Source organism: Halichoerus grypus, chromosome 6 (genome assembly GCF_964656455.1).
Source record: "Halichoerus grypus chromosome 6, mHalGry1.hap1.1, whole genome shotgun sequence".
Taxonomy (NCBI): Eukaryota; Metazoa; Chordata; class Mammalia; order Carnivora; family Phocidae; genus Halichoerus; species Halichoerus grypus.
Genome location: NC_135717.1, coordinates 23,923,264 through 24,028,872, shown reverse-complemented (window position 1 = coordinate 24,028,872; position 105,609 = coordinate 23,923,264). Strand labels below are relative to the sequence as shown.

Genomic DNA, 105,609 nt, shown 5'->3' with positions numbered 1-105,609 from the left:
AGAGGAAGCAAATGCATTTAGGAAAACATAAGGTCACAGTGTACTAACCCAAATCTATCTGCCTTACAGGACAGTACATTTGATATTTGAAGACGTCCCTGAGCAGTAACAACCAGGCTGTGTGTGCATATATTTAGAAAATTGTCAGATCAGCCTAATGTCCTGAGTGTTGTCCCTGCCCATCCTGTCCCCTGTGCTCTGTCTCTCCTGGGATCCCCCAAATAAACCTTTCACGGCTCTGTCTCTGTGTCAGCGTCTGCCATCAGGAGGCCCTGCAGTCGCTCCCCTTCCAGTGCACAGTGTGAGGCCCGTACACACAGAAAACAAACCGGCAGCAATGGTGGTGATGGAGGAGAGTAGCAAGATTCCCCTTTGTGGTATCTTTACTGCAAGGGGCGTAAGAAATCCTTCTGGGGAGGCGGACACAACATGTATTTAAGTCTGTTGGTGGTTGTATTAACTCTGGTGCTAGATACTCTCGAGCACATGGCGCCTGCTCGTTTAGGGGGTGTGTGGTGATGAGCAGGACAGGTGTCTGTCCCCAGGCAGTGGTCTGTTGTGATGGTGAGGAATGAATGAAGCATCCCTAGTGGCCCTGGGAGACCGGTGAGGAGGCCCTGCATTAATCCAGATTGTGTGCACTGGTTTCACCTCACCAGCTGCCCCCCAACAGCAGGTGGGCTCTGAGCGGGGCTGATGGTGACAGTTTTCTTGGTAAGACCCACGATGCCCCATAATCCTCCCCCAGTTTCCTTGTTGAGGGATGGGCAGGGCAGAGGCCAATGACAGGAGACCCATTCCTCCCTCACCACACAGGAGGAGTTGGGTGTATGCTTCTGTCACTGTTTAGGTCCTGTACTCCAATCCATTCTGCACCAGAACTCCTGGGTCTTGCAAAGCCCTCCTTCTTCCCGGCTTGTGGAAGCAGCCATCCCCCAGTAGCTTTGGGGTCGTGGCTGGGCCACCGAGGTGTCCAGGTCTGTCTGTCCACATGCTTCCCAGGAGTGGCTGGGAAGTGCACTGCTGTGGTCAAGGTCAGCCTGAGCAGCCTTTGAAAATGGGATTGCCATGCCCTGTGAGCAGGGTCTGGGCCGAATGATGGCAGGAGAGAGGGGGAGACAGGAGAGGTGGTTCCCTGTGGTCTTGGACAGGGCTGCACAGAGCAGAAGGCCCGAGGGCCTGGGGAGAGAGGGAAAGAGACTGTCAGGGAGAGAGACGCTGAGTGAGTGGTGGGGGGATTGGGCAAGTCCTAGAAAGCGAGAGGAACCAAGAGAGAGACACAGGGTAGAGAGAAGCAGAGACGAAGAGGAATTTCAAGGATGACAAGAGGTTGCTGGTCTAGGTGTATGGAAGTGGACCATGGACCAGGGTGGAGGAGGTCGATGTAGGTGCTTTGAGCATTGGGACCAGAGAAGGTGGGAAAGCCGGTGATCAGATTTCCCTGAGCCCAAAGCTCCAACCTTCCTAGGGCTGAGCTTTGCAGAGGCCGTTTCACTTGGGAAGATGGGCACACCCCCTTTTGCATGGGGTTGTGGGGCCGAGCCTCAGGATCTGTCATGGAGAGAGATGGCTTGGCTGGACCTGAGCATGCTCTGTGCCTGCAGCTGAGGGGCCCTGGCTTTGAGCATTGTAGGGATTCCCAGTGCGGCCAGCAGGGGGCGCCCGCGCACCTCCACCGGGAGGGGGCGGTGTCCCCGCGCGCGCAGCAACTGCCTGCTGTCAGAAGACGTCATGGCGTTATCCGAGCCAGGGTAGCTCAGGGCAGGAGAGGTTGCTGCTGCCCCCTGAGGACCCACTAGCCCTCCGAGAGCCAGAGCTGCGTTTACCAGCAAGTTCTGCCGCCGCCCTGGGGAGAACCTGGGGCCTTTGCAGCAACTTGGTGCCTCCTGAGGAGCGACGGAGAAGCAGCCTTGTTGGCTGAGTGCTGAGGAGGGGGCTCTGGGCGGCTTCCCAGGACCTGCTGGTAGGTGAGCAGCACAGTCGCTCGCATTTTGGGGGCTGTTCCCCTGGTTTGGTCCTTATGTTCCCTGAGGGTATTTGAACCAGAGGTATTTTCCTCAGGGGTCCGTGGATTGAGGGGTCCCGCGACGCCACGTCAGAGATGCTGTGGTGGTTTTGTTACACATGCAGGCTGGTTTCTGGGGAGAAATCCTGACTCCAATTAAGAGGAAGGGGAGCAGCATTTAGTTGGGAGGTGAACACACTCACTGCTGACTCTCAGGACCTTCTAGAAGAATGAGCTGGGATCCCACTGTCTGATTTCTGCTGGAACCGACCAGAGCCCCAGGTAAAAACAAAGTCCCGTCCAGTGTGTAACCTTAAAGGGAGAAACTCTCAGGGAATTATCAGCCACTGTCGGGTTTCTTTGGGAGGAAAGAGACTTGAATGTAGGACAGAGAAGCTGTGATGAAACCTCAGGCACACTGGGGACTATCAGAGAGGCTCACTGTTTTCAGGAGGAAAGGGGGCAATTTGGAAGGCTGTTAAGGACCAAAGGTCCATTGGCGGCATCTGGTAGTTCCAAGTGTTGTAGCTTCTCATGGGTGAGTCCTGTTGGAGGAGGTGGGGGGGGCATAGAGAGGTGAGAATCGAGTTCTGCTGGCTGGAATAGTGGCGTATCCGTGTGCGCGGTCAAGTCCATGTCTTCCTGTTGGGTCCCCACTGGATCTGGAGTGGTAGTGTGTGAGGGCTCCCCCTGCCCAAACCTCCTGCCTGTGTTTTGTGACGTTTCCCGTTATGAGTTTTCAAAATGACGCTTTTTAAAAAATTTTATTATGTTATGTTAGTCGCCATACAGTACGTTAGTTTTTGATGTAGTGTTCCACGATTCATTGTATTTGTGTAACACCCTTCCTGCTTCTGATCAAGATTTGCTTTGATGAGCAAAATACATCAGAGAAAGATAAATACTGTATGATTTTACTCATCTGTGGAGTTTCTAAAGAAAAAAAAAACAAATGAGCAAAGAGAAGAAAAAAGAGTCAAAGCAAGAAACACTCTTAAGTATAGAGAACAAGCTGTTGTTACCGAGGGGAGGTGTTTGGGGGAATGGGTTGAATAGGTGATAGGGCTTAGGTCATGCACTTGTGATGAGCACCAGGTGTTGCCTGGAAGTGTTGAAGCGCTAGATTGTACACCTGAAATGACTATCATAGTGTATGTGGACTAATTGTACATAAAAACTTTAAAAAAGTTTCCTTGGGAGAATTTCTTTTTCTTTTTAGGATTTTATTTATTTGTATGTATGTATGAGAGAGAGAGAGAGAGACAGAGAGGCAGAGGGAGAAACAGGCCCCCGCTGAGCAAGGATCCCAATGTGGGACTCAATCCCAGGACTCTGGGACCATGACCTGAGCCAAAGGCAGACGCTTAATCGACTGAGCCGCCCAGGTGTCCCCGGAAGGCTTCCTGATCAACAGTCAAGTTCTTTGTATTTAGTGGTTTTGTGTTTGAGTGCCAGCAAAGCTTTTTCAGATCGGCATGTCTCACGTTGGAGGGAATGTGCATCGCGGTTGGAAACTACTCAAGTGACACTTGAGGAACAGGGAGGGTTAGATGGGAGAAACTCTCACGAACTTCCCATGTGAAGTCTGTATCTGCTCAAGATTGAGACCAGTGAGCCAGCATCACTTCATTGGAGACAGTGTTTCTACAGAGGATTGAGAGACAGCAAGTACAGAATCCAAAACAAGATGACAATTCCAAACCATAGGTTGGTTTTAATCCAGGACCCTAGGTCTGAAAGGAGCCAACTGAAAATATTTATTGGCACTTGTTTGGACTGAAGGCAAACCCGGAGTCCTGTATGCCTCCTGGAAGTGTCCTCCCCCAGTGGCTAGGAACAAAAGAGACCAATACTGCAGGAATGCACTGAATGAAATCACTGAGCACATTAGGGAACCTAGAGTACACTGAAGAACATGAAGCAATAGTTAGAGAACTTGTTGCAAGAATAGGAATACTTCTGGGACATTTCAGAAACAGACTCTCTCCTGAGTCACTGTGGTTCAGGCAACGCGAGTGGCCTTGCCCATCTCCCCAGCTGCCGCTCCTCTCCCTGTTACCGTGTGTCCTCCGGAGCCCTCAGGGTTTTGAGGCGCACATCCATGGCAGCCCAGGGCCCAGGAGCTGATGAGAAACACAAAAGTGGAGGGTCGGCCGTTTGGTGCTCCACTTCTCTCCCAGTGCAAAACCCCTCCTCCACACACTTGCTTTCTCTTAGTGTTGTTGCTTCCCAGCGCGTCCAGGGACTCATCTCTGGATCCAGGGGCTTGAGGCTCCCACTCTGGCCATGGACAAAATGGTCTTCCTGGCTGTGGACTCCAACACTGGGGAGATGGACTGGCATGCCCGCAGGAAGAGGACAGTCATCTGTGGGGCCGACCCACCCGGCTCCCTTTCCCCATAAACACCCAGGACATGTGCACCATGTCTGAATAGCTGGAGACAGAAACAAAAACCCATGACTTTATGGGGCTAGAAATGAAATAGTCTCCTGAGGGAATCTGTAGAGTGGGAAAAGGGGGGAGGGGAAGCAGTCCACACTGAGAGAAGGTAGGGCTGTAGCAGAAGGTGGTTTGGCTTTATCAACGTCTGCGCTGTGGGTCCTGTGCTCTTTCACTTACCACTCCACTGCCTAAACCTCTTTGGCACAAGATCGCCATCCTCAGGGTTATGGGGGAAATATCCGTGGCACCCCTGTGGCACAGTGAGGGTATCAATTCACACCCTGACTTACGCCAGGAGACTTGAGACCATACGACCATTGCCACGACAGAGGCTCCAACCCTGATGATGCTGATTTGAGACTCTCTGGAAGAAAAAACGGAGAAAGATGAACAGGGTAAAAAGACACTCCCTAACCCAACCATATATCAAGGACCAAACAAACCCAAGAAAAGGAGGAATGGAAGAAAGAAAACTGGATACAGGAAGAGGAACCCCCCAAATTAATTCAACATAGGTTCACAATTGGGCCCAATTGGAAATCCAAAATTTACAGGGGCGCCTGGGTGGTTCGGATGGTTAGGCGTCTGACTTCGGCTCCAGCCGTGATCCCAGAGTCCTGGGATTGAGCCCCATGAGAGGCTCCCTGCTTGGAGGGGAGTCAGTCGGCTTCTCCCTCTGCCTCTGCCTGCAGCTCCCCCTGGTTCCTGCTCTTTCACACTTGCTTGCTGTCTCTCTCTCAAATGAAGGAATAAACCTTAAAAAAAAAAAAAAAAAAAAAAGAAATCCAAAATTTACTAAGATAATGTATATGGCAAAAGATAAAAGGAGGTCAATTGGCTTTTGGCCCTCTAAAACATGGGTTCTGAATTAACTTTAATGTCTGCTAAGATGTACCAGTTGGGTAACCTTCATGGACTCAATACCAGGGCTCCAATTATGGTTATACCTAGTAAAATAACCATATTTTCTAGCTTCTGTATTTAATGCTTTGACATCAGGCCTTGCTGACTTTGGAGGGACTGTCCCTGGCAGGCTTACTTAATTCTTAGAAAAAGTCAACAACTTGCCTGTGGGCATACCTTTCACATCTAAACCAACCAGTACAGAACCCTTACCCCCCAACCACCTCCTCTTAAGAAGCTCTGGGCCACTATGCCCTGCCCTGATCACCCCAAGGGCAGGGACAGACTACTGCAGACACCACTATGGCCTGGAGCCCACTGAAATTATTCAAACTAGCCAGTCTTAAACGTGCTTATCCTGCCTCACCTGTCCCTTCCCATGGAAACCACAATAAAGGGTCTTGCCCACATTTTCCCTTCACTCCCTCTTTCTCCTGACCAATCCTGGTGCTTCCCCAGGTGGCCCTCCATGGCTCTCAGAACCTCCTTTCTTGGGATCTGTAAATCTACAAAACTTCTTCCATTGTGACAGCTACTTCTATATCTTCCTGACTTATCATACCTGATTAAAATAAATCCTGGTCCCCTTAAAACCTTGAGACCCCTAGGGCCACCTGGGTGGGTCAGTGGGCTATGCTTTCTGCTCAGGTCATGATCTCAGAGTCATAGGATCCAGCTCCATGTTAGGCTCCGTGCTCAGGGTGGAGTCAGCTTGGGATTCTCTCACTCGGCCCTTCCGTCCCCCCTCCCCCCCCCCCACTGGGCTCGTGCACTAAGTGTCTCTCTCTTTCAAAGAAAGAAATAAAATCTTTAAAAAAACACAAGGGAGCCCAACAAATTTAACGATGGGGAATATTTTGCTAATATAGATTTGGTCAGTATGTTCTGTTCCATGCGTATTTCAACATCCTCTCAGTCAAATGTGCCTTGACTTTGAAGGGGACACATTTTACCTTGTTAAGCACAGGGCACCCAAACCTCTCTGCTATCACAAGCATCTTTGTGGGCAGGATCTTCCTGCACCCGTCTTTCTCCAGGAACATAGGTATGACATCACATCTACGACTACCTACGTGAGGACATCTGTTTGACACACTTGTTAAGGACATACAGGTGCAGGGGCCACTGGGTGGCTCAGTCCATTAAGCGTCTGCCTTCGGCTCAGGTCACGAACCCAGCGTCCTGGGAACAAGCCCCGCATCAGGCTCCCCGCTCACTGGGAAGCCTGCTTCTCCCTCTCCCTCTGCCCCTACCAGCCCCTTGTACTCTCACTCTCATGCTCTTTCAAGTAACCAAATAAAATCCTTAGAAACAAAGAAGGACGTACAAGTTCAAAGTCTGTCAGTATTTTTTTTTTGGTTCTGGAGGCAACATATTCCTTGTTTATAAATTTTACATAAGCCCATTTAGGCTGTTACTTGTCAATGAGCCCATGCTGGGTGGGGCTCCCCTCAACAAAAGGCTCTAGGATCTGTCCAAAACACCTGTGAGGGGGCGACTGGCTGGCTCAGTTGGTGAAGCGTCTGCCTTTGGCTCAGGTCATGATCGCAGGGTCCTGAGATCCAGCCTGGCAGGGGACTCCCTGTTCAGTGGGGAGCCTGCTTCTTCTCCCACTCCCTTTGACCTCCTCCTCCAGCTCCAACTGTCTCTCAAATACATAAATAAAATCTTGAAAAAGAAAAAATCACCCGTTAGTGCTCCAAGTAAAAAGGCTTTAGCAACTACCTCTCCAGCTTCCTGGAGTCCCTGGAATTGTCCATGGACTCCCAATGCAAGAAATGGCCCTCCTTGGCCCTGGGTTATAGACCAGGAAAGAAGCAATTGCTGACCATGCACTGGGCTCTCCTGGAAACGGAGTCTCTCACAGACTCTGAGCCTTCATATCCCGCTGTCTGCTGTTCCTCGGGTCATGATACCCCCACCAGCTCAATGTACTTACCAAGGCCTTCTTGCTACAGGCTGAAGCCAAAGTCTGCATATCCAACCTGCAGGTGGGGGTGGCTGCTTCTGTCCACAGTCCATTGCCAGATTCCATGGTGCTGGAGGACGTCAGCCTTTCCTTCTACCCCTTGGCTACCTCAGGATTCCCTTGGGATCAACTGAGTGACCATCAATGACAGTTGATACATTTTGGTTTTGAAGACCAACTCCCCCTCTTGGTCACGTGACAATTTCACTTCCTAGAGAAGCACCTGTCCTAATTCTTAAAAGTCTCAGTCCCAGGTTGAAATTGATGTCTAGATATCAGAGTCCACTGTGATGGAAAGCCTGAGATTAAGATTCAATAGGCAGTGTTGTCTTGGTAGCAGGGAACATCAGAGGGCCTCCAATGGCCTCGGCCTCACTCAAAGTTCCCTTCCCCCTCTGCTCCCACAGATCAGGTCTCCTGGCCAAACGACCTTCTTTATCCCAGGGACCAGGCACAGTTTCTCCCCAAGGAGTAAGGTCCATTTCCCTGACAGCGTGTGGAATTATCCAGCAAGCCAGTCATGCCCTCCTGCAGGAAGAAGGGCTCACCGTCACTCTCCTGTTACTACAAGGTCTGCCCCCGCCCCAAAGCCCTTCTTCATTCTGCTCCCAGGTAAAACCCCCTTGTGGCCCTGCACGGTGTGCGCCAGGAGTATACATGGGTAATAAATTACTGTCGAGCTCATCTGTTCATCATCCGGACATCCCATAACTTTAGGGTGGGAATCACTCCCTTTACCAATGGGTGAAGAGGAGAAAAATGAAATCCTTCTGCTTTGTACCTTTGTCAAGGCACAATGATGAGGCTCATGCACTTGAAGTTATTTGGATAATAATCTATTTGGGGCTTGTAAGAATTCCCTGGGGCTAAAGGGCGGCCTGTATGTGAATGATGAGCAGGAGGGAAGGCTGCAAAAGCAAGGGCTTGGATGGTCTCTTAAAGGTCGAACTCCAAGCAATGAGGGAACCCACAAATAATGACAGCAGGGAAGTCACATCAGATTTTCATCTCAGTTCGCCCTGACAGCAGCATGGAGAATGGATTCAAAGGAGGCCGAGAGTGGAACCAGCAAGATCAGTAGGCAGTCTACTGCACTAGTCTGTGCAAGAGACAGGAATGGGTGAACCAGAGCACTGGCAACAGAAAGGGAGGGAAGGAGTTAAGATATTTGGCAGGCGGAAGATACAGCAGAATGGAAAATTAATGGAATGAGATCTTTAAAGAAGTCTGAATGGGAGGCGCTTGGGTGGCTCAGTCAGTTTAGCGTCTGCCTTTGGTTCAGGTCATGATCTCAGTGACCCGGGAATCAAGCACCACATCAGGCTCCCTGCTCAGCAAGGGGCCTGCTTCTCCTTCGCCCTCTGCCACCCGCCCTGCCTGTGCTCTCCTGCTCTCTCTGTCAAATAAATAAATAAAATCTTTAAAAAAAAAAAAAAAAAGAAGAAGAAGAAAAGAAGTCTGAATGGATGGTTTCCAGAGTATAGTGGAGTAATTAGCCTGGAACTGCAAATGAAGATTTGCAGTGGCTTTTGAGGAAATGAAGAAGGGAGTTGACCATGGACATTTGAAGTAAAAACCGATTAAATACTGATCAATAGGAGCTAGTTAAGTAATTTAGGGTATATCCATAAATGCCTGCATTTCCTTTTAAAGAATGAATTGGAATTCATTCACATTTGTAAAGATCTCCAAGGCAGAGTGATTTTTTTTTTAAAAAGCAAGTCATAGAATACTATACGCCCAAATAGACAAATATACATATATTTCTAAAGGCCTGAGATAAATCAGGTTACCCATGAAGTAGATTCCCAGGCAACATAAAGTGAAATGGAAAAAACAATTAAAAATAAAAAAGGAGAAAGAGAAATGGGACATAGATGGGAAAATCAAACTTGCATTTTTAAAAAAAATGTATTCATCTTAAACTTTCATGCTATACACCTAGTTTCTCAAACAAAGCGTATGTGCTCGTGTATTTGATAAGTTTGGAACATTAAAACAAGTTGATGTTTTCCTTACCAAAGGTATATGTAGATAGGTGCTCCTTATGAAAACATCAAAGCATTACAAACAATACTGGAAGTACCATTGACCACAGCCCCCAACCCCACCAGTGTCTACTCTCATAAGAAATAACCACCATTTTCAGTTTGGTGAATACCTCTGCAGTCATGAAAAGATGCCTGTTTTTGTTAACTCATAAAAGAATATCTTTATTAAGCTGAAAGCAAGACTGCAAAAATATTACGTTTTGCAAAAGGACATTTTGGGATAAGGTAAACACACAGAGCGACTTGGGGTCTTTCGAGCGCTGTCTCATCTCTGGCTTGAGAATCCTCTATTCCTTTGAGAGGCCTTTGGCCGCCATTCCAACCTTCTTGGCAGGTGACAGTATTTGGGGTGTGTACGTGGGCAAAGCATCAGTGACGGCATTTAGAAGAAGGTGCTCCGATCCATCCGTTTCCGGTCCAGGTGGGGTAATAAGAGACACAGTTGTGGTGCGGGGCTTCGCATCTTTTTTCCGGGATGTGGATCCTAGGGTAGCGTTCAGACGTGGCGGGCCCTGTTTCATAGCCAGTTTTCCCCTTCCTCCGGAATCTGGGGGCTTCGCGTCATGAGCAGAGGGCTTTGGTGGTGGCAAAGCTGAATGAGATTCCGCTTCTAGAAACTGGACGAAAAGTCCTGAAAAAGAATTCTTGGCCATAGGTCGGTGATTTGGCTTCACACGTGTGTTGGGGGCGCTTTTGGATCCAGGCCCCCGAGTCATCCAGCTGGTAACACCACCTGGCCCTTCATTGAACAGCTGCCGCATCTGGTCTTCTCGGATCCCCAGCATGCTTCCCATCAACCTTAAGGCTTCCTGCCGTTCAGCATCAGGTGCTTGGAAAGATCCCAGGAAGAGGCTCCTTAGTAGGCTTTTGTCCACCATTCCTTCGGACTTACTGACTAAGTTCATCAGTTTCTTCTGTGTGTCCTCCAGGATTTCCTGCTGGACCTCATTCTGTTTCTGGAATTCTTGGAGTTGGTCTTCCTTCAGCTCCAAGTCAGCATTTGTTTTATGTAATCGTCCCTGCAATGACTTCAGTTTTCCTTCTAGGCTGTCTGCCTTTTCCATCCATTCGGCGAGCTCCAACTTGAGGTCAGCTAGGATGTGACCATACCGCTTTCCTTCTTCCTGGGAGGCAGCAAGCTGCAGCGCGGTGTCCTCTCTCTGCTGGGTCACCACGTGCAGCTGCTCCTGCAGCGACTCTACCTGCACACTGGCTCCTCGGCTGGCATTTTCCATGGCAGTGGAAGACAAAACGAGTTTTCCCTGCAAGACCGTCACTTCCTTCCTGAGTTGAGCCACTTTGTCTTCTGAGGCCAGAGCTTCCCGGCGATGAGCGTCTTCGGCTTCTAGAGCGAGGTGTCGCCGTCTCTCCAGCTCCTGGGTTAGGCGTAATTCGCTCTCACGTAAATGGTGAACCTCCTTCTGGAGGGCACAGGTTTCCGTTTGTTTCTGTTTCAGGGCCAACAGGACTTCATCTCTCCCCTGTTGGCACAGAACTGTCTTTCCCTGCATGGATGTAACTGCACTGACCAGCCGGTTCAATACCCCGGTCTCGTGCTCTTCTTTCTCTTGCAATAGTTGCTCCAAAGCAAGTGCCTTCTCTTTCATCGCAGCACCCTGGGATTCCTCCTCTCTCCGCATCACTGAAAGCAGCCTATCTGTCTCTTGCAATGCCTCATTTCCCACTTCCTTTTCTCTAGAGTTTTCCTCGACTTTTGCATTTTCCTCTTTCAGTTGACACACATCCATTTCCAACTCTGCTATTCTCTCCTTCAGATTGGTGACCGTCTGCCTCAAAAGTTCATTTTCACTCACTTGGCTACGGAAGTTCTCCTGTAAAGAAAGCAAGTCCTCACTTTTCGCTTGGATTCGGAGCTCCTGATCCTGAATGAAGTTTTGTAGAACGGCCTGTTTCTCCTTCAGCTGCTCGATGTCAGAATCCCTGTGTTCCTGTTCTTGGCCTTCTCCTTCCCACGTGGCAGCCACTGAATCAATCCATCTCTGCTTATCTTCCTGGAGGGCTCGAATCATTGTATCTTTTTCTTGCATGGATTTTCTCAGCTCTTCTACCTCCGCTTGGAGCAAGTGAGAAGCCTCACTCACTCTGTCAGATTTCATGGCCTCCAGAGAGTCCGCTGACTCTGAGGAGTCGGGGGAGGGCTGGAGGAAAATCACGTCCAGTTTCCCTAGAAGGAGATCCTTGGCATTGCAAAGCTCCCCGATGCTGAGCTGAATTTGTGCCAGTTCCTTCTCTAAATGTTGTAATTTTATTTCATTGCCTTTGTACGTTTGGATCAGGTCACTAGAGGTCGTCTCTAGTTCAGAATCCTTTTCGCTGCTGGCGAAAGCCCCCGCCTGGAGTTGTGCCAGAGCTCTCTGAAGCTGGGGTGACTCACGCTTCATATTTTGGACTGTGGTCATCACCTGCTGTTTCCACTCTTCCATGATCTTCACTCGCTGTTTTAATGTGTCCCGTTCCTGTAGAAGCTGCTTGAACTGATCCATATTAACGCCTCGAACCTCATTACCAGTGCTGGATGGTTGCAGGAGTGTCAATAAAGTCTGACATTTCTGACTTAACGCATCCACTTCGAGGTCTTTCTCTCGAACAATGTGTGATAAATTCTGAATCGTTTCTCTAAACAGCTCCTGACCACTACTGTCAATTCTAGTGGACAGTTTTTGATTTTCCTCTTGCATCCGCCGGAGCTCTGCTTCTGTGGCAGCCATTCTATCTGCCATTTTGTCATACTCTGTCTTCAGATTGCTGTTCTCCCTCGTTTTCTCATTTAAGACAGCCAAGACCTGTTCGCTTTTCCAAGCATGCTCTTGCAATTGCCGCTGAAGTCGCTCCATGTCCCCGTTCTGGCTGTGAGAAGCCGCAGAGATCCTGCTGGAAAGACCCTGAATCTCCAAGTCTTTCTGCTGGATAATCTGAGTTAGTTTACCAATCTCCTCTTTGGAGAGCCGATCGATCTGTTCCGTCAGTCGGATGTTCTGTTCAGTTAGAAGCTTCATCTCCAGTTCGTGTTCTTTGATTCCTAGGACTGATCTTTGAGTTTCGGCTTCACGTGAATCAAGCTTTTCGCTTCTGTTTTCTCTAGGAAGAGGCTGACTGGTTGTGACTTCCACATCATCACAGTCTTCTGTTGGAATGTGCTGGCTTTTGTCAGGCAACCGGGCTTTCATTTGTTCTATCGTGTCCTGCAAATGCTGAATCTCCTCGTCTTTCGCTGAAAGGAGCTGAGCGTGTTCAATATTCATCTGCTCCTGCCGGTATTGGAGATGCTCCACTTTCTGCTTCTGCTCTTGTAAAGAATGAAGCAGTCCTATCTTGCCCTGCTGCTGGTTGTGAATGATCTTCTGTTGCTCTCTGATTTCCTCCTCGAGATCATCCTTTAACTCCTGCAGTTGAAACACCTCACACTCTAGTTCTATGATCTCGTCTAGGATTTTAGGGTCGACCGCAGGAACAGAGCGACTCTGTTGTCTTAGGCTCTCCAGTTCTTCTCTCACATGATGATTTTCGCCTGTCACGGATGGGAGACACCTGTCTTTGTCCTCCACGGATGGCTGGAAAATGTCACTGCTTCTGAAGGTTTGGGTAGACTGGCCGAATTCCTCCTGAAGCTCTGGACTTCCTGTAAGTTCTTCAATATACATCTCTTTCTCTTTAATGAGTTGTGTCAATTGCTTCTGCTCCTCCAGAGCAGAGGACAGCATTTCCTCCGTTTCTTTACGGTCAGCGTCCATCTGCTCGATCCTCTTTTTGAGGTGTACTATTTCCAGGTCTTTCTCTTGACTGTGTTGAATGAAATGCACATGCTCTAAAGGGGACAATTCTTTGATAGTTTGCTCACACTTGTTTGTTTCCTCCAACAGCTTCTTTTCCGCCCGAGCCAATTTTGCTATTAACCGTCCTTTTTCTATTTTTAAAGCCCTCACAGCAGTGTTGTTTTCCAGAGAATCCTCGTTGTTCCGGAGAATAGATTCTTCCAGCTGATGTCTTACATCCTGGAGCGCCAAAACCAACTTTTGGTTTTCTGCTCTGAGATCAGAAGCAACGTTGTTTAAACTGTCATTCAGCCGCTCCATTTCTGCAAGCTGTTGCTTCAACCTTCGAAGCTCAGTTTCCCTTTCTTGAAGTAAGTCATCTTTCCCATGACCGGCAGACTCTTGATGTTGCAGGTCTTCTATCCGTTTTTCATACTCGAGGAGTTGTTTGCGGTGCCTGTCAATGATGTCGGCCAGTTTTTCTTGATGGACACTGTGCAGTATCGCAACTCCGAGTTGATGTTCCTCCATCTCCCTCATGCGCCTCTCTTCTAGGTCCCTGATGGTGCTCTTCAGTTTCCAGATGGCATTGGAGTCTGAGCTATTTGGTCCCTTGGACAAACGTTTCCAAAGTGTAAGATCAGCCTCCAGTGTTTTGATCTCGTTGAGGAGTCTGTTGATTTCTGTCTGAGATGATATGACATCAGCAAAGTCCATCGTGAGATCCGAGTTGTAGCCGGTCAAGGAAGTCTCACGGCCATCCACTCCCCCCTGGGAATGGCCTAGGCCAGAGCCCAGGCCACCAACCCAGGAGCACATCTCCGCGGGTCATATAACTGTCCTGGTCCGCTGTGGAAAAGCGTCCAGCGCAGTCGGACTACCCCGCCAAGTGTCCCAGAACCCCTGCTTGCGCCAGGCTAAGAATCAGAAGACAATAGGCGTTTCTAGGCAACGCCTGCGTGGGCCCGGCACCCGCCTCCCCTGCGCGGGCCACGTTGCTAGGAAAGGCCGAGGCCTCGGGCCTTCCCAGGGCCGACTCTGGCCACTGGTCCCGGTCCCAGCCGCTCAGCCCCACGACTTCCCATGCAGGGCTGGGCCCCTGCCCCTTCTGCCCCTGCTTCCTGGCTGTCCTGGGTGGGCCCCTAGTGAGTGCTCCTGCCTGACTGCCCCCAGGTGCCTGCCCACAGAAAATGCATGTGGCCCTGGACTTTCCCCCTAAGTGGTATCTCGGTACACAACTCCTGCGGCTTGTGCTTTCCACACAACAGTATCTTCTTAATCGAGGTGACTAGTACACAGGCACACGCATCCATTCACCTAGGAGAGCAGATCGCAGGTGCATTTGACAGATATCTACACCTGCGCAGAGGCACGGCCCTCAAGGAGACTTTGGGCATTTCCAGCCTCCAGAGGCTCCAGAGTGTTCTGTCCCTCTGTGCCCTGCCAGCTCTACGCGGACAGTGCGTCCCACACCGGGGTTTGGCGGTTCACTGCAGGCTCCGTGCGCTGGGCGCATCCGCTGCCTCGCGGAGGCTTGCGGCTTGACCCGGCAGGGGGTCGCGGGCGGCGGTGGTGGCGGTGCCGGATAGGGGGCCTCCGGGCCCTGCACAGGGCGGCCCCGGGGTTCCCGCCATGGGTGGAGGAGGGGCTGGGTACCGCGTCCCGGGTCTGGCCTCCCAAGGCCCCGACCCGCCGCGCCACTGGATGAGAGGCGGCGAGGGCGGGGCGCCGGCCCCAGAGCCGCTTCCACTGCCGCCTCGGGTGGACATGAAGCGATGTCGGCCCCCCTCCCCCCGGGCGATTCCTCGAGCTGCCCGGCCCTGGCCGTGCCGGCCGCCGCGGCCGCCAGGAAGAAGCAATGCAGCTGCATGAAGCAGCTGACCCACCAGACCGTGGGCAGGCGAGTGCGTCGGTCCGGGTCGGCAGGAGCCCGTACCAGGCTCGGGCGCGGGAGGGCCGGCTGCTCTCCTGGTCGCGAGCTCTGGTCCCTTGCCGCCGCCCCACATCAGGCCTCGGGGTCCGGGCCTGGGGCTGCGCCACGCCAAGACCTGGAGCCCGGCTCGGTGCCGCTGCCCGAGCCCCCGGGGAGCAGCGGGGTGGGTCGGCCGTCCCCGTCGCCCTCTGTCCAGGCCCCACCCAGCATCGCCCTGGGCGGACTGCACCCGAGCCTTCCCCTGCCCTCCCCCGGGGTTTGCCCTGGGTGAAAACTCCGCTAACCAGTGAGCCCCAGGCGGAGCGGACGCTGTGCTCTGCGGGCGATGATCTCAGGCGTTCCCGGTCGCCCCGCCGCTGCAGACCCTCCACCTCCCAGTGCCTGACGGCACTAAATAAGGAAGGGGCCATCAGAGCCCCTGGGATCCGCCCAGGACGTTCGGGCGTCCATCCAGGGACTCTACAGGTGCCGCAGTCTCCACACCCGGGCCCCTATGACCAGACTGCCCAAGACCTTGACATTGAGAAATTGGGAACTGGGAGGAAAGAACTGTGGAAACGCCTTGGGACGACTTTTAGTTTAATTTTGAAGAGCTTTTTAAAAAGCCTTTCTCCCTTTGGATTTGGAAGCCGATTCTTCTCCAGGTTTCTTTGGGACTGCTTTAATGCTTGACAGGAAACATGATCCATTATGAAATGACAGAACAGACCGGAATTTGTGGAGCATCAGGCTGTTGCAACAGGAACCGTTGGTGGTGTTGAGAGCTCCTGCAGGTGACTGTCATGTGCCCCGTTATCGGGGGCACATCTTTCAACGTCTTTGGGGCAGTTGGCTGTACTGGACCTACTGTTTATGCTGGGAGAAATAGGAAAGTGTGAGTTTTCCACAGCTTTTGCTTCTTTTTTCCCCCAATAGTGGGGTCAAAAGGGGGGTTTAGTTTGACCAAAGCACGTGTGTGAATGGCACGTCCATCCTGTGTGTTATCCATTCATAGAGCATTGCGAGGCCACGTTCTCGTCCCAAGATCGAGGACCTTGTGAGCAACCCCACAGTGAGGTTCCGTGGTGCTGTGCAGCTTTCTCGTGACTATCATTGGAAAGTCGACCTCAGAATACTTACTTGGGAGAAGATCTTCATCCTGAGGACGAACACACAGTAAGTTTTCTAATTCTGTATTCCCTCATACATTGACCGACCATCTTCATGGACTGAACACTAGGCCCCAAACAGCAAAGGTGTACTTAGCGCCTTAAATTAGGAACACTATGGTCAGAAATGTATTTTGAGGTGACTTTGGTCTCCGCATGGAGAACGGATGGAGGACAAAAGTTAGGAGGATCTCACAGCCATCCAGGAAGAAGGTCCAGGGAAGAAGTCATGGGGAGTCTGAACTGGGGGAGCCGCCACTGGGATGGACGTGGGGAAGCACTGAGAGGTGCTGGGGAAGTAGGACCTAACAGAGTTTTCCAAAACCCAGACTGAGACAGATTAGGGAGGGTCAGGAAACCAATGTGGGGGGGGGGGGGTGGAGTGGGGCCAGCATTTAGGGGATCAAATAGGATACAAGAGCAAATATCACAAAGCACCCCGCATGGTGAGGGCGAGCACTGTCTTGTGGTACTACTACTTTTTCTGTGAGAGGAGAGCACGGTGGGGGGAAAGGGCCGGCACTCTGGAGCCGGGGAATGGGCTTCCGATCCCAGCTCCACCACGTGTCTGCTGTGAGGCGCTGGAAGTCACTAACCTCCCCGGGCCAAACGTTCCTCGTCTGCACAGTAGAGAAAGGGACAGCACCTCACGGGGTTGTGAGGATTCCTGAGGAAATAAATACACGAGAGACTCTCCCAGCAGGACCTGCCCTAGTAAGCGCCGTGGCTGTGCCTTTATGACTTATGACACGGGACACAGACGTGGGGCCTGAGGTACAGACACACCGTGAATCGACAGACCGCAAAGAACCCCCTGAACAAGCACAAGGCCCTGTGTAGAGAACAGGGAAGGAACCCGGACTTGCAGGAGCTGCAGTCCATATTGTCCTGGTTCTGCCACTAACCAGACCCATCGCCTTTCCTGTGAATGAGTGTAGTTACATACACCTGTTCTTGCCCCCTAACAGAGCAGGTGAGGGACCAAATCAGGGAATAGCTACAAAAGGCCTTTGTTTCATATCACCATCACCCAGCCTTGCACATCCCCAAACCGTACCGAGGATGCTGTCATGATGACAATAAAATCATCGTTATCAGACATGGATGGAACTGGAGGGTGTTATGCTGAGCGAAATAAGTCAATCAGAGAAAGATATGTATCATATGACCTCACTGATATGAAGAATTCTTCATCTCAGGAAACAAACTGAGGGTTGCTGGAGTCGTGGGGGGTGGGAGGGATGGGGTGGCTGGGTGGTAAGACATTGGGGAGGGTATGTGCTATGGTGAGCGCTGTGAATTGTGGAAGACTGTTGAATCACAGATCCGTACCTCTGAAACAAATAATACATTATATGTTAAGAAAAAAAAAGAAGAAGATAGCAGGAGGGGAAGAATGAAGGGGGGGAAATTGGAGGGGGAGATGAACCACGAGAGACTATGGACTCTGAAAAACAAACTGAGGGTTCTAGGGGAGCGAGGTGGGAGGATGGGTTAGCCTGGTGATGGGTACTGGGGAAGGCACGTTCTGCATGGAGCACTGGGTGTTATGCACAAACAACGAATCACGGAACACTACATCAAAAACTAATGATGAGGGGCGCCTGGGTGGCTCAGTCGTTAAGCGTCTGCCTTCGGCTCAGGTCATGATCCCAGGATCCTGGGTTCGAGCCCCGCATCGGGCTCCCCGCTCAGCGGGAAGCCTGCTTCTCCCTCTCCCACTTCCCCCTGCTTGTGTTCCTCTCTCGCTGTCAATCTCTCTGTCAAATAAATAAATAAAATCTTTAAAAAAAAAAAACTAATGATGTAATGAATGGTGATTAACATAACATAATAAAAAAGGAAACCTCTTCCTTATCGTCAATATGGCAGATGCAGGGGCTCTGGGTCTCACAATTCCACTGGCAGGGCTCTTCCACACGTGCTGAGGACATGTCTACAAGGATTTTTTTCATAACCCCTGTTGCAACAGCAAAGGATGGGAAGCCAGGCACCTATCCTTCACCGAGGCCCTGGTGACATCACATATGTGGCTGAGGGTGGCAGCAGGTACAAGCAGCTGGGGACAGGGGCACAAGACAGGCAGTCACTGCATTCCTTCTGAATATATTTTTAACATTTTTGAACCAGGCGGGCACCTTCACAAATGAAACAATTCGGGAAAGAAAAAGGGGAATTTTCATTTACCTTTAATCTCCAGAAGGTGGTATCTATCCCAGCGCCAAGATTTAGAATTTGATAATGACATCCTGTCTTCCGCAGAAATGCCTTTAGCAGCTGGCTGATGCCTTGGACTCGAGCAAAATATCCTGAGAGACAGAGACAAGCTATCGCTCAGTGAGGTGGGAAATCATCCCTGCAGAGCCCACCCCAGGAGAAGAGCAAATGAGGACCCTTCTGCTCTTCTTTGGGGTCAGCGGTTTATCTGTGGACTTCATGGGACAAAGAGTGACTTTCACATTCTCTTGTTTTTTGTTTTATGTTATGTTAATCACCATATAGTACTTCAGTAGTTTTTGATATAGCGTTCCATGATTCATTATTTGCGTGCAACACCCAGTTTTTTTTTTAAAGCTGTTTGAACTCAAGTAAGTACAATCTACTTGATGGTGGAATTAACCATCTTAAAAAAAAAGTCCCATAATTTTACATAAGAAAGCCAAGGGTTTTACATAAAAAATCAGATCTAAATGTTCCTCTTGGAAATATACTTTCTCTTGGTTAGGTGTAAGCCTCTCAGGACTCTGTGAAAACTCAACAATGCGAGATCATGACAAAAATAAGATTCTGGGGTCAGGAAACGGGGCAGATAAATGTCAAAGCAAAAAAAAAAAATAAGAAAGAAAAGCCGTATTGCCACCACGTTCCCTTCCTCTCCATCCTGTGTGGGTAAGAGCCCCTGTTTATAAAGTGGCCTCATAGACCGTCTGCAGGAGGGGAAGGCATGAGCAAACGTTGCCGAATAAATGGACTGGTTCAGCTGTGGGGTGGGGAGCTGGAGTGAAGACGATGAGAAATAAAAGAGGGGAAAATGGAAAATAGTATCTGTTCTAAGAGGGGGAAATGGAAGATAATATCTGTTCTAAAGCCCTGTTGCTTAAAGTATAACTACTTTAAGAACCAAATCTCAGTAGCATTTAGAAACTTACTGCAATGGGACATAGGAATTCTATGTCTATTGATTCTCCTAATAAATAAGTTGAGCTTCTATTTTATGTGTCTCTTGCATTTTATTTTTCTAGGAAATCATTTTTCATGTATGTCATAGAATATCGTCCACAACAGATAGATTATTGGAACAAAACTTTAAAGATGCTCACCACATGTTGCCTGGGAAGCCCTCTCCTAGTGGGTCCGGTCTGGAGATGCCAGCCCATGCAGAGGAAGAAGGAAGGAAGGCCGGCTGACACCCTGCCTGGGGCGTCCAGCTCCCAGGGCCCCAAGGTGGGTTCCCACCTCTGTAGCACTGGTTAGGAAAGCTGCCTCAGGAGCCTGGGAGACAGGATTTCAGGCCTCTTAGCCAGGCCTGGCCCCATCTCCCTGATGCCTGGGTTCACCCTCAGCTCCAAGTAAGGTCCATGGCCTTATTCTCAGGAACCACCACTTTACACTTTCTTTACATTTCTTATACAATCTACCCATAGGCTCCATCTTTAGGGTGAGGATTCCCCTGCATGCCCAAGGACTGTGGTCATTTGGTCAATTTCTCAATCTGACTAAGTCACCCTCCCATCTCAAATCCCTTCACTGCCTTGATAGAAAGGACTTCAGAGCCTAACAGTGTTACTATCATTTTACTAAGGTCAAGAAAGTAATTCCTTACTTGACCAGACAGTTCACAGTAAAAGATAATATAAATGGCTCTTAAACATATAAAAACGATCTTCAACTTCACCCCCAAAAGAAGAGGAATATAAAATAAAATTACCGGGGCACCCGGGTGGCTCAGTCGTTAAACCTCTGCCTTTGGCTCAGGTCATGATCCCAGGGTCCTGGGATCGAGCCCCGCATTGGGCTCCCTGCTCCGCGGGAAGCCTGCTTCTTCCTCTCCTACTCCCCCTGCTTGTGTTCCCTCTCTCGCTGTGTCTCTCTCTGTCAAATAAATAAAATCTTAAAAAAAAAAAAAAAGAAAGAAATACTAAAAGGGATCCTCTACACCAAGAGAGAGCCCAAAAGTAACACTGGACCAGAAAGAAAAAGATCTACAGAAACAGGGACTATACAGGTAATTCGACGGTACTAAATTCATATCTCTCAATAGTTACTCTGAATGTAAATGGGCTAAATGCTCCAATCAAAAGACACAGGGTAGGGGTGCCTAGGTGGCTCAGATGGTTAAGCGTCTGCCTTCGGCTCAGGTCATGATCCCAGGGTCCTGGGATCGAGCCCCGCATCGGGCTCCTGGCTCAGCGGGGAGCCTGCTTCTCCTTCTCCCTCTGCCTCTCTCCCTGCTCATGCTCTCTCTCTCTCTCTGTCTCTCCCTGTATCTCTGTGTCTCAAATGAATAAACAAAATCTTTAAAAAAAAAATCATTTAAAAAAAAAAAGACACAGGGTATCCGATTGGATAAAAAAGCAAGACCCATCCATATGCTATCTACAAGAGACTCATTTTAGAACTAAAGACACCTCCAGATCGAAAGTGAGGGGGTAGAGATCCATTTATCATGCTAATGGATCTCAAACGAAAGCTGGGGTAGCAATCCTCCTATCAGACAAATTAGATTTTAAACCAAAGACTGTAGTAAGGGATGAAGAAGGACGCTGTATCATACTTAAAGGGCCTACCCGACAAGAAGATCTAACAATTATAAATATATATGCTCCTAACTTGAGCAGCCAATTACATAAACCAATTAATAACCAAATGAAGGAAACACAACGAGAATAATACAATAACCGTAGGGGACTTCAACACCCCACTCACAGCAATGCACAGATCATCTAAGCAGATGATCAACAAGGAAACAAGGGCTCTGAATGACACACTGGACCAGATGGACTTCACAGATATATCACAGAATGCCATCCTAAAGCAACAGAATACACATTCTTCTACAGGGCACATGGAACATTCTCCAGAAGAGATCCCATACCGGGGCACAAATCAGGTCTCAACCCATACCAAAAGATTGGGATTATTCCCTGCATATTTTCAGACCACTACGCTTTGAAACAGGAACTCAATCACAACAGGAAATAGGGAAGGAACTCAAACACTCGGAGGCTAAAGAGCATCCTACTAAAGAATGAATGCATCAACCGGGAAATTAAAGAAGAATTAAAGATTTCATGGAGATGAATGAAAATGAAAACACAGCTGTTCAAAACCTTTGGGAGACAGCAAAGGCGGTCCTAAGAGGAAAGTACATAGCAATACAAGCTTTCCTCAAAAAATCAGAAAGTCTCCAATACACAAGCTAACCTTATGCCCAAAGGAGCCGGAGAATGAACAGCAAATAAAGCCTAAACCAAGCAGGAGAAGAGAAATTATAGAGATTAGAGCAGAAAACAATGAAATAGAAACCAGAAGAACAGTAGAACAATCAATGAAACCAGGAGCTGGTTCTTTGAAATTATTAATAAGCTTGATGAACCTCAAGCCACACTTATCCAAAAGAAAGGGGAAAGGACCCAAAATAATAATGTCATGAATGAAAGAGGACAGATCACAACCAACACCAAAGAAATACAAACAATCTTAAGAACACACACAGCAACTATATGACGACAAATTAGGCCATCTGAAAGAAATGGATGCATTCCTGGAAACTTAGAAACCACCAAAACTGAATCAGGAAGAAATAGAAAACCTGAACAGACCCATAACCAGCAAGGAAATTGAAGCAGTGATCAAAAAATCTACCAACACACAAGAGTCCAGGGCCAGATGGCTTCCCAGGGGAATTCCACCAAACATTCAAAGAAAAACTAATACCTATTCTTCTGAGGCTGTTTCAAAAAATAGAAATGGAAGGAAAACTTCCAAACTTGTTCTATAAGGCCAGCATGACCTTGATCCCAAAAACAGACAAAGACCCCATGGATGCAAAAATTCTCAGCACAATACTAGCGCACAGGATCCAACAGCACGTTAAAAGGAGTATTCACCGTGACGAAGTGGGATTTATTCCTGGGCTGTAAGGGTGGTTCAACATTCGCAAATCAAATTCATGTGATACTTCACATTAATAAAAGAAAGGTCAAGATCCATATGATCCTCTCAATTGGTGCAGAAAAAGCACTGGACAAAATGCAGCATCCTTTCTTGATTAAAACTCTCCACGGTATAGGGGTAGAGGGGATATACCTCAATAACATAAAAGCCATCTATGAAAAGCCCACAGCGAATATCATTCTCAATGGGGAAACACGGAGACCTTTTCCTGTAAGGTCAGGAACATGACAGGGATGCCCACTCTCACCACAGTTTTTCAACTAGAGAAGTCCTAGCCTCAGCAATCAGACAACAGCAAAAAAGAAATAAAAGGCATCCGACTGAGCAAAGAAGTCAAACTCTCACTCTTTGCAGATGACATGATACTTTATGTGGAAAACCCAAAAGACCACCCCAAAATTGCTAGAACTCATACAAGAATTCAGCAGGATATAAAATCAATGCACAGAAATGAGTCGCATTTCCATACACTAACAATGAGACAGAAGAAAGAGAAATGAAGGAATCGATCCCATTTACAAGTGCACTGAAACCCATAAGATACCTAAGAATAAACCTAACCAAAGAGGTAAAGGATCTGTACTCCAAAAACTACACAACACTTAGGAAAGGAATTGAGGAACACAAAGAAATGAAAAAACGTTCCATGCTCATGGATTGGAAAAACATTGTTAAAATGTCTACACAGAGTAATCTAACCATTCGATGAAATCCCCATCAAAATACCATCAACTTTTTTCACAGAGTGTAACAAATAATCCTAAAATTGGTATGGAACCAGAAAAGACCCCGCATCGCCAGAGGAATGTTGAAAACGAAAACCAAAGCTAGTGGCATCACAATGCCAGACTTCAAGCTATTGTACAAAGCTGTCATCATCAAGACACTATGGTTCTGGCACAAAACCAGACACATGGATCAATGGAACAGAAGACAGAACCCAGAAATGGACCCTCAACTCTATGGTCAACTAATCTTCGACAAAGCAGGAAAGAATATCCAGTGGAAAAAGGACAGTCTCTTCAATAAATGGTACTGGGAAAACTGGACAGCCACATGTAGAAGAATAAAACCGGACCATTTTTTGGCACCATACACAAAGATAAACTCAAGATGGATGGAAGACCTTACTGTGAGACAGGAATCCATCAAAATCCTAGGGGAGAACACAGGCAGGAGGTTCTTCGACCTCAACCGCAGCGACTACTTGCTAGATACATCTACAAAGGCAAGGGAGCAAAAGCAAACATGAACTATTGCAACTTCATCAAGATAAAAAGCTTCTGCACAGCAAAGGAAAAGCTCAGCAAAACTAGAAAAGGCAACCTATGGAATGGAAGAAGATATTTGCAAATGTCTTATCAAATAAAGGGCTAGTATCCAGGATCTATAAAGAACTTACCAAACTCAACACTCAAAAAACAATTAGTCCAGTCAAGAAATGGGCAGAAGACATGCACAGACATTTCTCCAAAGAACACATACAAATGGCCCACAAACACATGAAAAACTGCTCCACTTCATTCGGCATCAGGGAAATACAAATGAAAACCACAATGAGATACCATCTCATACCAGTCAGAATGCTTAAAATTAACAAGACGGGAAATAACAAATGTTGGCGAGGATGCGTGTGTCACCACTCACTGAATCAGAAAAATAGAATATTGCCCACACCCCAGAGATCTCTTCATGGTTCTCTTTCTTCCCTAAAGGAATTTACTATCTTGACTTTTATGGTGTTCATTTCCTTGTTTTCCCTTATAGTTTACCTCCTAAGGAAATACCCCTAAACAAATTATCATATTTTACTTGCTTTTGACCTTTATGTGTGTAATCAGATATTACTCTGTAATATTTGGCTTCTTTTCTCAGCATTATGTTTTTAAGATGTGTCGATGTTGCTGCAGGTTGCTGTAGTTAATTTTCATTGCTGTATAATAGCCCATTGTATAAAAACATCATGTGTTTTTTATCTGTTCTACCATTAATGGACACTGGGTAGTTTTCATTTTGGGGCTATTAGTGATTCATGCTGCATTGGATTCTTGTACATGTACGCTGGTGCATATAAGCATGCATTTCTGTAGCATTTTTCTGGAAGACGAATTGCTAGTTCACACTGACATGACATTTTACCATGCGATTTTCCAAAGTATTGAAATGCTCCCATTAACAGGAGAGGAGAATTCCCATTGTTCCATAACATTGGCAATATTTGTTATTGTCAGAGTTTTTAATTTTTGTCAATCTGATGGATATATAGTGTTATCTTACTGTAGAGTTTTAGTTTTGCATTTCCCCATGTTTGCAGGTTAATTTCAGCTAAACTGAAATCTGCTCTTTGAAACTTATGGGCATTTATGTATCTTTTAAAGAGTCTGAGATTAAAACGGCTACTTCAAAAATCAGAGTAACATGTCTTAAATATAGAATTAAAATATTAAGGTGTTCTATGGCTACCCTTATGAAGCTAACTCTGAAACACAGGTTTGATTTTATTCATGAAGCCTCAAGCGATTTGGATCCTGTTTCCATCTGTATTTCAAAGCTCATATTAAGCTACTTTTTGAACATTCCTCAGTCGATGATCTTTGTCCAAACCCAGTAAAAATACAACCAAAGCATAGCTAATGACTGCATCAGAGAATCTGCCCATTTTACCTACTTTGGATAAAGCTACAGAAGAATGAAGAAGACACCCTCAGTGAACTCAGCCCTCCTGTCCCTGACTCTGACTCTGATGTACCAGGACAGGGTGATGAGGATGAGAAGGTGAACCAGATGTCTGCTACCTCTCTCATCCCCAAGAGCTGACCCGGCTCAGCCCCAGGCCACCTGGTACTCAGACCTCAATCACTTCTCCGCACGTCCTTCAGGGAATCCATCATTATTTTGTGGTTGTTTTTTTATAAGCAGAAAATTTTATGGGGAAAAATGAAGAAGAGGATTTACATCATGCAATGTACCTACCACAGATGTTCACAGCCAACTTTTTGGCTCCCTGAAATTCTTTCTCTCAGGGCTGCTACCATAACCCTTCTCTCCTTTCCTACACGCATCCCAGTCTTCCTTGATGTCCTGGGCAATTCATTTCTACCCTCTAACTTGCATTCTCTGCTCAGAAATACAAAAGCCCTTCAATTCACATGACCCTACCCTTCAGAGAAGGCAATGCAGTTCTGTTAGCATCCTAACATGCTCTTGGGATTTTATCCCCCATCACATTACAGTTTATAAAATACCCCTCATAGCCACGGAGAATGTGAAGACAAGGTCTGATAAATACATCTTTGCCATCTTTTTATGTCAACTTCCAAAGTTGATCCAAACCTTTGATCCAAACCCATTAGCCTCACCACCACCACCCAGCCCTTGCCAGAAGAGTTAACATGAACTGACAGGAAGTGAGTGACTTCCAGTTGGCTTTGACCACCAGCAAATTGCCCAAAAGGCAAGTAAGAACATGAGGAAGCAGAAGCATGAATGATCCAGATGACGAGGCTCTGAGCTCTTAACACTCTGGGCCCGGGGCAGAACATCCAAGGCCTGATTGCAAGTTCTCTTGTCACTTTGCCTTCCCCTAAGTCTCAGGTTCCCTACCCTGGAGCACTGCAGTGCTGGCGGGGAGGCTCTGCTGCCGGAGGATCAAGAGCAGTGGAGAAAATGGACAGGTCTTCTGCTCTACGAGGTCTACGGACAGTCAGAAACAGTAGGTAGATGGTACTTTCTTGGTCAGTCAGGATGTGCTGAGCCACTGAGCCCAGCAGACGAGCTGAACCATGTATGTGCAGAGGCCCCACTCTGCTCACAGCATTGCTTGAAGCCAATGGGAGGCTTCAGAATTCTAGGCTAATTTGCCCCAAATCAATTTGCACAAAGACAATTCACAGCTCATCAGTTTGTCAAGAGGCCAATGTACTGAAAACTATTGGACAAAACTTTGAAAAGGGGTGTAAGGACATGGTGCTACCATCCTTGTGATCATTAGCTCTAGGGAGCCCAGGAAGGGTGGCGGGATGGGAGGTTCTCTCCAGTTACATGGAGCCCACCATCTGCAAGTCCTGCCTACTTCATCCCTTCCTAGGGTGGCAACCACAGGCAGCCAGGAGCTGGCCCCAGCAGTTCATTTCTGGTGTTCACGTGGACAGCACACAGGTTTGATTGTGGGACACTAGCTAGAGTGGGGGAGGGAGCAGAAACTTCCTGTATATACCAACACACACACACAGACACACACACACACAGACACACACACACACACACACACACACACACACACACAGTGTGACTCCCAAAGGCATCACTGACTAGCCAGGTGACAGGGCATTCAGAGTATCAGGCATGTCTTGAACCACAAAAAAGTTATTAATGATAGTAGGGGCAGGGGCAGGTATCTTTCTTCCAACACAATTCTCAAGTCATTTCTGTTGCTGGGCCACTTTGCCCAGCCTCCTTGTTATCCCTGTAACTGACAGATAGATGACTACCATCTCAGGAGCTGGAGCAAAATGACTATTTTAGCCTCAATTCACATACTTGTCTGACTTTTTTGCAAAAAAAATATGCTTTTAAATCATCAGTTAATTGGTCTGCTTCCAGGCCTAAGAAATATTAAGACTCTAGGTTAGTTCTTGTATGGTTCATAGTTTATATTTGGACAAGGAGGAGGGTGGGATGAGAACTACAATATACCCATGATCCAGGTTCCTTTGTATCAACTATTTGCAACAACAGAATACTGCCTTATACCCAGGTGGTGCTGTATTTCACAAAGTATTTTCATAGCCACTGACTCATCTGTGGAACATTTTCCACATGCCTGTACTGTGAGCAGCAACATAGCAAAGGAGAAAGAGCTTTCCCTCTCAGGAACTCAGACCCCAGTTCAAATCTCAGCTTGCCAATTACAGGCTTCAAGACCATTGGCATAGCATTGAACCTTCCAGAGTCTCTGCTTCTCTGTCTCCAAAATGGAAATATAACCCAGTCTCACTGGGTTGTGATAAGGGAAATGAAAGGAAGTATATAAAGCTCTGGCTACAATGTCCAACCTCTTGTACATGCTCACCTTGCCGTTACTCTTGTTTTTAAGTAAGTGTTGCCCTAGATGCTAGGATAGTAGAGATGAATGGGGCAATCTCTATTCTCAGGATGCTTGTTATCCACTGAGGGAAACAGACAAGCAAAAATAAGTATAATTGGGAGCTCCTGGTTGGCTCAGTGGGTTGAGCTTCCGACTCTTGGTTTCAGCTTAGGTGGTGATCTCATGGGTCGTGGGATTGAGCCCCCGCATAGAGCTCCATGCTCAGCAGGGAGTCTGCTTAAGACTCTCTCTCCCTCTGCCCCCCAAACCCCATTCAAGCACTCTTGAGCTCTTTCTCTCTCTCTAAAATAAATGGATAAATATTTTTTAAAAAAAGAAGTATAATGCTCTGTTGGCTACAATGGAAGTGTGGGAAGAAATACTACAGAAGGAGAATCTCCCAACTGACTTTTCTTGGGGCCAGAATAATAGCTAGTTGTAACTGTTTATGGAACTAACTTGGTGTGCCAGGCACTGTGTGAAGAGTTTTCCACACACTCACAGGTACTATGAGAGCTAAGTGTTGTAATTACCCCCCTTTACAGAGGAGAAGATGAAAGGGGATTAATTGGCACATAGCTGGAGTCAAGATTCAAATCCTTGGGTGGCTCAGTCGGTTAAGCATTTGCCTTTGGCTTGGGTGGTGGTCCTGGGGTCCTGGGATCGAGCCCCGCATTGGGCTCCCTGCTCAGCTGGGGAGTCTGCTTCTCCCTCTCCCTCTGCCCCTCCCCCTCCACCCCTACTCTGTCTCTCGTTTTTCTCTCTCTCAAATAAACACACAAAATCTTAAAAAGAAAAAAAAAAAGATTCAAATCCTGGTCTGGCTTAGCTTTAGAAAGATATTTTAGAGTACCATAAAGGAGGAATAAAGTTCATCAGGAAGATAAATGGGGGTGGGGCAGTTGCCTAGCAGAGGGGACAACACAATCTGAATATTCTCAGCACAGCTCTGAGTCGTTGAGACAGTGTTCCTATCACTGTTTAACAGCCTGAGTCAATGTTAAATGATGTCATGGCCTTCCTCTAACAAACGGACACATGTCTGACATACAGTGCGTACTCCACACCTCACATTACATGCCCACAGCCCCGGGCTCACCCCTTTGCTTCTTTTTTGGCCCCTCCCACTGGACCGGGTAGCCCCAGGAGCTAGCACAGGCCCAGTCCATGTCAGGTGTGGTGAATATCTGCTGACCAGAATTGGGTCAATGCCTTGCACCTAGAATCTGGGCCTTCTAGCTTCCCCATAAGGGTTCTTTGCATAGCATCGAATGACATGGATGAGTGAGGATGCTGTGTGTGGTTCTTAATGCTTTGTAATCAGCCTGGACTCTTGGACCAACCCCATTTTCTTTCTTTTATGAATAGGGAGTAAGTTGTGGCACTCTCCGTGGAATGAAGATCAAGCCGGGTTCCATCAGGAAAGGCATCCCCCGCCTTCGACGTCCAGGTCTGGTCCTAAAGGCATTTGCTGGGTGCAGTTAGGGCTCAGCTGGGATTGGACAATTGTGGGACACCAGGTGACAGAACCAGCTGTGCCCACTCCACCCCACCCCCACCCCAGTTGTTGTCCTTCTTCCTCTCCTCCTGTTTTCCCGCCGATTTCCTGGGGAGGCTTCAGTTGAGAACTGCAGTATCCTGGGCATGAATGCTGCTCAGCCTGGCAGCCGGAAGCCTCATACACAACAGATGGGACCAGAGCACCTGGAGGGAGCCCTGGCAGCTCTCTCCATCAGCTGGTGCTTCTAGTTTTCCCTGATCTGTGTTTTCTAGCTTGAAGACACGTTTGCCACGTCTGCATGTCCATGAGACCAGTAGACCCATAACTTGGGTTTCACCACTTCCTGACTTCAAACTCTTCTGACAGCTGTAATCTATTTCCCAACAGGGCTCCTCCCCCCATTTATTCTCACCAGTGTCACACAAATAGTCAGGTACTGTGTGGGTGGGGCAGGCGTGTTGGGGTGACCCTGCAGGGTGGGATTCACAGCCTGTTGCTCCAGATCATTGACGACAAGGGCAACAGCCTGCCGTTCAACACTGAAGGCAACACTGGCATCAGGATGAAGCCCACCAAGCCCATTGGCCTCTTCATGGGCTACGAAGTAAGTGGTGATCCTCACCTGCCCACTTCCAGGCCCCCAAAACCCCTTCAGGGAGCAGTGTGGGTGCTAAGGGGGTGGATACAACTCCGCAACACGAGCCTTCTTCACACCTCCCTTCAGTCACTCCAACTCAATGAAGCCTCTTCTAACTAATCTCTAAGCTCCTAGTGTGTTCTCACATCCTTTCCTGTCCGAAACCGTCTGACACTTAAGTGCTGACAGGGTAGAAAGAAGCACCCCAGACTTGGGTTCCAATGATCTCTTTTTTTTTTTTTTTTTTAAGATTTTATTTATTTATTTGACAGAGAAAGACACAGTGAGAGAAGGAACACAAGCAGGGGGCGTGGGAGAGGGAGAAGCAGGCTTCCCGCTGAGCAGGGAGCCCGATGTGGGACTTGATCCCGGGACCCTGGGATCATGACCTGAGCCGAAGGCAGAAACCTAACGACTGAGCCACCCAGGCGCCCGTCCAATGATCTCTTGAGGTTGAGTATGCAGGAAGCTTTGACTGAGTTCAGATCCTACAGTCCCACTTACCAACAGGCTGTGCACAAATCTGTTAACCTTGCTGAGCCTCCAGAGAGGACAGTGGTGCCCCCGCTTCACAGAGGAAGAAACTGCAGATTGGAAGCTTTGTATGTTTTCCCCACGTCAAATAAATGGCAGGTCTAGGATTCAAACCCACATCTTTTTGGTTCCCAAACCCTACGTAAGATCCAGGGATTACATAAAACTGTGACAGGCTCTAAGGAAACCTGAAACTCTTGACCAAATTCTCAGCTTCCAAGATTGTCAGGGGAGAGTGGACAGACCTTGAAGTTGATCTCAGACCCGTCTCCTTTCTCCACAGGAACAACCGTTGGTGTCCCTGTTGGCCTCACTCTATGCCTTGGGGGTGGGTGGTGCTGCTCCTTTTGTGCCATTATTGACCAAAAGCAAACAATGCAGGCCCTAGCCTTAATTCACAGTAGTACGATTTTAGGCTTGGATAAAAGAGAAAATAAACAGAGTAACAGATATATAGATCAGTGGTTCTCAACCCTGCCTGTATGTTAGAATCAGTTGAGAAGATTTAAAAAAATAATTCTTGGATCCAACCATAGAGATTCTGGTTAAATTAAACTGGGATGGTCCAGAGCAACATCAGTTTTTTTTTTAGTTGGAAATAACATATTTTATTTTACAAAGATGTCCTCCTCTATGCCCACACCTATGTAGATATATACCCCATTTCACATGCTCTCTTGACTATATGTTGTCACTCCTCCACTGAGATTTGTTTGCTTTTTTCCTTTCTTTTCTTTACTGAGGTAAAATATATAAAATTTACCCTTTTCACCATTTTTAAGCATACAATTCAGCAGCACTGAGTAAATCACAACATTGTACAGTTACCACCATGCATCTCCAGAAATTTTTTCCATCCCAAATGGAGACTCTGTTCCCATTAAATAATAACTCCCCCCTCCTCCTCATATCCCCAGCATTTGGTAACCTTTAATACACTTTTTGGCTTTAAGAATTTGCCTGTTTTAGTTACCTCTATTAAGTGGAATTTTACAACATTTGCCCTTTTGTGTCTGGCTTATCTCACCTAGCACATGTTTTCAAGGTTCATCCATGTTGTAGCATGTGACCAAATGTCATTTTTTTTCAGGCTGAATGGTATTGTATGGGTGTACCATATTTTGTATATCCATCAATTTCTTAATAGACATTTAGATTATTTCCATCTTTTGGCTACTGTGAATAATGCTGCAATGAACATTGGTGTGCAAGTATCCGTTTTGAGTTCCTGCTTTCACTTCTTTTGGATATATACCTGAAAGTGGAATTGCTGCATCATATGGTAATTCTATATTTAACTTTTTTTTAAAAGATTTTATTTATTTATTTGACAGAGAGAGAGAGAGAGACAGCGAGACAGTGAAAGAGGGAATATAAGCAGGGGGGAGTGGGAGAGGGAGAAGCAGACTCCACGCTGAGCAGGGAGCCTGATGTGGGGCTTGATGCCAGGACCCTGGGATCATGACCCGAGCCAAAGGCAGACGCCCAATGACTGAGCCACCCTGGCGCCCCTATATTTAACTTTTTGAGGAACTGCCAAAATGTTTTCCACAGTGGCTGCACCATTTTATATTTCTATCAGCAATGTACAAGTGTTCCGGTTTCTCCATATCCTTGCTAAACCTTGTTATTTTCAGGTTTGTTTGTTTGTTTTGTGTGTATAATAGTCATTCTACCGCATGTGATGTGGTATCTCATTGTGGTTTTGATTTTCATCTCCCTAATGACTAGTGATGTTGAGCATCTTTTCATGTGCTTATTGGCCATTTGTGTACCTTCTCTGGAGAATTGTCTATTCAAGTCCTTTGCCTATTTTTAAAATTGGGTTGTTTGTTTTGTTGTTGATTTGTAAGAGCTCTTTATATATTCTGAATATGAACCCCTCATAAGATATATGCTTTGCAAATATTTTCTCCCATTCAGTGCATTGTCTTTTCACTCTTTTGATAGTGTCCTTTCAAGTAAAATTCTAAAAATTTGATGAGGAACATTTTATCTATTTTTTTCTTTTGTTTCCTGTGCTTTCGGTGTCATAGTCAATAAATAATTGTCAAATCCAAAATCATGAAGACTTCCCCCTATGTTTTCTTCTAAGAGTTTCAGAATTTTAGCTCTTGTGTTTAGGTTTTTGATCCATTTTGAGTTAATTTGTGTATATGGTGTATAAGGTAACTGCATTCATTTGCATCTGAACATCTAAGTTTCTCAGTGCCATTTGTTGAAAAGATTGACTCTTCCCACTCAATGGTCTTGGCATTTTTGCCTAAAAGCCATTGACAATATATGTGAGGATTTCTTTCTGCGTTCTCTATTTTATTCCAATCATCTATGTGTCTTTTTTTTTTTTATGCCAGTTTTGTATGGGTGTACCATATTTTGTATATCCGTCAATTTCTTAATAGACATTTAGATTATTTCCAGTATAGTTTTGCAGTAAGTTTAAAAATCAGTAGTGTAAGCTCTTCTCCCTGGAAAGAAGAACTTTCTTCTCCCTTTAAAAGTTTGTCTTGGCTATCTGGGATCTGTCAAGATTTCATATGAAATCTATAGTTTTGCAGTAAGTTTAAAAATCAGTAGTGTAAGCTCTTCTCCCTGAAAAGAAGAACTTTCTTCTCCCTTTAAAAGATTGTCTTGGCTATTTGGGATCCGTCAAGATCTCATATGAATTTTAGGATGAATATTTCTATACCACTGAGATTTTGATAGGGAGTGCATTGAACCTGAAGATGGCTTTGGGTAGTATTGTCATCTTAATATTAAGTCTCCAATTAATACAGTATATCTTTCCATTTATTGATACCTTCTTTCATTTCTTTCAGCAAAAATTTTTATTTTTCAGTGTACAAGTCTTTCACTTTCTTGACTAAATTTATTCTTAGTATTATATTCATTTTGTTGCTATTCTAAATAGAATCATTTTTTAATTTCTTTTGTCCATATATAATTTTTTCTGTTTTTTAGTTCTTTGTTCATTTTTTCTCTTAGTTTTTGATCATTTAACACGTTTGACTTATTATTTCTTCCAAGTTTTTATTTAAATTCCACTTAGTCAACATACAGTGCAATATTAGTTTCAGGTACAGAATTTAGTGATTCATCACTTACATACATCAGCCAGTGCTCATCCTAAGGAGTGCACTCCTTAATCCCCATCACCTATTTCACCCATCCCCCTGCCCCCCCCCCTCTGGTTACCATCACTTTGTTCTCTACAGTTAAGAGTCAGTTTCTTAGCTTTCCCCTCTTTTTTCCCCAATGTTCATTTGTTTTGTTTCTTAAATTCCACATATGAGTGAACTCTAGAAATCAGATTCTCCCACTTCCCTGGGGGTTGAGGTTGCTGGGGTTTCATTGTTTTGTTTTTGATTTTGGACTGTTGAAGGCTATAGTAGTCCTTTGTTGTGGTACATTTGCAGATTCTTTAAAGACTATTGTTTGTCATGTGTGATTACTGAGGTTTCTGATCCTTTAGCTCGTGTTCAGTTAATGTTTTGACAGAGATTTCCTTGAGGGGCAGGAGCTCAAATGAACAAAGAAAAACATCACCAACCAAAAAAGAAGAGAGAACAACCACTGTGCAGATTGGCTCTGTGCTGGGATACTCCTTCACCACTTAGCTGGACTTGCTCTGAGCCTAGGGATCAGCCTGAGATGAAAGCTTAAGGTTTTCTCAGGACTTTGCTGAGCATGCATCTTGCCCAGGCATGTTCATGGCTGTCTTAATTCCCCCATGCATATAGCTGTCTTGAACATCCTAATTTCAAAAACAAAAAACAAAAAAACCCCCAAAACTCACTCCAGCATCTCCCCCAGACCTTGATGGTCTATTGTATATCTCCACCCATAATCTCTTACTTCAGGCAACTTCACTTTTGTAGTTTGCCTGGTAGCTTCTATGAGCCGTGCTTGCTGCTTTTTTCTGAGTTACATAAAGTGAGTTCCTTGCACCTGTCCTTCAGGCAGCCCCCCAGATAGGTTAGAAAAGATGCACACAATAATCATTATTTTACTTTAAAACACCTGTTTTTTGGGGGCACCTGAGTGGCTCAGTCGTTAAGCATCTGCCTTCGGTTCAGGTCATGATCCCAGGGTCCTGGGATAGAGCCCCGCATCGGGCTCCCTGCTCCGCGGGAAGCCTGCTTCTCCCTCTCCCACTCCCCTTGCTTGTGTTCCCTCTCTCGCTGTGTCTCTCTCTGTCAAATAAATAAATAAAATCTTTAAAAAAAATAAAACATATGTTTTTTAAAAAGTTAATCGGTATCACAAATGGAAAACAGTATGATTTGCCAAAAACAGAAGGCAATTAAACTATAACTACAATGCAAACAAAACAATTTTTCTTGAATTCTAGCTAAACCCTGTTCCCACTAAAAGCTCCAGTCCTGAAACTTACTCTTGGTAGTTCCAGAGCTTTTAAGAACATGTCAGACAGTCTCCTTAATACAATCAGAACAATTGGAAGGGAACCTAAAATGGGATGTCATTCAATGTTGTTTTTTTTTTTTTTCCTGGACCCTTTTCAAATCATTTCGTGTTTCATGAGAGGGATGATCTCAACACATTGCTTAGTGGTTGAGTACAAAGGCTGTGGAGCAAGAATTAAATTCAAATACCAACCCTACCACTGACCAGCTGAGTGACTTTGAGTGAGTTATTGTGCTTCTCTGAGCATTCATTTCTTCTGTTATGGCCTATAAAAATCTAGCCTCACATAAAACCTGCACATGAATGTTGAGAGCAGCTTTATTCACAATAGCCCCAAACTGGAAACAACCCAGATGCCCTTCAATGGGTTGACACCCAAACTGTGGTTCATCCATAACATGAAGTACCATTTAGCAGTAAATAGAACAAAGTATTGATGAACATAAGAAGCTGGATGAATTTCCAGAAAATTATACTGAGTGAAAAAAATAAAAACAGAGCTAGTCCCAAAAGATTACATACTATAGGATTCCATTTATGTAACATTCTTAAAGTGACAAAATTATAAAACTAGGGACTAGATCAGTCCCTGTCAAGGGCTTAGGGATTTGGAGGGAGGGAAAAGATGAGGGAGATGGGTGTAGATATAAAAGAGCAACACAGGAGATCCTCAGGATGACGGGAGTCTTCTGTAACTTGACTCTGGTGGGGGATGCACATTTGATAAAATACACGTAGACACACACAAAAAAGTAAAAGTAAACTGGGAGATCTAAGTGAGATTGGTGGACTGTAGCAATGTCAATATCCTGGTTGTGATATTGAACTGTAGTTTTGCAAGATGCTACCATTGGAGAAAACTGAGTAAGTGGCACACAGGATCTCTCTGTGTTATTTCTTATAACTGCATGCAAATATATAATTGTCTTTTTAAAAAAGATTTATTTATTTATTTGAGAGAGAGAGAGAGAACATGTATTCATGCATGTGTGCATTAGTTAGGGAAGGGGTGGAGGGAGACAGAGAATCTCAAGCAGGCTCCATGCTGAGTGCAGAGCCCTACACAGGGCTCGATCTCACAACCCTGAGATTATGACCTGAGCAGAAATCAAGAGTTATCCGCCCAACCGAATGAGCCACCCAGGTACCCTGCAAATATACAATGATCTTAAAATAAACAGTTTAATTAGAAAAATAAAAGCCTTGTAGGTTTTCTGGGAGGATCAGATGATGTAGTATTTTGGGAAGGAAATTCATTTAACAAAAGTTTATTGACACCTCTCATTTGTCCAGGCACTATGTGAATGCTAAGCTGAGAACAAGTAAATAAAATACACAGGGTCCATGTTCTAGTGGAAATTTTGTTATACTAGAGTGCCACACAAAAGTGAGTTGTTACTTTAAGAAATTATCCTTAAAATTGGCTCAATATTGTTCACTAATTGACAAGTAGTGTTCATTGAGTACTTGGATATAATGAAAATAGACTCAGAGAGATTACAAAACTTGCCCAGGTGCCAAGTAGAGCCAGGAGCGGGATCCAGACCCAGATCTGAGCACCAGGTTGTGGCTCATCATCTCTAAACTCATTGCCTTCAACAAAGGGGTATTGTTGTCTTTGCAGGACAACCCAGTAAAGACAGCCGAAATGGCGTGTGGGGACTTTTACAACTCTGGAGATAGAGCAACTATGGATGAAGAGGGCTACATCTGGTTCCTGGGGAGGAACGATGACATCATCAATGCCTCTGGGTAGGTATGGCTGACCTGAGCCGGGAGGCATCACCCTCACATGCCTCATGGGATCTAGCTTGTTCTGACATTCATCCAAGCTTGGTGATGGTTAGCTCAGTCTAACTCTGAACAGAGCTCTGTCCGTGAGGCCCTTTTCTGGGGATACCTGTGTACCTCCCCCAAGCCCTGCATCCAGAAAAGTCTATCAAAATGTAGTTCAAGAGGTCTGCAAGGCGAACCATAATGAGACATTATGCAATTTAAGGAATTTGGAAGGAAGACGTTACTTAGGCCCTTTTTGGTTGAGGAAGCTTCCTCTATGTTTGGCTCCTCTAATGGGACACAACAATCACTGAAAATTTTAATAATAGATAACAACAACATAAACCTTTATGAGGCACTTACTATGGGGACGCACACTCTGCAGTGCTTTATATAACCCAGCTCTCAATGCTAGAAGGTAGATGCAATTTTGCCATTTTACAGATGAAGGAACTGGGTTACTGACTAGTGAATAAAGTTCCTTAAAGTTTCAAAGAGTGCTGGGTACAACCAAGATTTACCAAAGCTGTCTGGCTCCAAGTCAGTCGTCCCTAAACCTTAACGTGATTTGGAAGAAAAAAAAAATGACACATTGTACCAGAGTAACAAGTTCTCTTGGATATTTCAGGGAAGTTGAGTGTGTTTACCTTTTAAATTTCTAAAACATGCTAATATAATGGGGAAGAGTATGCAGAATTTGCATGAATGTTTAAGATAAAGGCCGAGGCTTCTACTAGGTTTCATGCCAAGGGAAGCTGCTTGAGCCCAGCCCCAGAGCTCGGGGAGGACTAAACATTCACCCTCCTCCCTGAGCAGAGACAGTGAGGTGAGAAACTCTGGGGAGCATGTGAGTGTTGTATTTCTCAGCACAGAGTGCCCATTCTTCATGTTTGGGGCCCATGACAGAGCCAGGGCACAGGTATCTGGCTTCCTGTGACAGTTATCCTATGTGACAAGGGACGAGGTGACCCTCCAAAACATGAGACTTGAGGGCCTGGGTCACCCGGCCCTGGCAGCCACTCAGAAACCAAGGAGCCATTGATCCTGCAGGTACCGCATCGGGCCCGCAGAGGTGGAGAATGCCCTGGCCGAACACCCGGCTGTGGCTGAATCAGCTGTGGTGAGCAGCCTGGACCCAATTCGAAGGGAGGTAAGGAGGAGGACACAGAGGTCATCGTGTCTGTGTGTGGGCACCAAGGCAGTTGCGGGGAAACCTTCCTCCCGGTCCTGTCTCTCCAACCTTGGACCTAGGGTGGAGGGGGGCCCCCCCGGGGTGTGCATGTGCATTTACACCGTGTGGCCACCAGAGAGCAGTGTGGCCTCAACCATGTGTGACAGAACATGATGCTTGTGAGTGTGGCTTGCAGCTGGGGCTACTGCTGCCCATCTCCTAATTTCTGAGCCCTTCCTACCTGCCGGCTCATTTCACCCCCCTCACAGCAACCTCATTAATTAAGGACTCTGAGACCCTTTTTTACAGGGAAAGAAACAAGCATAAGGAGATTAAATAAGTTGCCTGATCACAAAGCTGTTAAGTGGTGGAGCCAGAATGGGAATCTGAGCAGTCTGGCTCCAGAGCAAGCATTCATTGATTCACTGTGTGCTGAGCACCTACTCTGGACAAGGCCCTGTGCCCTGTAGAAGCGACATGAATAATAGGAACGTAGTTAATCACCACCATTGATTTAATGCCCACAGAAGTCTACCTACAATAATAGGGAAAATGGTGATGATAACGATAGGAATAAAAATCAGTTGAAACGAGCTTCGTGGTTTATATGAATGATCTCGATGAATCTTGAGAGCCATGCCCTGAGGAATGAAGCCGTGCTGTCCCCACATCAGAGAAGGACATGGAGGCTGAGGGAGGTGAAGTAATTTTCCAAGGCAGAGAGTAGAAATTGGAAGTATGGACACTGGTCCTGTTCTTTTCCAGGGGCTCAACTGTCAACTTGTTTTTCCATTTACTTAATACACATTGACTTTTTAGACTCTACACTTGGTTGCCACTCCCCCTGAGCCTCCACTCTGGTTCTGTGCTGCAGGTGGGGAAGGCATTTATTGTCCTGACCCCGGAATTCCTCTCCCATGGCCGGGACCAGCTCACCAAGGAGCTGCAGCAGCATGTGAAGTCAGTGACAGCCCCGTAGAAGTACCCCAGGAAGGTGAGTGAGGGCAGAGGGATGGGGTCTGGTCCCCTCCAGTGGGCCCTGGGCTCTGCTGCCCCAAATCTCCTAGGGTCGCTGAGGTGAAGCTGATGTAGCCCATGGAATGAGCATTTTTCTCTACCGAAGAAGCATTCAACTTAGGGGTTTAGGGGAGATCCATCTTAATCCTGGAAACCTCTATCCTGTGTCAGAAAACAAAAAGGCTGACAAAAAACCTACAGAAAAAAATCAGCCAAGAGCCTAGAAATATCCAAGAAGGTTATTTGAAATCTTTCACAATGTGAAAAAGACATTCAAGTCAACAACTGCCACACTTGTAAAAAACATTATTTGTAGTAAGAAATATATTCTAAATTGAAGCCCAGTACATATATAGATACATAACAAACAAAAGTTAACAAAATAATATTTATTGTAGCATAAAATACATTCTGAGAGGTTTTTTTTCTACCTCATTTGTTTTCAGTGCCATGTGCGAACTATGAAAATGTCCAACAATAGAGAAATGATTAAATTATTCGTGGTAATTAATGCTGTCCTATAATTTAAAAAGATGATGCAGATCTCTTATTTGTAACATAAAAAACATCACAAAAATATATTATTAAGAGAAAAAAGCAGGCTGTGAATAAATATACATGTTATCTGACTTGTTGAAAAACCACGTTTGCAAGGATACATGGGTCAAAAATTTAACGTGTCTTTCTTTTGTAATAATACATTGCTGTGCTTTCTGAGTGTTTACCCAAAGGTAGATAGCTAATATTTATTGAACATGTGTGCCAGGGGCTGGACTCAAAGCTCTACATGTATTATTTCATTTAATCCCCCCAAACCTGAGATGGCATAAGCATCCATTTGACAGACTGGAAATGGGGGAGGCTGAGAGACTCACAGTAAATTGCCGGAGGTTGGACTGAAGAAAAGGGCAGAGCTGAACTCAAAGCCAGTGTATCTGAAAACAGAGTTCGTCCTTCACATGTAAGGCTCTGCTGCCTCCTAGAGAGTAGACTGGAGGCTGCATGCCAGTTAGGATGGGCTGATGTTACTGTGAGGAACTAGGAGCCCCTCGTCTTAGTGGCTCCTACTAGGGAAGTATCTTTCTTGCTCCTGCCACATGTCCGCATGGTCTTCCTGGGACCAGGATAAAGGAGCACCCACCATAGGTAACTGCCAGGTGCTAGAAGAGATGGCCAGAGTGGATGCCAGACCCAGTTGTCCCAAGTGTTCTGTTCGAGGTGGCACGCCTCACTCCCACTCACATCTCACTGGTCAGAGCACGTCACAGGGCTGCATCCAACTTCCCGGGTCAGGGGACACCCTGACATGCCTTGGTGGAGCCTATTGGGGCCACCACATGGTGCCAGCCCGTCTGGGGGACTGTGCAGGGGCAGAGGAGGAGCCTGGGGCATTGGTAAGAAATGACAGCAGGACTAAGTTGGGATGGGTTTGCTTTATCCTTGACCAGGTGGAATTTGTCTCAGAGCTGCCCAAAACCGTCACGGGCAAGATTAAAAGAAGTGACCTTCGGAACAAGGAGTTTGGTCAGATGGAATCAGCAAAAGCCTCAGAAACCACTGTGTCTTCTTCGCCACATCCCTGGCTGCCTCAGTTTCCTCACTATGGGGAGGGTGAGGAGGGGAGTGTTGGACATTGATTTTAAGAGCATCAGGAGTGCTCACATTCCAGCATTTTTGTTCTTTTAAATTAGTATCCGTTACTCTCCTGCTTCCAAGTCCCCGAGTGAGCGCCCAGTATGTGGCTGGGGTAATGAACTGACATCAGCATCCAAGGGGACTTGTGTTGTGCTTTTATTCTGTGAATGAACCAGTGCTAAATGCTGTCCCTCCATGATTCTCCCCAAGCCCCATTGGAGAGGACTCTGGGGCCAGATTCTCCCCCCTGGTTCCAGGGGCCCTGGGTGACTCCTTTTGTCTGTTCAACAAGCACAACACAGAGGTCTGAGGAGGGACCCTTCCTTGGGCCCAGGTGTCCACCTCTGCCTGGCTTGCCCATGCCCTGCTGGAGGGTGAGGTCAGGGCCAGAGCTAGTGAGGTGGCTGGGGAAGGGGGAAGGCGCCGAGGGCAGCCCAGCCTGGTGATTCCACTTGCCTGCCAGACCATTCCTCTCCGTTCCATCCAGCATCCCATGGACCTGCTGCCTCTGTATGCTGCTGCTTCCAGGTCCCAGCCTGCACCAGCTTAGGTGTGGGAGGGATCTGCCCTGTGGGGACCCAGGAATCCTGCAAGACTCCTCCAGCCCTTTCCGGGGTGCCCGATCCCCCATTCCTTCCATGGAGCCCAGGAGCTCCGTTCCCCAGCCCTCCGTAGGGTCCCCCACTCACTCACCCTTCCCCAGGGCCCAGGAATCCCTCAGCCTCCCCAGGGGCCCGGAGCTCTCCCCGCACTTTAGGAGGTCCTTCTGCCATCTGGAGTCTGAGAGATGATGTGTGCAAAGGGCAGGGCTTAGCACAGGCCTGAAACAGGAGGGACCTGTGCTTGTCACCAGTGTCGCCTTTAACAGCTGTGAGACGTGAGGCACCGCATCTGGGAAGGCACTTGCCCCATGGAGATGATGCTGCTCATGTCCATAGGTGCTCAGCACGTGGCTTCCTCTTGTCCTCAGCACAGTTATGGACACAGGCTTGGACGCCCCCAGCTCACTGAAGGAAACCAGCCCAGGGTCACACAGCTGGTAAGCAGCACAGCTGGATCTCACACTCTAGGCTCCCGGCCCTGTTTCCAGGGGCCACGAAGGGCTTCGTAGACGGGAGGCTGACGCTGGCTTTGGGGACACTTCCTCACCTCCACGAGTGATCTCACCTATTCGAGGCCCCCAAACTCTGTTCACTGCTTCTTCTTTCCCTGCTCCCTGTTCCACTTATAATCAGGGTGACCCCGGCCATCCTTCCTGGAATTCCCTAGTCCCCCTTAGAGGCTGGGCCTCTCTCCCGTTCACTTTTGGGCTAGTCTGACTCCACCCCTTCTGTAGCTGGTCTCTCCTTCTATAACCAGGACCGCGCAACTCTGGGGCTCTGGAGGCGGGCAGCAGCATCTAAACAGAATTTCATACAAATGTTTTGCTCTCCTTGTTTTGTTTTTGTTTGCTTGTTTTTTATGGTTTCTTTATATTTATGTTCAAGATACTGCGTTCCTATTTTAGCAGTGCTAAAATGGTTCCTGTTGACAAGAAATTGACACAATAAGTGGTGGTTTGTAGAGCATTGATTTTCAGCTGCCTTGGGCCTGAATGAGTTGGGGAAACATTGTGTTAGTCCTAGAGAGAAACAGTTTAGGAAGTTCGGCTCAGGACAGGGCCCAAGAGAGATGATCACAGGGGGTTTGTCTAGTCACCTGGGTCCCTGGCCCTGCCCACCTGCTTGGCTCTCCCCGCCCAGCACACCTGGAGCTGCCAGCTCTCTGGGTGTTGTCTTGGATTCCCCAGGAGAGAAGCTGGTGAATGTTTTCTCTTAAAATACTCTCATTCCTGGAGGTCCCAAGAGATCCCATGAGAGTCAGCTTGGATTGTTTCCCCTGTGAGGTTCATAACGTAAAGCCCAAGCTAGTGTGTAGCAGGGTCACATAGGTAAGTGACAGATCTACCGCTGTTTGAGGTGTTAAAATGTCTCCGTCAACTAGGGATGATTTTGAGGCCATACAGTCTTCTCATACTAATATCCCAGGATATACCAGCCCAGAAGACATACTTGATTACAATTTTCTCATGCTTATTTCATTCGGTTCCAAGGTAGCTTTTTCTTTGGGATTTCTTTACTCCTATTTTATTTATAGAGGTACTTCTCAATTTCTAAACATATGGGAAATTCTAGTGAGCTTTTTAGCCATGATTTCTAGCACATTCTATTACCACAACATGCTCTGTGTGATTTCATGCCTCTGAAACGTACTGAAATGTCCCTTATGGCCAAAATAGATCGGGTGCATTTTTGTAAGTGTATCCTATATGCCCAAAGTTAATGTGTCCTCCACAGTGGTATATGGATGTGGACAGACATACGGAGATAGCTGTGGGATTCAGATGGTTTGCTATCAAGGTCTACATGTTATGGATGTTCTGTGTGCTTTGAGTCACTGAGAGAGGGTTGAAACCTCCCACTCTGCTTGTGTATTTGCTTGTTGTTGCAGTTCTGTCCTCCTTTGCTTTATATGTTGTTCAGCCAATGGCTCTAGGATGGGAGTTCTGGAAGGAAGGAGATAGCGCCCAGAAGAGGGGAACAGGGACCCGGGTTGGGAGGGAGCAGAAACAAGAAGGATGGCCAAAGTTCCAGAGAGGACCTGTTATTGGGATGGCACGTGGTGGGGCGCCAGTTGGGAAGGGGCTCTTTAAGTATGAGGTCACGCGGGGTGTCCATTATGATCTAGCAGGGGCAAAGGCAGATGACTGGCTGAGAGAGAGTATAAAGCCTCTGGGTTGCTAAGGAACGGTTCAACCAGGGCAAGGCTTGGAGAAAAGTGTATCGTCCTCCAATCCCTTCACCTGCTACTGTTTCCTGCTGACCTAGTGATTTCCTAACCTGCTGACCTACTACCCTTTCTGAACCTCCCCTCGAGTACTTACTCTGACCCTGACACCGTCGCTGACCCCTTCTTCTCCTGACAAACGCCTTCCCCAATCCCACCCTTTACTTCTACCCTGCTCCCAACCCTCCTTAAAACCCTGTCCCCTTCCCACCCCTTCCCCCCTCCCTACCCCACCCACCCCTACCTCCACTCCACCCCCCATCTCCACCTCCTCCCTGACGCCCCAGCACCCCTTGGAAGGACCAAGACATGAAGGTGCAGAGGCTGTTGTTCCTGGTGCTCTTGCTCCGCTGTCCCGGTTCCCCAAACCCAAATGTGAGTAAACATGGCACTTCACTGGTATCTTCACAGGTGTGGGGGGGAAGGGCAGAGGGGGAGGGAGAGAGAGAATCCCAAGCCAGCTGTGCAGTGAGTCCAGAGCCTGAAGAGGGGCTCAGCCTCAGGACCATGAGATCATGACTTGATCCAAACCAAGACGTCGTCACTTAACTGACTGAGCCACCCGGTGACTCAAAGCTGCTAGTGGTGTCTTCGTTCCTCCTGGGTTCTTTCACATGGTGGTGAAATAATAGTTTTTTCATGGGGTCCTTGGTGGGAACTTGAGAAGAACTGCAGTTCTTCCTGAAGACCGAGGACCGCAGGGCAGGTTTCTCGGTCAGCCTGAAGGGGCTGGGGCCACAGCCGTCCACATCAAGTTCTGGGTCCTGTCTGTGTGCTTGGTCCAAAAAGAGCAGCTCTGGCAGGATGGAAACCTGAAAATACTAGGCTTATGGTGTCAAGAAGGAAGGATTTGAGAAGATATGAAAAGCCATTGAGCTCTTTGTCTTCAATAGGGGGCTTGTATGATATGTACATTAGATCTCATTCAACTTGTCTTTGAAAATGTCAGGAATGCTAATGTCTAGGAGCTACGGGTATTAGACTAGCTCCTGGAAGCCCAGTGAAGATCCTGCTGCAAGCCTTGTATGTTTAGGGTCCATCTTCTACATACTTTGATTTCATATCAGCACATTGTTCATATTTGTGAAGTTTGGCAGCCCTGGGAACAGTGGTATCTTAAGCATTGGTGTTGGGACTCAAGTGTTAAACAGTGAAGTGTCCTTTGTGCTCTGTGCTTCCTGGTTGGTTGACTTGTAACAACTTCTGAGTCAGCCCTTTCCTTCTGGGCTCGGAGGCTGTCCCCAGGGACTCTGTGTCCCACCAGGTCCATGGGAGCCCTGAGAAGCCCAGCAGAGACTAAGTGACCGCATCTTGCTGGGACGTCTGTCCCAGGAAAATCTGATGGATTGATGTCATCAGGAAGCGAATGAGTTGTTATCCATTCTTTGGCCCAGTATGTACAGAGTGTTGATTTCCCCAAAGTCAAAAGCTCCTGAATGTCCTTAGGATTGTCCCAATATAAAGAAATACCTGGTTCCTAGTGTGATATTTCACTCCTTAAAAAATAAAACCCTTACCGTCAGGAGAGAGACACAGACAGGGAACACCCTAGAAATAAGCAGACTTCTTTAGATCCGGCCTACACCAGATTCTTAGAGAGGGCTCTGCAAAGTGGGAGTAGTCAGGAAGGACCCTAGTGTTGAGGCAGACTCATCCCACATGAATACCTCCAGTCAAAAGAGACTCGATTCTGTTTCTTTTGAGTCTTCAAAGGAGGGAATTTCTTGGTAGTCTTTATTGGAAATATCCCCCTCTACCGAGGCTGCATCTCATAGATCACTTGGACTTTCTCACCCTCCCTCATCTCTGAGCTCTTGCATAAACTACCTGGTCTTGCATTTCCCTCCTCCACCTGCTCATGGCCATTGTCTGTTAGAAGCCAGTGTTATTGGCCCCATTGGATGTCATCTAGTTAAGAATCAGCTACTGGTCAGCATCCCGACAGCTGCCAGATGTACCACGTGGCCACAACTGGGGGTGTTTTCCATTTGTGACAAGATGGCCTCTGTCTTTTGTGCATTTGATCCCCATGATCAACCATTGTGCAGATAGCTAATGTTCTCTTTCAGACAGCGGCTGTTCAAAGACCGTGTATGTTTCCCACCAGCACACATGTTTGTGACCTCAGCTGTGAGGGCTGAAGATGAAAATGTTATAGATTTCAGGGGTACTTTCTAGAGAGTTGTGTTTGCACGCAATTCAAGCTTGGTGTGAATGAGTATGAATTGCATTGTGAGCGTCTCGTCTCCTAAAATACTTGGAACTCCAGTTTTTGTAAAATGAGATGTGTTCTTTGTTTTGGTGTCCATATCCAGGAATTTTGTATTCTTTTAGAAATGAAATTTCATGGTCACCTGGGTGGCTCAGTCAGTTGAGCTTCTGCCTTAGCCTTGGGTCATGATCCCAGGGTCCTGGGATTGAGCCCTGCTTGGGCTCCCTGCTCAGCCGGCAGTCTTCTTTTCTGTCCCCCTCTACCCCTTCCCCTGCTCATGCTCTCTCTCTCTTTCACATCAATAAATAAAATCTTTTAAAAAATTAAATTTTAGAGTTGGTCTTGACTGATTTAGTTACAATACTGAGAAATAGGAACATGAATGCCTTTCACTGGCTTTTGGAGATAGGTGTTCAAGTAATTTAAAATGTCACAGATATCATCAAAAGAAACAAGATCACCTGATCATGAAAATCTTCATGTACCCCTGAAATCTGACATTTTGGGCTGTGATTCTGAAGCAAAGTGGGCATTGAAAGAAAACATCACTGTTTTCAGAAACTAAGCAATAATTGTAATTTATTTTTGTTGAAATACTCATCCCATATTATTCTAATAGAAGCCTCCTGTCTCTCTCTCACTCATGTCCTTATCGATAAACATCTGTCCATAGAACATTCTCATTTATATCTCTAGTACATTTTTTATTCTTGCTTTCTCTCATTCTTCCATAAATTTGGGGCATATTTTTGGAAAGGTTCCAGAGGAGTTTATCCAGGTCCTTCATGGATGTACAATAGAAGTCAGTGACTTCTTACCTACTGTAAGTTTACATTTACTTCTCTTGTCTATTTTATGTGGGCTTATAAATTCTTAAGTTCTGTTAGCTATAGAAAATTTATTTGCAATGTGTTTGTAGGCAAAATCAAATCTCTTCAGATTTGCCTATTAGATTTTTCCTACAGCTTCAGTGTTCTATAATGTATATATGATCACAACACCTTTTTCAAGAATAGAGTTTGTTGATATTTACATAGGTAAACACAGTGAAACCCATCAGCACAGTAAGATAGTAAACACACTCATCACTCCCAAAAGTTTGCCCCTGCTCCTTTGGAATTCCTCTGTGCTCCTTCTCCTCCGTGGGGAGGCACTTGAGAGGTGTGCTTACCTGGGGGAGGCTGGTTGAGGGTTTGTAAAGTTGATGGTTTGGGACAGAGACATTGTAAATCTTTGAGATTCCTCATTGTCTCACGTGTTATTTCAGCTTGTCCATGTTGTGCCTGGCCGTTTCCCTCTTGGCCCTGATGGGGTTGGAGTTCTATGGAAACTTCCCATTATCACTGCCCCCTTGGGAGTTTGTGTCCTTCTCATTTATATCTGGAGAACCATCCTCGCTGTAAGTATACTAAAGTAGCTTATATATACTGTTCTTCATACATAAGCAGAACATTTTATAGTCATTGGACCTTTTGTATCCATTCAGTAATAGAAATATCCCTCTAATACATCAATTTTGATGATCACCTAGATTGAAATAGATTTAAATTTGTGTTGCAGTGCCTTCTGTGATCCATATGTTCTTTTTTTTTTTAAAGTTCAAGCATAATTGGCCAACAGTGTAGTATTCGTTTCAGGTGTACAACATGATTCAGCAAGTCTATACATTTCTCACTGCTCATCACAATAAGTGTACTCTTAATCCCCTTCACCTCTTTCATCCATCCCTCCACCCACCTGCCCTCCAACCCATGTGTTCTTTAGAAGTGTGTTGTTTCATCTCCATTTTTGGGTCATTCTCTAGCTATCTTTCGGTGCTTGATGTCTAGTTTGAGTCGTCTGTGGTCTGAGAACATACTTCCTGTGATTTCTTTTCCTTTGGTTGTTCAGATGTATCTTATGGCCCCGAATATGGCCTCTCTTAGTGAATGTTCCATGGGAACTTGAGAAGAATGTCTTTCCTTGGGTTGTTGAATGGATTATTCTGCAGATGTTAATGGATCCAGCTGATCGGTGATGCTTTTCAGTTCACCTGTGTTCTCATGGAATTTCTGTATCTGTTGGATCTGTCAATGACTGATAGAGGATTCTGAATTCCCCAGCGATAATAGGGATTCGTCTGTTTCCATCAGCAATTCTTTCAGTTTCTGCCTGATGTACTTGGACACTCTGTTGTTAATGCATGCACATGAGAAATTATTATGTCTTTTGGAGAATTGACACCTTTACCGTTGACGTCATTCCCATCATTATCCCCGACGGTTTTCCTTCCTCTGTAGTGTGTTTTGCAGGATCATTTCACTGGCCACAGGTTTCTAGTTGGATGTTTCTTTGAACACTTTAAACATTTCATCCTTCTTGATGGCAAGGTTTCTGAAGTGTGATGTAGTCCTTATCCTTATTCCTCTTGGGTAAGGGTTACTGCTCTCCTTCCCCCTTCCACCACCCACACCCAAGCCCTGCTCCAGATTTCCAGAATTGTTTCTTTGTCTTTAAGGACCTGTGACTGAACATTCTGGGTTAGGCATCGTTGGTGTTAGTTGTTTGTGTGTTTCTTTTGGTATTTATCCTGCTTTCCTTGTCTTGAGCTTCCTGGATCTGCGATTTGGTGGCTATATTAATTTAGGAAAATCCTCAGTCATTATTGCTCCAACTGTCTCTCTGTCCATTCTCCTGCTGTTTTCCTATTATGTGTGTGTTACACGATTTGTAATTGTCCCACTGGTCTTGGATTTTCTGTGCTGTCTTTTTAATTTTTGTCTTTGTTTTTCTTTTTGGAAGTTTCTGCCGGAAATTCTTTAGGCACAATGATTCTTTCCTCTGGTATGTTGAGTCTCTTAATGAAGCCATCAAAGGCATTCTTCATTTCTGTTATGGTGTTGTCCAGCATCCCGGTAAAATCTTAGAGTTTCATATCTCTGCTTACATTCATCATCTCTTCTTCCTACTGCCCCCTTTTTGCTTAGATCCAAGATCAGGTATGGAAGGGACTTGAAATTCCCAGCCTGCCGATGCCATCGTCTCTGCCTTAGATGCCTCAGGTAGTGTGATTCTAGTGCTTGCTGGCGTGGTTTTTACCTCTAGTATGCCTTGTGAGGTTGTGTTGAAAGCTAGATCTCCTGTTCTGGTAAAGGAACTGAGGTAAATAGGACGTTAGGGTGAGGTTGTCTACTCATCTGTGTGCGGTTAGACTGAGTTTACTCCCAGGTGAGACAGGGAGGAGATTGCATTGGAGTGGAGACTTTCCCCCTCACCTCTATTGCTTAGTCTTTGGGAAAGGCCCAGTTAGGCTCTGGGGACATAATTTCACTTGAAGGCAGACCTTTCTAAGAAGAACAGAAAACTTCTGAGGTTATTTCTAAATGGAACCTCCCCCCTCTCCCTGCCAATGGAGAAACCTTCCCTTCAAAAGGAAAACAAGTATGTGCTACGGTGAGCGCTGTGAATTGTGCAAGACTGTTGAATCACAGATCTGTAGCTCTGAAACAAATAATGCAATATATGTTAAGAAAAAAAGAAGAAGAAGATAGCAGGAGGGGAAGAATGAAGGGGGGGTAGTCGGAGGGGGAGATGAACCATGAGAGACGATGGACTCTGAAAAACAAACTGAGGGTTCTAGAGGGGAGAGGGGTGGGAGGATGGGTTAGCCAGGTGATGGGTATTAAAGAGGGCACGTTCTGCATGGAGCACTGGGTGTTATGCACAATGAATCATGGGTCACTACATCAAAAACGAATGATGTCATGTATGGTGATTAACATAACAATAAAAAATTTTAAAAAAAAGGAAAACAAAACTTTGACGTCTTTGCTGTGCTCATCTGTCTCTTCACTTCCCCTTCCTGTGGGGCTGGGTGACAAGGGCCAGAGCAACTCAGAGATTCCTAAGCAACATGTGAAGTTACAGGAATCACCATGGTTTTCTGTTTGCCCTCCACTGATGGACTTTCCCCTAACAACTGGCTTGTTGATAGCGTGCTGATATTCCAATATCCTGGCAAGATTTGGGGGCTGGCCTCAGCCTCTCCTCATCCTGTAAAACTTTTGAATGGGGAAATATGTTAATGGTGTCAAAATGGGGTCTTGCCTAGAGTTTCCTAAGCTATAATTTATCACGGTGACTCGATCTGGATAGCCTGGTTCCCCTCTTTTGAAACATCCGCTGTCATTTCTCTTGTTGCTTATGCTTCATCTCTCGCCACGTGCCACTCTTTTTCTCCTTCGATGGCTTTTCTTTCTTTTTGATGACCCTCTGTAGCAATCTGGGAAACTTCATAGCACCTGATGTGCCATAACTGTGTGTGAATTCAGCAAACAGCCAACCCTTAGTAATAGTTCAGAGAAGCTTTCTGGACAAGGAAAACGGCATAATTTTGTCAGCGCTTTGCTCACCTGCCAGCCTCCCTTCCTACATTCCTTCCTCCCTTCCTTCCATTTTCTTTCTTTCAGGATCTTAGAATAATCCGTTTCTGAACTCAGTGTGGCTATTGGGTTGCATTAAAGTTACGGAAATGATGAATTCATGAATGTGTTTTAAAATGTCTGCATGGTCCGCTGTCAAAATTGAACAGGTTGAACGTTCATTTCACAGAATGTGACTAGATTTTGGGGTCAAAACTAAGTTATATACCTTTGTGCTCTTTATCAGAAATGGATTGTGAACTATGGTGACTTAATCAGGAAATTCCAATTTTGTCTTCTTTTTTCATCCTGTGAAGTCATTCTGCTAAACAAAATGATTATTGTAATTTTATTGGATGACTGTTTCCGTATTGACCTGAACTAGAGATTTTGACTAGTAATATGTTTTGACATCAAACTTCATTTTGTTTCTTCCTCTCTTAGATAAAGCCTCGACAATATCAAGGTAAGTTTTTTGGCTTTAGTTTTCATTGTCGTAAATTCTCGGTACTGGTGTTTGATGTGGGTATAATAGGACTAGGGATAAATATGGTGACTCCTGATGTCTAATTGACTTGTTAACTCCTGAAAATCGTTCTCTTTCCCATGTGGAGTCTAAGTGACAATGTGGAGGGTGTTGCCATCTCTTAGGAGACCAGGAGGAGGTATACCTCATGGGAGTAGGGAGAATAGGAAGAGTCATTTTGCAGAGACATGTTTAGGAGGCATGCGATGATAGGAGCCTGAGGTCTGGAGTGAGTACTTTGCCATGACCTGGCTCTTGGTGAAATGTCGAGATGAGAAAACACTCTTTGAGTCTAACAAGCAGGCTACACTTAGAGAAGGAGCCACATGTTGCCAGACAGAGCGTGTGTCACAAGAGAGGTTTAAAGCGTGGTTTTGAGTCTGAAGTGGAGGGAGCCTTTCCTGCCAGGGGAGAATGAGTGGAAAGGAACGGGTGCCAGTGGGGGTGATGTACTGTGTCGGGCCTCATGGATTGTGGTGATTCCGTGGTGCTGTCTGTTGACGGCCAGGGTGGCTGCCTGGCACATAGCAAACCCTCGAATGCTGGTGTTCGTCCCTGTGAGTGCAGCAGTGGGGGTGGTGAGAAGAGAGATCTCAGGGCACGAGAGCGCTCACATTGGGCCAATAGAAGAGAAGTTTGCACTTTGAGGTAAGATGAGAGAATTATGATTTTTTAGAAGATTCTGTTTATTCACTTGACAGAGAGGGCACAAGCAGACCGAGTGGCTGGCAGAGGGAGGGGGAGAAGCATGCACCCCACTGAGCCCAGACCCAGATGTGGGATCCCAGGACCCAGGGTGGAATCATGATCCGATGTGGGATCATGACCCAAGCTGAAGGCAGACACTTAACTGACTGAGCCACGCAAGTACCCCGAGATGAGAGAATTAAGTGCCAGTTAGAGGAGTCTGTGTTCTCGACCTTCGATGTGTTATCCATCAGTGATAGGGTGCTTCATGAGTGTTGTTTTCCTGTCAGGGTAGAGGGTAACCTTCTCATGTTGGGATGAGAAAAGCTTGTGTCCCAGGGAGTGTGAGTTATCCAGGCCCTCCAGAGACTGTAATGTGGAGTTTGTACCCGAGTGTGTTTGATTCCAAAGATCTTGTCCTCCAGAGCCCCTGCCTAGGGTTCATGACAGGCAATCTGTGAGCAGCAGAAAGTCACTGAAGGCCTTGGAGGTGTCACTCAATTGCCACTTTGAGCTTTCCTTGTGTGGAATTCCAAGGAGGACCTGGAAAAGGACATGGCGCTGAGCAGGAGCAAAGGATGGTTTTGTTCATTTTGGGTTGTTTGCAGGGACTTATTTTTGTACCTTAATCATTGGAGGAGAGAAATGTTAGTTGACAGGATGCTTGGTTTTTCTGTTAGGTATCTGGGGATGACAACAGCATTTGCAGTGATTGCATTTTCCAAGATTGGTGCTTCCGGATGGGAGTAAACTTAGAAGACATTTGAGGGCGTTTCTCTATTTTTGAAAAAAATTTCAGTAGGAATCTCCCCAAAATAGGTTGTCTTAGGTTTCCAATGCTGCTAAAACTTGCTTCCTTAGGGCACAATGGGAATGCTAACAAGTTAGTTACACCCAAGTGTCAGAGAATGTGTCTCTGGTGCTCATACACTGGGATTATTCAATGTCACTGGTTTTGCTAGTTATCTTTGAGATGCTTTTTTCTCCTTTTAGTAACCTTACAACAAATAAAGGAGAAGATCCATCGACTTAGAACAGAAAACAGGGAGCTTGCTCAGGAAATATCCCTTTGGGAGCTGAAGGTATCAGTGCCTTTTCAAATACTTTTTGTGATTTCATTTTGGTTACTTCCACCTCTTGTAGTTCATCCTATTGACCTATTTCATGTGATCCAGAAATGGTCCTGATTCAAGAGAAGTTTCACAAATGTAGAGCACTGCCTCTCTATTTTGAAAGGAGTCACACATGAGTAGATAGGTTTGTGTAACACGATGCTATTTTGGAATTCTGTTTCCTTCTTCATATGTTTTATAGATCCAGGAAGGCCAGAAACACCTTGCAGAAACCAAGAGTGAACATAAGTTTCTCTCTGAGGAAGTGCTTCAATGGAAGGTAAGAATCCCTTCTTTGCCTGAATTGTGTCCTACCAACAGAAATCAAAGTAATGAATTATCATCATTATCATGATGATGATTATTATTTTAAACATTGCTTGATTGACTGATTTGAGAGAGAGAGAAAGAGTGAGTGGTAGGGGACAGAAGGAGAGAGAGAATCCCAAGCTGACTCCATGCTGAGTGTGTATCCTGATGCAGGGGTCAATCCCATAACCCTGAGATCAGGCCTTGAGCCAAAACGAAAGCAGGAGTCAGACACTCCACCGACTGTGCCACCCGGATGCCACCCAGGTGCCCCAAGGAATGGATTATTATTACTCATTCAAAATGTTTTGTTGAAGGAGAACATCAAAAAGGTTGAGGAAGTTAATGAAAATTTAAATGACACCCTTCGTCGGGCACGGGCTCACTTGCAAATTGAGAGAGAGAAGAAGGTCAAGAATCAGGGTGTGGTAAGAGCTGGCTGTTGAGTTTTAGCTTAATGTGGCTCCGGCAGGCTTTTGGTTCACTGGGTGAGGTGAGTGCAGCATCCTCGCTTGCTGTTTAGCACAGTAGAGAGTGGGCATCTGGGAACTGAAACTCCTACGGAGCAGGGAGCTGGGATTTCACTTAGAACCACCATGATGAGGTTTGCTCTTATAAGGACTAGGAAGTATGGTTGATTTCACAGCGAGGTAATGATCACATCATTCAGCCCTGCCCTCCAAGATATGTAGCAGATCCCCACAAGATACTTGAGCGATGAAGGGCGATGGCTGGCCCGACTGTACAGTCCCTTCCTCTCTTAATGCCAAACGGAGCATTTTCAATGTGAATAGGGGAAGACGTGTATATATGTATGTATGTGGATATATATATGAATGAAAGCCACTAAGAAAGTCATTTGTGAGTTCTTTGACTTGAACTCTTTTCCACTTTGCTTACTTTCTCCTTCTTCTATTATGCCTTAAGGGCTTTCTTTGTTGCACTGCATGATCCTGTCCTGTTAGGCGCCCTCACGTTGTTGTGTGATCATGATTTCCTGAATGTCTTTTCTCATATCTGTCTTAAAGGCCCAGGGTGCATCCGAGGATGGAGAGCAGAGAGCCTTTAGGGCCAAAAAACGAGAACTGCAGGGTATGTTATTTTGGGGGAAGAAATCCCCATATGGTGGCAATGAGTTTGCATTGGGAAGGGAAAGAATGCCTTCCTGCCTTCAAGGTCTTGCCCTTCTCCTTTCCCTATCAAACCGAAGTTCTCAGGTCATGTGCACATACACACACAAAAGAAAACTCATCCTTTCCAGAATATCAACGATGGATGGAAGACCATTGCAATGCCCTGAGTTCTTTGAAAACCACTCAAGAAGCCGAATTGAAACTCCTGAGGAGGAAAGTGGGTATCGTGGTGGATTTCTCTAAACAGAGACGAGTGGCTGCCGAAGAGTAAGCTATTCTTGTGTGAATTGCCACAGATACTATTGTATGAATTTCTGTGACGGCCAGTCTAGATAATTGTATTTCTTTTAGAATTGGCTCTAGAGTGTTTTTGCCAAATGCATTCTGTAGGATAGTGCCTGCCCTTCCTGCCTTGATGTGTGTGACCTGCATTTCCCTTTGTGTTCTAACTGCTTGTCACGCTTGTTGTGTGACTCCTTGGAGTAGAAGAGGGAAGGTACCATCATTAAAAACGTTGATACCTGGATCCCCTCTGGGTCTGTCTGCATTGTCCTTTTGGTTTCCGTGTCATCCCATGTTCTTATTAGCCCTGAATTCAGTCACTTTTGGTTCAGTACGAGACTTGGGTCAATAATGTGGATAGAAAAATGGAATTGTCCTGCTGCAGAGACACTGGGAGTTTCTTTGTGGAAAGTGGGTTGGGGCTCCAGCAGTCCTGGATCCCTTCATCCAGTGTACGACTGACATCACTCACTGTAGCCCAGTCCCTAAGAAGGCCAGGGTATTTCCCATCCAGCTGATTTTTTTAGGTGGAACTCTCCTGGGTCCCCGCCAAAGCCTGCGGTTTCACTAGGGCTCACCTTTGCTGGCTGACCCTGAACTTGACTCGTTTCCTTCTAAGCCCATGCCCATAAAGTTGTTCAGCTTCTTTCCAGTTCACTTGCCTGTTCCAGAATGTATTGATGTGTCCTGGGGAGATTGGCTCCCACTGCCAGGCTGGCCTTCTCCTAGGCTTCCTTCTTCTCCATCTGGTTCTCGTGTTTCTTCATGTACTCTTTAGAAATTGGGTGCATTCGCTCACGAGTTTGCTCTTTTGTCCAGTGTTTCCTTGATTTTCTCAGGAGGAGATCAGGACCTTCGAGTCCCTCATTCACGTTGAAAAGCAAAACTGTTCCCTGTCTTCCCTGGACACTCAGCTTTGTGTTATTCCTTCCCACAGCGGGGGTGGGGGCTGCTCTGTGTCATTGGCATCCTGGTTCTGTTCATTGGAAATTTCTTTTGGGGGTGGGTACAGTGTCCTGACCACCTTTCTGTCTTCTACACTTTACAACTGAGCCACTCCATTACAGCCGCTCCAGAAAGCATTTGCTGAAGGATTGCCTGAGAGACCAGAAGCAAATGCATGTGTCTTTCTCTGTCTGGAGCTTTTGACTCCGTTTCTAAGAGTCTTTTTGCATGTGATCTTGAGTAAATCAGGTGTCCTGTTGAAACCCTTTCAATCAACACCATGAACAAAAGAGTCTGAGGGCAACACAGCAAACCAGCCTTTCTAAGCATCGCACGTTGCTGCCTTCACTATCAGTGAACTCAGTCTTGTTCAAGTCGGTTGCCTCCATGCAGTTGATAGTTTTCCATCTGAAATCTGTTGCGTGGAGAGAACACACTGACTATGTGACAGTTCACAGCCTTTTACACTTGAGGACATATTGCCGGCACTAAGATTGGCCTCTTCAAAGGAGGAGGCGGGGGTTGTAGTTGGTGACCCAGAGATGTCTGGGAGTGAGTTGCCATGCTGATGAAGCCATATTCTGGAAGGCTTCCTTTCGGGTTCATTGTGTCAGGCACAGCCTTGGTCTGAGGATCAGGGCTCCCCGTGGAGGTGTACGACTAACGATGGTCCCCCGCCTCATCCTATAGTTGGTCAGGCTTGGTTTTTCACTTTGAACTGAAAGGAGCCTTCACCGTCTCCGACAAAAGACCAACTCTGAGAGGACACAAACTGCAATGTTACTTGAGGACTTGATAATGAAGTAGAGAAGTGTAAAGACAGCTCCGATTGCAACGACTTGGCAGCATCCGGAGTTTGATTTTTCTTGAACCCTAAATGGGACCTTCAGTTCATTTCCCTCCTTGTGTTGTCAGTCTGTGCATTTATGAGGGACACTGGAATCTAGGCCATCCAGTGTGCTGGGAGGAATGACGGTAGAACTTCTGGACCTTGGCTACTGGACCATGTCTATACCTTTCCTGTCTTAGGAAGGTCGCAAAGACCCGCCGTGACCTGGAGGCAACAGAGAGTCAGCTGTCAGCTGCCGTGGAAAATCTGAAAGGAATCAAAGAAGAAACGGACAAGTACAAGTGAGTTCAGACACTAAATATTAGCGGCTCCTGACATCCCTGTTCACTTCGTATTTTTCACTTTTCTTCATTGTTTAGACTCAATTCCCATGTAATAGAAACAAAAATTCAGAGGCATATCCAGAGAGAATTACCAGACACAAAAAGTGAAGCTCTAGAAAGAACAAAACCATTTCATTACTAAACATGTCCTGATCCCCAGCGCTGGCCTGATTCTGTGGAAACTTCTTCCACGCCATCGTCCCTGGGGGTGGTGTCAGTTGTCCTAATCTTGAGGAAAGCAGTTTGTCGTAGGATGAATCCTACCCATAAAGCCGGTAGTGCCATCTGATGGCGCTGGTCTTTGCAACCCTGGGAACCATGGCGAGGATAGAAGTTTCCCAGTACACTTGATGGCACACTTGTCATGTGATAAATTAGGGAAAGATTGAAAATGGGTAAGGAAATTATGTCAACTCTGAACCCTGCAGGGGAAGAAAAACGATTACGGAAAAGAGGTAGCAATAGCTTTGATCCTACTGTGCATTATAACCATGTGAAAAGTGTTTCCTGTGTCAGGATCAATTGTATGAGGGGACAGATAAGAGGAGAATGGCCACGTGGGCAGATGATTTAAAATCACAGCCAATATTGGGTGTTATCTGACGAAAGCAATTATAACTCACAGGCGAGAAGTCGGAGCGTTGCAAGATCAGCTGCGGGAGGCAGAGCTCACCTTCAAATACAAGGTAACCTGAGTTGTGCCCCAACATCCTGGCCCCTTCGCGCCTCCTGCAGGTGATGGAAGTGGCCCTTAGATCCCTGAACATGGGCTCTTGGTGTGTTGACTTTTTCAGATCGCAGCTCATGAGAGAAGTGCTCTAGATAACTGGGTAAGTGTTTTCTTTTTCCTCCTCTTCGTTTGGGGCACAGTCCGGCATAGCTGAAGGTGGATGTGTTTTTCTCCCCCAGACTAAGGCTCGGGTTTGGGAGAGGAAGATAGTGCAGCAGAGCAGGGAGAACGCCTACGTGAGACACAGGTGTGCGAGTTTGACGTGCCCTTTTCTGGGTGTCTTGAGGGGTCAAGGCTAAGCTGTTTAGTGTCTAGTAGAGGACATGGTGTTGTAATTCTTCTAGACGTCCATTCTTTTTCTGTATTCAAGATTGCACATGATGAGGAGAGGGACGCTGCCTGAGGGATCCATGAGGCAGGAACCGATGCCGGGAAGACCTGAGACACAGAACCGTGTGCGGAGAGGTAGGGAGCGTGCTGTGAAATGCAGCAGCCTGATCTCTGCTAGGAAAGCACACGATGTCCTTCCCGTTCCTGTGGGTGATCACTGTGTGTCCTGGAGAGAATCACGAGCACTACCTAAGGACAGCAGGTCGTCTGAAGGGGTGACAGGAGGGTGCTTTCCTCAGGTGCCCACCGGCAGCAGGGCACCTGTCCCTGTGACAGGTGGAGCTCATGCCCCTCCCCTGACTGCAGACCCTCCCCCACCCCCTCTACCACCCACCTACTGCAGAGCTGAGCCTGGAGGAGTTGTGAGCCCGAGCTCCCTTCCCACTTTGACGCAACGGTGAAGACTTTTTGGAAAAAAACAAAAATTGAGAAAAATGGCATTTATTTACTCTTTATGGAGGTTCCTTGATTTTTGTTGTATTTGTCATCGACAGTAATCTATTAATCCGTGAAAGTCATGCATTTTACTCCTCTAACGTTATCGGTATAAAGCCACAGCTTTACTTCTCAATCTGCCTATTTTTACTTTGCTCCTGACTGTACGATTAGTCTACTCCAATTCTTCTCTTAAATATTTACGTAATAGCCAGTCACACATGCTAGGCCTCATCTATAGACTGAAGGATTGAACCGTCAACTGGCGGCCTGAGAAAAGAATGCATGCCGTTCATGTTGAGGGTTTCTCCATTTTTAGCTGGTTGAGCCCAGAGCAGTCTACTGCCGTTCCCTTAGCTATGAAAACACCTGAAGCAAGCTGGGCGATGGTGGTCCCATCCTCGAGGGGGAGAGGCAGAGGTCTCCCCCTTGTCCTCAGGGGTCAGCAGAGACATTTGAGAAATGCTGTGTGTCTGAGAAGGGACCCAAGAGTGGGACAGAGGGGAACGTGTTAGGGGCGGGTTTGGAGGGTGGGTTTGAATTCTGCACAGTCGGTGCTGGTCTGAATCCACCTCCATCTGTTCTAGGGCTTTGGTCTGATGCTGAAACTGGTGCGTCTCCCATGGGGAACAGGGGCACCGAGCCTCCTAGAGACCGAGGGATGAGCAAGGTAACTACCGTGGCCTCTACCAGGTGTTCCGGAAACTTCTCCCTTTCTGAGCAGCACCCTGTCCTGGCCTTGTGTCTGTTGGGTGGGTTAGGGTTTGTCTGTGGTGTCGTTCACCTTTCAAAATACAAGCAGTTCACCCAGGGGCTGACAGGCTTCTCCATTACAGATCCTCACCTTCGGTGGCACCTCCTGAAGCCACAGGTGCTTAGAGGTGAAGGATGGCAGGGCGCTCACTGTGTGTGTGTGTGTGTGTGTGTGTGTGTGTGTGAGTGTGTGTGTGAGTCGACCCCTGCCCACCCACAGTGCCCGGGCGGGGACTTAGCTCGAGGAGGATGACACGTCACTCCACAGTGAAGTCTCTGGCCGGCCTGACTGCCAGTCAGTAGGTTACGATCAGGTGCGATTGGTGTAGTGTTCATGTTGGGGTTAGATGATTTACCTGGGACAAGGTCTGTGGTAATCCTCACAACTGGAAACTAGGGGAAACTCTCTCTCCATTTTATATTGCCTGTTTTGCAGTTTGGCATGTTCTTAGATAGGGCAAGTTTCGTAAGTCATCCCTGTTTGACTTCTGCTGGTAAAAATGCTGTACAGAATCCCTCTACTTGTACCCTTTCAACGACTGTTGTGAATTTCCAAAGCTGTTGGGTGTACTGGCACACACGATCTGAAGGGGGGATGTCGGTGATTAGCTGCATGACCCGGGCCTCACAAGCCCTTCAGTTGGGCTTCTAGGAGCAGGTCTTTTTGGTCTTATGTCACTGTGAGAGCTGGTTTCTTCTCTCATCACACGTTCTGGAGTTGTCCATGAGAAAACATAAACATTTTTGTGAATTCTGTTATTTAGCCTTCCCATCTTAATTTCCCACTGGACAAAATTGCTCTGGAACTCAGTGTGCGGAAAATTCCGAAGACTGTGTTTTAAGATAAACACAGCCGCTGCACGTAAATAAGGGCCATTGGTACCATGTTCCTCTGGGAAAACCCTTTTCCAGGTCCACTATCAGACCACAGGCCCCTAATTCCTCAAGGGTCTTTGTGGCCTGGACAGAAACTGCAGAGAGTAGAAGACCGCTTTGTCAGGAAGTGAGGCAGGTGGGGACAGTCAGGGGCTTTGCGGGCAAGGGATTCACCTCGAGTGGCTCAGATTCCTTGTGGAGAAAGGGCATTCAGTTTCACCACATTCTGCCTATTCTTTTTTTTTTTTTAAATATTAATTTGACAGAGAGAGACAGAGCGAGGAGGGAACACAAGCAGGGGGAGCGGGAGAGGGAGAAGCAGGCTGCCCGCTGAGCAGGGAGCCCGATGCGGGGCTCGATCCCAGGACCCTGGGACCATGACCTGAGCCGAAGGCAGACGCTTAACCAACTGAGCCACCCAGGCGCCCCACATTCTGTCTATTCTTAACAAACCCAAATCTTCTGCGGTGGTTGAAGAGGAATGATGAAGTGTTGTCCACGATGTCAATGCCTCCGTGTCTGGAGTGTGGGCTGCTTTACTCGTTTCCAGTGATCCCTTTTCACCCTTTCAGACACTACTACTTGGTAGTGAACGTTGGCAGACATGGGTAGTGATGTTTGGTGACAGTAGGTTATTCCTGTAACATCCATTCTCCTTCCTCACCCCACCCCCCTTATTATAGAAGGCAGCTATTGGGAGGGATAAAGTTTTCTAGCACGATGTGGCTCTCCTGGAACATGGTATTGGAGAAGGAGCAGGATGCTGAGAGCTCTCTTGGGTTTCAGCTCTTGGTGTTGCAACTTTTGTGTGTCTTGCCCAAATATTTTCTCCTCTGTTCTGCAGGTCGGTACAGATGTGAGAGGGTTTCCTCATGCCCCAAGGCCCCCCCATATGCCCTACCACATGGGGCAGGGTTTACCAGGCTTCACTGGCTATGGGCCACCTGCACCTCCTCCACATGGGTGGACATGGGGGCCTCAAGCACAGCTCGTTCCTGCTACACATGGTAAGATGATCTGAATTGGATGACCTGAATCGTAAAGCCTATTCATAGTTTAAGTACTTCAGTTGGTGGGGAAGATGTAGAGGAGGTACCAGAAGGCTTTGCAATGCAAGGATCGACCTGAGTGAGGACATAGTAGCATTCCTCACCTTTCTGTGGACATCCATTTCATGGACTGTCTTGTTTCACCCTACAGAAATGGGCAGCAGGTGTCCGCCATCGAGAAGAAAAGTGACAGTTTGCAAAAGACAGACATAAAAGCTTTGCCCATGGGCACTGCCCAGACACAATGTTTTGGGCCCTGGGATGGATGAAGCACAACCTCAAGTCACTGTGACTTGTGGAGGCCCCAGTTGTCCAGTGTTATTCATTAGCTCTGAAAACATCTGTCACTGGGTGGACTGATCACATCCTCAGGTGTGGGGGACTTGTGTCTCCTTTGTCCACAGGGGTGAGAGGAGACCTGTGAGAAACGCTCTGAATCTGGAAGGGATGTGGGAGTGGGAGAGAGTGGAACAGGGTGGGGCAGGTGTAGAGGGTTGGCTTCCATCCTGCATGGTCAAGGCCAGTCTGAATCCACCTCCGTCCCTTGTAGGGCTTCGGCCGTATTCAGAAACCTGTGGCACACAAGGGGACAACAGCGGCACCCCGCCCAAGAAGGTCCCACAGAAGGACCAGGTAAATACTGTGTCTTTCCTCAATTGTAACCATTTCTGGAATCCTGTTCCTGTCTGGGCAGCACCCTGTCCTGACCTGTGTCTATTGGGTATGTCCTGGGATCTGTGTGTGGTGTCATTGACCTTTCAATATGCCAAGTCTTCATTCGGAGCCTACAGACTTCTCTGTTTCCAAATCATCACCTTCCGCGGGGCGTCCTGAAGCTCCAGGTGCTTAGAAATGAAGGAGAGCAGGACCCTGCCCTTGTGTGTGTGTGTGTGTGTGTGTGTGTGTGTGTGTGTGTGTGTGTGTAAACTCCTGGAGGAGAGCAATATGTCACTCCACACTGAAGTCGGCCAGTCCCGCTGACTCCTTGCAGTTTGCTTTCCCGCGAGAGCGGTAGTGGTGTTGGTTTTCGGGTCAGGAGACTAAGCTGGGAGAATGTCTGCGGTAATCCTCACAGCTGGAAACGGGAAAAGCCATGCCCTGCCTCACACTTTGTGCCACGTGCTTTGGGCAGCTGTGAGTGTTGGTGGAGAAGGTGAGCTGCGACCTCACGTGCGTTCCATCTGTGTGGGTGAAGACGCGACCCGGAATCCCTCCAGTTGCACCCTGGGTGAGATGAAGGTGAACTCTGCCAGGGGCCAGGTGTGTGGTAGAAAAGGCCCCCCGGAGCACAGCCGTGAAGAGGGAATCCCGGTGACTCCCTGCAGGGCCCACGGCTCACACACGTTTCAGTCGTGCTCCCGTGAGCGGGTTCTGATGCGCTTTGGTGGCTGTGCCAACTGATAGCGTCTCTCCTGATCCATCCTGGGAGGGTGACGCCTGCTCTTCAGACACATTGGTTTGCATCCGGGGATGCAGAATCGGCCCCTCAGTGGTTCTCGGCACCAAGGACTACGACTACGCATTTGCTCTGTGCCTGAGCTGAGGAGCATCGGAATGCCAGTGACGCAGATCCACAGAGCTGGGTCTCACGAACTCCTCGGGATCGTGTTCTTCTCAGCACTTTTCCCGGTCCGCTGCAGGACTCCAGAAACTCCTGTCTCCTGAGCGGTGTCTGTGGCCATGGACAGCACTTGGGAGAGTAGAAGAAGACCCCTTTGTCAGGGAGGGAAGCGGAGCAGGGTCAGGCGGGTGCTGGTGGGAAGCAGTTGGACCCACGAGGGGCTGTGATTCCACGTGTGGACACTGGGCTTCTCCGGACTTCTCAGCGTGTTTTTGTTCTCACTGAGTCACATGGCAAGCCTCTGGGGCCACACTGGACGAGGGGATCAGAGTGGGCCTGGACGCAGATGCGTGCCTGTCTGGCATATGCTGCTTATGGGCCGTTTCTTGTGGCCTCTGGTCACCTGGTAGGAGAAGACGACCTGACGTCCCACCTTCTCAGACATGGATGGTGATGTGTGGGGACTACTACGTTCTTTCCTTCCCTGGTCCCTGAGTGTGTGGTGGCACCAAGAGGGGGACTAGGGTTTAGTGGCACTGGTGCTCTGCTCCCTGGAAGCTCAGGGTGAAGAGAGGGCCAGGTGCTGACCCCTGCTTCTTTGGGTTTCAGGTTGGTGGGGGTTCTGCTTCTGTCTGTCATAGCAACATTCCTTTGGTTTCTGTTCTGCAGAACCCTGTGGATGCAAGAGGACCCGCTCCTGTACCCGGCCCACTGGGTCCACCGTACCCCACGGATCCCCCTTCATCACCATCCTGGGGTCCTGGGGCACACCTCCCTCCACCCACCCAGTGGTCTCTGCGTCCTTACCCTGCACCCGAACCTACAGCACAGGGTGGGATGATATGAATCGTATGAATTGACTTACAATGTGTATTGTCTTCTTTCTTATTGAGTTGGTGGGGCAAAGGCTGAGTTTGTGCTGAGGCCTTGACATTGCGAGGGGAAAACCGCCAGGGGGCGCTGTAACATCCTGAGGTTTCTCAGGACATACAGGTGTTGTGCTTGGCTATTTGCACACACTGAGCGGGGGGCGGGGGGGGCGCGGGGAGGTGCCGTCGTTGGGAAGGAAGCGTCTCTATCGCACAGTGGCAGACATATATTTCTTACCGTCGGGCACGTCCAGAGTCCACAGTTGTTGTTCTGGGTGGGATGAAACACACCTCTCACTTTGTTTTCAGCGTGTTGAGTTTGAGCTCTCATTTCCTTAGTTATAGAAACACCTGAAGCAGGGCTATGGTCCCTTGATTAATCATCAGGGTAGGGGTCTGTCCCTTGTCCTCGGCAGTCAGTGGATACTTGTGGGAAAGCCTCTTGTCCGGTAAGGGAGGTGAGAATGAGAAACAGTGGCAGATGCTGGAGGCAGGTGTAGACGGTTTGTTGGAATGTTGCTCAGTCACTTCCAGTGGGATGGTCTTCCGTCTTTTCTCTGACGTGGGTCAGATGCAGACGCTGGGGCATCCTCCATAAGGAAGAGCAGTCCTGCATGCAGGCCTCTCATGTTATGGGAGAGTGAATGTTGCTAAGGACAGGATCACTTTCTTCAGGTTGCTCAGGAGACGCCTTTGATGGACTTTGTCTTTCACTCACACTGAGGTGGTCGGCAGGGCCCTTTGTGGTGAAGGAGAGCCGCTCTTCTCCAAAAGCTGGGCACAGCAGGTATGCGCATGCACACTGTACAGAGACCATATTCTGTGCTCTGGGAGGGATGAGGAGGGAATTTCAGGTGTCTGAGAGCAGCGAGGGACACATTCATTAAACGACATAGATGTTGTGTTCCGTATAAGGGAAGCACCAGCGATGGATCTGAAGGGCAAGAGAGGGAGCCATGAGTCACTAGAAACAGGAGGCTGTGGATGAGAAGGATGGAGGTGCTCAGGGGAGTGGATGGGCCTCTCTCGGGTAGAGCGGAGGCCGTTCCTGCAGGAGACCGGTGAGGAGGCCCTGCATTAATCCAGATTGTGTGCGCTGGTTTCACCTCACCAGCTGCCCCCCCAACAGCAGGTGGGCTCTGAGCGGGGCTGATGGTGACAGTTTTCTTGGTAAGACCCACGATGCCCCATAATCCTCCCCCAGTTTCCTTGTTGAGGGATGGGCAGGGCAGAGGCCAATGACAGGAGACCCATTCCTCCCTCACCACACAGGAGGAGTTGGGTGTATGCTTCTGTCACTTTTTAGGTCCTGTACTCCAATCCATTCTGCACCAGAACTCCTGGGTCTTGCAAAGCCCTCCTTCTTCCCGGCTTGTGGAAGCAGCCATCCCCCAGTAGCTTTGGGGTCGTGGCTGGGCCACCGAGGTGTCCAGGTCTGTCTGTCACCATGCTTCCCAGGAGTGGCTGGGAAGTGCACTGCTGTGGTCAAGGTCAGCCTGAGCAGCCTTTGAAAATGGGATTGCCATGCCCTGTGAGCAGGGTCTGGGCCGAATGATGGCAGGAGAGAGGGGGAGACAGGAGAGGTGGTTCCCTGTGGTCTTGGACAGGGCTGCACAGAGCAGAAGGCCCGAGGGCCTGGGGAGAGAGGGAAAGAGACTGTCAGGGAGAGAGACATTGAGTGAGTGGTGGGGGGATTGGGCAAGTCCTAGAAAGCGAGAGGAACCAAGAGAGAGACACAGGGTAGAGAGAAGCAGAGACGAAGAGGAATTTCAAGGATGACAAGAGGTTGCTGGTCTAGGTGTATGGAAGTGGACCATGGACCAGGGTGGAGGAGGTCGATGTAGGTGCTTTGAGCATTGGGACCAGAGAAGGTGGGAAAGCCGGTGATCAGATTTCCCTGAGCCCAAAGCTCCAACCTTCCTAGGGCTGAGCTTTGCAGAGGCCGTTTCACTTGGGAAGATGGGCACACCCCCTTTTGCATGGGGTTGTGGGGCCGAGCCTCAGGATCTGTCATGGAGAGAGATGGCTTGGCTGGACCTGAGCATGCTCTGTGCCTGCAGCTGAGGGGCCCTGGCTTTGAGCATTGTAGGGATTCCCAGTGCGGCCAGCAGGGGGCGCCCGCGCACCTCCACCGGGAGGGGGCGGTGTCCCCGCGCGCGCAGCAACTGCCTGCTGTCAGAAGACGTCATGGCGTTATCTGAGCCAGGGTAGCTCAGGGCAGGAGAGGTTGCTGCTGCCCCCTGAGGACCCACTAGCCCTCCGAGAGCCAGAGCTGCGTTTACCAGCAAGTTCTGCCGCCGCCCTGGGGAGAACCTGGGGCCTTTGCAGCAACTTGGTGCCTCCTGAGGAGCGACGGAGAAGCAGCCTTGTTGGCTGAGTGCTGAGGAGGGGGCTCTGGGCGGCTTCCCAGGACCTGCTGGTAGGTGAGCAGCACAGTCGCTTGCATTTTGGGGGCTGTTCCCCTGGTTTGGTCCTTATGTTCCCTGAGGGTATTTGAACCAGAGGTATTTTCCTCAGGGGTCCGTGGATTGAGGGGTCCCGCGACGCCACGTCAGAGATGCTGTGGTGGTTTTGTTACACATGCAGGCTGGTTTCTGGGGAGAAATCCTGACTCCAATGAAGAGGAAGGGGAGCAGCATTTAGTTGGGAGGTGAACACACTAACTGCTGACTCTCAGGACCTTCTAGAAGAATGAGCTGGGATCCCACTTTCTGATTTCTGCTGGAACCGACCAGAGCCGCAGGTAAAAACAAAGTCCCGTCCAGTGTGTAACCTTAAAGGGAGAAACTCTCAGGGAATTATCAGCCACTGTCGGGTTTCTTTGGGAGGAAAGAGACTTGAATGTAGGACAGAGAAGCTGTGATGAAACCTCAGGCACACTGGGGACTATCAGAGAGGCTCACTGTGTTCAGGAGGAAAGGGGGCAATTTGGAAGGCTGTTAAGGACCAAAGGTCCATTGGCGGCATCTGGTAGTTCCAAGTGTTGTAGCTTCTCATGGGTGAGTCCTGTTGGAGGAGGTGGGGGGGGCATAGAGAGGTGAGAATCGAGTTCTGCTAGCTGGAATAGTGGCGTATCCGTGTGCGCGGTCAAGTCCATGTCTTCCTGTTGGGTCCCCACTGGATCTGGAGTGGTAGTGTGTGAGGGCTCCCCCTGCCCAAACCTCCTGCCTGTGTTTTGTGACATTTCCCGTTACGAGTTTTCAAAATGACGCTTTTTAAAAAATTTTATTATGTTATGTTAGTCGCCATACAGTACGTTAGTTTTTGATGTAGTGTTCCACGATTCATTGTATTTGTGTAACACCCTTCCTCCTTCTGATCAAGATTTGCTTTGATGAGCAAAATACATCAGAGAAAGATAAATACTGTATGATTTTACTCATCTGTGGAGTTTCTAAAGAAAAAACCACCAAATGAGCAAAGAGAAGAAAAAAGAGTCAAAGCAAGAAACACTCTTAAGAAAGAAAAAAAGAAGAAGAAGAATGTAGCAGGAGGGGAAGAATGAAGGGGGGGAAATCGGAGGGGGAGAAGAACCATGAGAGAAAATGGACTCTGAAAAACAAACTGAGGATTCTAGAGGGGAGGGGGTTGGGATGATGGGTTAGCCTGGTGATGGGTATTGAGGAGGGCACGTTCTGCATGGAGCACTGGGTGTTATGCACAAACAATGAATCATGGAACACTATATCTAAAACTAATGATGTAATGTATGGGGATTAACATAACAATAAAAAAAAAGAAAGAAACACTCTTAAGTATAGAGAACAAGCTGTTGTTACCGAGGGGAGGTGTTTGGGGGAATGGGTTGAATAGGTGATAGGGATTAGGTCATGCACTTGTGATGATCACCAGGTGTTGCCTGGAAGTGTTGAAGCGCTAGATTGTACACCTGAAATGACTGTCATAGTGTATGTGGACTAATTGTACATAAAAACTTTAAAAAAGTTTCCTTGGGAGAATTTCTTTTTCTTTTTAGGATTTTATTTGTATGTATGAGAGAGAGAGAGAGACAGAGAGGCAGAGGGAGAAACAGGCCCCCGCTGAGCAAGGATCCCAATGTGGGACTCAATCCCAGGACTCTGGGACCATGACCTGAGCCAAAGGCAGACGCTTAACCGACTGAGCCGCCCAGGTGTCCCCGGAAGGCTTCCTGATCAACAGTCAAGTTCTTTGTATTTAGTGGTTTTGTGTTTGAGTGCCAGCAAAGCTTTTTCAGATCGGCATGTCTCACGTTGGAGGGAAGGTGCATCGTGGTTGGAAACTACTCAAGTGACACTTGAGGAACAGGGAGGGTTAGATGGGAGAAACTCTCACGAACTTCCCATGTGAAGTCTGTATCTGCTCAAGATTGAGACCAGTGAGCCAGCATCACTTCATTGGAGACAGTGTTTCTACAGAGGATTGAGAGACAGCAAGTACAGAATCCAAAACAAGATGACAATTCCAAACCATAGGTTGGTTTTAATCCAGGACCCTAGGTCTGAAAGGAGCCAACTGAAAATATTTATTGGCACTTGTTTGGACTGAAGGCAAACCCGGAGTCCTGTATGCCTCCTGGAAGTGTCCTCCCCCAGTGGCTAGGAAGAAAAGAGACCAATACTGCAGGAATGCACTGAATGAAATCACTGAGCACATTAGGGAACCTAGAGTACACTGAAGAACATGAAGCAATAGTTAGGGAACTTGTTGCAAGAATAGGAATACTTCTGGGACATTTCAGAAACAGTATTGTTCTTTCAAAAGAACTGTTGAGAACTCTATGGGTTATCAGTAGTGGTGTGTTATGTTGTAAATTCAGAAACCATGCATTTGGATTAGAATCAGGATTCAGTTAGTAGTTTAGGTAAAAGAAAGACTTTTGAATTCTGAACCTTCTCAACCTCTAGAAATGCTCACAAGATCAAAATGAGGCTATTTTAGGGAAGATCATAATCCAAAGAGGTTTCCTCCTTTTGCAAGAGACTGGGATATGCAGAAAATGGCATGTTCTTTGCACAAAAGAGGTAGAAGGAGCAACAGTGAGAAAAGGAATGCAGGCCTGGTCTGGACATGTGGGGAAAGCTGTCTCCCCAGATGTTTTCTATTTCAATTTGGGAAGTATTTACCTTCTTGTCACCAGATGGTGTACAGGTCCAGTCAGGGTTTGGTGCCTTCTTTCAATGTGTCCCGTGGACCCAAGAGTCCATTCCCTGGGATTTGGCAGCACAAGGTTTGGTTCGCAGTATGTGCTAAGGGCCTCTCAAGGGAGGTTGAAGAGAATCTCTGTGGAGGTGTCTTTTCCGATAGAGAGACTCTCCAGGTTGCAAGGTGTGATGATCAAGGTAAGTGTCCCCTGGGAGTGGCCTGTGAAAAGATTGCTCTGCTACAACACGGTTAGTTTTAATAGAAGCAACTAGATCTTTGCATTATTGAAATATATCCCCCTTTCCCACCTGTGGGTCAAAAGGGGCAGTGGTCGAATGCATGGATGTCCAGTGACTGTCTCCAAGGGTGAGAGTCTGAGTTCCAAAGGAGGTGGACTTGAGATTTCGAAGGAGTAACAGCAATGCCTTTGGCCCAGGTTGTTGGAAAATATGCACATTTTGCGCATTGAGTCCCCAGTATTGCCATTATTGCATTGGACCATCTGTGAAGATAGGGGTTAGTGATGGACAATGAAAGTGTTGTCAAACTGGCCAAACATCACAAACGGGCTGAGGTCCCTGCACGGTAGAATGGGTTTTCTGGTCACTGTGTAGTTCAAGAGGGCTTCCCTGGGAGGGATACTTTTCTCTAACAGGATTGGAGCCACACACGAGTCATTGGCCTTTCTGCAAGGGAAAGCTTTGGTCCAGTGAGGAAACATAGGCACATTGACTAACACTTATTTCCATGAGATGAGGAAGTTGCATGAAATCCACTTGCCAAATCTCAAAGGGTTCATTGGGCAGTTTAAATGCCCAGGGGAGGTATGGATTTCTTTCCCAGGATTGTATTTTGGACCAAGGGGACGAGCAAGGTAGGCACTTTTTGCAGCCTTCTTAATATTTCCCCACCAATATTGGTTCATGAACACTATCAGTTTGTTATTAGCCCAATGGTTTAATGTTTGTACTGTTGTCAGGCGTGGGAATTTTAGAATTTTGGGGAGGGCCAGATTGTTACTTGATCCAAGGCAGAATTCTCTCTTTTTATCAGTCATTAGATTCCCAACATTGTTTCTCCTTGTCTGGGCCCAGTTGTTGGGCATATCTGATCAATTTTTCCAAATTGTCAATTGGTAGAGGACATCCCTTCAGCACATGACAGAGGCCTGACTCTCAAGCTCCTTTTGAGCAGATTTTTTGGCAGAAATGTCAGCAAGGCTGTTTCCTCTGGCGTCCAGGGAGTCAAGTGCAGAATATCCCTGGGACCTTAATAATAGCTAGATCTGCAGGCAAAAGTATGGCATCTGATGAATTTTGGACATAGGAGCCATTTTTTAAATTTTTTAATTTTATTATGTTATGTTACTCACCATAGAGTACCTCATTAGTTTTTTTTTTCTTTAAAGATTTTATTTATTTATTTGACAGAGAGACCCACAGCAAGAGAGGGAACACAAGCAGGGAGAGTGGGAGAGGGAGAAGCAGGCTTCCCGCTGAGCAGGGAGCCCGATGTGGGGCTCGATCCCAGGACCCTGGGATCATGACCTGAGCTGAAGGCAGACGCTTAACGACTGAGCCACCCAGGCGCCCCTAAAGTAAGATTATAAACTGAAATACACACACACAAACACACACACACACACACACACACACACACACACACACCCCTATGATTATTTAGCACACATTTATTCCCCCAGATATTTACTCATTAACCTACTTTGTACTAGACTCTGTGCAGGGTCCTGGGCATACACAAGTTACAGATTCACACAGCTCATAGTTATTAGAATAAAAAAAATGAGCTGGGATTGTTACTGTCTTTGTCACCCTTGGATGAAATGGCACATACATTAAACCATAGCTGACCTTGAGTTGCAGTATTTTCCATGCAAACATACCAGTTAGAGTCAAAAATGGTGTCATCATTGACTTTAAACTCTACCCCTGGAGCCTCTGGCCTGGGTGGATAATTGCCCTAGGGAGAGTCATTTCTTTTGGGGTTCCCAAGGGGATGAAGGGAACCTTAGATGCCAGATGTAATGATCAAAACATTGACTCCATTTCTTTCTCTAGTCCAGTGGGCAGGGCACCAGGTGCATCCAGAAGAAGAAAGAGCTATTGTTTCCTATGAAGGGAAATGAAAATCACTATTTTAGAGTTTAAGCCCAATTAGTGACCTGCATTTCAGGGCCCCAGACAGTGTAGGTTAGATTATCACACATATTGCTTCCCACTTTACCCTAAATGTTGACACGAGAGGAAGGTTTTGGGTTTACCACGTTTCTCATTTATTCAGATGGATGCTCAGATCATGAGAAATAAGAAGAGAATATAGCAGCACAATTAAGTGCCTTTGGAGCAATGTCATTATCTTCCCTTATTCCGTTGGAATAGAAGCTTCATGAAAGGAGGGATTTTTGTCTGTTCTGTTCACGATTCTATCTCTAGCACTTTGGATAATGCCTGGCACATAGTAGCTTTCCCAGGATTTGTTGACTGAATTCATGTATTTCTCCTACAGAAACATTAATATGGGTAGGCTCTTTCTCAGGAGACCTTCTTTTTGCCCTTTCTTGCTCACATACACGTTTTCCTTCCAAGGAAGTGTTTGTGATCTGAATGTGTCTGTTATTTGGTCTTCCATTTATCAACTGCCTTGTCAGGTTGAATAACTGATCGTACTGAAAAAATACTTAGAGGAATGTTTTCCATTAATGGACGTGGAATTTTTAATTTTGAATATACTTATTAGCAACATATATACACACACATAGACAGATACATATATACACTTACACATGCTCTTTGTAGGCTTGTATCTTACAGAAATAGAACTAGTGAATTGTCCTCCCTAGTAGAACCAGTAATTTATCCTCCCTGATAAAACTCAGAGAGGATCCAGTTTGTACCAGGATAAACTATGCTATGCTGTATATCAAATAATCACCCAGATCTCTGTGGTGTATAGAACAACAAAGGTTTGCTTATGTTTTGCTCTTGCTACTTGCCTATCATGGTCTTCTGTGACCTGGTTGATGGAACAACCATTATTTGAAGGGTTACCAGTAGGTGTGGAAGAGTGAGCAATTATATGTTCTAGCTTAGATAGGATAGACATCATTTCCATTCATTGGCCAGAACTTGTCACTTGGCCAGAGTGCATATTCTCGCATTACTTGGGTGGGGAGGTGGGGGGGGGGGGGTTTCCTGGGTAATGGCTACTGTAGTTGTCCTTTTACCAGAATATGTTAGATTCATTCTATTTCTGGAAGTCTTTCATAACATAACCCAAAAGAACTTTCCTAGAGGAGCAGTACTTAAAAAAATAAAAACTGACCATTTTGTAACCTTAGCAAACTAGAATTCACATACAGGAGAGTGGTGACAATCATAGACTTTTTGGAACCAGATTTGGAACCAGAGAGAACGGAGTTCAAATTTCATCTGTGCCGCTTAGTGGCTGTGTGGTGTTATGTACAATATTTAGTTTCTCCAAGATTAGTATTTTCCTCCCTAAAACACTTAACAGATAAGATGAAATGACTGTGAAGATAAAATGAAATTCCGTACAGAGGTGCCAAGCACACAATGTCTAACACACATTCAGATTCATTACATGTTAGCTAGCTTGCAAGTTGGAATGTCTTGATATTTTAGGAGTTGGTGCCTCTTGGGCTAAGTTTTCTTGGCAGGAGATGCTTTCATGTTCACAGGAGGTCAGGCAATTAAGATTGCTCGCATTTGTCTGTGGAGGATGTTCTTGAAAGAGCAGTTCTTTTGAAATGGTTCTTCAGCTTACTCTGTTTAAATTTTAGTAATTTTTTGTGTCCACCCACAATCTCACACACGTATTGTCCTTACTCCAGACTCTCTGGAAGTCTTAGTATTTTCAAGTCTGAACCTTGGATATCTATCAGAATCTCCAGGGTGTTTTTCAAAGCACCTATGTCTGAGTCCCACGTCAGGACAATGAAATCGGTTTCTCTGAGAGAGGGGACTCAGTCATCTGTATTTTTAGAAAGCACCTCTAGTGAGTCTAATGAGCAGAGAGGATGGAGAACCACTGCTCTTCATAGCCTTTCTTTTGCTCACCTTTCCAGCTTCACTTACCACCACGTTTCTCTCCCTTGCCCACCATGCTCCAGCCATCTTTTTTGTTCATTGAACATGCCAAAGTTGTTCCTACTTCAGGGCCTTTGCATACACTGTTCCCTAGCCTGGAATCCATCAACTCAAATTTTCATATAACTGATTCTTTTTTATTTTATTTTATCTTATTTTTTATTGCTTTATTTGACAGAGAAAGACACAACAAGAGAAGGAACACAAGCAGGGGGAGTGGGAGAGGGAGAAGCAGGCTCCCCGCTGAGCAGGGAGCCCGATGTGGGGCTCGATCCCAGGACCCCAGGATCATGACCTGAGCCAAAGGCAGAAGCTTAACGACTGAGCCACCCAGGCGCCCCAATATAACTGATTCTTGTTCATCAGGTATCAACTCAAATGTCATAGTTTTAGGGTGTCACATGATCACCCCTCATCCTGCTTTATTTCCTTTCTAACATTTGTTGGTATTTGAGCTATTGCCGATTCATTTGCTTGTTTCATGCCTATGTCCTCACTATTATATGAGATCTATGAAGGTGGAGCCTTTATATGATTTGTTCACTATTGTATGCCCAGGGCTCAGAACAGTATCTGTTCCAAGGTACTTAACCAAACATTTCTTGAATAAATGACTCTTGTCTGCCATTTGCTGACATCATTGGATGACATCATTTTAACAATCAATTCTTTTTTTTTTTTTTTTGACTCAAGAATAGCCTTTTATTCTGTTTAACAATCAATTCTTATGAAATCTTCACAAAACAATCATTTCCTTAGAAGCAAGACTTGTGGCTTCTCTATGTCTCATGCCCCTTGACACAATTTATATTGTTTATCGATCTGTTATAGAGAGAAAGGAGAAGAAGCACTGGATAAATATCCATTGTTATTGGGATCATCGTATACCATGGCCTTTGCCCTTTGCGCCTACTTCTTTTCTCTTACTGGTTACCATCATTCTTAAGGTTTCTTGGGTTGGAAAGCATTGAGGTTTCTTTTTCTTAAACTCCTCTCTCTAGGGATCATTAAGAAGAAGAAAACTTATGGGACTTGAAGTCAGAGGTTTGAGTTTGATTCTGATTCAGCAGCTTATCAGGGAAAACCATTTAACCTCCCCGAGCCTGTTAATGAAGTCAGGACACTAACAGTTCCTATCTCAAAAAAACTGTATACAAATAAAGTGAGAGGGGTGCCTGGGTGGCTCAGCTGGTTAATCCTCTGCCTTAGGCTCAGATCATGATTTTGGGGTCCTGGGATCTAGCTCCTCTCAGTGGGGAGTCTGCTTCTTCCTCTCCCTCTGCCCCTCCCCCTGCTTTGCACTCTCTCTCAAAGAAATAGATGAAATCTTAAAAAAAATAAGAAGCAATAGGTAAAATTACCTTGCATTGTGTGGGAATTCAGCAAATACATTTCAAAAGAATATACCACTCGTATGCCACTTAGATTTGCCATTTTCTTTCTGTCCCTCTTGCTATTGTATAAGAATGGGGGAAGGGACCTCCTTCTCAGTCTCCCTGCCTCCATCCCTCCCTCCTCTGGGCCATCAACATAGAATCTGATCTTTTCCACTATACCATCCTACTCTTCTAAAATATTGTGTAAAAATGTGTGCATTTTATTTTCACGTGTCAGGAAGTTGTTCACGCTCTCTCATTGTACAGTTTTCTCTTGGATCCGTTGGTGTTGAAGGATAGACCTTTGGAAGCAGAAGGCGCCGTAGAGTTCCAGACCCTTAAGCTTACAGAAGAGAAGGAAATAATAATCTATTTACCTTGAGAGGCTGTGAAATCAAAGGAAAAAGTCACCTGCTCCCACACCTCAATTGCAGTCAAGAATAACTGACTTTCCTGAGACAGATGTTTCTGAGGCAGATCAGACTTTCTCTGTACTCATATACCACATGAGGGAAGTTTTTTTTATTGTAAGATTAAAAACAAAAAGCAGGAGAAATAAAGCAGGATCTAAGATTATAAAAGCTTTCACAATGTGCCGGACAAGAGGACAAATGGAAACAAGTCCATTCATGAAGCTGCATTAAGAAACCCCAGATATTGTTTGAGTTGAGGCACTAGGAGAGACACATACGGAGAGATGTGTCTCGGATTATACTTTGGTTTCTAGGAACTTCCAGCAGGCACCATCAAATACTAATTTGGAGAATCCGGTTTGAATATTGCCTAGCTTAATGGTTTTCAAAGTATGTTTTGGGGATCTTTAGAATCAGAATCATTGTGGCATGCTTTAACTTGTTACCTTATTTGCATTATTTCTCTCATTATTTACATATACATACTACATACACATATGAATATATACATATGTTTGTATGTGTATATACACACACATTTTTTTCTAAACCATTTATTTGAAAGTAAGTTGCAGACATTATTCTCTTCACATTTAAAGTCTTCTGCATTCATCCTTAAGACATAAGAAGGACATTCTTCTGTATAACAATAATACTATTTTCACACCTAAGACAATCATAGTTCCTTGATATCATTTATATCCCTTCCACAACTGAAAATTCTTTATCTCAAAATGTCTTTTCGAGTCTTTTTTTTTTGAAGATCCAGGATCCAAACAAGATCCATGTCATGCATCTTGTTCTTATGTCTTGTTGGTCTTTTCTAACCTGGAGGAATTCTTCTGCTTTTATTGCCGTGACATTGCCTTTGAATCCAGGGGAGTTGTCTTGTTGAATATTTCACATACCGCACATGTGTGATTGTTTCCTCATTGTTGTGGTCTGAATCTTTGCGTCCCCTACCCCAAATTTATATGTTGAAATCCTAACCCCTGAGGTGACGGTATTAGGAGGTGGGAACTTTGGGAGGTTATCAGGGATCACCTAATAGTTTAATTGAGCCTACTAGTTTTGAGGCTAATAGTTTACCTTAATGAGGCTTTGCCCTCATGTATGGGATTAGCACCCTTACGACAGAGGCCCGAGAGCTTTCTTGCCTTTTCCACCGTGTGAGGATACGAGAAGAGGACCCACATCCAACCATGCTGGCACCTTGATCCCAAACTTCTGGCTTCCAGAACTATGAGAACTAAATTTCTGTTGTTTAGAAGCCCACCCCAGTGTGTGGTATTTTGTTATGGCTTCCCAAATGGACTAAGACACTCATGGTATCATTTAACTTGTTAATGTGAATTGGAGATTAGGTTTAGATTGGAGTAGATCAGATTCAGGATCAATATTTTTGACGAGAACATTTCATAGGCAATCCACATACAATACATTGCATCATGTCACTAGGCCTATGTGTCAGATTGTTCCACTGTTAATGATGTGAAATGGGCTTACTTGGTTTAGATGGTGTCAGACACATTTCTCAATTGAAGGTACATTGAGGTAAGCATGTAATTTGTGGGATAATACTTGGCTCTGTGTGAATATCCTATTTCCTAAAAACTTTCATTGAGAGGAGAGAGCGTCCAATAATGATCCTTATCTGAATCAATCACTGCATTGGAGGTTACAAAAGGTTGATTTTCAAATTCTGTCATTTTTCTACATTTACTAACTGCCATTTTCTCTGAAAAGAACTTTGCTTCCTCCTCCTAACCTCAGTATCACTACCGAGTCATAGGATTTTAAAACGTCGATGTTCTAACCAGTTGCAATGATTATTCTTTTTGATGTCTAAATTTTCTCAAATTTGGTCAGTGAGAGCCCTTTTAATGGACTTTTGTATTCCTTTGACACGCCCCCATCATTATTTCATTACTTCTTTACTTTCTCATCTAACGAGAGGTCCCAGGCTTACCTGGTATTCGCTCTGCTCTATACTTGGAAACATCAGTGTCTCATAGGATCTCCTTGAATAGGAAATGATCTTTAGAAGTCATGATGTACGCTCAATGTTGATTCATTATTATTAGATGCCATTGTTTGGAGGAACTTTTTAGTACATAGAACTGGGAAAAACAATTTCCAAATCCAATTTAACATTACAATTGCTTTTTAATGTTTGGGGAGCATTTGTTTCTATTTTCCTTGAAACTATCTATTCATGTATTTTGCCTATTTTCCTACCAAGTTTGGTCTTTTTCTTCTTTAAGAAGCCGGGATATATTAGGGATATTAGCTCTATGTCTGTTAGATAAGTTGCAAATATTTTCACTCCGTACCTCATTTGTAATATCTGACCCCCATTCGCCAGCCTGGAGCTAATTTCTGAAGAAGGGCTCCTTATTCACACGAGCAAAACATGGACAGAAGAAAATGGAATTCCTGTTTTTTGGATGTCAGGCACTGTTTTGGGTGCTTTGTGAACATTTTCTCATTTGCAGCTTATGAAATATCTTTGAATATTATTTCTTGCCTGAAACCCCTGTGGCTAACGTGTTTTAGAATTCCTTGTTTTTCAGTTTTTATAAAGGTGATACGGTGTATAGAACCATGCTACTCCCCTAACAGGATCTGGAGCTGCATCTTGAAATCATACTAATAAATATTTCTGCCTTGAAATATATGAATATTCCTACTGATTAGGATAAATAAATACTATGGGGAGGAGTTTCACTTGCTGATAGGTCAGGTTATGCAGCCAAATGAGATATGAAAAGCACTTTTATTTTTCAGAGCTTTTCGGATTTTGGAATGGTGGATAAGAGATGTTGGAGCTCTATCACCTTTACTTTGTAGGCAGGGGAAAGGAGTTTTGGTGTTTGTTTTTTAACCAAATACATCCTCTGACTTTCACCCTTTTCTTCTTTTTCTCTTTGTTTTGTAAGGAAGGGAGGAGGGGGCAAGCTGGAGAGCTTGCGGATTCAAGTGAGTACCATGAAAAGCGTGGTGTCTCTCCACTTGTCTTCTCTCCACCTCCCTGCAGCCAGGGTGAGACTGAGACGTGCAGCCCCTCTGGTAGCCCAGTATTCTTTATAACCGATATTTAACCAATATTCTTTATACACTTGTTCAATATCTGTTTGGAGGAAAGGCTGTTTGCTGCATGGGGGAAGGATGAAAAAGAAAGATACAGGTGACAGTGTGCAGCCTCATCCCCAGAGTTCCAAGCACAGCAGCTCTGCCCCCAAACGTGCATGCCTCTCTCAGTCCGAAGGACACTCTGCAGTTGGTCTGATCTCCTCTCCTTAGGTGGGTGGTTAGCAACCACCTCCTTTCATTCACGTGTCTTTTATGGGATTAGTACATAGTATACCAAATTACTTCCAGCCACACACTCTCAGTCTCTCTGAGAGGGATTATGATACGACACATTTTTTGGTCTTATTCCTTTTCTGGTTCCCTTAACAGACTATGCCCCAAACAAATATGCTGTAGGCCCTGGTCTGTAATGAAATATTTTGCCAAAAGTGCTTGTTTTGCTTCATTATCTCCACTTATCTGGCTGAATACGGCCTCCTTCTGTACTGTGGAGTGTTTCTGTTTTTTTTTTTTTTAAAGATTTTATTTATTTATTTGACACAGAGAGACAGAGTGAGAGAGGGAACACAAGCAGGGGTAGCGGGAGAGGGAGAAGCCGGCTTCCCGCCAAGCAGGGAGCCCGATGCGGGGCTCGATCCCAGGACCCTGGGATCATGACCTGAGCCGAAGGCAGACACTTAACGACTGAGCCACCCAGGCGTCCCTGTACTGTGGAGTTTTATGGTTTTTATATTCTGGTTTTTCGTGACCTATCTCATTTTTTCCATCAAAACCAAACTCTCCTGTCTCCTTGTGCCTCAGGGCGCTACTGAAAATCTAGTAAGTGATTTCCAGTATAGAGGAAGGACTGGATTCGTGATCCATTCCTCCCACAGTTTTGATCTTTGACATAATACCTTAACTCAAAAGTGCTCTAATGGCAAGCAGGTATTATAGGCCATAGCATGTAGGTGGAGGGACTGCAAATTGAGGACTTTTAATTTCATCATCAGCACACCACCCTATGCACAGTCTCAGTCAGCTAGGTGTCTAACTCTCGCTTTAATTTTGGCTCAGGTCATGATCTCATGGTTGTTGGATTGAGCCCTGTGTCAGTGTCAGGCTCCACTTGAGATGGGAGTCTGCTTGAGATTCTGTCTCTTCCTCTGTCTTCCCCACTTCCTCCCCTCCCCCGCCTCGATCTCATGCACTCTCTCTTTTGCTCTCTCTCTCATAAAGAAATCAATCTTTAAAAAAATGAGTCAGAGAAAGATAAACATTCTGATTTTAAAATGGAAAAAGGACAGTAAACATAAGAAAACTTCAATCTTACTAGTAATCAAAGGACAAAGAAGATTATTCACTTTTCACATTTGCAAAGACTTAAAACCTGATCATATCCAATGTTACTTGCTCCTTTACTGTCTGGAAGGGTTTTTGTAAGTTTCATGTTATTTCTTCCATAAATGTTTGATAGGATTTACCAGTAAAACCACTTGGACCTGGGGCTTTCTTTCTGGTAAGGTTGTTAATAATTATTTCAGTTATTAAAATAGATACTGGATCATTCAGATTTTTGTTTTATTTTGTGTGGTATGTTATATTTTTTGAGGCATCTTTCCATTTCATCTACATTGTTGAATTTGTTGACATAAAACTGTTCATAGTATTTTCTTGTTATCTTTTTTTTTTAAAGCTTTATTTACGTATTTTAGAGAGAGAAAGTGAGAGACTGGTAGAGGGGGAGAGGGAGAGGGAGAGAGAGAATCTCAAGCAGGTTCCCCACTGAGTGCAGAGCCCAACATGGGGCTCAATCCCACGACCCTGAGATCATGACCTAAGCCAAAACTGGCTAAGGCCAACACTTAATCAACTGAGCCACCCAGGCACCTCTATCTTTTTAATATGTGTAAGATCTGTAGCGATAACTCCTTTTATATTTCTGATATTGGCACACAAAAATTTTATGTTAAAGGATGATCATCCAAGTGTTTTATAAAGTAAAAAATTGAAAAAAATATATAAAATCATACCTCTAACAATAAGGGATTAGTAAAGTAAAAAACTTTATCATCTTGACAGAATGAACTACTACATGTCCCTTAAAATTATATGAAAACTATTATGAAATAATACTGCATGCTTACCAGGATGACTGAAGTTCAAAAGATTCATAATAACAAGTGTTGTTGAGGGTATGGAGCAAATAGAACTTTTTGTTTTTTGAAGATTTTATTGATTTTTTGACAGAGACAGTGAGAAAGGGAACACAAGCAGGGGGAGCGGGAGAGGGAGAAGCAGGCTTCCCGCAGAGCAGGGAGCCCGATGTGGGGCTCGATCCCAGGACCCTGGGACCGAGACCTGAGCCGAAGGCAGACGCTTAACGACTGAGCCACCCAGGCGCGCCCAAATAGAACTTTTTAAAAAAAAGTTTTTCTTTAAATGCCAGTTAACATACAGTATAATATTAGTTTCAGGTGTAGGATTTAGTGATTCAACAAACCAAACAACATCCAGTGCCCATCACAACAAATGTGCTTCTTAATCCCCATCACCTGTTTCACCCATCTCCCCACCCACCTCCCCTCTGGCAACCATCAGTGTGTTCTCTATAGTTATAAGTCTCTTTCTTGGTTTGCCTCTCTCTCTCTCTCTCTCTCTCTCTTTTTCCTTATGCTCATTTGTTTTGTTTCTTAAATTCCGCATATGATTGAAATCATCTGATATTTGTCTTTCTCTGACTGACTTATTTCGCTTAGCATAATTATGCAAATGGAACTTTGATTCAGCTTCCACTGTGGTAGTAGTATAAATTGGGAATTAGAAAACTGTGGTAATATCTTAATCAAACTGAAAATATGCATACCTTATGATTCAGCATCTCCCCTCCTAGATCTCTCTCAATCATAAATCTTTGCATCTATTCAGCCACAGACATGTAGAATAATATTCAAAGCACCTTTATTCATGTTATCCCAGATTGGAATCAATCCCATTCTCTCACCAAAAGTAGAGTGGATCAGTAAATTTTAGGTGTATTCATACAATGGGATTCTACATAGCAATGAAGAAGAATGACCTATTGATACAGATACAGACAATGACATGGATAAATCTCACAGGCATTATTTTGAGAGAAAGAAGTCAGACACAAAAGAGTACAGACGGGATGATTCCATTTGTATAAGGGAGCAGGCAAAATTAATCTATGGTTTTAGAAGTCAGAATAATAGTTACTGATGGAAAGAGAGGCTAAAGGTAAAACTTGAGACCAGTTAGAGGTGAAGAAAGGAAGTGCTTCATTCAGAGTTAACTCCAGTAGGGAATGCTCAGAGGAGAGACTTCCGGAGCAAAATTTAGTTGAGTTTTTTAAGCTGTGTCAAAACACTGGGAAAGCAGGTTTGCGATTTAGAGAGTGGGATGTTCAAATTGCTTGTCATATTTAACATTCCTGTGACTTTTGTGGTTGGCCAGTTCTGAATTGGGATGGCCCATGGAATCTGCTTGCAGTCATCTGCCACTCAGAATTGATTGCTCTTAGGATTTAATTGACTTTTCCCAATTCCTGAAACTGCTTTTAGGTACAGAAATTTACTTCTAAGTTCATAAAAGGAGGAGTTCAGTTTTCACAGAGGCATGAGGACATGAGGGAGCCTATTAGGGTGCTGGGAATATCTTATGCCCTAATCTAAATGTGATTACAGGCGCATAAACATGTAAACATTCATTGGGCTGTTCATGTAAGATTTGTGTACTTACTGAATGTATGTTTTACTCAATTAAAAATTTTAAAATGGTACTATGTAAGTATGCATTATTGCACAGAACAACATTTCTCTTATATTGCTGAATGAAAAAGACAAGTTATGCTAGAACATTTCTCCTTGAACTCACTTCTACTAAAAAAGTGTTTCTATATACGAAGAAAGAAGACTGGAAGAATATACACCAAAATATGAGATGGTGAATGACTCTTATTTTTTTATTTTTGTTTATTTGCATTTTCTAAACTTTCTCTAATGCTTGTGTATCTGAGGTGGTCCAGAGCCCTCCCCAGACCACCACAGCCCCACGCTCAATAGCAGTAACCACAAGCATTTACCACCTCTGACCCCAACACATCTGGGACATCATCAGCTCTACCAGTCCAGCGGAGGTAACCATCTTCATCCATGATCCCTCTGTCCCCTGTGAGGTAAGCCATGTGGACTCTCGCTGAAGCATATTCCTCCCAGCTCACCTGAGAGAAGAACAAATTCAGAAACCTAAATTTACATAACTTCCACAATCATTTAATGGTATGAGCTGAGCACTGTGCTAGCTAGCCCTGAAGGGAGATAGAGAAAAAGAACACAAAATCTGCACTCTCCAGGTGCTTCCCAGAGAGAAAACACACATAGATCTTTGTTGGTGACTTCTGTTAGCATCAGGTGTTTTTTTTTTTTTTTTCTTCCCATCTGGAAACAGGAATAAGGATGGTACTTTACCCAGAGGTTTTTTCCTGAGGCTGAAATGATGCAATGCAAGCATAGCATTTAGCATAGGGCCAGTTGCCGTTTGTGCAAGGGACGCTGGCTGCTATTTTCTTAGGCTCATCATCCATCAAACACAATCACTGCTCTTAAATTGTGCCTTTAATTTCAACACTGTCCATGGCTTTCTATCAGAAGGTGACTTTGGATTTATGTTCTTACACCAGAAACACAATAGAGTGATTAGTACAAATACCCCTTAGCACAGACAACCTCATTTTGCTTGATCATTCTGTAGAGTATCCACAGATTCTTTTTTTAAAAAGATTTTAGGGGCGCCTGGGTGGCTCAGTCGTTAGGCGTCTGCCTTCGGCTCAGGTCATGATCCCAGGGTCCTGGGATCAGCCCCACATCAGGCTCCCTGCTCCGCGGGAAGCCTGCTTCTCCCTCTCCCACTCGTCCTGCTTGTGTGCTCTCTCTCTCTCTCTGTCAAATAAATAAATAAAATCTTCACACACACACAAAAAGATTTTACTTATTTGAGAGAGAGAGAAAGAGAAAGAACACAGGGAGAGAGCACAGAGGGAGTTGGAGAAGCCGACTCCCCACTGAGCAGAGAGCCCGGCATGGGGCTTGATCTCAGGACGCTGGGATCATGACCTGAGCTGAAGGGAGACGTCCAACCGACTGAGCCACCCAGTGCCCCAGATATCCACAGATTCTAACAGCACTTGACTTGACTGCTATTGAAACCACAAGACCAGTTAGTCTAGGTTCTTGTATCTAAAAAAAATCTGCTTCTTAAAGTTCTAATGAATTTTGGTAAAACTCTGTGTAAGCAACTCATTCTCAAGTCGAATAATCCAAATAGGTGTATGAGATACCGGAATCTCTTATTTGGAATCTCTGTATTATGGGGGAGAAAGAGATTTTTTTGGTATCAGTGTGTCTGAGTTATCTTGTCAAAGTTTGAAAATATTAAGCATTATCCCTTAGAGAAATTTGGTAATATTAGAACTTTTAAAAAACAAGAAACAGAATCTTAATTATAGAGAACAAACAAATGATTACCCAAGGGGAGGGGATGAGTGAAGTAGGTGATGGGGATTAACGAATACACCTGTGATGAGCACCAAGCGTTGTATCAAAGTGTTGAATCATTGGGGGCACCTGGGTGGCTCAGTCAGTTAAGCGGTTGCAGCTCAGGTCATGATCCCAGGGTCCTGGGATCAAGCCCTGCCTCAGGCTCCCTGCTCAGCAGGGAGTAGAAAAAAATTACATAGCCTTTAACTCAGAAATTTGGCTTTTGATAATTTTTCATAGGAAATAATTAAAATGGCATTCAAAGAGTTAACAAGGTTACTCACTGAAAAAGTATGTTTAATAGGAAACATTGGAAATGAAGAAAATTTCCAATAATAGGGGATATGTTCAATAAATCATGATATTTCCTTTTGGTAGCATACTGGGAAATTAATAAAATTTTCTGTTCTATAGGGGCGCCTGGGTGGCTCAGTTGTTAAGCGTCTGCCTTCGGCTCAGGTCATGATCCCAGGGTCCTGGGATCGAGCCCCGCATCGGGCTCCCTGCCCGGCGGGAAGCCTGCTTCTCCCTCTCCCACTCTCCCTGCTTGTGTTCCCTCTCTTGCTGTGTATCTCTCTGTCAAATAAATCAATAAAATCTTTACAAAATTTTTTTCTGTTATATAAAAGGATTTACCTATATGTGAAAGTCATAAGTAAAAAAGCAAGATTGATAGCCAGTAGGTAGAATGTAATTCCAATTTTATAAAATAATATATGTACATAGAAAACTAAGAGAAGGATATATATCCAAATGTTAACAGTGAGTAGTAATGGTGGGATTATGAGTGAAAAGAATTTTCTTTGGCCTTTTTCTTAGTTTTTCAAAGTTTTCTATATCTAACATAGAGTTTTATTATTAGAAAGGTTGAATACATAATATTTATATTTAAAAATAATTAAAAGGAGGCTTCCCTTTACAGAAAAAATGGAAATCGCTTTATAGAGGAATGCCACCTAATTAATATGTAAGGAATGACAGGTTGAAAAGCACCATTTTGCATCCTCCATTTTCATAATTGATTCAGGAAAGAATCATTAATGCATGCTTAAAATCATTGGGTGAAAGTTGATTGGAGAATAAGATATTCAGCGAGTCTCAAATCATTACCCCACAGATTCCTTATGAAGTATAAAGGAGAAAATGTGCCTTTACCATGGAGAGAAATGGTAGTACTTTGTTAACCAAAGGACCCAAATTAATAGCTCCCAAAGCGGGACAACACCATGTTTCCCCCAAGATGAGGAAATGAGAAATATGCACCATCTATGAAGTATTTTTTCAAAAATGTTGATCCCGAGACTCTAGAATGTGGGGCAGTTTACAAGACAGCCGTCCTCTATTCTTTGGAACTGTCTGTGCCATGAAAAACAGAAAAGTTGGCGGAACTTGTTTTAGATGGAAAAAAACTCACAAGCTGTTAGAACCAATTAAATGCACAAACCTTGAGTGAATTCTGGATTTAGAAAAGCTAACAAATTTTGAGTAGAAAGGGAAAAATATAAATACGGGCCAGATATTAGATAATATTAAAGGATTATTATTATTTTAAAGATTTTATTTATTTATTTGAGAGAGAGAACAAGAGAGAGAGCCCACATTTGGGGGAGGGAACAGAATCCCTGCTGAGCAGGGAGCCCTACTCGGGCCTCGATTCCAGGACCCTGAGATCATGACCTGAGTCAAAGGCAGACACTTTTTTTTTTTTTAAGATTTTATTTATTTATTTGATACAGAGAGAGACAGTAAGAGAGGGAACACAAGCAGGGGGGCTGTGGAGAGGGAGAAGCAGGCTTCCTGCTGAGCAGGGAGCCTGATATAGGGCTCGATCCCAGGACCCTGTGACCATGACCTAAGCCGAAGGCAGATGCTTAAGACTGAGCCTACCCAGATGCCCTCCTCTGAGGTTTCTTAAACACACATTCTTTTTTTGTTTTTTTTAAGATTTTATTTATTTATTTATTTTAGGAGATAGAGACAGAGAGAGCACAAGCGGGGTGGTGGGGAGAGGAGGGTGGAGGAGCAGAGGGAGAGGGACAAGCAGGCTCCATGCTGAGCACAGAACCTGATGCTGGGCTTGATCCCACAACTCTGAGATAATGACCTGGGCTGAATGTTCTATGCAACTAATGAATCATTGAACACTACATCAAAAACTAAGGATGTACCGTATGTTGGCTAACTGAACATAAAAAAAAAAAGAAAACAAAAGAAAAAAGAGTTGGACCCTTAACTGACTTAGCCACCTAGGCTTTATTTTGAGGCCAGTCCTCAAAATAAATGGTTTCATATGTTTTGGAAGAGTTTGTGAAAGATTGATGTTAATTCTTCTTTAAACTTTGGGTAGAATTTGCTAGTGAAGCCATCTAGGTCTGGGCTTTTCTTTGTGGGAGGTTTTCTGATTACCGATGAATCTCCTGACTTGTTGTCCGTCTATTCAGATTGTTAATTACTTCTTAAGTCTTTGTTGGTAGTCGTGTTTTACTAAGAATTTGTCTATTTCATCTAGGTTATTAAACTTGTTGATACACAATTGTTCATAGTATTTCCTTATAATCTTTTTTGTTTCTGTGTGGTCAGAATGACCTCTATTTTATTCCTGACTTTAGTAATTTGAGTCTTCTCTCTTTTTATTGTGGTCATCCTATCTAAAGGATTAGTCAACTCTGTTAATCTTTTCAAGAAATAAGTTTTGTTCAGGTGATTTTTTTTTCTTTTTCTTTTGTTCTTTTTTTTCTTTGTCCCTAGTTCATTTTCCTTATATTTTTTAAATTTATTTTTTCTATTTTTCTATATTTCTGTATTTTCAATGTTTTAAATTTTCTTCCTTATGCTTGCTTTGGGTTTAGTTTGCTCTTTTTTTTTTTTTTTCCAGTTTCTTAAAATGAAAGATTAGGCTATTGATAAGTGATCTTTCATAGTTTTTGAATGTAGGAGTTTACAACCATAAATTTCCCTCTCAGCACTGTTTCATGGCTTACCATAAGTTTTGGTATGTTGTATTCTGCTTTCATTCATCAAGGTATTTTCAGATTTCCCTTGTAAATTTTCCTTGGACCCGTTGATCATTTGGTAGTGTGTGTTCATGTTGATTTTCCATATTTGTAAATTTTTCAAATTTCTTTATGTTGTGGATTTCTAATTTTATTCCATTATGGTTAGAGAACATACTTTTTATTATTTCACTCCTTCCTTTTAAATTTATTGAGAGTTGCTTCCTGGCCTAACATATGGTCTGTCTGGGAGAATGTTTTTTGTGCACTTGAGGAAAATGTGTGTTCTGCTGTTGTGTGGTAGAGTGTTCTATAGGTCTATTCATTCTAGTTGATAAAAGAAAGGAAAATTTCATGTATGTGGGCCCTGCTTCTGGGCTCCCAGGGAAGCTCGACTTTAACATTTACCGAGGTCGTAATGACTCAGCAAAACCTCAAAGCATTGGCTCTATTTCTGTCCCCAGTGCACATTGTATATCTGCTTCATTAAAAATATAATCAAAAAGGAACATCCCAAACATAAAGAAAAAAGAAAAAAAACACCTGGTTCCCATAAGATTAAAGTCATACAACTTTGCTGCACATACTAAAAACATAAGATAAAGTCTGTAACTTTCTGGAATGTCCTTGGTGTGATGATTTGTAACCCTTTATGTCAAAACCATATATAACCCTGCACCAAATGTTCCTTCCTCAGAGCATTCTCTTCTTTGTGAAGATTGTGTATTCTGGGCAGCTCTGTTGGGCTCAAATGAAACTCTTCTCCTTTCTCTTTAAAATTTTAAAAAAGGTTTGTTTATTTTATGTCAACATAGTTGTTTTATAGTGCTGTTCATCTGTCCTATTTCCTTGATCTTTTGTCTAGTTGTTCTATTGATGATTAATAAAAGTGGGACATTTAAATCTCCAGCTGGGGAATATACTTTTGAATACAAAAATAAACTTGAAAGTAATGAGGCTGCTTTTCTTGGTGACCCTTTCCCAAAGAATTATCATAAAATATTTTTAAGCAGAAGCAATACTGTTCAAACAAAGGTATAGTCCCCCAGGGAGGCTTATTTGCAGTGGGAATGTGAGTGTTGTGCTACCTTCTTACACAATTCTTTCCTGATTCTCTAGCTGAAAGGAGTTTCTTTTCTTTCTGAACTCCTTAGCAATTTCTCTAGGACCTTCCTGATTGCATGAAATTGCTCCTTCATTGATCTCACCTCCCTTAGGGGTGTTTCAGCCTCTCTAAGGGTAAGATCATTGTCTTATTCACCTTTATAACACCAGCATCTAGCTCAGTGATTTTCATTCTCTAGACTTTTGATAACATTTCAGACTAAGTGTTAAGAAGAAACATATCAGGGGTGCCTGGGTGGCTCAGTTGGTTAATCACCCAACTCTTGATTTCCACTCAGGTCATGATCTCAGGGATGTGAGACTGAGCCCTGTGTGGGGGCATGGAGCCTGCTTAAGATTCTCTTTCTCCCTCTCCACCTGCCCCTGCCCTCCACTCATGCTCTCTCTCTCTCTCAAAACAAAAACAAAACCAAAAACCAAAAACCATGCCATTGCTATTTGCCCAAAGAGTGGTTTTAAAAATGTATTGTTGGGCGCCTGGGTGGCTCAGTTGGTTGAGCAACTGCCTTCAGCTCAGGTCATGATCCTGGAGTCCCGGGATCGAGTCCCGCATCGGGCTCCCCGCTCAGCAGGGAGTCTGCTTCTCCCTCTGACCCTCCCCCCTCTCATGCGCTCTCTCTCTCCTCTCATCCTCTTTCTCAAATAAATAAATAAAATCTTTGGAAAAACATAAAAAATAAAAAAAACTAAATAAAAATGTATTGTTTTACGGGTGCCTGGGTGGCTCAGTCAGTTAAGCATCTACCTTCAGCTCAGGTCATGATCTCTGGGTCCTGGAATCGAGCCCCATGTTGCACTCCCTGCCTGCTTCTCCCTCTCCCTCTGCTCTCCCCCCCCCGCCCCACCCCGCTCATGCACGTGCTCTCTCTCTGAAAGAAAGAAATAAAATCTTTTAAAAAAGTATTATTTTACATGTGGTTAAGAGTATGGACTGTGGAGCTGGGGTCAAGATGGCAGCATGGAAGGGTCCTGAACTCACCTCCTCCCATGAATACAATTCGACAGCTACATATGGAATAATTACCTTTGAAAAGAACCTGAAACCTAGCTGAACAGTGTCTCCACAACAAAGGATAAAAGGGCCACATGGAGATAGGTAGGAGAGGCAGAGACATGGGCTCACAAGAAACCCTACCACAGCTGTGGTGACCCATAGTCAGGAGGATCTCATAATACAGAGGATGTCCCTGAGGAGTGAGGGATTTGTGACCCACATCAGGTACCCCAATTCTTGGGCCCTATACCAAAAAGATGAGCCTTTGAAGCATCTGGCCTTATAAAAAAATAGGGCTTACTTCCTGAAGAACCATAGGGCTTTAAGGAAAAGAAAATCTGCTCTAAATGGGCTCACATACAAATGTACACTCAGCTGGGACCCAGCCCCAAAGTAAGAATTTGAAAGGTGCCCAGACCATATGCAAAGGAGACTCATTTGCTAATCTTTTTTTTTTTTAATTTTTTTATTGTTATGTTAATCCCCATACATTACATCATTAGTTTTAGATATAGTGTTCCATGATTCATTGTTTGTGCATAACACCCAGTGCTCCATGCAGAACGTGCCCTCCTCAATACCCATCACCAGGCTAACCCATCCTCCCACCCCCCTCCCCTCTAGAACCCTCAGTTTGTTTTTCAGAGTCCATCGTCTCTCATGGTTCTTCTCCCCCTCCGATTTCCCCCCCTTCATTCTTCCCCTCCTGCTACATTCTTCTTCTTCTTTTTTTCTTTCTTAACATATATTGCATTATTTGTTTCAGAGGTACAGATCTGAGATTCAACAGTCTTTTTTTTTTTAATTTTTTTATTGTTATGTTAATCCCCATACATTACATCATTAGTTTTAGATACAGTGTTCCATGATTCATTGTTTGTGCGTAACACCCAGTGCTCCATGCAGAACGTGCCCTCCTCAATACCCATCACCAGGCTAACCCATCCTCCCAACCCCCTCCCCTCTAGAACCCTCAGTTTGTTTTTCAGAGTCCATTGTCTCTCATGGTTCTTCTGCCCCTCCGATTTCCCCCCCTTCATTCTTCCCCTCCTGCTACATTCTTCTTCTTCTTTTTTTCTTTCTTAACATATATTGCATTATTTGTTTCAGAGGTACAGATCTGAGATTCAACAGTCTTGCACAATTCACAGCGCTTACCAGAACACATACCCTCCCCAGTGTCCATCACCCAGTCACCCCGTCCCTTCCACCCCACCCCCCACTCCAGCAACCCTCAGTTTGTTTCCTGAGCTTAAGAATTCCTCATATCAGTGAGGTCATATGATACATGTCTTTCTCTGTTTGACTTATTTCGCTCAGCATAATACCCTCCAGTTCCATCCACGTCGTTGCAAATGGCAAGATCTTATTCCTTTTGATGGCTGCATAATATTCCATTGTATATATATACCACCTCTTCTTTATCCATTCATCTGTTGATGGACATCTTGGCTCTTTCCACAGTTTGGCTATTGTGGACACTGCTGCTATAAACATCAGGGTGCACATAGCCTTTCGGGTCCCTACTTTTGTATCTTTGGGGTAAATACTCAGTAGTGCAATTGCTGGATCATATGGTAGCTCTATTTTCAACTTTTTGAGGAACCTCCATACTGTTTTCCAGAGTGGCTGCACCAGCTTGCATTCCCACCAACAGTGTAGGAGGGTTCCCCTTTCTCCGCATCCCCGCCAACATCTGTCATTTCCTGACTTGTTAATTTTAGCCATTCTGACTGGTGTGAGGTGGTATCTCATTGAGGTTTTGATTTGGATTTCCCTGATGCCGAGCGATATTGAACACTTTTTCATGTGTCTGTTGGCCATTTGGATGTCTTCTTTGGAAAAATGTCTGTTCATGTCTTCTGCCCATTTCTTGATTGGATTCTTTGTTCTTTTGGTGTTGAGTTTGATGAGTTCTTTATAGATTTTGGATACTAGCCCTTTATCTGATATGTCATTTGCAAATATCTTCTCCCATTCTGTCCGTTGTCTTTTGGTTTTGTTGACTGTTTCCTTTGCTTTGCAAAAGCTTTTTATCTTGATGAAGTCCCAATAGTTCATTTTTGCCCTTGCTTCCCTTGCCTTTGGCGATGTTTCTAGGAAGAAGTTGCTGCGGCTGAGGTCGAAGAGGTTGCTGCCTGTGTTCTCCTTTAGGATTTTGATGGACTCCTGTCTCACATTGAGGTCTTTCAACCATTTGGAGTCTATTTTTGTGTGTGGTGTAAGGAAATGGTCCAGTTTCATTCTTCTGCATGTGGCTGTCCAATTTTCCCAACACCATTTGTTTTTTTTTTTTTTTTTAATTTTTTTTATTGTTATGTTAATCACCATACATTACATCATTAGTTCTAGACATAGTGTTCCATGATTCATCGTTTGTGCATAACACCCAGTGCTCCATGCAGAACGTGCCCTCCTCAACACCCATCACCAGGCTAACCCATCCTCCCAACCCCCTCCCCTCTAGAACCCTCAGTTTGTTTTTCAGAGTCCATCGTCTCTCATGGTTCTTCTCCCCCTCCGATTTCCCCCCCTTCATTCTTCCCCTCCTGCTACATTCTTCTTCTTCTTTTTTTCTTTCTTAACATATATTGCATTATTTGTTTCAGAGGTACAGATCTGAGATTCAACAGTCTTGCACAATTCACAGCGCTTACCAGAACACATACCCTCCCCAGTGTCCATCACCCAGTCACCCCATCCCTCCCACCCCACCCCCCACTCCAGCAACCCTCAGTTTGTTTCCTGAGATTAAGAATTCCTCATATCAGTGAGGTCATATGATACATGTCTTTCTCTGTTTGACTTATTTCGCTCAGCATAATACCCTCCAGTTCCATCCACGTCGTTGCAAATGGCAAGATCTTATTCCTTTTGATGGCTGCATAATATTCCATTGTATATATATACCACCTCTTCTTTATCCATTCATCTGTTGATGGACATCTTGGCTCTTTCCACAGTTTGGCTATTGTGGACATTGCTGCTATAAACATCGGGGTGCACGTAGCCTTTCGGGTCCCTACTTTTGTATCTTTGGGGTAAATACCCAGTAGTGCAATTGCTGGATCATATGGTAGCTCTATTTTCAACTTTTTGAGGAACCTCCATACTGTTTTCCAGAGTGGCTGCACCAGCTTGCATTCCCACCAACAGTGTAGGAGGGTTCCCCTTTCTCCACATCCCCGCCAACATCTGTCATTTCCTGACTTGTTAATTTTAGCCATTCTGACTGGTGTGAGGTGGTATCTCATTGAGGTTTTGATTTGGATTTCCCTGATGCCGAGCGATATTGAACACTTTTTCATGTGTCTGTTGGCCATTTGGATGTCTTCTTTGGAAAAATGTCTGTTCATGTCTTCTGCCCATTTCTTGATTGGATTCTTTGTTCTTTTGGTGTTGAGTTTGATGAGTTCTTTATAGATTTTGGATACTAGCCCTTTATCTGATATGTCATTTGCAAATATCTTCTCCCATTCTGTCCGTTGTCTTTTGGTTTTGTTGACTGTTTCCTTTGCTTTGCAAAAGCTTTTTATCTTGATGAAGTCCCAATAGTTCATTTTTGCCCTTGCTTCCCTTGCCTTTGGCGATGTTTCTAGGAAGAAGTTGCTGCGGCTGAGGTCGAAGAGGTTGCTGCCTGTGTTCTCCTTTAGGATTTTGATGGACTCCTGTCTCACATTGAGGTCTTTCAACCATTTGGAGTCTATTTTTGTGTGTGGTGTAAGGAAATGGTCCAGTTTCATTCTTCTGCATGTGGCTGTCCAATTTTCCCAACACCATTTGTTGAAGAGACTGTCTTTTTTCCATTGGACATTCTTTCCTGCTTTGTCAAAGATTAGTTGACCATATAGTTGAGGATCCATTTCTGGGCTCTCTATTCTGTTCCATTGATCTATGTGTCTGTTTTTGTGCCAGTACCATACTGTCTTGATGATGACAGCTTTGTAATAGAGCTGGAAGTCCGGAATTGTGATGCCGCCAGCTTTGTTTTTCTTTTTCAACATTCCTCTGGCTATGCGGGGTCTTTTCTGGTTCCATACAAATTTTAGGATTATTTGTTCCATTTCTTTGAAAAAAGTGGATGGTATTTTGATGGGGATTGCATTGAATGTGTAGACTGCTCTAGGTAGGATTGACATCTTCACAATATTTGTTCTTCCAATCCATGAGCATGGAACGTTTTTCCATTTCTTTGTGTCTTCCTCAATTTCTTTCATGAGTATTTTATAGTTTTCTGAGTACAGATCCTTTGCCTCTTTGGTTAGATTTATTCCTAGGTATCTTATGGTTTTGGGTGCAATTGTAAATGGGATCGACTCCTTAATTTCTCTTTCTTCTGACTTGTTGTTGGTGTATAGGAATGCCACTGACTTCTGTGCATTGATTTTATATCCTGCCACTTGACTGAATTCCTGTATGAGTTCTAGCAGTTTTGGGGTGGAGTCTTTGGGATTTTCCACATAAAGTATCATATCATCTGCAAAGAGTGAGAGTTTGACTTCTTCTTTGCCAATTTGGATGCCTTTGATTTCTTTTTGTTGTCTGATTGCTGTGGCTAGGACTTCCAATACTATGTTGAATAGCAGTGGTGATAGTGGACATCCCTGCCGCGTTCCTGACCTTAGGGGGAAAGCTCTCAGTTTTTCCCCATTGAGAATGATATTTGCTGTAGGTTTTTCATAGATGGCTTTTATGATATTGAGGTATGTACCCTCTATGCCTATACTCTGAAGAGTTTTGATCAAGAAGGGATGCTGTACTTTGTCAAATGCTTTTTCTGCATCTATTGAGAGGATCATGTGATTCTTGTTTTTTCTTTTGTTAATGTATTGTATCACGTTGATTGATTTGCGGATGTTGAACCAACCTTGCAGCCCAGGGATAAATCCCACTTGGTCGTGGTGAATAATCCTTTTAATGTACTGTTGGATCCTATTGGCTAGTATTTTGGTGAGAATTTTTGCATCCATGTTCATCAGGGATATTGGTCTGTAATTCTCCTTTTTGATGGGGTCTTTGTCTGGTTTTGGGATCAAGGTAATGCTGGCCTCATAAAATGAGTTTGGAAGTTTTCCTTCCATTTCTATTTTTTGGAACAGTTTCAGAAGGATAGGTATTAATTCTTCTTGAAATGTTTGGTAGAATTCCCCTGGGAAGCCATCTGGCCCTGGGCTTTTGTGTTTTGGGAGATTTTTGATGACTGCTTCTATTTCCTTAGTGGTTATAGATCTGTTCAGGTTTTCTATTTCTTCCTGGTTCAGTTTTGGTAGTTGATACATCTCTAGGAATGCATCCATTACTTCCAGGTTATCTACTTTGCTGGCATAGAGTTGCTCATAATATGTTCTTATAATTGTTTGTATTTCTTTGGTGTTGGTTGTGATCTCTCCTCTTTCATTCCTGATTTTGTTGATTTGGGTCATTTCTCTTTTCTTTTTGATAAGTCTGGCCAGGGGCTTATCAATCTTGTTAATTCTTTCAAAGAACCAGCTCCTAGTTTCGTTGATATGTTCTACTGTTCTTTTGGTTTCTATTTCATTGATTTCTGCTCTGATCTTTATTATTTCTCTTCTCCTGCTGGGTTTAGGCTTCATTTGCTGTTCTTTCTCCAGCTCCTTTAGGTGTAGGGTTAGGTTGTGTACTTGAGACCTTTCTTGTTTCTTGAGAAAGGCTTGTATTGCTATATACTTGCCTCTTAGGACTGCCTTTGCTGTATCCCAAAGATTTTGAATAGTTGTATTTTCATTTTCATTGGTTTCCATGAATTTTTTTAATTCTTCTTTAATTTCCTGGTTGACCCATTCATTCTTCAGTAGGATGCTCTTTAGCCTCCATGTATTTGAGTTCTTTCCGACTTTCCTCTTGTGATTGAGTTCTAGTTTCAAAGCATTGTGGTCTGAAAATAGGCAGGGGAGGATCCCAATCTTCTGGTACCGGTTGAGACCTGATTTATGACCTAGGATGTGATCTATTCTGGAGAATGTTCCATGGGCACTAGAGAAGAATGTGTATTCCGTTGCTTTGGGATGGAATGTTCTGAATATGTCTGTGAAGTCCATTTGGTCCAGTGTGTCATTTAAAGTCTTTATTTCCTTGTTGATCTTTTGCTTAGACGATCTGTCCATTTCAGTGAGGGGGGTGTTAAAGTCCCCCACTATTATTGTATGGTTGTCAATGTGTTTCTTTGCTTTTGTTATTAATTGCCTTATATAATTGGCTGCTCCCATGTTAGGGGCATAGATATTTACAATTGTTAGATCTTCTTGTTGGATAGACCTTTTTAGTATGATATAGTGTCCTTCCTCATCTCTTATTACAGTCTTTGGTTTAAAATCTAATTTGTCTGATATAAGGATTGCCACCCCAGCTTTCTTTTTGTGTCCATTAGCATGGTAAATGGTTTTCCACCCCCTCACTTTCAATCTGGGGGTGTCTTTGGGTCTAAAATGAGTCTCTTGCAGACAGCATATCGATGGGTCTTGTTTTTTAATCCAATCTGATAGCCTGTGTCTTTTGATTGGGGCATTTAGCCCATTTACATTCAGGGTAACTATTGAAAGATAGGAATTTAGTGCCATTATATTGCCTGTAAAGTGACTGTTACTGTATATTGTTTGTGTTCCTTTCTGGTCTATGTTGCTTTTAGGCTCTCTCTTTGCTTAGAGGACCCCTTTCAATATTTGTTGTAGGGCTGGTTTCGTGTTTGCAAATTCCTTTAGTTTTTGTTTGTCCTGGAAGCTTTTTCTCTCTCCTTCAATTTTCAATGACAGCCTAGCTGGATATAGTATTCTTGGCTGCATATTTTTCTCATTTAGTGCTCTGAATATGTCCTGCCAGTCCTTTCTGGCCTGCCAGGTCTCTGTGGATAAGTCTGTTGCCAATCTAATGTTTCTACCATTGTAGGTTACATATCTCTTCTCCCGAGCTGCTTTCAGGATTTTCTCTTTGTCTCTGAGACTCATAAGTTTTACTATTAGGTGTCGGGGTGTTGACCTATTTTTATTGATTTTGAGAGGGGTTCTCTGTGCTTCCTGGATTTTGATGCCTGTTTCCTTCCCCAAATTAGGGAAGTTCTCTGCTATAATTTGCTCCAATATACCTTCTACCCCTCTCTCTCTTTCTTCTTCTTCTGGGATCCCAATTATTCTAATGTTGTTTCATCTTATGGTATCGTTTATCTCTCGAATTCTGCCCTCGTGATCCAGTAGTTGTTTATCTCTCTTTTTCTCAGCTTCTTTATTTTCCATCATTTGGTCTTCTATCTCACTGATTCTTTCTTCTGCCTCATTTATCCTAGCAGTTAGCGCCCCCATATTTGATTGCACCTCATTAATAGCCTTTTTGATTTCTACTTGGTTCGATTTTAGTTCTTTTACTTCTCCAGAAAGGGTTTCTCTAATAACTTCCATGCTTTTTTCAAGCCCAGCTAGTATCTTTAAAGTGATGATTCTGAACTCTAGATCTGACATCGTGCTAATGTCCATATTGAGTAGGTCCCTGGCAGTCGGTACTACCTCTTGTTCTTTTTGTTGAGGTGATTTTTTCCGTCTTGTCATTTTGTGCAGAGGAGAATAGATTAATGAGAGAACAAAATGCTAGCAGGGTAACAACGTCCCCAGAAAATATACTCTAAACAAATCAGAAAAGACCTGAAGCAGTGGGAAAAGAAAGAGAAAGAGAGAAAAAAGAAAAAGAAAGAAAAAAAGAAAAAAGAAAAAGATAAAGATAAAAACAGGAGCAGAACAAAACAAAACAAAACAAAAACAGAATGTGATCAAATATGATCAGGCTGGTTTATAGATCAGTGCCACACACTAGATTTTGGGTGTATTTTGGTCTGTTAAAAGAAAGTCCCTCCCAAAATTTTAAAGAAAGAAAAACTTATATATGTACAAAAATAAGGGTTGATATGATGAAGGGATGGAATATGACTGTAAAGATGGAAATTATAAAAAATTTTAAAAAAGGATTTGATAAGTTGTTTGAAAAAAGAAAGAAGAGGATTAAAAAAAAAGAAAGAAAGAAAAAAGGGAGAAAATGTGATCAGGCAGGGGAGTAGAAAAAAACCATACACTAGAGATTTAGAGTATATTTTGATCTGTTAGAAGAAACTATCTCAAGATTTTAAAGAGAGAACAACTTATATATATATGCCAAAAATACAGGTAACTACTATGAAGGGGTAGAATATGACTTTAAAAATGAAAAATAAAAAAATTTTTTTTAAAAAAGGGATTGATAAGATGTTGGTTGAAAAAGGGAAAAAGAAAAATTCAAAAAAAAAAAAAAGACAGTTAAAAAAAATAATTTACTTTGAAAGACTAAAGAATCATGGTAAAAAAGCCATGAATTCTATGTGCAGTATTCCCCTAGCGCTGGAGTTCTGCCGTTCTCATTGATCGGTAAACTTGGTCTTGGCTGGCTGTTCTCGCTGATCTTCTGGGGGAGGGGCCTGTTGCCGTGGTTCCCAAATGTCTTTGCCGGAGGCAAAATTGCCCCGCCCTTGCCGGTCCGGGCTAAGTAATCTGCTCGGGTTTGCTCTCGGGAGCTTTTGTTCCCTGCAAGATTTCCGTACAGCTTTGGAGGCGGAGAGTGAAAATGGCGGCCTCCCAGTCTCCGCCCCGGAGGAGCCGAGAACTCGGGGTCCCGCTCCTCAGCGAGCCCCCAGAGAAAAGCAGTCAGTCACTCCCGTCTCCCTGGTCTCCGGCCAGACTCCGCGCTCACCCGGCCTGTGACCGCGCCTTTCTATCTGGCACCCGACCCCGGGTGGAGTCTCCAAACCCAGCAGATCCCCGCGGTGCGCTCCCGCACCTCCCCTCCCGGGGGAAGAAGGTGAGTCTCCCCGGATCTGCCGCTTGTTGGGTCCCTGCTGGAGGAGCAGTGGCCCGACTGTGCCGCGGATCACGGTTTATGGCAACCCCGAGCTGAGAGCCCGCGCCTGGGCTCCGTCTCTGCAGCCGGCTTCCCTGCTCCGATACCTGGGAGCTCTGCCGCACTCAGGCACCCCCGGTCTTCCTGTGACCCCGAGGGTCCTGATACCACACTGTCCCGCGAGGGTTCCACCCCCCACTTCGCCACCAGATGACGTCCCTCAGCGGAGCCGACTTCTAAAAGTTCCGATTTTGTGCTCCGTGGCTCTATCACTTGCCAGAAGTGCCGACGGAGGCCCCTCCCCCGCCGTCTATCCTCCCGAATAACGCCTCGGATTCACTTCTCCGCACGTCCTACCTTCCAGAAAGTGGTCGCTTTTCTGTTCAGAGAGTTGTTGCTATTCTTTTCTTCGATCTCCTGTTGAGTTTGTAGGTGTTCAGAATGGTTTGATCCCTATCCAGCTGAATTCCTGAGAGGAGACGAAATCCAGGTCTCCTACTCCTCCGCCATCTTGCTCCGCCCCCCCATTTGTTAATCTTAAAGCTTCTACCAGAGAGGCAGGAAGTCGTAGGGACTCTCTATAGGGACGAAGGTGCTGGCAAGCACCATTTTTGCATTCTCCTGTCTTGTGGGTGACAGTGCTTCTGGGCACCATTTTTGCAAGCCCCACACTCCCAGCCCACTAACTCCTGTGGGAGGACCTTACTTGGCACATCCCAGCTGTAGCTGGCCATCCCAGCTAGGCTGACTGCACACCCTGTCCCCGTGCACCACAGCGTGGCCTGTTCTGCCACAGCCAGCAGGCACATGCAGCCCACACAGGAGATGCCTCTTGGGCACCTGGCTCTGGTGGCCAGGAAGGATTGCAGGGTCTGAAATAAAGAGAGAGTGCTTGACAGGCTATCTTCCCCAGGGCACTGCACACACAGCAGACTGAAACATGCCCCCAGTCTTTGTGGAAAAGGCCTATTTTCTTGTCCTGGAGCTTTAGTCTGAGGGGCAGGCTTCAGGGGTGTCACACAACTAGAAGTTACAGAGGAGCTCCCAGGGAACATGAGGAGGAAGATACCATATGAACATCGTCCCTTGGCCTTGCCACAGTTTGCTGATACGTCCCAGAAAGGAGCTTATCCATAGCTTTAAAGCCACAAGTTTTGATGCTGTGGCCCAGAGGACACCCTAGAGCTCCTGTTCTGGAAGTCATCAGGGTTTACAATTGTGGACTCACAAGACTGTATATATTCACATCCTTGAAAAGCTGCTGCCTGAGGATCTGGCTTACAATTAGTCTGAAACTAGGTGCCACCTGAGATCCCTCCTTTTGGAACAGTGACAGGTCTTCGCACACCCTCAACAACCAGGATCTATCAAGAGCAATCAAGTTACTCGACAATTACAAAGGTCCAAGAAATCATCAAAAGCCAGAGCAAGGTTGAAAGATAACTTTCATCTTCTACACAGCCACTCCTTCAAGACTGGGAGAAATTGCTGTTTCACCTAATACATAGAAACAAACACAGAGAGTTAAGCAAATCAGGGGACAGAGGAATATGTTCCAAATGAAAGAACAAGAGAAAAGGTCAGAAATAGACCTTAATGAAATGGAGAGAAGTAAACTACCTGATAAAGAGTTGACAGTAATGGTCATAAAGATGTTCACCGAACTTGGGGGAAGAATGGATGAACACAGGGAAAATTTCAGTAAAGAGATAGAAAACATGAGAAACATGAGTATTAAACAAGTCACAGAGCTGAAAAATACGATAGCTGAGCTGAAAAAATACACTAGATGGGCTCAATAGCAGACTGGACAGAGAAGAAGAACAGATCAGTGACCTGAAGATAGGGCAATGGAAACCACCCAAACAGGGCAGTGAAAAGAAAAAAGAATTTTAAAAAGTAAAGCTAGATAGATTAAGGGAACTATGGGGCAACATCAATCTTAATAATGTTCGCATTATAAGGATTCCAGAAGAAAAAGAGAGAGAGAAAAGAGTGGAAAATTTATTTGAAGGAATAATGGCTGAAAACTTTCCTAACCTGGGAAACAGACACCCAGCTCCAGAAATCATAGAGAGTTCCAAATTAGATGAACCTCAAGAGATCCATACCAAGGCACCTAATTAAAATATCAAAAGTTAAAGAGAGGGTATTAAAAACAGTAAGAGAAAAACAATTTGTTACATGCAAGGAAACCCCATAAGACTGTCAGCTATTTTTCCAGCCCAAACTTTGCAGGGCAGAAGGGAGTGGCATGATATATTCAAAATGCTGAAAGGGAAAAAATTGCAACCTGTGAAGATTATCATTCAGAATTGAAGGAAAGATAAAGAGTTTTCCAGACTGTTATATATATGCAGGATGTTGTATGTGAAACTCATTTGAATCACAAAGCAAAAATCTATTAAATGTTTATGTGCCCAATATAGGAACACCTAAATAGAGGAAGCAAATATTAACAGACCTAAAAAGAAATTGACAGCAAACAATAAGAGTAGAGGATTCTTTTTTTTCAAGATTTCATATATTTATTTGAGAGAGTGGGAGTAGAGCAAGAGAGAGAGCACAAGTGGGGGTAAAGGGCAGAGGGAGAGGGAGAAGCAGACTCTCCGCTGAGCAGGGAGCCCAGTGCAGGGCTTGATCCCAGGACCCTGAGATCATGACCTGAGCCAAAGGCAGATGCTTAACCGACTGAGCCACTCAGGTGCCCCAGTAGTAGAGGATTCTAATACCTCTCTTATATCAATGGATAGATCATCCATACAGAAAATCAAGAAGGAAACATTGGCCTTCAATGACATTTGGAGCCAGATGGACTTATTTGACACAGAGAGAATTCCATCCAAAAGCAGCAGGTTATACATTCTTCTCTAGAGCACATGGGAAATTTTCCAGGATAGATCATATGTTAGGCCAAAAAACAAGTCTCAATAAATTTAAGAGATTGAAATCCTATCAAGAATTTTTTTCTGACCACAATGGTATGAGACATGGAATCGATTATGGAAGAAAACTGGAAAAATCACAAATATGTGGAGATTAAGCAACATGCTACTGAACAATAATTGGATCAATGAAGGAATCGAAGGAGAAATTAAAAAAATATCTAGTGACCAAAGAAAATGGAAATGCAATAGTCCAAAATCTATGGGATGGAGCAAAAGTGCTTTTAAGAGGGAAGCTTATAGCAATACAGGCCTACCTCAAGAAACAAGAAAAATCTCAAATAAAGAATCTAACCATACATCTAAATGAACTAGAAAGTTAAGAACAAATAAAGTCTAAAGTTAATAGGAGGAAGGAAATGTTAATCAGAATGGAAATCAATGAAATACAGACTAAAAAGACCATTGAAAAGATTAATGAAACTAGGAGCTGGTTCATTGAAAATATAAACAAAATTGACAAACCTTTAGCTAGACTCACCACGAAAATAAAAAAACAGTGGGCTCAAATAAATAATGTCATAAATGAAGGAGAAGAGGTTACAACTGATATCATAGATAGAAAGGATCATAAGAGACTACTAGAAAAATTATACACCAACAAACTGGAAAACCTAGAAAAAATGGATACATTTCTAGAAACACACAATCTTGCAAGACTGAATCATCAAGATAGGCTATCTGAACTTACCAATTAATATCAAGGAGATGGAATCAGTAATCAGAAACCTCATAAGAAACAGAAGTCCAGGACAAGATGGCTTCACTGGTGAATTCTACCAAATACTCAAAGAAGATTTAGTACCTATCCTTCTCAAACTCTTCTCAAATATTGAAGAGGAAGGAATGCTTCTAAACTTATTTTAGGAGGCCAGCATTACTCTGGTACCAAAACCAGATAAGGATACCACAAAAAAGAAAATTACAGGCCAACATCCCTGATAAACATAGGTGCAATAATCCTCAACAAAACATTAGCAAACCAAATTCAACAATATGTTAAGAGGATCATTTGCTATGACCAACTGGGATTTATTCCAGGGATACAAGGATGGTTCAACATCCACAAATCAATAAACATGATACACCCCATTAACAAAATGAAGGAAAAAATCATGTCATCATATATATATAGATATATGTATATATATCTATATCTATATAATATCTATAAAGTCCTAAAGACTCTACCCAAAATTGTTAAAAGTCATAAATCAATTCAGTAAAATTGCAAACAAAATCAATATAGGGAAATCTGTTGTGTTTCTAAACACCAAAAATGAACTATCAGAATGAGAAATTAAGAAAACAATCCCATTTACAGTTGCATCCATAAGAATAAAATACCTAGGAATATAATTAGCCAAGGAAGTAAAAGACCTGTATACTGAAAACTACAAGACACTGCTAAAAGAAATCAAAGAAGACCCAAATCAATGGAAACATATCCCATGCTCATGGGTTGGAAGAATTACCATTTTCAAAATGTCCATACTATCCAAAGCAATCTATAGATTCAATGCAATTCCTATGAAAATTCCAATGGCATGTCATGCGACCGCTTTCCTGGGATGAGAGCTGGGGTCTTGGTGTCAGCTGTCTGCTATCAACTGTGAACTATCACCTGGTCCTGCAACTGCTTTCCTGGGACTGGCTGGCAAGTGTGGCAAGATCCTCTCTCAGATCAACAGTGCGGGTGGACACCATAGGAGTCCCTGAAAGGCTCAGACATGGATGGGGTAAATGCAGGGTTCAGATGGAAACCGGGGACACAAATAGGGTGATTCATCACTCTTCTGTGAGGGCTCACTGAAGAGTAGGGGTGTGAACTTTCAGCTCTTAGGCTTAAGAGCAGGGCGCAGCCATTTTCATCCTGCCCATCAGTGCTGAAAGCCTTCAGGGAACAAAACAGCCACACCTATGGAGGGCAGATCTGTGTACACCTAGCCCCGCCCCCCCGTGCCATGGAGACCGTTTCCACTGAAACAAGTCAGCCTGAGAATCAGCACAGCTGACCCCTCCCCCAGAAGACCAGCACAAACAACTAGCTGGCACCAAGTTTATTGATCATAGAATGTTGCAAAGCTTCAGCTCTAGGGGAAATAGAATCTACCTTCCTTTTTTACTTTTATTCTTTTTTATTCTTTTTTTTTTTTCATTTATTTTCTTCTATTTTCCAATTCCTTTTTAAAATACTTTTATAATTTTTTTAATTTTTATTTTTACATATATAGTTTATATATTTTTAAAATTTTTTGGTTTACTTTTAATTTTTTATTTTGGGATCTAGAGTCTTTTAACAAGCAGACCTAAACACATCCAGGGTCTAGTTATTTTTTGTTTCCTTGTTTTTTGTTTTTTGTTTTCCTTGTTTCCTCCTCCACCCCCACCCCCACCCCCACCCCCCACCCCCACTTTTTTGTTCTTTTTTCTCTTTCTTCTTTTCTTTTCTGGACAAATGACAAGGTGGAGGAATTCACCCCAAAAGAAAGAACACGAGGTAGAATTCATGGCCAGGGATTTAATCAAGACAGATATAAGTAAGATGTCTGAACTCGAATTTAAAACAATGATTATAAGGAGACTAACTGGGCTTGAAAAAAGCATAGAAGAGACTAGAGAATCCCTTAGTGCAGAGATAAAAGAACTAAAATCTAGTCAGGCTGAAATTAAAAATGCTATCACCGAGATGCAGTGAAGGCCATCAAAATGAGGATGGACAAAGCACAGGAGCAAATCAGTGATATAGAAGAGAAATTATGGAAAATAATGAAGCTGAAAAGAAGAGGGAGAGAAAGGTAATGGACTATGAAGGTAGACTTAGGGAGCTCAGTGACTTATTAAAATGTAATAACATTCATATCCTAGAAATCCCAGAAGACGAAGAGAGACATGCAGGGGCAGAAGGTTTATTCGAACAAATTACAGCTGAAGACTTCCCTAATCTGGGGAAGGACACAGACATCAAAATCCAAGAAGCACAGAGAACTACCATTCAATTCAACAAAAGCCGACCATTGCCAAGGCATATCATAGTCAAATTCATGAACTACACAGAAAAGGAAAGAATCCTGAAAGCAACAAGGGAACAAAGGTCCTTAACCTACAAGGGAAGAGAGTTCAAATTCACAAGGGATCTGTCCATAGAGACTTCACAGGCCACGAAGGGTGGAGGGAGGGCCTGGGGTATGCATGTGCATTTACCCTGTGTGGCCACCAGAGAGCAGTGTGGCCTCAACCATGTGTGACAGAACACGATGCTTGTGAATGTGGCTCGCAGCTGGGGCTGCAAGGTACTGAGCTCTTCCTACCTGCAGGCTCATTTTCCCTCATTAATTAAGGACGCTGAGACCCTTTTTTTTACAGAGAAAGAAACAAGCATAAGGAGATTAAATAAGTTGCCTGATCACAAAGCTGTTAAGTGGTGGAGCCAGAATGGGAATCTGAGCAGTCTGGCTCCAGAGCAAGCATTCATTGATTCACTGTGTGCTGAGCACCTACTCTGGACAAGGCCCTGTGCCCTGTAGAAGCGACATGAATAATAGGAACGCAGTTAATCACCACCATTGATTTAATGCCCACAGAACTCTACCTACAATAATAGTGAAAATGGTGATGATAATGATAGGAATAAAAATCAGTTGAAACGAGCTTCGTGGTTTATATGAATGATCTCGATGAATCTTGAGAGCCATGCCCTGAGGAATGAAGCCGTGCTGTCCCCACATCAGAGAAGGACATGGAGGCTGAGGGAGGTGAAGTAATTTTCCAAGGCAGAGAGTAGAAATTGGAAGTATGGACACTGGTCCTGTTCTTTTCCAGAGGCTCAACTGTCAACTTGTTTTTCCATTTACTTAATACACATTTACTTTTTAGACTCTACACTTGGTTGCCACTCCCCCTGAGCCTCCACTCTGGTTCTGTGCTGCAGGTGGTGAAGGCATTTATTGTCCTGACCCCGGAATTCCTCTCCCATGGCCGGGACCAGCTCACCAAGGAGCTGCAGCAGCATGTGAAGTCAGTGACAGCCCCATAGAAGTACCCCAGGAAGGTGAGTGAGGGCAGAGGGATGGGGTCTGGTCCCCTCCAGTGGGCCCTGGGCTCTGCTGCCCCAAATCTCCTAGGGTCGCTGAGGTGAAGCTGATGTAGCCCATGGAATGAGCATTTTTCTCTACTGAGGAAGCATTCAAATTAGGGATTTGGGGGGGCTCCAACTCAATCAGAGGGAACCTCTATCCTGTGTCAGAAAACGAAAAGGAATCCGTGGCTGGCAAGTCAACCTACATAAAAAATCAGACAAGTGCCTAGAAATATCCAAGAAGTTTATTTGTAATCTTTCTTTAAAAAAAAAAGAAAAAAAGATTTATTTATTTATTTTTGAGAGACAGAGAGAGGATGGAAATAGAGGAAGAGGAAGAGAGAGAATCTCAGGTAGACTCTCCGATGAGCACAGAGCCTGACACAGGGCTTGATCTCATGACCCTGAGATCATGACTTGAGCGAAAATCAAGAGTTGGCTTAAGCAATGAGCCAGCCAGGGACTCCTGAAGTCTATTTGTCATCTTTCCAAATCTGAAGAAGAAATTCAAATCAACAGATGCCACACTTTTTTTTTTAAATATTAGTCGTAGTAAGAAATACATTTTAACTTGCAACCCAATATATATAGAGAGATCCATAACAAAGGAAAGTTAACAAAGTAATATTTATTCTAGTCTACATTATGATAGTTTTTATTCTACTTCATTTCTTTTCCATGCCATGTGCAACTTATGAAAATGATCAATGATAGAGAAATGATTAAATTATTTGTGGTATTTGATATTATATAATTTAAAAAGTTGATGCAGACCTTTTATTTGTAACATGAAAATAGCACAGTATCTTATTGAGAGAAAAAAAGCTGTGAATGAATATATATATTATCCTACTTGTTGAAAAACAAAGTTGGAAAGGATAACGTGTGCCAAAAATTGAACGTGTCCTTCTTTTGTAATAATACGTTACTGAGCTTTCTGAGTGTTTACCTTTGAGACATAAAGGTAGATAGCTAATATTTATTGAACATTTACTATGTGTGCCGGGCACTGGACTCAAAGCTTTACATGAATTATTATTTCATTTAATCCCCCCAAACCTGAGATGGCATAAGCATCCATTTGACAGACTGGAAATGGGGGAGGCTGAGAGACTCACAGTAAATGGCCGGAGGTTGGAGTGAAGAAAAGGGCAGAGCTGAACTCAAAGCCAGTGTATCTGAAAACGGAGTTCTTCCTTCACATGTAAGGCTCTGCTGCCTCCTAGAGAGTAGACTGGAGGCTGCATGCCAGTTAGGATGGGCTGATGTTACTGTGAGGAACTAGGAGCCCCTCGTCTTAGTGGCTCCTACTAGGGAAGTATCTTTCTTGCTCCTGCCACATGTCCGCATGGCCTTCCTGGGACCAGGATAAAGGAGCACCCACCATAGGTAACTGCCAGGTGCTAGAAGAGATGGCCAGAGTGGATGCCAGACCCAGTTGTCCCAAGTGTTCTGTTCGAGGTGGCACGCCTCACTCCCACTCACATCTCACTGGTCAGAGCACGTCACAGGGCTGCATCCAACTTCCCGGGTCAGGGGACACCCTGACATGCCTTGGTGGAGCCTATTGGGGCCACCACATGGTGCCAGCCCGTCTGGGGGACTGTGCAGGGGCAGAGGAGGAGCCTGGGGCATTGGTAAGAAATGACAGCAGGACTAAGTTGGAATGGGTTTGCTTTATCCTTGACCAGGTGGAATTTGTCTCAGAGCTGCCCAAAACCGTCACGGGCAAGATTAAAAGAAGTGACCTTCGGAACAAGGAGTTTGGTCAGATGGAATCAGCAAAAGCCTCAGAAACCACTGTGTCTTCTTCGCCAAATCCCTGGCTGCCTCAGTTTCCTCACTATGGGGAGGGTGAGGAGGGAAGTGTTGGACATTGATTTTAAGAGCATCAGGAGTGCTCACATTCCAGCATTTTTGTTCTTTTAAATTACTATCCGTTACTCTCCTGCTTCCAAGTCCCCGAGTGAGCGCCCAGTATGTGGCTGGGGTAATAAACTGACATCAGCATCGAAGGGGACTCGTGTTGTGCTTTTATTCTGTGAATGAACCAGTGCTAAATGCTGTCCCTCCATGATTCTCCCCAAGCCCCATTGGAGAGGACTCTGGGGCCAGATTCTCCCCCCTGGTTCCAGGGGCCCTGGGTGACTCCTTTTGTCTGTTCAACAAGCACAACACAGAGGTCTGGGGAGGGACCCTTCCTTGGCCCCAGGTGTCCACCTCTGCCTGGCTTGCCCATGCCCTGCTGGAGGGTGAGGTCAGGGCCAGAGCTAGTGAGGTGGCTGGGGAAGGGAGAAGGCGCCGAGGGCAGCCCAGCCTGGTGATTCCACTTGCCTGCCAGACCATTCCTCACCGCTCCATCCAGCATCCCATGGATCTGCTGCCTCTGTATGCTGCTGCTTCCAGGTCCCAGCCTGCACCAGCTTAGGTGTGGGAGGGAACTGCCCTGTGGGGACCCAGGAATCCTGCAAGACTCCTCCAGCC

General features: G+C 45.0%; 1 protein-coding gene, 3 long non-coding RNA genes and 1 pseudogene across 12 annotated transcripts; 4 read left to right on the top strand and 1 right to left on the bottom strand.

Moving 5' to 3' along the window:
- Positions 1-9,547: 9,547 nt before the first annotated feature.
- LOC144382251 (thyroid receptor-interacting protein 11 pseudogene) lies at positions 9,548-14,570 on the bottom strand (annotated as a pseudogene).
- A 1,476-nt stretch (positions 14,571-16,046) lies between these two features.
- LOC144378827 (acyl-coenzyme A synthetase ACSM1, mitochondrial-like) lies at positions 16,047-105,140 on the top strand. Of its 8 annotated transcripts, XM_078074736.1 has the most exons (8): positions 18,399-19,114; positions 19,468-19,669; positions 28,857-28,938; positions 29,492-29,593; positions 36,210-36,337; positions 37,412-37,511; positions 38,407-38,526; positions 39,998-40,321. In XM_078074736.1, the coding sequence occupies exons 4-7, from the start codon at positions 29,552-29,554 to the stop codon at positions 38,509-38,511; spliced, it is 375 nt and encodes a 124-aa protein (XP_077930862.1). In that variant the 5' UTR covers positions 18,399-19,114; positions 19,468-19,669; positions 28,857-28,938; positions 29,492-29,551; the 3' UTR covers positions 38,512-38,526; positions 39,998-40,321. The 8 variants fall into 8 exon arrangements, with proteins under 8 accessions (XP_077930856.1, XP_077930860.1, XP_077930862.1 ...); XM_078074730.1 differs by lacking the exons at positions 28,857-28,938; positions 29,492-29,593 and adding an exon at positions 16,047-16,232 and having other exon boundaries at positions 18,488-19,114; XM_078074735.1 differs by having other exon boundaries at positions 28,857-29,593.
- LOC118527382 (uncharacterized) lies at positions 53,284-56,473 on the top strand. The gene is made up of 4 exons (XR_013448463.1): positions 53,284-53,348; positions 53,518-53,656; positions 55,646-55,747; positions 56,415-56,473. It is a non-coding gene; the product is annotated as an uncharacterized LOC118527382 (long non-coding RNA).
- LOC144382069 (uncharacterized) lies at positions 56,582-57,995 on the top strand. Its single transcript, XR_013448462.1, has 4 exons — positions 56,582-56,619; positions 56,699-56,766; positions 56,890-56,984; positions 57,932-57,995. It is a non-coding gene; the product is annotated as an uncharacterized LOC144382069 (long non-coding RNA).
- LOC144382068 (uncharacterized) lies at positions 58,003-62,443 on the top strand. Of its 2 annotated transcripts, XR_013448461.1 has the most exons (4): positions 58,003-58,014; positions 59,818-59,980; positions 60,573-60,655; positions 62,253-62,443. It is a non-coding gene; the product is annotated as an uncharacterized LOC144382068 (long non-coding RNA). The 2 variants fall into 2 exon arrangements; XR_013448460.1 differs by lacking the exon at positions 58,003-58,014 and having other exon boundaries at positions 59,685-59,980.
- Positions 105,141-105,609: the final 469 nt, after the last annotated feature.

Coding starts and splice junctions, on each gene's coding strand:
- LOC144378827 (XM_078074731.1), top strand. CDS start 18,996: ATGACAAAAATAAGATTCTGGGGTCAGGAAACGGGGCAGATAAATGTC. Junction 19,670..36,209: donor CCAGCTCCCAGGGCCCCAAG/GTGGGTTCCCAC, acceptor TTGTCTTTGCAG/GACAACCCAGTAAAGACAGC. Junction 36,338..37,411: donor GACATCATCAATGCCTCTGG/GTAGGTATGGCT, acceptor TTGATCCTGCAG/GTACCGCATCGGGCCCGCAG.